Source organism: Biomphalaria glabrata, chromosome 9 (assembly GCF_947242115.1).
Source record: "Biomphalaria glabrata chromosome 9, xgBioGlab47.1, whole genome shotgun sequence".
In the NCBI taxonomy this organism is placed as follows: domain Eukaryota; kingdom Metazoa; phylum Mollusca; class Gastropoda; family Planorbidae; genus Biomphalaria; species Biomphalaria glabrata.
Window position 1 is genome coordinate 17,306,571 of NC_074719.1, and position 124,319 is coordinate 17,430,889.

Below are 124,319 nucleotides of genomic sequence, written 5' to 3' on the forward strand. Positions count from 1 at the left end.
GCTCTGTCACAATCTTACTAAGGTGTCCACTCCCAATTCGGCATATGATTTCCTTGATTTAGACCCGATCACTATAACTGACTCCTAAAATCTGTCTTAGCCATCTTTGTTGAGCCACATTTAGTGTTTTTCAATTTCGGCAGATGACTATTCACTGCACTTTATTAATGGAGCCCCGCCACTGGTAGAAATAAGTAACTTCTCTTGAATACGCTCTTGGAATTAAGTGACTGTAGTTTGCTTTAGATTTTATATCGAAAAGCGAAGTTTTATCGTCAAAATCATCTGTCATTAAACTAAAAAAAATCTTTGGAGTTTTTTTGTTTTTTTTAATTCAAAACCCCATTTAGCTACGGTAATAGAATTTAGTAACTGTAGTTTGCTTTAGAATAATATTGAAGATAATGGTTTTCCACCTCAAAAAGCTCTATGTAGGGGGATTTTAAACTCAAAACCATCTGGAGGGGTTTTAAACTTAAAAAAAGCCATCTGTAGAAGAGGGGTTTAAACTCAATACCCCCAATTGGATTGGCTACGCTCAAATAATTTTAGTGTGTAATTTGCTTTTTAGCGGCCCCCGTAAGGGGAAAAAGCCGCTATTAGGTTTGTGCAAAATGTCCGTCTGTCTGTCTGTCCGTCTGTCACACTCAGATCTCGAAAACTAGAAGAGATATGAAAAATATTATTTCATCATTAAATCCGGCTTGAAAAGTTTAGATGCAACGGCTACTTTTGTTTTTCTAAAAGCAAACCATTTAATTTATAAAATTAATTATGCAAGCGATTTTTTCATAAAAATACACCAATTCTAAAACAATTACGTAAATGTAAGGGAGGCAATGTTACAATATGCTAACAAAGATGAACAATTTTTGTGTATTTTCAGTATCACTAAGTCAAATATATTTTTAAAATGTACAGGAAATGTTTACAACAAATATAAATAGTACTTAAAGATGTTTTTTTCTGGTTAACTAGCTGCTAAAATTAAAAGAAAAAAATTCTGTTTGTTTATAAAGGCTAATAATGCACTTTGTATGTAAATATCATGCACATTTTTTAAAATGAACTTTTAAAGCAGCGACTTTCGTGCAGTAGCGTAACGTCGCAACATGATCTAGCGCTAAACCAATTCCTTAAACTTTTTTAAAAAATCAGATTTTTTTTATTTTTTTTTTAGTGCCCCCATCCCAATAAAAGAAGCTTATTTTTGTGCGTTTTGTCTGTTGGTCGGTCTGTCCGTCACGATTAGATTAACAAATAACACTAGAGGCTATTGTAAATCTGATTTAATTTTTAATTTTTCATTCAGAAATATTGCAATAGTTTAAAGTATCTATAATAGATTGTTCCGGAGGTTTTGTGAAAAACAAATCAATGCCAATGAATATTTGTTTGCTCTTCTAAGTTATAGTAGATTTTATTTCCATGCTTAAACGTTGCAAGAAACACATGATCTTTAATATATTGTTCCGGTTTTTTATTGTAAATAGCATATAAATGCTAAATAAAAATATCTATACTGATTTATATTTCATTAACTATAAAGTTGTTCCGGATATTGTTTTATAAAAAACAAATTTATTTCAAATAATTATATTTTTTTCAAAAATATCGACAATAGGTTATTCAGGATTTTAAAATAAGAAAGTAATTTACTAGAAACGATTATTAAAAATAAATTTTTAGACTTATTTTACAGTTAATTTTCTTGACGAAACATAATAAAAGTTGTTTAATAGGTAAAGAATGTTCCGGATTTTTTTTCGATAAAGAAATCGACCTACATTACCTTAATTTTCTTACAAATCGTCGCCAAAAATGATCAGAATTTTATATGAAAAATCAAATTACGCTAATAAATGTTTGAAATCCCTCTTCTAATAAATAAAACAAATAATTTTCTAATTTACGAAAATTGATTCTTCCGGATTTTTTATGAAAAATAGTTTAACTCTATTTATGTAAAATCGCACTTCTCTCTTACACTGCATTTAACTTTCTATCTAAAACGTTAAAAAAATCTAATTATCGTTAATATTATGCTCTGATTTTTAAGGAAAACAACTTCCTAACACCAAAGTATGATAAAATTTCCATAAGGGTATGGTACATCAAATTTTCATAACAGACCATCCCAGAAATTTAATTAACGGCATTTGATTAATCTGGAATTCTTTTTTTTTTCTCACTATAAATATATAAACATCCGGAACAATCTATTATAGAAACTTAAAACTAATGCGATGTTTCGGAAGGGAAATTAATTTTAATCAGATTTTCAATAGCTTTTAGTCTTTTATTTTTCTCGCTATTAACATAACGGACAGACAAACAAAACAAGACAAAAAAAGCGTCTTTAATCCTTTTATATATATATATATATATATATATATATATATATATATATATATATATATATATATATATATATATATATATATATATATATATATATATATATATATATATAAATATATCATGGGCGTAGCCAGGATTTTTTTTCGGGGGGGGGGGGGGTTGGGGGGGGGGCCCGCGAAGAAAAATTATATGTATTACATTCTGACCCTTCATTCTATCGGAAGACGTTTATTGTGCCCTAGAATAGGTTCTTCCATGAGTTAGTGAAAATATTGTAGATTCCCCGACATTACTAGCAAAGGGGTCTGGGGGAGCGCTAGGAGCTACCCCAGCGCGGGGCTAAGCCCCGCCGCCAATCACTATTTCTGATATTGAAAACCAACAAAATGCATATTCTGAGGTATCTACAGTGCATTTTCCTGCTATTAAAAAGTTCTATTTCAAAAACCTAATGTGCTATTCTTACTGACTTAGACCCTCCCTCGTCGTTCGGCGCATTTGCCATCAAGCTGTTTCCATAAAATTGTTGACTCCCCGCCATTACTAGCAAGGGGGTCTAGGGGAGCGCCAGGAGCTTCCCAGAGCGGGGCGAAGCCCCGCCGCCAAGCACTATTTCTGGTATTGAAAGCCAACAAAATGCATATTCTGAGGTATCTACAGTCCATTTTAATGATATTAAAAAGTTTTATTTCAAAAACCTAATGTGCTATTCTTACTGACTTAGACCCTCCACGCCGTTCGGAGCATTTGACGTCAAGCAGTTTCCATAAAAATCTGTCACTGGTAATGTCTGAAGCCTCTTCCCACCTACCATGAGGACCTCCATGAATGAGTGGCGTCAAGTTGTACTAGGATATCATTGCAACTTTTCTTATGCGTAATTCATTTTGTCGGAGAACATATCCCGCAAACCTCATGCGTCGTTCTCTCACAATCTTACTAAGGGGTCGACTCCCAGTTCGGCATAGGATTTCCTTGATTTAGATCCGATCTCTATAACTGACTCCTAAAATCTGTCTTAGCCATCTTTGTTGAGCCACATTTAGTGTTTTTCAATTTCGGCAGATGACTATTCACTGCAGTTTATTAATGGAGCCCTGCCACTGGTAAAAATTTGTAACCTCTCTTGAATACGCTCTTGGAATTAAGTGACTGTAGTTTGCTTTAGATTTTATATCGAAAAGAAAAGTTTTATCGTCAAAATCTTCTGTTGGGGGTTTTCCACCTCAAAATGCTCTGTAGGGGAATCTTAGACTTAAAACCATCTGGAGGGGTTTTAAACTTTAAAAAAAAAAGCCATCTGTAGAAGAAACTCAAAATCCCCGATTGGCTTGGCTACGCTCAAATAATTTTAGTGTGTAATATGCTTTTTTTTTATATTGAAGATGTATTTTTAGCACCAAAACCCTCTGAATGGGGGTTTAAACTCAAAACCCCTTTCGGCAACGCTCATAGCATTTTGAGTGCGTAATTTGCTTTTTTTCTTACACTGAAGATGGCGGGGGGTTTAAACTCAAAACCCCTTTGACTACGCTCATAGATTTTAGAGTGAGTAATTTTCTTTTATTTATATTGAAGAGGCACTTTTTAGCTTCAAACTCCACTGGAGGGGAGTTTAAACTCAAAACCCCATAGACTACACTCATAACATTTTTAGTGTATAATTTTCTTTTTTTTTATTATTAAAGAGGTATTAAACTCAAAACTGAGTCAAAACCCATTTAGCTACGCTCATAACATTTTGAGTGCGTAATTAGCTTTTTTTATATTAAAGAGGGGGTTTATCGTAAATTTTAGACGGGGTTTTAAAATCAAAATCTTCCTTAACTGTGCTCTTGGAATTAGGGAATTTTCGTTTGCATTTTTTTTTGTTTTGTTTTATAGAAGACTGCAAAAACCCCAGGTAGGGGGTTGAAAACTCAAAACCCCTGGTAGGGGGTTTTAAACTCAAAACCCCTAGTAGGGGTTTTTAAACTCAAAACCCCTAGAAGGGGTTTTTAAACTCGAACCGCTCTGGTAGGGGTTTTAAACTCGAACCCCCCTGGTAGGGGTTTTTAAACTCGAACCCCCCTGGTAGGGGTTTTTAAACTCGAACCCCCCTGGTAGGGGGTTTTAAACTCAAAAGCCCTTTGGTTGTGCTAGGGCAAGTGATGGTTTAGTATTAAAATCTCCTAAAATAAACAAAATCAAAGCAAAAAATCAGTCACTAAATTCCAACTACCCCCCCCCCTAAGGGGGGGGATTTCATTTCGGGGGGGGGGGGGTTTGAACCCCAAGAACCCCCCCTGGCTACGCCCATGATATATATATATATATATATATATATATATATATATATAAAGTCTAACTATAGCCCATCAAATGCAATGCTAAAAGAACAAACTCGGTGCACCAATGTCTATGAACCCTCGAGAAGCTGCTCGTATAGAAGACATTTTTTAGTCTAACCATGGACTAACTAGGACGTGTGACGTAATGGAATTTTTTTCCTTTGACGTCATATGGAGTTATTCTTTAAATGAAATGCTAAAAGAAATCACTCGGTGCACCAATGTCTATGAACACTCGACAAGCTGCTCGTATAGATGAAATGTTTTAGTCTAACTAGACCGTGTGACGTAGTGGATTTTTTTCCTTTGACGTCATATAGAATAAATTCGTTTAATGCTAAAACAACTCGGTATAGTAATGTTTATTAAACCTCGTAATGATAACTACCAGACAGCCATGATTTAGACTACAAAAACAAAATTTAATAAAATACTCTGAAAGACACAAAGATAAAGGCACATTCCTCGTCCCATATGCTAGGACAAATTTGTACAAATACTCCTTCTTCCCTAGTCCTATTAGAGCATGGAATGGGTTGCCTGAGCTAGCCAGGAAAACCAGTGACTTGGCAGAATTTAAGTCATTGGTTAATATGCATGACTAAATACGTGACGCGTAGGACGTAATCATCTTCTTTTTTGAAGTAACGTCTGTATTATATAAGATAAGATAAGATAATGTGACTCGCATTTTAAAGACATAATAGCTAGATTTAGATCTAATCTAGATTTTTTACACTAGATCTAGATTTGTTTTTACACTAGAGCTAGATTTTTTACACTAGATCTAGATTTTTTTTCTTACACTAGAGCTAGATTTAGATGTTCCTTCAGAGTTGTAGTCCAAACCTCCCGTAGGACGACGGGGATGGGAGCGGGCAGGGTTTGAACCTGAGACCATCGATGAATCAAAACGACAGTCCAGCGCGCAAACCGCACTACCAGACAGCCATGATTTAGACTAATAGATTAAGATCTATAATTTTAATTTCTAGGCTTAAAGTGTAGATTTTTTCTAAAGTCTTGATTGTCAATATGTCAATATTGCAATGTTATAAAATACTAAAACTAATCTACTATTTTAATATTTAGATTTTGCAATTAGTCTATTAATTGATTATCTAGTGTGTTTTTTATATAAATCTTATCTAAATTACATCTACATTATCCCAAATATATATTTTAGATCTAGATCTAGTAGATATAGATATTGAGAGTGCTAAATTAGTAGTTTAATTTAGATAGATCTACATCCTCATTCTAGTTCCATTTAGGCCTAAATGAAAATGCTCAATACCAAAAGATTATCTAAAATCGCTCTTCTGACATATTGTACATATCCGGTATTATATAGTTATCATTCCGTAATGTGTAGGTATATTATCAATAGTAGGCTATTAGTTTGTAACCAGTTTGTCATTAGATTAAGAGCAATGCATGGTCGTGCGGTTAGCGCGCAGAACTGATTATTTCTACAGTCTCGGTTTCATACCCTGCTCGATGCTATCCTCAGTCGACCAGCGAATATGCGGATCCGACAGGGATCCGTCTCCCACGGGGGCCGCCTCTGAATTTGTGTGGCAACACAAACTCTCTTTGTAATCTTGTTTTATATTGAAGAGGTAATTTTTTAGCATCAAATCCCTCTTGGCAACGCTCATAGCATTTTGATTGCACTGAAGATGTATTTTTTAGCTTCAAATCCCGCTGGCGGGAGGTTTAAACTAAAACCCTTTTGGCTACGCTCATAGATTTTAGAGTGAGCAAATGTTTTTTTTTATATTGAAGAGGTTATTTTTTACTTCAAACTCCACTGTAGGGGAGTTTAAACTCAAACCCCCTATGACTAGCACTCATAACATTTTGAGTGTATTATTTGCTTTGTTTTTATTATCCGGGGTTTTAAACTCGAACCCCCCTGGTAGGAGGTTTTAAACTCGAACCCCCCTGGTAGGGGGTTTTAAACTCGAACCCCCCAGGTAGGGGGTTTTAAACTCAAAAACCCCTGGTAGGGTTTTTTTAAACTCAAAACCCTCTTGGTTGTGCTGGGGCAAGTGATGGTTTAGTATTAAAATCTCACCTAAAATAAACAAAATCAAAGCAAAAAATCAGTCACTAAATTCCTCCCCCCCCCCCGCTGCGGGGGGGGGGGTTCATTTCGGCCCCAGGCTACGTTAATGAATTGATAATGCTCGCATAAATGAGTTGAATCAGTTTTCCTTTTTGAGCTCCTGCGCCGAATCGGTTGTAGCCCTAGAATAATAAGTGGAATCTTTCTTCAGTTCAGCCTTTGTTCTCACCTTATGTTGACACTTTATTGTTAGGATCTAGTAGACTTACATCTATATATTTTACACATTATGCTTATGTTTTATTCTTGGCGCTTTCTATTCACAGAGAGCATAGGACCGCAACATCAGCACTTCACCATCGGACTCTGTTCTGGGCCTTTAGTTGGGTCCATGTCCATCCTGGCATCTTTGCTTCTTGGTCAACCGATAGGCATATTATTCATTTATGACTTAGTCTCCCAGCCTTTCACTTCTTCTGTGGGTTTCGTCTCCCAGCCTTGCACTTCTTCTGTGGGTTTCATTCTAGAGCCAGTCTTGCAATGTCTGCTGTTGTTCGCATAGTCTGCCCAGTCCAACCTCATTTGCATCGTTTTTTCCTTGGTGTTTTATGAGTTGTTTCCTATAGGCTGTAGATAGATATTTTTTTTAGGTCATATGATACCAATTATATGACACAACCATTTGTTAGTGTATGTCTGGAGCGTGTTTTTATTGTTGTTTCTCATAGTATCTTCGCCATACAAAATAACTTTATGGAAAAAGGCAACAAATAAATTCAAGGTTAACAAACATTTATCCAAAGTAGAATCACTCCTTTCAAGGGAGAGTAATCTAGTAATTTTTCATCAGTTTACAATAGAAACCAATATGGCGAATACCGCTATCATAATTAATATACGCTGATTTTATTTTAAAAAAAATGAATTAAAGCTTATATTATTTAACAGATACTTGATCTAGATCTAATGAATTTAATGGGAAAATTGTTCAGCAAACGAAGTAGATCTAGATCTAAAAGCGCCGGAGACGGCCGGTATGTAACTATGTTCTAATGTTGACTCTTTACTCTTTTGTCACATTTTGTGTTTATGTTTTGTCAGTTTTGTAAAATAAAATTAAAAAATTGATTTCTCAAATTTCTGAATCTGAGTATCAATCAATCATTATCATAAATATGATTTGAATATTTGAATCAATTTGTGTGATACTGACAGTGTGTCACTGTACTAAATAACAAGTGATAACAAGTGTATAGAATAATACTAATTAATAGTATAGCATAACTCGAGACACTTGATGGACTCGAGTCAATAATACTTATAACTTATATTATATATTATCAATACTATCGACAATAGTATTTAAGTCTATAATTTAGTTACATTATACCATGTGTCTTTTGATGTGATAAATTTTTTTCATCTTTGTAAATGTATTTATTGCTTGCGTCGAGTTGCTGTCATATTATACTTATTATAGTAGCTCTCAGTAAAATATAATAGCAGGTTAAGCATGCCTGCCAGTGGTTTAAAATGTCTCAAGGTTGAACCCTGCCTGCTGTCATTCTAGGGCAGGGTTGGACTTGGATAAAATTACCTTCAAATCATTGGGATTGAACTATCTAGCTGATATTCTTGTATGCAACTCAACACAACAGATTCTTGTTCAGAGGCTTGGGGCTTGTGAAGAAACTGATACAAATCATTGAAGCCTCTTTCACTCTAGATCTAGAGCACTAGAGGGCCGCATTAAAAAAATTGGGGAATGGGGGGCTGCATATATATATATAGATATATATATATATAACTTAGAAAGGTACGCTAGCTATAACTGTGTATAAAATCTTTTAATTCATATTTATACTGTATTATACATTCACTTTTTTTTTCACACTCTTTATTTTGGAATTACAAGAGTTAGCCATTTCTGAAACCAATTTTACTATTTAAAAAAATGGCTATTGTCTTTTTACATCACAACATTTCACCACGAATGTACAGTTTTACTTAATGTGATGTATTTAGCTTTTTACACTCAAGCATAATGTTCTGGAACTGTGGAACTAGTTTACTAGTTGTTATCGTTGTGACTGCTGTGACATTACATTCAGTCAGCATCAACCTCCGATTACAGTTGTTGAGTTTCCACATAAAAAAATACTTCTTGGGGTTCACCCCCCCCCCCACGAAATGAAATCCCCCCCCCCCAAGGGGGGGGGGGAAAGACAGACTTTGGTGACTGATTTTTTGCTTTGATTTTGTTTATTTTAGGTGAGATTTTAATATTAAACCATCACTTGCCCCAGCCCAGCCAAGGGGGTTTTGAGTTTAAAACCCCTACCAGGGGGTTTTGCAGTTAAACTTCCCTCTTCTATAAAACAAAACAAACAAAAAATAATGCAAACGACAATCCCCTAATTCCAAGAACATAACTAAGGAAGATTTTGATTGTAAAACCCCCTCCAAAATTTACTATGAATTCCCCTCTTCAATATAAAAAAGCACACACAGAAAATGCTATGAGCGTAGCCCAAGGGGTTTTGAGTTTAAACCCCCTTTAGCGGGGTTTAAAGCTAAAAATATCTCTTCAATATAAAAAAAAGCAAATTACACACTCAAAATTCTATGAGTGTAGCCAAAGGGAGTTTTAAGTTTAACCTCCCCCCTTCAGTGGGGTTCAAAGCTAAAAAAAAACCCTCTTCAATTAAAAAAAAAAGCAAATTACACACTAAAAAATCTTTGAGACTAACCAAAGGGGTTTTAAGTTTAAACCCCCTTTCAGCGGGGTTTGAATAAAAAAAGTACCTCTTCTATAAAAAAAACCAACAAATTACACACTCAAAATCCTATGAACGTAGCCAAAGAGGGTTTTGAGTTGAAACCCCCCTTCATCGGGGTTTGATGCTAAAAAAATACCTCTTCAATATAGTCTAAAACCACTCCAGATGTTTTTGAGTTTAAAATCCCCCTACAGAGAGTTTTGAGGTTGAAAACCCCCTTTTCAATATTATTCTAAAGCAAACTACACTCACCAAATTCTATGAACGTAGCTCAATGAGGTTTTTGAATTTGTTAAAAAAAAAACTCCAGAGATTTTTTAGTTTAAAACCCCACAATAGATGATTTTGCCGATAAAACTTCCCTTTTCGATATAAAATCTAAAGCAAGCTACTGTCACCTAATTCCAAGAGCGTAGCCAAGAGAGGTTACAAAATTTCTGCCAGTGGCTGGACTCCATTAATAAAGTGCAGTGGATAGTCATCTGCCAAAATTGAAAAAGACTAAATGTGGCTCAACAAAGATGGCTAAGACGGTCTTTAGGAGTCAGTTATAGGGATCGGGTCTCATTCAAGGAAATGCTTTGCCGAACTGGGAGTCAACCCCTTGGTAAGGTTGTGACAGAGCGTCACATGAGGTTTGTGGGACATGTATTCCGACAAAAAGAATTACGCATAATAAGAGTTGCAATGAGATGGAGGCCATTACGAGGAAATCGCAAACAGGAACATCCTAGAACAACTTCACGCCACACTTTCATAGAGGTCCTCAGAGCAGGTGGGAAGAGGCTTCAGACATTGCCAGCTACGGAGTTTTTGAAAACAGCTTGCTGCACTATGAGCCAAACGGCGCGGGAGGATCTAAGTCAGTAATAACCCCTCAACTCAAGAAAACATTAAGAAACTGGAACAGACACAAAATAGAGCAGTGAGATTCATAACAAACGAATATTCACATTTGACTAGAGTAACACTTTTAGTAAAATCACTAAATTTAGAAAGCCTTCAGGAAAGAAGTCTCAAAAGTAAAGTAGCAATTATACATAAAACACTGAACCATAATCTTCAAATACAAAAACAAAATTTAATAAAATACTCAGAAAGACAAAAACATAGAGGCACATTCCTCATCCCATAAGCTAGGACAAATTTGTACAAATGCTCCTTCTTCCCTAGTGCTATTAGAGCATGGAATGGGTTGCCTGAGCTAGCCAGGAAAACCAGTGACTTGGCAGAATTTAAGTCATTGGTTAATATGCATGGCTGAAGGCATGATGCGTAGGACGTAATCATCTTCTTTTTTTGAAGTAACCTCTGTATTATATAAGATAAGATAAGAATAGCACAGGTTTTTGAAATTAAACTTTTAATAGCAGAATAAGGCACTGTAGATACCTCAGAATATGCATTTTTTAGGCTTTCAATATCGAAAATACAGCGCTCCCCCAGACCCCATTGCTGGTAAGGGCGGGAAGTCTACAAATTTTTCACTAACTCCTGGAAGAACTTATTCCAGGGTATAATAACCGTATTCCGAAAGAATGAAGAGTCAGAATGTAATAAAGATTAATTATACATACACACATATATATATATTTGGGGGGAGAAAAAATCCCCCCCCCCCCCCGAAAAAACATCCTGGCTACGCCCATGGTGGACCTTAATAATGTGAACGTTTAACAGCAAAGAATTTTTAAAGTGTGGAAATACAGCCTCTGGCACCAATAAAAACTCATGCAGAAGAGCTGACTGGAATTTCTCTTTTATGTCATAATTTGCTTGGATGTATGTCCTCTGGGGCTAAATCAGCTTTTGGGCTAATTGATGAGCTGATGGTATTGAAAACTGTTATTGACATCTTAAATTTGCTTTTATAAATTCCACAATTAAGAAATCTAAATAAGTATTGTACTTTTAATCATTTCACTAGAAATAGTTTCTCCTTTCAGCAAAAGAAAATGACAAAACATGTTTTCTTTTGCTTGCCTGGAGAAATGGGAAAACTTTGTTTGAAAAGATTTAACATGCACTTACATTTCAAATGCAATGAAATCGTTATTATGAACAACATGAAGTCTGTCCTCCACTATTCGTTAGAAATATTAATAACAAATCACAGTCAATGTCATTCAAGGAACATACAAATTTCTTCCTTGAGATTTTATATTCTTCTCATTACCTTGCCCATGCTAAGCCAGTGGATTCTTCAGAATATTTGTTCTCTAAATTATGTACTTGTCGGAACTGCCTATGGTTAAAACCCCCTGTCTCTGATCAGTTTAATCAATGTGATTATTTTTTAAATAAAAAGTTAATATTTTATGCAGCTGTTTTCAAAATTTGGGGTAATCTTTATTTTAGAAAAGCAGCAACTGTTTTTCTCAGTCAAAGATCAAGCTCCATCAGTTGTTACACTTGCCATCTTGTTCCTAGCCTACACAACACTCAACATAGTTCTTCATGTCATTGAATAAATACTGCATGTCATTGAATAAATACTGATCAGAGATTGTGGCTTGGACTGAGTGTATTGAAGTATAGCCAAGAAGAATAATCTTCGTTTACTTGAAACTTCTTATAATGAGACAGTTTCAATTTATATAGATTTTATTTTTAATATATTTGCATTTTTATATGTATATAATGCCTTAACAAAAGTGTACAAAGTTTAAAAATTATTTACTAAACTTGTTTTTTTAAGCTTTACCAGGCCAGACTTGGTATCTGTTGCATCAGAAGCTGCACATGGAGGCTGTGGTGACACAAAGCTGACTGTGTCTAATTGCAATGTCAAACTTCAGCATACTGATGCAATTGCCAGCGTGGCCTGTTATCTACCAGGCTTGTGCCTATCAGGAAGTAAAGATATGGTGAGTAGTCATATTTTAATGTCAGTTCATTGGTCTTCCTCAGTCATGGAGCAAAGAAATGAATTGAAAGCCTGGACATTAGTTTTGTTTGAAACAATGCTGCTCACACAGCTGCCCCTCTCCATGCATCTGATATGTTCAAAGGAATCAGGCTCTATCAGTAAAAAATGTTTGTTTTTAAAATGTTTTACATGTTTCGGTTGTTCCTTCAGAGTTGAAGATAGTTTACTTCCTAGTCCAAACCTCCCGCAGGACGACGGGGGATGGGAGTGGGCAGGATTTGAATCCTCGACCATCGATAAATCTGAACGACAGTCCAGCGCGCAAACTGCACGACCAGGCAGCACTGTATGTTGTCACCAGCTGATGGTTTTTCAGAAGGGTTGACTACTGAAGCCTTTCCCTTGTTTAGGTATAGAAGCATAGGTTTGGATTCAGTTTTCCTGGTCAGCCAAGTCAGATAATGAACCACTCTTAACCAAGACTTAATAGTTTAAGCCTCTTTTGCCCATCTTCCTCCATTCCCCTATCACTTATAACAGTTCTACTGCACACTTTATCTGAGCCACGTCTTGTGAAGGCCAGGAGTTGGACTGGTTGTAGGAGGCTGATGCTATTTGCTTAGCCTATATCTTATACCACTTCTGGCAATAACAACCTTACAGAACCTAATGGCAGTATAATTTATTGTAAATTATAATGTCAGTATAATATAGAATATGTTTGAAATAATTAAATAAGACATTTAAATCTATAATAATTTATTAGTATGTTTTCTTTACAGATTAACTACATTTAACTATTTTCTAATTTTGTCTTCTGAGATCAGTAATATGTTTGATTTTCAGCTGAGCTGTTCGGTGTTGAAAAAGATGTATATATATTACATCTGGAAGATAATTTTTGTTTTGCTTTTTTTCTGTTTTTTTTTTGTTTTGTTTTGTTTTTACTTCTTGTAAAATGAAATCTTTCTTAAATTATTGAATATTTTCTATACTTAGAAATCAATTACTGTGGCTAAGAAGTTAATTTATCAAATCAACAACTGATCACAATTCATGTCTTTTGGAAAAATATTGTGAATAAAATGTATCTTTTATTTTATTAATGTTATGTCAATTTTAAAATTACATTAGGCTGCATTAACATCTAATTACTTAAATAAATACTATACCATAAGAACTTTAAAACAAATGACTGTAATACTCTTGTTGTGTATTGTTGAAGAATGCTGTGTTCGTGTGTCCATTTAGCACGTAACAAACATGAATAGTATACAAAGTCGTTTTTAGCAGATAACATGGCATTTATTCAATAATAATAGTAATGTACTGCACTTCTAGTTGTTACACCAAAATATCCAGTCGCAATATAACTACATCCGCATAACAGCTGTATCAAGTATATCCAATATACAAAGTCCTCAGGAATTGATATATATATACATATATATAACTTTACTTATTAAATCACATCCGCATCACAGCGGGTAACAATAATAATATGTATCCAGCTCCCAATACAAAATAGCTATCAAAATACATGTACTGTCTTACTGTTTTCAAGTGACTACTCTCAACTTAACTTAAGTTCCTACTGTCCGCAATGGACCAAAGGATACTAATGACTTCGTCTGCTTAAAAGTTACTACTCTCTTCAAGTGACCAAAAGATTCTTTCTTCTTACTTTCTGTTTCTATATCAGGAGTTTCACCTGTTTCACCCTCTTAACCTGAGGTGAACATATAGCAGGCAATGTCAACCGAGACTGTGACAATGACATACCAAAAGGATTTTGGCTTAACAAACAAACTGACAAAACTCCAGTTTTAAGATGATGTCAGCTCCTAATGTGTAATCAAAGTTTAGGGAGAGTACTGACAGGATCAAACAAAGAGTGAGATAATGACAGTGATGCTAATTTAAAATATATACTAGTAGGCCTACTTTTCCTTATGACATTTTTGTTTGGAGAAAAACATTGGTGAATTGACATCTCAGTCTGGACTAAATTTTTTGTCTATGAGATCTTAATTAGTTAGGATTAGTTTTTAATTCTTATATATTCATTATTTTAAAATCTTGATATGTTCTTGAATTTTTTTCCTAGTGTGTATTACTGTACAACTACAACAGTCAAAAAGTGATTAATAGATGGCAAGGTCACACAGGTCCTGTAACAAAGGTACAGTACAGTACAACTTAAGTTAGTAATAATTTGTAAGATTATTCTTTAATTGTGTATTAGAACCAAAAAATGGCTATTGCACAAAAAGTTTTCAGGACTAGGCTATTATGTATGGGATAATTTTGGCATGATTGAATCCCTAGACCAGTATATGATTTAAAGTTGATGCATGCCTTGTGGTGTGTTATGCGCTCTCTATGGTCCTGGGCTCAAATGCTGCTATCCCCCATCAGAGGCTTCGGCTAGGATGCCATTATTGTTAAATCAGAAAAAACATCCAAAATATGTCAAACATTTTACAAACATCATTTTTCTACCATTGTATACTTGGCCCACTCATATATTATTGTTTCTTCCAATTATAAAATTAATCTGTATGAGATGTCTCAGTTGTAATTTAAAATTTAATGAAATATATTAGCATTAAAAAAAAAAATTAAAGTTTAATTTACAAAAGATCAATTAAACATTGTGATTCTTGTTTTATTTAGCAAAATTGAAATTGCTCCATTTGCTGTAATAATTATAATATCTTGTAGATTTTAAAATTGACAATGTTTTGATATAACCACTTTGTATTGCACATTTTAGGTTTGTTATGGTTCATCTTGCAAAGGTGTTTTCAGCTCTTCAAGAGATAAAACTATTAAACTTTGGGAAATTGGAAATCCAAATTTTAAGCAAGACTTTGTTGGGCATTCTTTAGTTGTCACTGCTATCCATCTAAATAAAGGTAATTTATCATGGTCTTAGACAATTTATTTAGAAGTTTCAAAATATTGTACTAATTTCTAAATAAACATCAATTTTTTATACATAAATCCATGAGAACAGGGGTTCTCAACCTGTAGGCCAAGACCCCGTTGGAGGATGAAGGATCATTTGCCATGGATCACATATGATTATTGGAAGAAGGTTTTATTTTTAATATTCTGACATGCAAAAGTTTTTCCATTGACAATACTAATTTTTTGTACTGTACATGTCATTTGAGATAACTGGATCTGAATGATTTCAAATAATTTTACTGTTGTTGTATAAATTGTAAGAACAGTTTACTTGAGGTATAGAAATGATAGCGCTGATAACCTCTTGAAATGACTACAACAGATTGAGGTGCATGTGCAAAACTTGTTCATTCTGGAAAAATTGAAACTCTTTGGCAATGCCTTATTATTATTATTATAAATATTTCCATAGAAATTCATTTATCAGCAGCTCAACCTGTAGTCTACAGTTTTTTTTTTCTTGTTATAATAGGACTAGCTGAAATAAATATGGGGTTGAATGCTCTAAAGGCACTTCATATCCCTGACAATGACCACCTAACTCTCAGTTTAAGACCAATAGTCATCACCTAAACCAATGATTCCCTAAGTGGTCTTTATAGACCCTCAAAAACCTACAAAGACTTTCAAGGAATCTATGAAAGTGAAAAAATAAATTGGGGGTCTATGAGATGTCCACAGGGTCTACTATAGTGGATTTCATTTAGGCTTAAACGTGTCATGACTTTATTTTTTCACATCCCATTAATGTAATTATTTCAGACACTTATATATGATTGGTACCTTAGTTATAAATACTTATCCTTCTATTCAAATGAAAAATTGTTGTATTTAATTTCAATACTTGTTTAAACAGCTTTATTTTGTCTACATGTAACTAATGTTTAACAAAAAGAAATGTATTTTTTACATCATTGATTATTTAAAATTGGGATTCATTCCTTTTTTATCAAACAAGCAGTTGTTTAAGTGCCTTTTTATAATGATAGGAAACTAAATACACTGGAGGATCACTTGAGACGATGCCACCCTGATAAAAAAAATGAAGGTTTGAAAAACTTTCAAATACTAAAAGATAAAGTTCATAATAGACCCACAAAATCTCTCATCAGCATCATGTAGAGAAGATGGTGGTTTGTGAGCGTCTTACAAGATCTCTTTGCTTATAACCAAATACGGAAAACACTATAGATAAAACATTGATTTTACCAGCCACTGAAGTAGTTTAAAAACTGTTTTACGCAAACCTACACATCTAAAATTATTAAACGAAATTCTATAAGCAACAATACAGTTCAATGGCACGTCGGTGGTATGAGTTAAAAGCTTCTTATGTAATTATTTGCTAACGTCAAATACAGCGGATCAGCGGCAGCGCAGGCTCTGACAGGGTGTAGCGTTATGTGCTGCAAGTAATGGTCGCTGGCTATTTAATACATATCAATAGTTATTTTAATTGGTTTAAATTTGAATTTTATCTAACTTGTAATGTAACTTGAAATTACTATTTCACTTTTCAACTCACTACAGTTAGACATTTTAAAAAAAATGGAGTTCATGAATTTGCAAAAATGCAATATAAGTTAAGCAGGGGTTTACTGAAAACTAGAAAACATGGCCAGGGGTCTACGAGACAAAAAAGTTTGGGAACCACTGACCTAAACTGATCATAATAACAGAATCAGTATATTACATTTTGTATAATGCTAAGAAACAGTACATATAAAAAAAAACAAAGCTAGTGCTGCAAATAATCTATAAATGCTGATGTACCAATGACCAGAATGGACATGATCATCGATGATCATCATTGTTATAAAATTCTAAATGAAAACTTGTTTTTTTTTATCCACCAGTTAATTTCTGTCTTATTGATTTTTATATACAGATAATAGTCTCTTATGCAGTGGTTCAAGAGACAATTCTGTGAAACTTTGGGATGTGGAATCAGCAACTTGCATCAAAACTAACAGCATAGCTCAGAATTTGGTGATTTTACCTAAGTAGTTGTTTATATAATATGTTACTTTACGTACGCTTTCATTTTTTATCTCTATGTCTCTAATTATTTATAAGGTATTCATTAAATATTTTAAAGGTCACAGACTTAAAATTTATACCAGAATCTTCTTTGATTGTACAGACAGGGGAAGATAAACAAGTAAGGTAAGCATTTTGTACTTATGATTGGTATATTTAAAATATGGTACTGTACAAAAATATTACATTTTAAACAATAATATCTAATTTGTACATTTCAAATCTTATGTTTATGTTTAAGAAATCAACAAGTTAGGGGCAATAGAGAAATAACATTATTCATCCTTGTTACATATTCTTATACGAAAGTAAAAAGACTTGACCTTCCTATCACATTTGTTCCATCATTTGAACATTGGAGTATGTCTCTTAATACAATAGCTCACACTTGTGAATTTGTTTAATTATACACAGTTGTGACACAATATTAATTTAATTTGAATTTTCATCATTAAAACTCAATCTACTGAAAAAGAATATAAATCCTAACTTTAAAATGGATTAGAAAATCAGAGTAAAAAAAAACACAATATAAATTGTATACATATTAATACAATTCACTGATAATATTGTAGCTGGACTGACTGTATGACCTGATTAATTATGACTCCATATCTTTCTTTTATAGTATTTTAAAATTATAACAGTCACTGGCTTAAATTTATTTAGCAGTATATTTATAATAACCAAATGCTAAGATGGTAACTATTTATAGACTGGTTTATGTATTAAAATAATATAGATCAGAGCTAATAAAATGATTGAACAATTTAGTGTTACAAATATATATTTTTTAACCTCTTTTTTTATTGTTTAGAGCATTTGATGTTCGTTCCCTCCAGCCAGTTTTTACTTTACCGAGCAAGCAGTATATACAGATGTGTTGTGATGTTAGTTCTGATGGAAACTATGTAGTATCATCCAGCAATGGATTCTCCGGAAAAGGCTGTGAAGTCACGGTAAGAAAATACACACTCCATTTTCCATATTACAAAATCAATCTATAAAAAAGAGAAAGAAATATTTTAGTAAAACTTTAGTTTGTAGTATTTCAGACAATGGGGGGAATGATGCCAAATGGTAAAATGGTTGGCTTAATTCTGAATTGCTGGGTCCCAAGTTTGAATCCCTAGCTATGATGGATTTTTAGGATGCCCCTCAGTCCACCTAACTCTACTAGGAGGTTATAATATTGGGAATTCAAGGCTGGTTTGTCATGTGCTGGTCACATATCACCCTCATAAATCATTGGGCATAGAAACAGATCTGCCCCCATAGATTGCAGAAATATAATAAATGTTGGTTCTTAAATTTACGATTTACTGGATTAAATGTAACCGTAATATAAATTTGTAGTAGGGACCCAAAACCGAAGGAAAAATCTCACTTTTTAAAAAATTGCGTAACATTTTGTAAGTTTTAGGTATTTTTCACCCTACTACATCTTAAAGTATTTATATCCAATTACAATAAAAATGGTACTGTTAGAAAGGTTATTTTAAATGTGTAGTTATTGCTATATTTGTTTCATATTTTTAGCTCATTTAAGTTTAACTTATTTTAGAGTTTTAGTAAACCATTGCATATTATTTTATATGTACAGCAAAATATTGAAATAAAATATTATTTATAGTAATATTTTCTTGTAGATCTATTAATCCTCCTCATTTTGACACACATTGCATGCATGTAGGATTTATAGTTTTTTTGTTTCAAACTTTTGAAAATGCACATTTTTCGTGTTTTATACTTCTCTTTTTGAAATATGCTAAAAATGATAAAATGCAACATTCAGCATTAGTAAATAGATTCAAAATATTTTTTGACAACTTTGAAAAACATTGAGTGTGTTCTCTGTGTGCACATGAATGTTTTTACTAAGTTTCAATTCTCTGTTGATGGACTTTATTCTCCACTGTTTCTTGCTAGTCTTCATGGCTCCTTACTGTTCTTACCAATTCTTAATTTAAAATTGTGTTATTGTTAATTAACCTTTTAACTCTACTGTATCTATATCTATCTTTATTACTGTATCTATATCTTTATAGTGAAAGTATTATAAAATAAAAATCAAATCAATATGTTATTTGAATAACTTTAATAGGCTTTGCACTGTTTTCCTTGGTATGTAAAGCCTTAAGAAAATTCCCTATCTATTACATCTTATCCAATGTATTTAAAGAATATTCTCAGTATGGATATTATATCCATTGAAATGCACATATGCTCAGCTAGTTAGATCAAGGAATTTATATTTTATACAAAATATTTCATGAGTTATTCAGCTAAAATTCAAGAGATTGAACAATAATAATCATACATATGTGATATGCCAAATATCTTTCATTTAAGCCCAAGCTTATATACTGTTGACAAGAGACCAACTGCATGTTTTTATTGGTTATAAATTACATTTAAGTTTCTATTGATGCACAAAAGTACTAGCAAAAACAAAAAGTTTTTAACCAATAGAATGGACAATTATTTTTTTTTTAATCTACTTAGAGGTAGGAATAAATGTCTATACCTGCACTATAAAATTCTACTTTCTGGAACAGCTTTACTTTTTTAACTGGCTAAAATTACTGACATTTTTACTATCATTTAACCAGAGCTTTGGTTAGACAACAAAAGAAACTATATAAACTTATGGCTTCTTTTTTTTTATTTCAATAAACAGATCTGGGACATACGTTGCAGAAAATTGGTGAAAGAACTTTTTGGCCACCAGGAAGCTGTAGAAGCCTGTTTATTTCTCCCAGGCTCCAATGCAGGACATGTTATATCAGCTTCCAGAGACTGTACTGTTAAGTTGTGGAATGTTCCCACAGGAGGTATGTTATATGGAAGATCTATTTAAACTAATGTACATATTGAAGAGAAAGGAACGTTTAAATTATTAAGAAACATCAGGTAAAATTTTTTAAAAATCAAGTGTATGCATATTAATCTTAGTGCTATCATTTTTATTTATAATAAAATAAAAATTGAACAAGTAACATAAAAAAAAAAAAGTTACCAAAATGAATCAATGCCTATTTTATGAAGCTGATGGTTTATTCTATGTATTTCTTGTATTGCTTCATTATTGCCAGAAGTCTTTCCAGTGAGCTTTGCACAATCCAGTTCTATTAATTGTTAAGCTAATAATTTCTACATAAGACATAAGCACAATATTTATGAACAAATATTTTTTTTACTCAACTTTTTATTGAATACAAGGAAACATTTGAGTCAGGTGTGAGAATCCAAGCTGAAAGTAGATTCAAGTAAAGTAGAAATTTTTCTTAGACATGACATACATAAACTGCCAAATTTCTTGAAAAATTGTTATGCCTTTTTCAAAATCTGGTCCAGTGTGTAGTTTCCTGAGCACATGAAGAGTTTGCAAGCAAATAAGAGGAATTGCATAAATGTCTTGTTTTTTTGAACTCTTCATTGCAATCCAAGGAAACATTTTCAACAAAGAGTTATTCTTTTACAGGATATCCTTACAAGAGTTAATTACTATATTTGACTTTTTAACTAAACATTTTTTGTGTAAATAGATCTTAAGCCTGCTTATTAAAGTCAAAAAATTGTCAAATCCAAATGGTGAAAAATAGTCTACATCCTTATTAAAGATTCTGTGTTTTTTTGTATGTGACCTAGCTAAGTTTAATAGTTTTAAAAAATATAAGGAAGAGAATTCAGTACTTACAAAATAACATCAGCCCATATTTAATTAAATAATTTAAATCTTTGGATTTACATTATTTATTGATAATGGGAGTGTTAAGTCATGAGCAAGTAACATTAACTGTGTACTGTCTTGGATGAATAAGTTATAATGTCTTGGAGTTCTAAGAAAATGGTCCAATCTAAAATGAATTTAATTTGGTACAATAATGAAACCAAAAAATATTTAAGGTATCAGCATTAGAACAAACAAAAACTGACTATTACAAGACTAATCACATCAGCCATGAATCTTATTACAGTTCAGGAGACACAATGCTGTTTTAGTGGAAGTGGACCGTTGACCTCTCTTGCTGCATACCAGGATGGAAGGTTTGTTTAGAATCTATTTTGTTTATTCTTTTTGAAAAAGTTTTTAGTTTATTCTATAAGCTCTAATTTAAAATGCAAAATTTACATTTTATTTATTCTAAAATGAAGTATATTTTGTTTTTCATGGTTCCTTATTAATTTAAACTGTTTATTTTGTGTAAAACATATTCCACATTTGTTCTCGATTTCTCATTACAGTGTTCTAGTTGGTTCTTTCAACCAAGGCATACATCTACTCACTTTAAAAGATCAGAATTTTGTCCAAGTAATGTATTTTTGAATGAAACATCTGACCTAGACAACAACAAAAAATGCTACCTTCTTAACTGTACTTTGGTCGCAACTACTTCATGCAAGTACCTGCATTGTCAAATTAAAAATTAAGTCCATTTTAGCTGGAGTCTCAGGTGTCCAGTTTAGGAGATTCACATTGAAAGTTGTTTAAATACAAAATATATAAAGATTGTCTTTTTTGACATACCGTATTTACTACAGCTCTTTTACTAAACCTGTAGTTATTTTTTTGGTCTATTGGTTATACATACTATGTAATTAGTAAACTGAGGTGTTTAGAATTATTAGCAATTGTTTTGAACACTTACACTTAAGGATGTGCAAATTCTATAGTTTACAACCAAGATGTTACATGAGCAGAGCTATAACATTTTGGTTAAGTGGAGAACAAATTATATATCGTGCCCCCTCACCAAAGGATTGGAAATATTGAATGGGAATGCTGGGTTAGACGAACATTAAAAAATATAGATAGACTGTTGGAGCAAATAGTAGTTTTATTTCAATACCTGGTAATAAAAGAATTACAAGCAAGTTTTGTTTTTTTTTGCCTATTAATGCAATGACAATCTGATCAACTGAAGCCTTGAGATTAAATTATGCCAAGTAAATTTTATCAGGAAATGATCTGCTTGCAAGAAAAAGTTTTTGACTTTAAATATATAATTTAATGGAGTTTTTTTGTCAAATTGTTCTTGAAAACCTGTTATTTAACCATTGGATTTATAATGTAACATTACATTTTAAGCCTAGCTTCTCAGTTCTATTCAGTTGCTTGTCTTATTCATTTTGTATACAAATCTCAATGCCTTTTGTCTAATAATATTTCTTTTAACATAGGATTTAGCCAAAATAAATTTGGAATTTTACAAAATTTCACAAATTGTCACTAGTTATTTTTTTTATTTTGTTACAGAAATAAGCTAAATTAAGCTAAAAAACAATGTTAATGATGAATATCTTGTATTATAACAATTAATTAGTCTATTACACCTTTTTTTTTAACCCTTAACTGCCCCTCCATTAACTTCAGATAACATTTTTCATTACATTCAAGAAGAACATTAAGATCTCTTTGTTCCAAACTTTTAGATTTGTTTGTCATTTAAACTCATTCCCAAGTGTTTATGCTTGTTATGATAGGTGGTGCCTTAAGCCTACATTATGTCAATTAACAGCTCTTTTATACATTAAATTTTCATATTAATAATCATTAGATCAGAATTAAACAATGGAAAGATTTAAAAAACTTCAAAATGCACACTATTTGTTTTTAATCAAAGTTACTAATTAACCATAGTTGATAAAAAATCTTTACCTGAAATTCAATTCAGTTGTCAAAAATAATTAAGAAAATAAAATTGGCTCGCTTAAGCAGGTCCGGGCCCTTCATGGACTGAAGCGCCACTGGGATGGATGGATGTTATTAATGCCCAAAACCACAGGGAAGTCCTTTTGTTATTATGGAGTGTGTTTATATGGTGATGGTGGGAAGAGGTTAGCTATGGGTTGTGACTGATGGAACATAGGTGGCATTGTTGCCACTTGGTTTTAGTTAGGAGAGGCAACTCCTTAACACAGCGGTTCTCAACCTTTCACAATATACAACTCTGCTGTGACCCCCCCCCCCTTTTCCCAACAGCAATAGAACAGACAATAACCATCCTTATTTGTGATGGTCTTAGGTGACCCCCCAAAGGGGTCACAATTCACAGGTTGAGAACCCCTGCCTTAACATGTTATTATAGCGAGTTAGATATTATTACTTAAGTCTGCACATTTATTTCATTTTTCACAATTGATTTTGTCTGTATTATAAAAAAGTTCAATTTAGTTGTTTTTTTTTCACAAAGAAATTTATTCAAGCTTTTTAATGTTTTATTTAGTTAAGATACATTACACCTACGACTTATTTGTCTACCTAAAAAAGCTTGGTGCTTCAAGACAATGACCAGTAACAACAGTTGTAAAAAAATTTGTGAATGGGGTGAATTATAAATCTACATTGAACCTGTGTATATTTGTCAATAAAAGAAGTTTATTCAAGTTTGGCATTTAGAGATTAAAACATCCACATCAGTTTTGTTGGACTTGCATTGGAAATGCATACAGGTTCTGCATAGAAATATAACATGCTGATACTGGTTTTGTCTTCATAGGTTTTTAATTTTTTTTTTTTTTAATGTAACCTTTTCCCTCATTTTAAGGCTAGGGAAAAACAACATTTGGTTAAAGCTTGAAGGTTAACTTTTCCAGCTTCAATCCAATTTAGAGACTCCTAAATAAAAGTTTTAAGAACATTGCCACTGATATAAAACAAAACAAAAACACACCTATTCTGATGTTTTATTTCAGGACTACATACACTGCTCTTCAATAAGACTTCTTTTAACACTTAGTAGAGCAGAATTCAAACATTTAATAAGAGCAAAAAAAAAAAAAACGTTTTAAATAATTTAATTTTTTGTAATAACAAAATTACAGAAAAAAAAAATGGTTTTGACATAATTCACCCATTCTTTTTGTATGCAGTTTCAAATCATTCATACAATCTTTTACTCCAATCGAGCAAACACAAAATAATTTACAAAGTGTACTGTATTAAAAACAAAATAATAATTTCAACATGTTTTGGGTTCACCAAGAATATGATAAGTTGGCCATTTAACCTATAAATTAAAAAAAATTCTAGCATATTAGGCTGGTATGAAGACTTCATCGTTTGCTATTTGGATGTCCAGCACCTCTCATAGGCATTTTAAAATTAGAGGCAGCCTGGTATTGAAGCTGATAAGCCAATGGATGTATTTTGAAACCATATAACCTAAAAGAAAACAAAATAGTGTTAATTGAAAAAAGGTAAATAAAATTGGTACTATTATTTGTATGCAAATGCAAAAAAATACAAATATACCAGACACAAGTTCTTCAAATACTTTCTGTATGCTCAGACAGCATTTGGGAAAAAACAAAATCAGTTTAATGTCTTGTCCAAGGTTTTGAATAAACTGGCCTTGCAATATTATTCCAACCCAAATAAATGTGTGCAGCAAAAATTTTAAAACTGATTTATCTTTTCAGTGTTTACAAAAAAAAGTAGGGGTCTTGAACTGCAGATGATGCCCAGCACACAAAAATGAGCTATCTCTTTAGTTCACATCTAACCATCAACAATTTGTAATTTTTTAGATGTTGAAGCTGGCCATTCCTAAACACTTTCAAGTCTTACATTGTCCATTAATATACTAATAATTAAGACAAAATAACTTGTATTGAGCATTGCATTGTGACAAAATTAGTTTATCTGACATAATAATTATCAGTAACCAACCTTGGTACAAACTGATTGGCAGGCCTCTTTGGTCTGTACTCAGGGTGCACCATAAAAAGCATGTGTGGGAATCCAGTGCCGAAATAGGCTCCATCTGTGTGGTGGTGCCGAGAAGATTTTGGTGTGTATGCATCCTGACATTTGGGGCAATACAATTTTACCATTGCCTCTCCTGGTACATCTGATAGACCTGAAAAACATATAAACATAAATATTAAAAGTGGTGAACCATGATTAAACCAGTCACTTATTTATGGAAAGGGTGTCATACAATATTATTCCATTGAAGGGGTGAAGTAAAGCTATTTTAATTTTTTAGTGCCACAAACATTTACAAGCCAAAATGTGTGTGTGTGTGTGGAAGGGGGGGGGGGAACGCTGAAATTATACCATCAGCCGATCCATTGGAAGATGAAAAAAAAATATAAAAAAACTACTATACAACCATTAGTAGACAGCAGAGCTCTAGATATACAAGAAAAAAAGATAACACATTCCTTTCCTACTATTCATATATACTTGATATTTTAAATAAATTTTCATGCAGTTTAATTTATTTGTTGTAACAATTTGCTTTTTATTATATTACTTGAGTACATTGTAAACAGGAATAATTAACCCATTCACTACCATTGCAACCAAATATGTCCTACTCTCTTTGCTAATCCGTCAGATAGCATCCGGTACAGCCAACAACAACGGGACTTTCACAAATACTATACTAAATACATTTGATAATGATAATGAAATTGATATAGATACTGATCATGAGAATTTAGATCTACATAGATTTAGTCCTATTCTGAGAGCGATAGTGAAGCAAACACAGGATCTAAATCTAGACATAGTGTCAATAAGAATCTACACATTTTTTGGATATTTTGAAATAGATCTAGTTGGGGGTGTACACAACTTTGGCGAGGACAAGTGGTTAGGTCAATTTTAGTTTGTCATGATAGAACTAATGGTAACTTAGACAAATAGATATGCAGAACAACAGTTTGCAACTAAGGGCCTCAACGTCACCAATTGGAAGCCAGTACAATTCTCATTACATCTATACATTTTAGATGTAAACATAATTTTTGGTGTTTAAGCCTTCTAATTTCATAATAACAAGGTCAGTAGCACTTTTCCATAACAGAATTCTAGGAGATTTTTTAAGGAGGAAATCTATGTATATATGTGTGTTAGCCAGTGTGTAATATGATGTAAAAAATAGAACTTTGCATTTTTAAATCAATAATTGGTACTTGAATGTTCAGGTAATAAATATTTTGCCACCATCCCACACAGAACAAAAACAATGTTATCAGCTGTGGTATGCCCACAGAAAATGTAATGAAAGATATCAACAAGTAACAACTTGACTGTCATCCCTAAACATCCCACCCCTTTTTTTTTTCAAAGATTTATTAAATAATATTACAAATGGTTGCTATTGCATTTTAAAAGAAATTCTTAGAAATGCCTACATAATGTTTATTCTCTGTGGTGGAAATGTATATTTTTAGTTCCTATGTGTATCTTATAGAGACTAGAGTCATAGTGTGTATTTGAGGTAATGTTTTATTCTACTAGTAACTGTGCTTGAATCCTCATAAACAGAGCCTGCAATATATAGGTCTATTTGTATGTTGAGAACTGTATTTGTAGACAGTGCTAAATAAATATACATAACTTTACTACCGGGTAACAAACACTATATAGATGCAGAAAAGTTATCACTGACTTATTTTTAAAAAGACAATATTTAAAAGCTGCATTATTCGATAGCATTAACCAGAGTGGAGAATGGACAAAATTTTAGAATTTCAGGAGACTTTTCATTTTTAAGAATAAATAAACTCTACTAGCCTTTGAATAAATGTTACAGGGTATCAGAAATACCTTATGCAATTAGAAATAAAAAAGGAGGGAGGGGGGATCACCAGCTTAAAAAAAACAAGCACTTGAAAAATTTGTTGTCATTACATTGTGTACAAACTATTAAATTATATATCGTTAGAGATCATCCGTTTTTCTTTTTTTTAAAAAAGAATTTTGTTATTATCAGGTGTTGTTTAATGTTTTTAAAGCTATATATTGTAACATCACTCACTATATGGCATTTGGAGTAACCCCCTTAGCTTAGTATTTGGAGCTATACAGCTGAAGTATGGCATAGTAGCAAAAGGGTTAATATTACACAATTATATTAGATATAATTAAAGATTTAAAACAAAACTTTTTTTAAATGTCCTTTTCACAATTAGATATTAAAATGAACAATCTAGACACTTAATGATAGAATATGGCCCCATCATTACCAAAATAAGTTACTATATAATAAAAATAAAAACACAAAAAGAATAGATGAAGTTAAAACAACACAAAATGACAAATTACTGAATGCTCACCTATCAATCCAAGGAATAAAATATATATATGAAATGAGTTAAATACATATGAAACTATAACACATATGTGCTGCAACTATATATTACAACTTACCTATAGGTAACATCGGCTGATTTTCACAGTAGACTCTAGGACAATAACCAAAATCACCCTGCTGCCACTTCTCTATCTTTAATAAAGCGACAAAAAATATTTAAAAAGTGTTAAAAGCATTTGAAATTAATTAGTTCAGATACTAATTTTATTTGGACAAAAACACCATCGACAAGAATGAAAAAAAAATATGTTTGGGTTTTCTATTTAATAAACGAAAGAAATGAGTCCTTTACAAAACCTAACATTAAAAAAAAAATCTAAGACATCTGAGGCCTCAATCCCAACTTTTTAAAAAAGATTTTTTCCCAGATAGATTGAAAAGCATGAAACTGAAATCATATGCTCAAAGCTTCACTGTGACAGAAAAATGATACATTTATCATACCATTTGTAAAATGGTTATGTAAAGCATTGATGTTTATTGTAGCTGTTTTATTTACATCTTCCCCATTTCCTTACAACAAGCACAAGATATTTCCCTAGTGTTGACGGGTTCCTACTATTTGTTTTCACAAGCAGCTGGCACAATGCCTCAGATCAAATGAAAATAGTTTAACTATTTGGATTTACTTTTATAAATATAAACATAATCTAGTTAATACAAGATTGGAGTTTTATATCACTTGTGCCAAACTTAAACTATGATATAGACTAAATGTAATAAGAGTTAAAGTGAACACAATGTTAAAGGTGAAAAATCTAGAATATTTTAATTTACTCTTTTATACAGAATTAAAGCAAATGATTCTTTAAAACTTTTATAAATATATATATATTTTATAGCACAAGTATATGATCACACACTCACAAATGCATTCTGCATATAATATTGTAATAAAGTATATATGTAAAACAAAACATAAAGAACTGTAATAAGAGAAAAAAAAAAGAAACCCAAATAGTTGCACTAAAATATTTGTTTTCATCTTACCATTTGAGCAATGCCTCTGTTTGTCATGATGTAACGAGCATGAATCAGGCCATACAACATTTCAGCAGCCTGTTCTATTAAGTCACTTTGATTTGGATTTTCTTCAAGTTCATCATCTAAATAGCAATATCATTTTCTTTCTTTAAATAGTACTAGTATGTAATAGATACATTTGTTGGCTAAAGTTTAAGGCTTTTCTGCACTTATTAATTATGATAATTTATTCAAGTACATTTTATTTCATGCAACACTATTTGGGCAGTAACTTTAACAAGTAAATAGAATACAAAAAAAAACAACATATGAACAAATTTAAAATATAACAAGAACAATCCTATGTTTTTAATCATTGGCATAGAAAGTTAAATAAATGAACATACCAAAAGAATAAACAACAACTTGCAAACAGTGAAATATACCATTTTGACAAGTCCATTGTTGGTGAGAATAAATCTCATATGAATAAGGCCATAAACCATTTCAGCTGCCTGCTCCACCATATCCCCTTCTACATTATCTTCATCTTCTTCTAATTAAACATAAACAGTTGTCAAAACATTCCATCTCAATTTTAAGGTATTCTTTAAGGAAAAAACTAATCAGATGAAAAGCTAATTAACCAGTTCCTGATCTAGAGTCTTTCAGAGATCTCAGAACAATAAAATGTAGCAAATATTGTAACAAGCCATTTGATTTTCCCTTTATGAACCTACATGTCACATGCAATGTAGATATGCCTTTAATCAACTAGTGAACTAAAATGTGTAAACAAACAATTTCTTAGGCCACAAAGCAAACATGTTTATAATTCAGATTAGTAAAAAAAAAACAACATCACAGCCAGAACAGCCCACCTATTAGAAAAGACAGGAGCGTGTGAAATGTAGAGATTAAGGATGTATCATGACTAAATTCAATTAACTATAAAAATTTTAATTTAAAGCACTTCTAGCCCAACAAATTTGATATTTATTGAACAACTTATTTCAAGTGAAATAGATATCAAAATGGAATAAACACACAACTTAAAAACTATGTAGTAGGATGAACATAGACCCAAGCGAGAGGAAAAGCCCAGAACAGAGTCTGATGGTAAATCGCCCTGTGGTCTAGTGGGAGCCAAAAGGATTAAGTCTAGTTAAACTATACTGAAATGCGTACCTTTATTTATCACGTGGTGTGTTAACATGCATTATTCAACACCGATCTTGTGATTTAGAAAGAAGTGGAACAATACTTACTATCAATAGCATGACAACACGCAGCCCTTTATAATTTATTTAAAAGCTATTTATTTTAAAGCTTAAAGTAAATTGCGACAGCAGGAGATTTTTTAAAATGAGATTTGAAGTATCTAGATCTATGCTACTGTACCAATCCGAACTAAAAAAATTTTTTTGTTGTGAAATTATAGGTTTTATCTGTGCCTGTGCCTACCGCCAAAATGAAGTATTGATTAGTTGAAATGATGATCAATTACCAGGTTCAAGATCCAAAATCATGTCTAATGCTTGTCTGTAATGTGGCACTTGTTCATTAAGTCCAGTCAGGTTAAACTTATCTTGAATATAGTCTTCATCCACCTTTAAAATCAATAACCATCAATTTGATAACATATATAAATAAGTTGGGACATAAAAAGTGAAAAAATAATAAAAAGGAAGAAATTATTATTTTTTAAAAATATTTTATAGTAATGGGTGACAAAAATGTGACCACTACTACCTCACAAAAAAATTCATTTCCTCTTAATCCACAAAACCATGATATCCATGATACTTCTTCTGAGCTACTCATGTCTGTTAGATACTAAAAAGAAAAAAAAAAAAAAAAAAAGCTTTTCATTTAGAATTAATTATATTAAATCACAGTTCAGCAAAACATTGAAATTAACAGTTTAGTAAGAAAATCATAATTAAATACAAACACCCTATTAATTTTTTTTGTATGAAATCAAACAATTGGTTTATGAATCAAATAAATCAGCTCCAAAAACAGAATAAATGTTGGCGGGCTCATTAGCATATACTTAGCCAACCAAAAAATAATAAAAAATAACCCTAGGCCTAGGAAGAGGTAAAGACATCCTGGTACCATAGGGAAAAAAAAAATCCTGGCCCTGACTTGACCTACAAATTTGAAATTCTTTTTTCTTACATAAAAAAGACAGAGCTAGATCTAGAGGTATTTCCCTCTTCTGAACACCCCATATTTTCTAAAATTAACGAACACCCCACAATCTTTGTTAAAATGAGCCTCTATTTTCATAGCTATGACGAAACTAGTCCATTGTTTTTATTTATACTCCATTTCTTTATAGTTCAGACACATGTAGTTTCATTTAGTCTGAAAAACAAGGGTTTTACACAGGTTCAAAGAGCACTTGTTCTAGGACAGAAGGAGGGTAGGTCCGGGGTTAAGGAGATTTTTTAGAAAATTTAAGTATCAGCTAAACACGAACTATCTAAAATGCTTCTGAATAGGCCTAAAAACACACACGTCATAGTCTATGTGTAAATATGGGGTGTTTCATAATATTCATTTGTCACAATCAATGACACTAACGAATGCTATTTTAATGTTGAAAATGCATATCAAAGGGATGTAACTCAAGGCCGGGAAATGTACATTTCTTTGATCTATTTTGTATAGGTCTAACATTTTCTTAGTTAATTTTGCTTTTGTTTTAGATGTTAAACTAAGTGTGATGTAAATGAGTAAAAAGAAAGGGAATATCACTAAACATAGTGCTAATGAGGGGCAGAGTTGGACATAATCTAGATCTAAAATCTAGTCTTAATTTTAATATCAAGTCTTTCTAGATTTAGATCTAGATCTATATAAAATAGATCTAGCCTTTTCATTCTAATTCAGTAATTCTAGATCTAGATCTATCAAACCTATCTAGATCTATCAAACCTATGTAGATCTAGATTTGTTTTTAAGAAAATAACTTTGAATTTTTAAAGAGATCGAGATAGACTTAGAATACTTAGATCTATATATATATGCCAGTGACTATTAAAGTAAAAAAAAGTATTAGAACTTTCGCTTGAGGTTTGCATTCGCCATATCATTACATTTTATTAAATGAAAGACGACAATGCTGTTTTTTTTCTTAATAGCCCGTAAGATCGGCTTTTTTCATATTGAATGACACCCAAAAAGACAATTTTGTCTATTTTTCAGGAGATTTTTAATAATTTCAGGAGATTTCCAGGAGCTCCTGGAAAATCAGGAGGCCGCGGGAACCCTGCCCTTATGATGAAAAAAAGTTTTTTCCTATGGTCCTATTACTACGCATTAAAAAGACTAAAAAAGTAAAATGTTAAAAACAAAAAAAAAAAGTTTTCAAGGTTGATGACCCATTAAAGAACATGCTTAAAGTTAAAGTCTCCTGAAAATTTAAATAAAAAATATTGAACAAGAAGAAAGATATGTATGCTTTAATTTTAATAACAAAAAACTAGACTAGTACACAAAAAGTCATAATTTGGCCATTTTGGATGCCAAAATTTTTTATTCAATTCAAACTTTACAATTTACGAAACCAAAGCCAAGGCAAAGTGGCCCAATACCAAAGAAGGAAAAAAAATACAAAAAAATCATAACTTCTCTTCTACTTATCATAGAAACATAATTTTGATATATTTGTAAATGGGAAACCAAGCTCTATTTAATCTTAATGATATCAATTACAAAACAATATCATTCAATATGATCAAAACACATTTTTTTTTTGTTGAAGTGCCTGGCTAAGGACTAACTATTACTAAGACTAAGGCCAAGGCTAAGAAGGAGTTTACAGAGTCGCCTAGCCCTAACTGCCCTAAGCCTAAGTATCGTCTATTTAATGATATTACTAAGAGTCTAGAACTAGATACAAATTTAGGTTTACTGTTACTCTATATAATCTGAGATTTAGATCTACCAGATATAGATTATATTTCATTACCTTGATATCTCTAGAATCTGGTTATCTAGTTATATTTCCCAATCTAAAAACAAAAGATGTCTACTTCTATAACCGTTTTTATTACTGCTCATGCGCAGTGTCTGAAATTCGTTCAGTTAAAATTTATGATTACAAAAAACATTGAGATAAAAAAATGTGGGAGGGTAAATCTAAATGTGAACTAAATGCAGATATTAAGCACATTACAATACACCACAGAGTACTATATTCGTTTGAATCATTACATTACATCAAGGATAAAGCATGAAAAATATATATCTAGATTATATTCTAAATCTCTATAGTCTAAATATCTAGAAAAATGTGATCTAGATATCTACTTTCTCGATTTAGGTCGGAAACCAAGTCTACATTTTTATATTTACTCACGAATACCCAAAATAAAAACACGGAAGTGTTTTATTTTTGCATCCTGACCGTCTTTTAGATTTCATAGAATTTAAACCCACGTTTGGATTTATCCAGATTTTTAAAACTAAGATCAAGACCATATCTAATAGATTTCGAATGAAGCAAATTAAATGAAATCTAGGCCTAGATCTAAATGTAACACATAGATCCAGATCATCAGATCTTTTCTAATCTATCAGTAGCACTGTGACCAGTAGTGTGACTGTCTTGTTGAGTTTTGTCTCTATCGACACTATCGTCTACGACTCTAAATCATGATTCATCTACTAACTAGACTACTATTTACCTATTATAACTACGACTATGCCTCTATGATTTAGTATGATTCATCAAAAAATACATCTATATAGAAGTCTATTTACTATAATCGTCTAGATCTATATATATATTTAGGTCTAGAGTTTATGATAGTTTATCTAGATCTAGATTTGATTTTATTCTAATTCGGTCAAAACTGAGAACAATAAACAAAATGGAAAGGTCATCTTCCAGGACAATGAGTCACAATGTCACACTGACCCCCTTCCATGTTCTTTGTACTATACAATATAGACCAGATGTCCTAGATAGAATCTATAATGTCTATATCATAAAAAAAATCATAATCAAGCTGTAGATCTATAATCTATATCTAAAATAATGTTATCAATACAGAAATCTAAAGTACATCTATATTCTATATATTTATTATAAACTAAAACAGTGACAATTATAATATATCTACTATAGACATAGACTTGTTGATAGACTCAAGCAGTTAGCTAGACTGGCTAGAGAGTAGAGTGAGATGATAATAGAATCTTAATCTAGATTTAACTAGATTCTATTTAAAATCTGAGAGGAGTAGTGAGTAGTCTGTACTCTGTACATGTAGAGACAGATGAGTCTGAAGTTGTCTAGATCTATATTCTAGTGCCTGTAGATTTATATTAAATAATAATTATAATATAGAATATTATCTATCTAAAATTTAAACATTATAATTATAGAGTCTAAGTTAAAAGACTAGTTAGAAGTCTTAGTTAACTCTGTTATTTTTTTTAAAGTGTTAAGTCTAGAGTCACTAGCTAATCTGTTTATATTTTTTTATATCTGCAATAGATTCTAAAGACAATTGGATGTATTACAGAGCCTTATCTAGAGTATTCTAGAGATAGAGACTAGATCTAGATATCTATATTTCTATATCTAGATCTATTTTAAAGATGAAGATTGTTTTTAATTTGAATGAACAAAGAGAAGTCGTAGATAATGTTAGTGTCGATGACAAGTGTTTTCCTCTAGTTGCTGGCATCCATCCATATTCACTCTCTTCGACTGACCCATCTCCTTTGTCAAGAGAGTCAGCTCTTTGGTTTAAAACCCTTGCAATCGATACAATTTATATTGATTGTAATAAAAGGTAAGAAAATATAAACCTTTTTAACACTTAAACCAATTTCAAGATGTAGCTCTCTAGATTCCAATCTAGATCTTTTATATTAAAGCTTTATATATATTTTTCAAAATTAAGACTTTTAATTATTTTAATAAATTTTAGTCCAAAATTATCTAGGGTAAAACTACCATATTGAAAACACTATAAAAAAAACACCTCCTTTTATATATATATATATATATATATATATATATTTGAATTTCCATAATGGTTAGACCTAGGAAAAACTTAAAACATCTAATAGATATAGCTAAAATATTGTCTAATTACTCATTGAAAAGATAAACTATGATTGGGACCAGAGCAGAAAAGACTATTTTCTTCCTTCTGCATTGTCGCAGCACTTTTTAAAATTTGGGCTTGGTCAGTGGTAAAAGCTAGTAATTGGTTTTACTTGTAAAAAACATTCATACATAAAAAAAAATTTATGTCAAAATAATGTTTAAGAAACATGTATTTATCTATAATATAAAGTTATAAAGCAGATAGTATGTATGTCCTGAATAAAGATCAAAACTGTTTGACCAATCTAGATAAATGTTCCTTAGATTATGTCGGAGACCGTAGTTTATATTTAATGTCCCTCCAACATCTGGAGGGCCCTAATGTAGTAACCTAATGAAACACTACAAGAAGACATGTCTTGATCCTAGGCTTTATTGAACAAGAATGACAAAACAGTTCACGATAACACAGTACACACACACACAAGCTGACCTGGACACCAAGACATTTTGACACACAAGAACAGATCAGTTCACAACACACAACAACATAGATACACAACATTCACCCCCGTTTAGTTTCTTTTCGCTGGCAAGTGATTTTTTTCCATTTTTCAATGGTGTTTTCCTCTGCTCTTAAAGCAGGTGGAACCATGTTCTCTGCAGATGTCTCCATGTGTTGGGAAACACCCAGCTAAGTCTCAGTGCCAATTGATGTTGAGAGACCTCAGAAGATGTCTCAAAGTCTATTGAAGTGAACTCATATACTACACACTCTGAAGATGAGTCACCTCTCAGAGCAAAATGGTGTAGTTAGACAGTTTCTTCCCGTCCATTTGGAAGACGTATGTGGGCATAGTTCTGATTAGATTCAATAAGCTCCACTTCATCTACCAGCGGATCATATTTGCTTTGTCTTGGATGCCTTCTCATTAGGACAGGCCCTGGAACAGATAGCCAGGTCGGCATAGAGACACCACAGGTGAACCTTCTTTTGTAGGAAAATATTCTTTCGTTTGTAGCAGTACATAGAGATCTAATTGAATGGAGAGTGTTGTTTAGGGCTAGCTCCCACTGTGTATTATGTAGCCCTCTTGACCTGATGACTAGAAGAATTGACTTCCAGAGAGTCGAGTTCATTTTTTCTACTTGCCCGTTCCCTTTGGCATTATATGCAGTGGTTCTGCTTTTTATTATGCCTTTACATCTGAGGAAAGATCGTAGCTCTTCAGACATGAAGGCTGATCCCCGGTCAGAATGTAAATATGAGGGCATTCTGAAAATGCTGAATAGGTTTGTGAAGCATCTAATTACTGTTTGAGTAGACATGTCAGGACATGCATATGCAAAAGGAAACCTTGAGTACTCATCAATAATTGTCAATAAATATTTATTTTTAGTGGTAGAAGGGAGTGGTCCCTTAAAGTCAATACTAAGTCTCTCAAATGGTGATGTGGCTTTTATTAAGCTTCCAGCAGATGGTTGATAAAAACGAGGTTTTATCTCTGCACAGATGGGGCAATTGCTTGCTACAGTTCTTATTTCTTCAACTGCATACGGAAGATTCTTTGACCGGACGAAATGGAGCATTCGCACTATGCCAGGATGACAAAGAGTGTTGTGAAGTTCTTTCAAAGACCTAGGGGTGGTTGTACTTGCACAGAATCCATGAGAAAGAGCATAAGCGGCCATGTTGTCAGCCCCCAGCCGGTAACACACATCAAAACTGTACATTGATTGTTCTATTCTCCACCTCTGAATTTTTGTCGTTTTTTATTTTACCGCGATGGCGAGGGTTAAGCATGAATGATGCAGACCTTTGATCCGTGGTGAGTTTGAAACATGACCCTAATAGAAAATGTCTTCATTTCTTGATTGATTCCATGATAGCCATTGCTTCTTTCTCTACTGAGGATTGACGTCTCTCACTAAGAGATAGTGTTCTGGAGAATAAGGCAACTGGTCTTTTGTTCTGGGATAAGGTAGCAGATATAGCGATATCTGATGCACCTGTTTCAACCTCCAGCGGCTTTTTTGTGGTCTACATTAGTGATAACAGCCATTTCTAGTTCTTTTTTTAGCGCTTGAAGTGTATCTTTGACTCTCTCAGGGAGTGGGAAAGTTCTGTTGTGTACTAAAGGATGGATCTTATCTGAGAAATGTTCTATCCAGTTGGCATAGTAGGAGAATAGACCTACAGCTGGCCTTTGTGCATTAAGTTTCTCGGGTGGAGGAAGTTGGTGCAAGGGCATTAGTCTGTCTGGGTCTGGCTTCATCTCATTAGGGGAGACTTCATAACCTAGTAATCTTATTCTTGAAGAAGCGTATGCACACTTTTCCTCATTAAGAGTTAGTCCATATTTTTTTATAGCCCCAAGAAATTTATGCAGATTTTTATCATGCTCTTCTCTGTCCTTACCACAAATGGTGATGTTATGAATATAAGCATATGTACCCTCCAGTGACTCTTGTTCTATGATCTTGTCCATTGTCCGTTGAAAATAGGCTACCCCGTTAGTTACTCCAAAGGGTATCCTACAGATTTGGTATAATTTCCCTTTAGCTTCAAAGGCAGTATAATGGTGATCAGTCTTTCTTAGAGGTATCTGATGGTATGCGTTGCGAGGATCAAGGGTGCTAAATATTTCATATTTAGCTATTTGAGAGACCATATCATCAATGGGAGGTAAGGGATAAACATCCCGAAGTGTGAACCGATTAACAGTTTGGCTGTAGTCCACTACCATTCTTCGTTTGTGTCATTCATTAGCTGATATTAAGACTTGAGCCCGCCATGGAGATGATGAGGGCTCAATGATGCCATCTTTTAAGAGTCTCTCAACTTCCGAATTGATGAATAGAGTGTCGTTTGCAGAATAACGTCTGGATTTTGTGGCGATAGGTCGACACTCTTTAAGCATATTTTGGAAAAGAGGAGCGGGTTCGACATTAGCAGCTTTCATTCCATTTAAGACCATTGATGGTTTAGGCCCCTGAAAAGAGATCTGTACACTCTCATGTTGTTCAAGGAAGTCGTGGCCTAAAATAACATCCTCACATAGGTTGTGAAGTATGTGTAGCTTGAAGTCTTTATAAGTGGAGCCTTTACTGTTAATGTCACCATTAACATGGCCTCGAGTATAACCAGTTAGGTTGGTGTTGGCCATAGATATAAGTTTTGATGAGTGAAAAGTTTTGAATCTATACTTTCTGACAGTCGATGCAGAAATGTAACTGTCCGAACTACCTGTATCGATGAGGGCATCAAGTGTAATGTTGTTAACTTGTATTTTCATTAAAGCACGAGATAGAGAAAACAAAGAGGCGGCTGTTATTGTACCGCTGAATCAGAGTTAGATCTGTAAACTGTAGAAAGTTTTGATTTGCATACCTTTTTTGTAGTGTCCCTTATTACCGCATTCATTACAGATTGCATCTTTAGTTGGGCATTTGCTACGAGAGTGGATAGCACCTCCACAAAAGTAGCACTTGCCTTGAGCTGCATCTATAGTAATGGGTGCCAAATCAATCTTGGCAATTCCGACGTATTGGATTGTTGTGCTTTTGGTGTTTGAAAAGTAGTGGCTTATTGCACGTTATATGTCATAGAAAGTTTCTGTGCCATCTCCAGAGATCTAGCTACCTCCAATGACTTTGCAAGGTCCAGAGATGAGTACTCTAAAAGTCTCTGCCTAATCTCTGGTGATGACATGCCACTTATGAATGCATCTCTGATGGCCTTGTTCTGGTTTTTGAGGGCAGAGGCTGCTCTGAAATGGCAGTCATTAGCCAGAAGTTTCAATCTTTGAACATACCTGTCAACACTCTGTCCCGTTTCCTGTATACAATCGGATAGGAGATAGCGAGCATAAACCTCATTGGTTTGTTTGACATAGAGTCCGTTTAGTGTAGTTACAGCAGTTTCAAAATTGGTACTGTCAGATATCAATTCATACACACCATGTGAGATAAAGTCACATAGTAGATCGAACTTCTCACCTTCTGGTACAGCTAGTTATAATGCAAATTTTTCGAATGTGTGAAGCCAGTTCTTCCAGATCCTTTGAGCGTCCGGATCATTAGGATCCACCACCAATTGTTCAGGTTTTAAAAAACGATCCATACTTGAAGCACAACTAAACCACTAAACTCTTGTTCAATAAACTGTAGTAACCTACTGGAACACTACAAGAAGACATGTCTTGATCCTAGGCTTTATTGAACAAGAATGACAAAACAGTTCATGATAACACAGTACACACACACACACAAGCTGACCTGGACACCAAGACATTTTGACACACAAGAACAGATCAGTTCACAACACACAATAACAACATAAATACACAACACCAAATATAGACAAAAAGTAGCTAATTGTAACTATATTAAAAACAAAATTATTTAACAAATCGGGTATTGAATATTAGATATAAATATATTGGCTGAACAAGTAAACCCATTTTCACACTCTACTTTTATTTTATTGGTTCACAACACACAATAACAACATAATTACACAACACCAAATATAGACAAAAAGTAGCTAATTGTAACTATATTAAAAACAAAATTATTTAACAAATCAGGAGTATTGAATATTAAATATGAATATATTGGCTGAACAAGTAAACCCATTTTCACACTCTACTTTTATTTTATTGGAGAAAAAATAATAAAAAAATGTAAAGGGAACATTCATTATGTTTAACATATAGATCTAAATTCAATCCATTCGAGCAGTAATTCCCAAACTAAGTCTATGACTATGGTTATCTCGAACACTTTTTTATTTGACTGTGGAGCCCTATTTTGGAGAGACACTCCTGTCAACATATTTCGCAGGTTAAGGTGGCTTCGCTTTGGTGGAAGAGGAGCCAGCCATTTTTCATATGGAATGCTTTTCTTCCAGAGCTGAAGCCCATGGTTTTTCACTGTCCATAGCTTTCTTGGTCACCATCTATCTCTCCATCTAGTGCCATGTAGGGCTATGTCTTCCCAATGATCAGTATGTTCACTGTTTTAGGTCCTGTTTTATTACATCCATGTGACGGTGGTGGGGGCGACCAGTTTTTCTTGAGCCAGACACAAGTTGCCTGTAAAGAATAACTTTCAGGACGCAATAGTCCTTCATCCTGCAAAAATGTCAGAGCCAGCGCATTGTCTGAGGACTGTAAAGATGCATGGAAGGATCTCAATATTACACACTCTCTCTTGCCATGTCATTTTCAAGATCCTTTGGAAGCAGCGCGTGTGAATTTAGTTTTCTCACTTGCATTGTGGATTTTTCAAACGCGTTGTGGATTATTAGTGAAAAGAGTACTCTAAAGAGGGTTGGAGCCAGGGCGCATCCTTGTTTAACTCACTGTTTATACGGAAACTTTCAGAGTAGGTGCCATTGAACTGCACAGTATCCATCATATTTTGGTGAAAGGAGACAATTACATTTAGCAGCTTGGGTGACAGTAATGTGTTAAGCTACCAAAAATTTACTAAACTGATTATATTTTTTGCTTAAAAAAATAGAGAATATACATTGAGATTTATAAACAAAAAAGATATGGTGTTTGATGATGGCAGACTAACCAGAAAAATGTAAAGCTTCCAGAACATTCCAGTTTTCATTTATATTGGTCCAAAGGGTATAGCAAATGCAGTTATATATATCTTTTGACATTTCTCTAGAATCCTTTTATGTAGCTGATATGGCATTTTTGTTTTTCTTTCTTTTGACTAAGGCAGCTTCATTTCTTTTGCACTCTGCAAGGTTTATACCAGCATGCACAGTCTGTTTCATGCTGTCCAGTCTTGGGCTATCTCCTCCCACATACTTTCGTTGATGCCCCGTGATTCTCATATCTCGCTAGCAGACAAAGAAATGGGGAAATATGGATCATACAAGTGTAACAAGTACTTCTTAATTAGACTCCCCTCTCCCCTCCAGAAAAAAAAAAGGAGAAACTGAAAAAACTATGCACTTAAGGCACATGATTATTTATTTGTACAAATATATTTACATTTTTTTTCCTTTTTTTGTGCAGTTTTATAAAAGTTGTTTTTATTATTAAATATATTTTTAATCAATTTATACACAATTAGATTGTTATAATTTACTATGTTAACATATTTTTTTAGGTTAATTTTTTGGGTTCCTGTGCTTAATGATGTTGATCCTGGAATAGTTTCTATGCGCAAGTCTGCACCTGCTGATTCTCCTTCAGAAACGTTTATACCAAGCAATGCAACAGCTCTTTTTGAAGATAGCAGCCATTATGAATTTGATGCCTCCTTGAAAGACATGATGGGAAAGTGTACAGAAATAGTCAAGAACTACTTAAAGAAGAAAATTTCCACAGAAGATTTTAATAAGAAAATAGCACACATTCTTCATGTCTATATTTTGAAGTCTGTCACTTTCAGTGAGGAGCATCTTTACAGTCTCAATAGAGCAAAGAGTTTAATTGAAGAACGCTTGAAAAAGGCAGAGATGAGTATTGTAGATGTGGCAGATAACATTGATAAGCTTAACAAGTGTCTTAATGCTTTAATGGCAAGCGTTCTTCAACAAGAAAACTTGGAGAGTGAGCTCTATTTGAGAACCTGTGACAAGGAATTTCTGAGAGTTTTCCTCAATAGAACAGAAGGGGAGCTTGAGAGGCAAAATTTAATGTTGGAAGCAGAGCAAAGTAAAGTAAACTGGGCCAAATCAAATGAGGATGTAGGGTGGAAGATAGAGGAACTTCAAGAAAAAAGAAATAAGCTTTTCAAGGATATAGAAAAGCTGATCAAAGTCAGAGAGGCTATAAAAAATGTTATTTCCAGGAAGGAAAAAACTAAAAGGAAAGTGAAAAATGCAGACACTGTACCCAACTGTTTTCATAATATCTTTGTTGAGATCAACAGAAGAATAAGTGTGGAGACTTTGGCCCTTGATGCTTTGTGTAATGATAAGGTTAACATCAGTGCTGCCAGAGAGGCCACAGTGGCTGCCATTATTGAGCTGAGCACCAGCGGCAGGAATTCCAACAGGGAAACTAAGTTTGACCCAGATGACTGCACTGACTTCTTGCCTGGCACTGAACATGTAGAGAAGCCTGACATGTGGCTCACATTCCAAGAAAGAGTCACCCGTGTGTTGGAGCATACAGCTTCAGAGCCTTACAAAATTCACAAACGAGGCTGTGAGGCTTTGCGGGATCAAATCAATCTCGCCCTCAGTGAATATTCCCTTGTAGTTGACACTGGGTTAAAGTCTAACAGTGTCCCTGGGCATCAAGGACCAGTGAGTGAGACACCAGATAACACTTTATATGATAGCCTAAATTTATCAAAGAGAAAAATCTCAAAACCAGAACATGTTATTTTTGAAGAAGATACAAATGTTAACACTGCAGCCTTAACTGACCATGACAACAAAGACATTCAATATAGGAACCACACTGCTGGTACATCATTTAAGACTTTCAGAGAATCATGTTCTGGTGTCAGTTCAGTCTTACCACAGGCGGACAATATAACAGTACAATTGGCTCTTAAATCTCTGATGAAGCAGGTAGATAACATTAAAGGAGCCATGCAAGCTCTCTTCTGTGATGTTGTGGAAACCTTGTCTATACATATTTGCCAGAATTCTGTAGACTCTGTACCAGAACAACTTGAACTACTGTGGAAGTCATATGAGAGATCATTTTGTCAGGTAAGTAATATATAAACTACTCACTGTAGCTAAGTTGCTATCTAATGTTGTGAAGCAGGTTTTCAGTCTGAGCCTTGGTGACATAAGTCAGGCAAGATTTTTTTGCTCAGGATTTTACGCCTACACAGTTTTGAGGAGTAGTTGACAGTTTTGGAAAGTAATAGTCTCTGGTGATGACCATATAATAACAAGTAAACCTTACTTGCTCTTATCCTCACATCAAAAGGGGATTAAAAACATATATTTAAAAAAAAATGTTTTTACATGATTTATATTCACCTTCAACCACCCTCACCTAGCCCTTAGTCTGTTAGACCGTTGGGGCACCAAAAAAGATTAGTCAACAGTCTTTCTCCATTCCTCTCTGTCTTTTGTCTTGGATAGAACCTCTTTCAATGGCAGGCCCATCCATTCTGTAATGATGTCTTTCCATCACTTTTTCTGTCTGCCCCTTCTTCTTTTTCCTGATACTGTTCCCTGAAGGATGGTCTCTGCAAGCCCTGAAGACCTTGTAATATGTCCATAGAGTTTGTATTTGTTTAAAATAGTTAGCAGGTCATAGTGAGAGGTTCAATCACTGTAGTAACCCTGTCTCTAATCCCTTCGTTTGTGATTTGGTCTTTAAATGTGATACCTAGGATCCTTTGTAGTATCTCAATTCCATTGTTAGGATCCTCCTCTCTAGCTCTGCATTAAGCCTCCAAGACTCGCAAGTTTTTAAGAATGTGACCATGACCAGCAACTTTTGGTGTCAAGGACTATGCCTTTGTCTATCCATATTGTTTTGAGTTGTGCAAGTGCTGCTGTTGACTTTGCAATTCAGGCTAGTAGTTGGGTTTGGTTCCCTCATCTGAAATGATAGCGCCAAGGTTTTTAAAACTACTGACACTAGTCAGCTTTTTACCTTTTTGCCCCTTTTAAAGCCTTGTTGGTTATTTGTCATAATTTTGAGTTTTTCTGCATTTTTTTTGCATACCTCATGCTGCAGAAGTCTTGTCTATGCGCATCACCAAGTCAGCTAGTTCTTCTTTTGTCCCTGCTAGGCTATTTATGTTGTATAATACAGAAAGTTGTGTTTTTTTTACTTAATATACAGGTGAGAACTTTTATCCATCCTAAATCATCTTAAGAGCCTATCAATCAACTTCTTATGGTTTCAAAACTAAATTTGTAGCAGTAATTTCTTTTTTAATACAAAACTGCTGTAGCAAATAAACCTCAAGAGGACCATTGCTTCATTAGCACTGCTTCCTTAATTTAGAATATTTATTGTGTACTTGTAAAAAAAAATATTTTCATAATAGTGTAAGTTGTTGTTTTTTTTTAATAAATATTTCAATAAAATAATTTCCATATATAATTTTTAGTTCAATTCTTGTAAACATCTGTTTTCATTATTTTTAGGAAATGTTGAATGACTTGAATAAGCTTTACTACACTGGACTTCAAGTTGGTATACACAGTGCATATCAGGCCTTAACTAAAGAGCCTCTGCATGAGATTCTCAAAGGAGATAAAATTCTGGATTTGTTTTTTGGTTCAAAACCTGACTTTGTTGGCAACAGTGCAGCAGTCCCATTGGTCCACTCAGCATTGGACACTATCTCTATAGCCAAATCTGTGTCTTTACTAAGTCTGGACATTCGTCATTGTGCCATTGATGATCTGTACAATATAGCAAATTCTGACAGTCTGAGCCTGCAACAGAAGATGCAGCTTGATGACAAAGATGACATAGATGAAGTGGTTGCTGATAGTGCTAGCTCTGAGTCATCAGATGTGTCGAATGAAACTGAAACTTCCTCTAATTGTACAGACATAAAGCCAGACAGTGGAAACGAAGAACTACTGAGCATTGATGAAACTGAAATTGCACATCCAGGTCTATCTCAGAACTGGGCTAGTCTCAGTAACCGTGATAAAATAGCAGAGGTTTTGGATCCTGTTCTCACCCCGTTCCGAAAGTATGTAAAGAAATGTCTTGACGCCAACTGTTTTTTAGATAAAGTACGCTACATCACAAAGGCTATAGAAGACCTCAACCGGGACATTTCCCGTCTTTATGGCCCAACCCACCAGTCTGCATGTGATGACATTATAACAATGTTGGTGCTAGCTTTGTCTAATATGTCTGAGGATGTGTTTGTGGGCCTATATATCGACCTTAGGCTTCTAATGGACATTCTGCCCACCTTTTTGAGTGGCACTTTGTATGACTACAACCTTGTTTCCCTCTTTGCAGCATATGATTTTCTCTTCTCTCGGAATGTATGCAACAGTGTTATCAAGAAGTACCCTGGCAGCTTCAAGAGAAAGTCTGAGCGAGGGCGTGTTTAAATGTGAACACTGTATTATCCTCATAATTATTTGTTTTCTTGTCAGAGCAGCTGTGTGCAGCCTTTAAAAGTATCTCTATTTAAATTTTTTTGGACAACTATTATTTAGCCCTGCCTGTCCTTCTAACACAGATAAGCCTCATTTTATCCTGAACTTATTTTTATACTTTGTTTAGATAAATGTGTGCAATAGTAGCCTGTTTTAATTGTATTAAATAGTTATCAATTTTTTTTTTACTTGTACAGTTGATGAAAAACACTAAACTAGTAGTTATGAAGTCTTTCTTTCCTTTTATTTATTTATAAAGTTAAAAAGAAACCAATAGTCTATTTATTATTAGTTTATAGTAAAAGAATAGTTTTTTTTGGTAAGGTACTACACTTCACTTAGGATTTGTTACATAGGGCAGTGATGCTAATGCTAACTTAAGTAGAAAATTTAGAATGGCTAGATTATGCATTAGTCTTACATCTTTCCATCAATCAATTTAATGGAATACAAGATAAATTGGTGGCTTATTGTTTATGACACATGGTTTTTACTTATGCTGTGTAGTTTGATAAATAGATGATATAGGCTTATTGATAGATTCAATGCCTCAATTACCAAAGCTTTTTGAAAAGCCTGAATCAATATTTTTTTTTCTACAATAAGTAACCATTTCAAAGCACTACAAACCAGGAGATATTGCTAGTGTCAAAACATTTTAATCATATTTGCCATAGTTGTTATTAAGTTTTTTGCTTGGCCTTGTAGCCCAATTTTTTAAGTTTTTTTTTCCAAAATGCTTTTTCTTACTATAGCAAATACAGCCTAAATTGTCACATTTAGGCTGTAATAGGTTCAAAGTATGGATTTGAAAAAGTGTTGAAATATTAGCTGCAATTTTTATCATTGGTGGAAAGTGACCGAACATATCTGGTCTCAATCCTTAAGTTTATCAAACCAGGTATTACTGCTAAGCCTTTTTACCTGCTCCATTAAAAAATTTAGATTAATGACAAAGCTTTTAAAAGGACCATATCCTCTATTATTTCCTTAGTGATTTAAAGAGGCTTAGAACAAATTTTACAAGAGAGGGTTTCATTAAATGAGGTTAAACTTAAAATCAATGTGTATGTTGCTTTAGAAAGAGTGTAGAACTTCAGTTTCACACTAACTTGTGTCACAGTGTTAAATGATTAGTTTTGGGTCATTGTCTCCACTTGTTTTCAACAGTATTGTCTATGTTTAAACCTTTCATCATTCCCTAATCACGGGCATCCCAGAGAAATATTTTCGCAGTGTACAATAATTTTATATACTTCGAAAAGCCTTCTTAATAAAATGTTTATATACAGGGTGGTCGCTAGAAAAGTGGAAAATTTGTCAAACAGCTATTTATTTTTACAAAGAATAACTTTTAAAAAGTTTTCTAAAGGCATAATATGTTTTATTACACTCATAGATGCCAGAAATGTCGTCCGTACACATCAAGCTCCATACGCAGTCATTGATTACACAAGTATGGACTTTTGGAGCTTGTTATTATGATCTCATCTAACCCTCAAATTTTCCGCTTTTCTAGTGACCACCCTGTATTTTATTTTATTCACTAATTTTTATCTTCCATTGTTTCTTCTTCATTTCTTAGATCCTCTGTACAGTCAATAGTAAGGATAAGTCTTTTATTTTTTCTTTTGTTAATATAATTTTTGAATAGGGAAATATTGTTTTGTTTCTCTTTGAACTATCCCAGCGTTTCATCAATGCAAACTGTTTGTTTATTTTAACATGCCAAATTTTATTCCTTTTTTTCAAAACAGTGATAAGAATCTTATACATACTATTGTTTGAGAATGATGCATTTTTACAAATGAAATATACACTTTGCAAATTTTTATTAAATTTTTTAATTCTAAATATTTTAATTCTACATTTGTGTAAAAATGATAAATCTAGGTAAAACCCTATGCCAAGTGTTTCCAACATAAAAACTAAGTCTTCTCTTTTTTGAAAAACTTTCCCTCTTTTTTTTTGTTTTACTTCCACTTACAGTAACTATTTAGTAGGAACTATCCCATGTCAGTCTTTCCATAATATTTTGTAAAAATTCAGATGCTTGCAAATTTAATTTGTAAATATATAGAATTATATGAAACTCTTTTATTAAAAGTTGAGCATTTTGTCATGATAACAAGTAAGAATTACTTCCACCTAAAGACTATATATATGGTATATATATATATTTCTTAAAAAGCATTAGGAAGGAAAAAAAAGCCAACATTTCCATTAAGTTACAGATATTCATTACAAAAAAAAATGTAATATTCTTTTTTTTTATTATTATTATCAAAGTTTTTTACAGCAGTGTTTTTCAAACTGTGATTCCCCTACCACTGGTGACACTTCAAAACATGCCATGAGGTCTTTTATTTTCAACAAATCAATGTCTAAATGTTTTTTCCATTTTTGTCTTTTTATACTTTTCCATCTAAATTTATCTCTACAAAGAAGCAAAAGTATGTCTCACACTAAACACATCAGCAAGATGGAATAAATTGATAATGTTTTACAGTATTTTACATTTGAACAATGTTAGCCTGTTAAATTTGTTCTTGTTAGCCAGAATCTGAAGTCAGATAAAAGAAATCAAGCACATGACTTTGCAGTCATCTATTTATACACCTTCCCCCCCCCCCTCCCTTTTTTTTTTAAAAATAATTCTTTAATTTAGGATATTTGATTAAATTTCATGTTAAAGTATAGTGATTATAATGAATTTTCTTTCAGAAGAATGAATACATGTGAACATTAATGCATTGATATTGTTACTTCAGTAAACTGGCCAAGTGGTACATGTTTAAAAAAGTTTGAAAAGCACTTTGTTAAAGAGTGGAAAGAATCCGTTTTTGGAATAAAAACATTTTATATATTGTCAATGCTTGAAGTCTGGTGACACTGCTTATATAGCTAGCCCTATCGAGCTATCTGGTTCAAGGTTTATAGAATGAGGATGAGATGCTAAACTTATTACAAACCAAGGAAATAATTATTATATACCAATGAAATTTTTCAGTTCTCTCACCTACTTGAATCTCTTCTGCAAGCATTTATTAAATTATCAGCTCATTAAATGTAGAATTAGTCAGTGCATAGATTACAAATTCTCACTTAACTACTGATTTAGGAACTGCTGGCCAAGACCTGAAAAAAAAAAATCTGTTTTTCACATAATAGGCCCCTATCAAAGTATGACCTAGTTGACCCACTTGTGCGAAGTTTTCAGACATAGCGCTTTACATGTTAGATAAATAAGTTTAAAAAAAAACAACAATTATGTATTTATCATTCTTGTTATTTATGTTGCCAAAATACATTAAAATATACAATGAAGATTATGCCAATAATATGTAAATGCAATGGCCTATATATAATCTATAATGATTTTCTTGTAAGCTGTTAATATTGCAATGATTTCTTAATTTCTTTGTTTAAATTTAATTAAAAGGTACAATTTCTAGCCATAGTTTATTATATTTTTAAAGTAACGGAGAATGAAACCAATTCTTTTAATATGATTATGTCAATATTTGTCTTTTGATAACAATGACATCATTTTGTTTACAACACATTCTGTTACGTATTCTATTTTGAATATACTGTAATTGGGATATACGCTCCATTTATGATTGTCTTTTATGGTTTGAATTTTAGATCATATTCGTTGAGAAAAAGTGTGTAAATAGCTGTAAAGATTTGAATTCTAGATCATATTTATTGACAAATTTTTTGTAAATAGGAGTAAAGGTTTTATCACGACAATACCTTTGAAAAATAGTTGTTTTTTTAAGATCTTGATTTAAAATGTCTTTTTTTTTTTACTTTTTAAATTTCATAAATGACTTCTTAGATGCACACAAGTAGCTCAACACTTATTTTTAGTTGACCTTGTGTAGACGAATGAGTCATAGGATGTCTCTGTGAACTATTTTAAAAGGACATTATAATTACACATTGTACTTCAAGAACTATTTTAAAAGGACATTATAATTACACATTGTACTTCAAGAACTATTTTAAAAGGACATTATAATTACACATTGTACTTCAAGAACTATTTTAAAAGGACATTATAATTACACATTGTACTTCAAGAACTATTTTAAAAGGACATTATAATTACACATTGTACTTCAAGAACTATTTTCTTCTTTAACTGCTGTTAAGGGTTCTGTTTGGAATACACTATCAGCAAAGTACATCTTTAGGATGCATATGCAGAATGAAGTTTACTAGAGCATTGTGCGTGCTCATATAACAACAAAATGCAAATATTTTCTGCATTAATTAATTCAATTTTTTATTGTATGAATTTCGTCCTCTGTTGTTATGTAAAATCTTTTAATTTGTAGTGGTCCAATGTATGATCAGACTAAATGATTTGAGTAGGTCCTGGCATATTTGTAACATTTCAACATTGTGTATTTATATCTAAATCTATCTTTGTAATTATGCAGATTTTTAATGTTTATCTAACTCAAGGTCTGTTTGTGTATTTTAACAGGGTTTTTTCAAATCATCACCAATCCTATACACATTTTATTTTTTTTGTACTTAATTTTATGGACCTCATTCTTTTGGATCTTAGGATCAGTGAAAGTTTGATGAATTTCAAATATTATTATAGTCCATTTTTCTTTTAAATTAATTTGAATATTAAACCAAAAGAAAAAAGTAACTTTTTTTTTATAAACTTTACATTTACACAAGAATTTGATTTAAAAACTATGACTGTCTATAATTATAACTACCTGCCTTTATAATAGAAAAAAAAATATGTGGATGTATCATGGGTGTGTCTGTGTGTCAGTGCCAAAAAAATACATTTTATGAATATTGTGAGCAAAATGCCTTTCTAGAACTGCAATAAGTACCTCTGACATAGTAGATACTTAAAAGTGATTTTATTCCTAGAATTTCGGACACATTAGTTAAATTTAGGATAAAAAAAAATCTGCTGCAGTGTAAACCAAAACTTACTTAGTAAACATAATCTGTCAATACTGTATGCTATATAACTTTATTTCAAAGCAATCCCTACATTTGAAAGTGATGTTTTTAAAATGACTTCAACGGCATAGAACAGACCATAGTTCAGTACCTAGCAAAGAGTTGCTTCCCTTGTTACCTTTCACTTCGTCAAAAGACTGGTTTGTTTTGTCGTCTGTAATTCGTTAGTTTTTCTAAAAGTCTCACACTGTTTGACTTGGCTGCATCCTCTTCTGGCACCTTACAACTTCACGTGTAGGAAATCGTTTGGAAAGATATTCAAAGTTATGACATTTTTTATATGTATATTTTTCTTCTCTTTAAATTATGTTTGATTACAACTTTTGATATTGGTGATATGTAGACTGTCTTGTTTTTCCTTGCGTCCGCCTGTCACTTTGGGGAGCTCGACAAATGTGTTGACCCAAAGGGAGGTTTAATTATTATTTATATTAAAAAATTACGGCTACAAAAGGTACTTATAACATTCGTCAAAAAAAGGAAAAGCTCTATTTCAGTTTAAGTTCTCCGTTATGTCCGCTTTGCCTTCTGGTACCAAAGTACGGACTCACAGTGGCTGCCTACGAGTTTTGTGAAAACAATCATCCATTATCTTTTGTTTTTGTTTTTCAACGTATCAGTTATGCTTTAAGATTTATTGGGATTGTCTAGCATTACACCTCGATAATACTATCGATTACTTTTTCGTTTTGCATAAGTTAAATGTGTGATAGTGTTGAGCAGATCTATGCAGTTGCCTACATTCAAAGTGTCTGGCTTTATTTCTCCCTACTCGAGCACGTCAGGCTGTCTCTGTTACCTACTAGACAGTAGACATTCTAGTATTCAGCCTTTAAAAAGCTAACAGGGTGGTTCCCATATCCCCGCTACATTGTCTGTGTACATTTGGCCAGAGTTGAACGTTCTAGATTAGAGGCCAATACACTCGGTAGAACTCAAAATATCCGGTGCGAATCGTGCAAGAATTGGTGATGATTATTATTTATACTATTGTTACATACTATTGCACAGATGAAATGAGATCGGCTCATTATTTAAATACTATGTGCTTAGCTGGGAGTGTCTCTAGATCAATGCTCTCTCATTTGTAGTAAAATAGTTAGGCTCTTTAAACGTTTCCAATGGGATAGCCACTTTTTCATGCTGCCAAGAGCCTGTTGACCGGGCGCTTAGATCTTAAGTCACACCCACTACTGCCACTGTCTCAACTTTTCGTTGACTTTTCTGTGATTTATCTTAATAGGCTAGTCATCTTGCTTGCAAACCTCCACGTTTGCTAATTTCTCACGACCTTATAAAAGAATAGTTTTGTTTTATCACATCGCCTGCATCAAAGAAGATTGTACAAGCCAATACCACAGACAGACTTTTATGTCCATTGTACATTGTATTTGTATTGATCACGTGTTTGTTTTTTTAAATTGCATAAACAACAGTTGTGTCTGTAACAAAAATCTGCCAGTATGATTATTTTTTGAAGGAAATCTGACTTATCTTTGTAATGTTTTGCGAATTCAAAAAAAAAAGTTTTGCTTGTTTTTCTTCGTAATTAATTTTGTTGTATTGATTTGTTTATATTCTCACATGTTTAATGGTTGTTGTTTTTTTTTTAGACATGTCTGTGTTTGTCTGCTGTATATTCCAGCAAGCGGTTTAATTCCTCTAGGAACTCTTCTGTTTTGATGTATCGCAATCTGCATGTCGTCTGCTATTGACTAGATCCTAGTTGTATACCAGTTCATCAACTGTATGTGCTGTATGACGACTGGCTCGTCTGCACATTGCTTGGCAGTATTGCAGTGTTGACGTTGATCAGATTGTGGCTTGGCGCTACAAACTCTCATGTCAATGAGCAGGCGTGTTGATGTCATCTGTCAGGATGTTTTTGTTGTGCTACACAAATAGTGTTAGATAAACTTCTTTTTTTTTTTTTTTTTTTAAACTAACCAATCCCTCTGAGGCTGGTGAAACATATGTTTGGACATAATTATTAAACCTAATTCTGGGCTGTGCATGACGGGTATATCAAAAGGGTGAAGGTTATTCAGGGTCACCTTACCCTTCCAACAAGTAGCTCATTGCCAAGTAATCTCCCCTTAGCCTTCGACCTATATTTCTAATCCACGGCTGGATCTTTTTTGGTCAATGAAAGTTTCTGTTTGTCCAAAATCTTGGTTCATTTTGTACTGAGTTTTTAAATAGGGTTTCCCATGGAGTACTTGCAACATTGTTACAGTACACAACGAGTGGATGAGAGTCCTCTTAAACACACACTTTTGAATGGCAGCTTTTGTTATATTTAGTTTTGGGTACCATTGGACTTAGTTGTCAAATGGAGGACTGCTTCAAGATTTGCAGATCTTTCTTCTGTTAACATTGGCATGCTCGCCATTTGACTATTTGAAGTTGTTGTTTGTTTTTGTTTAGAAAATCTACTTTCCTGATCTGTTAGGTCATAATACATCATCAGTTCAGTTTGCTTCAGTTTTATATATATATATATATATATATATTTGTTTAATGAAGTTGTACATATAAGCGAATTCAATCAAATATGCAAAATGAACCTCAGACATTCAATGTGTACAATTGCTGCTTTTTATTTTAAAAGAGGCAGCTCGTGGTCTTCAATAAATAGCTCTTTATACGTGATCGCCCTGCTATTGTGCGTGCCTATATATTCTCTGGATCTATTGAAACACACTGTAGCCTAGCGGCTGTACAGATGCTGTTTTTATTGTTATGCAACATGCAACGATTAAATTGACATGTAGTGAATGAATGGCAATCAAAGCTCTGCGACTGTTATATTAATTTAAAATATTCTATATATATATATATATAATTCTCTTCATGGCTCAAGAGGTTGGACACCACGTAATGGAAAGATCACTCTTTTATTTTTGCAAGTCGGACGGAGTAGAGTTATCCTACGTAATTTAAGAGGCGAAAATGAAGCAGTATTTACCTGTCACTAAATAGCATGGCCGGACTTAACCATTGTGACCAAGAAGTCTACTCTGTATTCACCCATAACTAAATTAACCATTGCAGAGCCATAAGCGAATTGGATTTCGCGGGGCCAATTTTGTGTAGGGATACGGATAATAAGTGAAATGTAAGAGTTCGTATTAGAAAATAAATTCGTCTTTGCTTTTTATTCATTCTGTACGTAGTACAGAATTACTTTACGAGCCTTGCGTGTAGCGAAGTCATACATTATATCATAAAAATTCTATTTCCTACATAGATCCCGCTCAATAGCAAGAATTACCAAATGTTTCAATCTATCTACGAGAATTGTTTACCTCAAGTAATTCTTCATTAGTTTGAGGTGCGAGAAGCTTCTTTCACTAGATTCCACAATTACGGGTATTGCATAATGCCGTTTTTTTAATCGCGCGTAGGATTGGCGTTTTCCATATTGAATGACACCCCAAAATGACAATTTTTGTCTATATATTTCAGGAGATTTGTATGAGTTTTCAAAAGATTTTAATAATTTCCGGATATTTCCAGGCCTTTTTCGTATATTTTTTGCAATTTCAGGAGATTTCCAGGAGCTCCTGGTTAATCGACAGGAGGCCGCGGGGAAATCTGTCATAAGTTGTAAAATGGTTTAATTTAATAATTTATACTCCTAGAATTAGCGCGGGTCCTATGAAAGTGCGGGTCCTACTACGGTCGCATAGGTTGCAGTGGCCTAATGCTACGCCGCCGGTCGACTAGTATGTCTTTTGGCACCTTTGAAGATTTCCCTTTTCTCTTGGAATAAGCCTGTGGATCTGTACTGACAAGGCTGAAATCAGTACACATAATAACACTGCTAGCATAATGTTCAGTTCTCAAGTGTAGGCCTCAGGTGTATTCTTATATTTTTCTATATATTTCTGAACAAGGCACATGTAAATACTAACTGTTGTGTAATTACAGGCTTACCCTGCCTTACTATTCAACAAATGGCATGCATAACTGAGTAGAATCCCAGATTTGAGTTCAAATAATTTTTATTTACCCTTGGTGATTTTATGTTAAATCTATTTTTATATATGTTTTAGTAACCTGGAATTATGTATTTAGTTGAACTATGGCAACTTTTTTGTGTGTAATGATTACAGTTCTATTGATTACTATTTTTTTCATAAAGTATTAAATAGTAGCAGACTATTTAGGGCAAAATTTGATACATTTGTAATTACATTTTTTAAAAAACAATTTGAGTTAGAAAAATAAAAACATCAATTGAAACAGGTTAAGATTTGTGTAACTACTTTCAAAAAAATACATTTTCAAGAGTTGTTTTTCTTTTATAAATTCGTTTGCAAAACAAAAACTAAATAAATGTATTATCTTATTGTCACACCTGAGTTTAGTGCACTTGTTTTGATCTCACGTTTGTGCTCTTGTTTTCTGTTATCACTGGACTTAAGGCACCTGGAGGACAAGAGTACCCACTCTCAAACATGACTTAAAGAACTAGGCTTGAATTGTATTGTATGAAATGTGTCAGAATCTTCTCGGTCTCCATATTAGCTAGACATGTGCGGGGTGTTACTGTTGCCGACTTTGGTTGCACTAACCATTAGTATTACATTGTTACTATTCATAAGTAATGAATGAACTTTTTGTTATGAAGATGTCAGTCATTGCCATGGAAGAATTCTTTCCCTTTGGTCAAGTGTACAATTGTTTTATTTTTAAAATGCATACAATTCTCTCTCTCTCTCTTTATGTATATATATGTGTGAAATGAGGTATGTATGTATATAAAGACAAACTCGTATTTATAATGTCATTTTAAAAATATAAAAAAATACTTTTTTGGCTGCATCATTAACTTTCTGCCAATTTGTTTTTAAAGTATTAGATCTAATAGTAAATAGCTTTAAAAAAATCACTGACTTGGTTACTTTTTAAAACAAAGCGGTTCGCTTTCATAGGAAGCCGTTTGCACTAGTCTAGAACTTTCAAATTATCATAAAAATAGATTTTAAATGTCTTTTTTAGTTTTTTGAAAACTACACGTGACGGACGGACAGACATATCACACAAACTAACATCGTTTTTTCCCCCTTTAATATTTAAAACAATATGGAAGTATAACTAGTAAAGCATATCCAGCCAATGTTTAAGAACCTACACTTTAATACGATAACATACGTTCTGCAATACACATTTATTCAACCATGCTTACAGCGTGATTCTAAAATGTCTTTCCATGAAGAAAATATTTTGTTTAGATTGTGAGGGAGGACCAAATGAAAAGTCAATGTTAAAAACATTAACAAGAAAAATTTAAAAACTACTTAAAAAAAACAAAAACAACTAAAGCTTATATTAAGTGTCAAGTAGAGTGGATCAGTCATGTAATTAAATTTGTGATCAAGACTAACAATAATAATCTGTGCGATTAGAAATATTTTTACCAGTTGTTTTTGTTTAGCTCAATTTCATGTTTTCTTTTTAGCTTTCGCAATACGCTATGATCCTTTCCCTTGTCTGAACCAGTTGGGAAACGGGAAAAGGGGGGGGGGGTAGGATGAGTGTTACTGTGATCGCTTTGTCAATGCATTTATTTTTTAAAAGTTGAACTACCTGGATTCGAACTCGAGGGCTCTAGCATCCCCAAGGTAATGTATTAACCACTGTACCAGAGAAGTGCTTATGAAAATAGAAGATGTTATATTTATTTATTGTTAGTTTCAAACTTTAAAGCAAAGTAGAAAGGGGACAAATTCAACTTATACCACCACGTCAGTCAAGTACTATTTCTTTCCTTTGTCCGATACCAAACAAAATAATTAGTTACCAATAATTAATTAGCTAATTGGTTATTTCTGTATTGTTTTTTTTTTTTTTGTTTTTGTCATGTAAAAGAAATAATTGTGCAAAATTTCAGCTTGATCCGAGATTGGATGTGAGAAAATAACGTGTACAAACTTTTGACCAGACAGAGGGAGTTGATATAAGCTTTATAATAAAAAGTTGCCTTGCATATTTTAAATTACTAACTAACTAATTACAACAAATTGTGTAATTCTGAATCCCAGAGCTCCTACTAGAGTATGAGAACTGGGTCGGCCTCCCCATTTCTATAATATATGTGATTTTTTAAAATCATTTTCATATAATCAGTCAGTGACGATCTTACAGTAATTTTTATAAATTATGTTTCTGTAAATTTAAGAATGTATTCTTAATATGATATCATTCCCATAAATTCAATGCCATCGTTACTAATATAACTACACGGAGGGAAAAAAAAGCCTTCCTTAAAAAGAAAAGGGGTAGGGTGGGAGGAAATGAAATGTAAGCTTTGTTTCACGGTATCACAACCTGGGTGTGTCTTGTTGTATGTGATTAGAGCCAGGTCATGACCTGTGTTATGGTAACCAAAAGGAAATGGGTAATTATGTCTTGATCTCTGTAAAGAAAAAAAAAATATTGGGAGAAGTTTAGTTAGACTAAGACCCAACTCTTGACATGAGAATGTGTCATGTGGGGCCCATACGTTTTTGATTATGAGCATTGAGAACAGTGCAGACCTAAAGACTTCAGAGGCGATGTTCTTTGGAAGGAATAAAAAAAAAGAGGTTTTACCAGAAAAGTTGTTTTAACCAAACATACACCAACTATGTATTTAAATGAGCTGGTGTTTTACAAGTAATTGTAATGGTTATATACACAAAACTATTGTAACTATTGATTTTTTTTAAATTTTGATTTTTCCCCTAGTAAAACTTTTGAAATTAATCTTTCCTTGTCCTAAATTTAGACTATATTGTGGGTCTATGACATAAGTGTCCTGTAATCTAGTTCTACACCCTGCCTACCATAAAAGGTTCGATCAAAATATTATGAAACATCTTTTTACACCGCGCCATCCCCCCCCCCCCTCGCAATCAAAGAAAGAATTCTAGTTAGCGAACGTATAGATCTACCACACTTTATAACATTTCGCTGATAGGCCTTTAGAATACTTTAGATTTAGATTTTGAAGACAATGTGCGAAAATTTCCTGAACATCAATTTATTAAACTCTTAGATGTATTTTGCCTTACATTCGGAAATTCAAGAACGCGATAGTACTTTCAAAACCGATGTTGGAATTTTGGATCTAGATCTAGACCTAGTTCTCTAGCCAAATTTAAATGTATTTATTTTTAATTTGAGAAAATTATAACGGTCAAACTAGAGTTTTGTCAGAGTTGCCGACAAGATAGCAATTCTTTTCTTTATACATTAGCTGTCAAATTTCTAAAAAAACAAAATAACAAAGACAGTTTGTGTGGAAACACAAACTCAAAATCGGCCCCCGAAGTGATCCACCCAGGCAGGCTTCAATATTTTCAGAAAGAACATCCAAATGAAATTATATCAAAGACAAATGAGAGATAAGTATGGAGAAAGGTTGACAGATCTTGTGTAGTGCCCCAACCGTACAGCAGATCAAAAGATAGGTGCAAGTGAATGCAAAGTTAGATGTGAACCTGGCCTAACTAGTTCCCCTTTCAGACCTTGTGGTCTAAAGGACAGATGATGTAAAGTTCATCGTTTTTTTGTGGCCTACGGTTAACGAGGGTGTCATGTAGCCAGCACAACGACCAACCGCCTTTACTTTTCCCCAACTAATATCAGGTACCCATTTGAGCTGGGTGGACTCAGAGGCGCCTAAGGATTCCGAAGTTGAAAATCCCAGTCTTCACCAGGATTCGAACCCGGGGCCCCCGGTTCAGAAGCAAAGCGCTTTACCGCTCAGCTACCGCGCCTCTCCTGGCCTAACTGAAGTCTTATAATTGATGTAATTCTTTTGAAAAGGCCCAATCTCTTATTCGTATTCTCAAAAAATAAATATAAAAAAATCTCGCAGTAAAGAAAATGTTCACGAAAATGAAGTTTACAAGATAACTATTCTTTTTAATTTAGGTCTAACTTATAATGCATACTAATTAGCTTTTTCTCTTTAAAATCTGCTTGCATAACTGATTTTAAAAATTAGATTTTTCGCTTTCAGAAAAAAAAAGTAGCCGTTGAATCAGAACTTTGAATGGTCTAAAATATTGTGATGTCGGATTTTCAATATCTTTTCTAGTTTACGAGATCTAAAAGGGACGGACGGACAGACATTTCGCACAAAACTAATAGCGTCTTTTCCCCTTTCGGGGGCCGCTAAAAATCCTTATAGCTGTTTTCTAGATCCTTGTTCAGGTTTTTTCCAGACGTTTCCATCAAGATAAGATACTAAAAAGTAAAGTAGCAATTATACATAAAACATTGAACCGTGATCTTCAAATACAAAACTTATACATTCTCAGAAAGATGCAAAGCTAAAGGAACATTACTTTTTCCATATGCTAGGATAAATTAGTACAAATACTCCTTCTTTCCTAGTGCTATTACAGCATGGAATGTGTTGCCTCAACCATTACTCTTTCCATATGCTAGGACAAATTAGTACAAATACTCCTTCTTCCCTAGTGCTATTACAGCATGAAATGTGTTGCCTGAATCAGCCAGGAAAACCAATGATTTGTCAGAGTTTAAGTCATTAATAAACATGAATGATTAGATTGACATAGGAACACGCGTAGGACATAATCATCTTTTTTGAAGTGACGTCTGTATTTTATAAGATAAGATGCAAGTTGAATCCATAACAATCGTTCTGTAAGGCCTCAACACTGACCTGCGAGGTCGTAACCTATGGGCAGTTTAGACCAATAGCTTGTTGCACGTCACAGTTCGTGACGTCAGACCTCCCTTTGGTCTAAATTGGTCTCGTTTGGATAGAGGTATTGTAAAAAAATATGAGGGTACCATTGGCCAAATAAACAATGTAGCATGGAAACAAACCAACGGGCATGGTCGCCGGTAATGCTAATATAGTATAGATCTGTCCTATGTTGTTGTTGTTTTTTTGTTTCTTTTTTTGGGCGCTTAAAGGAGAACAGGGTAAAAGATGTGCTCTTCCCGGAAGTGCTAAAGAGGTATAATCAGCGCCATTTTCCCCTCACTGGCATATAGGAAAGCAGATGGTAACAGATGGCCTCTGGAAAGCTCTCACAAGGGTCGCCGCACACACATTTGAGACCTAAAAGAAAAGCCTTTGTGGAAGACAGGTGCAGACAATTTAAAGACAAAAATGTAGACTCTCAACGGATAACGGCTTTATTTATATTAGATGAGGCTAATATGCAACTGAGTTTGCGTAGTCATGTGAGATACTGTACTCACTTTTAATCTTCGGATTTGAAGACAATGCTTTATTACAAAGCTGTAAAACGAACAAAATGTTTTTAAATCTTTTTTTTTTTTGGTATGATTTCACGATTGGTTTCACCTGGGGCAATCCGCTCACAAAGCGACGCTACTTGCGCTATAAATAGTTTGAGAATATGGTAAAAAAGGACCGGCCGCCACTGCAACCTTTGCGACCGCAGTGGATCCCGCACTTTCATAGGCCCCGCGCTAATTCTATGTGTAAATTATTAAATTAAACTATTATAACTTATAACAGATTTTCCGCCGTCTTCTGATTTTCCAGAATTTCCTAGAATTATTAAAATCTCCTGAAAACGCATATAAATCTCCTGAAAAGTGGCATCTCTAAGGTATATTCTACCAAATACCGCCAACACCCCTGTAGAAATTTTAACTTATCTGCCCAATGCTTTTCCAAACTATTTTGTTGAATAGGGAATATTTTAACAATACCCGGAATTATGGCATGTGGTGAAAGAAGCTTCTCGCGCCTCAAACTAATCAAGAATTACTTGAGGTCAACAATTCACGAAGGTAGATTGAACAATTTGGTAATTCTTGCTATTTAGAGTTATTTATGTAGGAAACAGAATTTCCATGCTATACTGTATGACTAAGCTACACGCAAGGCTCGTAAAGTAAAGTTACGATTAATGCTACGACGAATACAAATCTTAATTTTCACTTATTATCCTTATCCCTTCCCAGACTTGGCTCCACGCAATCCATTTCGCATAGGGCCCCGCAATTGTTAGGGTCGGCCCTTTGGTAATACGTATACTGCTTGAAAATGATAACACATACTTTAAGACTTAAGTCACAACCATACTTTTAAATTTGAATGTTATCTTATAAATCACAGACTTCCTTCAAAATTAGAAGATAAATGACCTCTTACGCGTTCCCACGTGTTAATCTAGTTGTTAATCTCAACGCATATATTTATCATATGAGAATATAGAGCTATACATATTTTTAGAACATCAAGAAAAGTAAACATTTTTTTTTTTGAAATACAGGTTTTAAATATTTCAAAGTCAAAAGATTTATCAGAGATTATGTACAATAGAATCATCTAAACCTTCAACGAGAAATCCAATGCTGTAATACTTTGTCTGGTTCTCTTGACTATAATCATCTTTACTTAATCATTAATCAACGTCACCGCCGTCATGGTGCGGCACTATATTATGCCGTCACGTACAGAAATGAAAGTTGATGTGTTTCTTATTAGATAAAACAAATCCTTATCGAGCCATAGGGAAAAGGTGGACAATTTTATTGGGTACACTGGAACTCGTATATTATTAGAATAGAATAATGTTATACTATCAAGACGTTTTATTATCAAGTAGGAATTTTATAGTCGCAAATATGGACAATCTGTTGTTTTTAATTTTGTTGATATAGTCTGTGTGGCAGAAGCGTCGCAAATGTTTGTGTCACCCGGGGCGATAAGCTAACAGTGTCTTCACCCAATCCATCCATTACCCCGTGCCCTAATATATTTTACCAATTAAATTGGGCGCTAGTTTGTTCCATGTATTGAAGTGTGATATAAAAACTTGCCTTGGACTTACTAACATTTATTGATAGGAAACCCAACAAAAAATGTATTTTAAATTCTTTTTTATGCTCTTTCTGACTCTAGTGTCACCTTTGATGCGGGTCACCCAGTGCGGTCCACACCCCCGAACCCAATCAGTGGCGTAGATATCAATGTATTATTGTATTCCATTGGAAATAGGAAGTCTATAATTTGGTCAGCATGCTTAATAGTTTTGTCTGTTGGTCTCTTCACCTTTATTCCCAACCTAATTCTCCATTTTGTGGGCCCTCATGTTCCGCCGCTGTCACATTTCAGCTATACATTTAGTTTCCTGCCCAACGCCTTCATTTATCTCTTGTAAATTGACAAGTTTGCTGATAGGCTTTCACGTCATGAAGTAGAGACGTAAAGGTCTGGGTGGTTTGAATGAAGGCAATATCATGCCTAGAGGGCTAATAAGTGGCACAAAGACTTTTCCTTTGGGGGCATATTTATATCTGAAACATAATGCGCTTTGTCCTCATTGTGACAGATGTAGTCAACTCTACATTGTTCAGGGCTAGCTGAGAGAACAAAGCGCTTAGATATCTGGATACGATTTTGGTCAATGCCTCAACAGAAAAACTTTTTTTTTTCTAAGTTGACAAGGCAAATAATAACTTTCGCTTAAAGAGAGTTATTAATAGCAGCACAAGTATAATTTCTCACACAATTCTATAAATGCCGTAACCTTGATTCATTGCTTCATGAACTGAGACGTGTTGCTGTTGTTTTAAAATATAGGACCTGAATGACATTTGGTAAACAAAACTTGATAAGCTTTTTTTTTTCACGATCATAGCTGGAAGATTAAAGTAACGGGCGGACTGTTGCTGGAAACACTTGAGCTAAATTAATATTAAATTTAAAGAGGGAAAGAGAGAGAAAGAGAGAGACAGAAAGAAATAATTGGTAATTTTAGCCGATTATGAGAAATAAGACAGGTGAAAGTACTGCTGATATGATTGTGATGTTTGGCCGGCTGACGCCATGATAATGCAAGTTATAGAGAAATAATAATGTTGTTTTTTTTTGTTGTTACACTGTTAATATTCATATGTATTCAATGATCTGATTAATATGCATATATGGCTCAGTATGAGCTTGCTTTGAAATGGTCATTTAATTGATGGTTGAAGTCTACAAGTAACACGGGGTCAATCTTTCATTTCATGTCTATGGAAGAAGCTCTAAAGAGGTTTAGCTGCACTGTGTGATGAAACACTAGTACTAGTAATACATAACACTAAACCAGTGTTTCTTAAAATTTACCTGTGGCGCTCAATATATATATATATATATATATATATATATCATGGGCGTAGCCGAGGGGGGGGGGGGTTTAGGGGTGTTCAACCCCCCCCCCCCCCCCGAAATGAAATCCCCCCCCCCCCGCAGGGGTGGAGACGAACTTAAGTTACAGATTTTTTGCTTTGATTTTGTTTATTTTAGGTGAGATTTTAATACTAAACCATCCCTTGCCCCAGCGCAGCCAAGGGGTTTTTGAGTTTAAAACCCCCTACCATGGGTTTTGAGTTTAAAAAAAAAAAGCAAACGTCAATCCCCCAAATTCCAAGAGCACAGTTAAGGAAGATTTTGATTTTATAACCCCCGATTCAGTATAAAAAAAGCAAATTACACACTCAAAATTCTATGAGCGTAGCCAAAGTGTTTGGAATTTAACCCCCCCCTCCTTCCCTCTTCATTAGGGTTTGAAGCTAAAAAATACCTCTTCAATATAAAAACAAACAAGAAATTACGCACTCAAAATGTTATGAGCGTAGGTAAATGGCTTTCGACTCAGTTTTGAGTTTAAATCCCTTTCAGCGAGGTATGAAGGTAAAAAAATACCTCTTTAATACTAAAAACAAAGCAAATTATACACTAAAAATTATATGAGTGTAATCAAAGGGGTTTTGAATTTAAACTTCCCTCCAGTGGAGTTTGAAACTAAAAAAATAACTCTTCAATATAAAAAAAGCAAATTACGCACTCAAAATGCTATGAGAGTTGCCAAAAGGGGTTTTGAGTTTAAACCCCCTTTCAGCGGGGTTTGATGCTAAAAAAATACCTCTAATATAAAAAAAAGCAAATTACACACTAAAATTATTTGAGCGTAGCCAAGCCAATTGGGGGTTTTGAGTTTAAACCCCTCTCCAACAGATGGCTTTTCTTAAAAGTTTAAAACCCCTCCAGATGGTTTTGAGTTTAAAATCCCCCTACAGAGAGTTTTGTTTTATCTTCAATATTATTCTAAAGCAAACTACAGTTTCCAAATTCTATGACCGTAGCTAAATGGGGTTTTGAATTAAGAAAAAAAAACAAAAAAAAAAACAACCCCCAGAGATTGTTTAGTTTAAAATCCACAACAGATGATTTTGCGATAAAACTTCCCTTTTCGATATAAAATCTAAAGCAAACTACAGTCACCTAATTCCAAGAGCGTGTTCAAGAGAGGTTACACATTTCTACCAGTGGCGGGGCTCCAATAATAAAGTGCATTGAATAGTCATCTGCCGAAATTGAAAAACACTAAATGTGGCTCAACAAAGATGGCCAAGACAGATTTTAGGAGTCAGTTATAGAGATCGGGTCTAAATCAAGGAAATCCTATGCCGAATTGGGAGTCGACACCTTAGTAAGGTTGTGACAGAGCGTCGCACGAGGTTTGCGGAACATGTTTTTTCGACAAAATGAATTACGCATACTAAGGGTTGCGATGACATCCTAGTACAACTTTGCGACAGTAAGGCAGTAAGAATGCATTTTAGGTTTTTGAAATAAAACTTTTCAATAGCAGGAAAATTTACTGTAGATACCTCAGAATATTCATTTTGTTGGCTTTCAATACCAGAAATAGTGCTTGGCGGCGGGGCTTCGCCCCGCGCTGGGGGAGCTCCAAGCGCTCCCCAAAATCCTTCTTGCCAATGTCGGGGGTGTCTACAATTTTTCCACCAACTCCAGGAAGAAACATTCTAGGGTATAATAAACGTCTTCCGAAAGAATGAAGGGTCAGAATGTAATGAAGATCATGTACACACACACATACATACTATTAATTTTTTTCGCTTCGCGCGGGGGTGGGGATGTGGGGGCGGAGGGGGGAAATCCCCCCCCCAACTCCCCACCCCCGAAAAAAAATCCTGGCTACGCCCATGATATATATATATATATATATATATATATATATATTCAACCTGTTAGTAATCCAAATTTACGTAATAAATGTTAAGTAAAGATGGCCGGTTTAGGTATTGGGTAACTTGTATTATTTACAAACGCGAATTGTTACTTCCGGTGATGGCATTTGAGAGAGACAGAATGTGTTATGGAAGTCGACCAACTGGCATTTTACGAACGTAGCCAAGCCAGCCAAGGCGTCTGCTGTTGATGACACAGCGGATGTCCTGGCACCCTGCCCTTCGTAGCTCTTCCTCATTGGTTATTTTATCGTGCCACTTTATTTTTAAGATCCGCCTTTGGCATCGGAAGTGGAAGACACTCAGCTTTTTTTTTTCCTACCATGAGTAGCTTAACCATGTTTCACTTCCATATAGCAAAGTGCTCATCTCACAGATCCGGTAGTGTATGGCTTTAGTATTGTTAGTCAACAATATGTTTTCCCTTGCTCTTTTCACCTTGACATGGTGGCCATTGCTTTGGCTAGCCTGTTGTTAATATCCTTATCCAGTAAAGCATCGTTGGATATGATGGAGCCAAGATAGCAAAAATGTCAGTAGGTCGACTTCCACAAGTCATTCTGTATGGCGATCTAACAGAAGGTAGAAGACCGCTGGTCGCCCACTTTTACATATATGGATGTATGCCAACGCGACATGATGCTCTTCAAAATCGGCACTAGCAACTGAGTAAAAGTGGCATTGGATTGATTCATGTGGAGAGAGAGCATAAAGGAAGATTCGCGGATTGCAGATGCCATACACTACAGAAGCAGAAAGAAGGGTGAAAATGCAACAGCGCCTGGTGATGACATATGCCCAACCTGCGACCACAGCTGTGTATCAAGGATTGGCCTCTTTAGTCACACAAGAAGTTGCAAAGGGAAAAGATCATCTCTCGAGACGTAAAATGCCACAGAGGGAGAGAGAGAGGGAGAGAGAGATAGGAGAGAGCAGATTCCCCTCGCCCATCCAGCAAGGGGGTTTGGGGGAGCGCAGTGATCTCCCCCTTGAGGCTTAGGATTCGTAACAGAGCTTTTTCCTGCGTCCAAATCTTCAGAAATTCTTCTGAAGTCTACAACACGTTTTACTGAACTAAGAAGAGCGCATGCCAAAAAAAAAGGTTACACTAAAAAAGGTTACACTAAAAAGTTTACACTAAAAAGTTTACACTAAAAAGTTTACACTAAAAAAGGTTACACTAAAAAGGTTACACTAAAAAGTTTACACTAAAAAGTTTACACTAAAAGAGGTTACACTAAAAAAGTTTACACTAAAAAGTTTACACTAAAAAAGTTTACACTAAAAAAGTTTACACTAAAAAAGGTTACACTAAAAAGTTTACACTAAAAAAGTTTACACTAAAAAAGGTTACACTAAAAAAGGTTACACTAAAAAGTTTACACTAAAAAGTTTACACTAAAAAAGGTTACACTAAAAAAGTTTACACTAAAAAGTTTACACTAAAAAAGGTTACACTAAAAACGTTACACTAAAAAAGTTTACACTAAAAAGTTTACACTAAAAGAGGTTACACTAAAAAAGTTTACACTAAAAAGGTTACACTAAAAAAGTTTACACTAAAAAAGGTTACACTAAAAAGGTTACACTAAAAAGGGGTGAGACGGGCCGATATTGAACTGTTTTCTTAAAGAACTGAGATTTGCATTCTCCTTGCTTTTAGAGCGCACTTTTTATCCTAGTAAAAAGAAATGAGAAGTGCAAGTCCAATGAAGAAACAAAAGGAAAACGTCAACACATGCCAATACTGCTTTGTACTAGTCTTTCGACGTACGTAAAGCGAGCTTACGTTTGTAAGATCGTCTTTGTGTTAAGTAAGATCGTCTTTGTTTTAAGTAAGATCGTCTTTGTTGTAAGTTAGATCGTCTTTGTTTTAAGTAAGATCGTCTTTGTTTTAAGTTAGATCGTCTTTGTTTTAAGTAAGATCGTCTTTGTTTTAAGTTAGATCGTCTTTGTGTTAAGTAAGATCGTCTGTGTGTTAAGTAAGATCGTCTGTGTGTTAAGTAAGATCACTACAAATTTTAAGCCGGTAGGGAAAGAGAAAGTGTGGACACGAATAATTAAGAATAACTGCTGACATCGTTTGCCAAGTGATGCAATAAAATGATTGATTCCCTCACCAGTTTTAGTTCAACCGATCCAAGAACTTTGTTGAATCTCAAAATGATAACGCCCACAAATGAATTTTCACAGAGCAATTTACTCTAGAAAGCAAGCCACGTTAGATGACGTAAAAATAGCTGCTCATTCATGAAAAAGCAGAAATCTTCGATTTTTTTTGAATACAGATCTACATTTGGTTCTTCAACTACCCAAGCCTAACAAGACACTGAAATCAACATTCGGCCACGAAACGGTAGAGTCTTGAAATAATAAAAGAATATGACTTTGACCCACTCTAGTCTGCATTAATAATTTACATATTGAATTGATAGAGATAGGACAGTATGAATATAAGTGTCGGGAAACGAAGACTAGGAACAGGACGGTGGCTATAGTGAGCTACGGAGGGGAGTGCAAAGACAGTTGTCTTGTAAGAACTGATCAAATGGTTGTTGCTGAATTTCAAAGAAGTACAATTTATTGACACTATTGCCAGGGGCGTGTTTTGTAGGCTAATCATAAGCTTCACTTTTGAGTTAGTGCTTACGCAAGAAGAAGTTTCGGCAAGTTAGAATGCTTTAAGAATAGGCTGTAAAGCATCTTGGCACAAGAACACTAGTAATGTTATACGTTTAAGGCTATAGATAAAGTTTGTTGATCAGATACCTTTTTATTCTTGTTAAATTAATGAGCTTTCATTTTGCTCACTTTTCAACTGCTATTCTTTAATATTTAAATCATATCAAATCGTTTCAAAAGCATGTAACAAAGGATTTTATCCAAAGTAATTAAAATTGCAATTATAAGTCTATCCAGAATATTTTATATATGTAGAAATACAAATCTTAAATTAGACCTATCTGAACCCAAGTTTGCTTGCTAGTGTTCAGTTTCCGATGCATTATCAGAACTTTATTATGAGGGCAGGTAACAATAGATTTACCTCATAGGACAATCCATTTGTGGGCCTGATGGTATGGTAAACGCCAGGGCAGATTTTGACACTTTGTCGGTCCCTGGTAACAACAAATTTTAAGTAATGTATTTTTAAGAATTTTAGTACGACTGCAATATTAGATACTTGACTCCATTGACTGATATTTCTATAGCCATAACTCCATTGACTGATATTTCTATAGCCATGACTCCATTGACTGATATTTCTATAGCCATTACTCCATTGACTGATATTTCTATAGCCATTACTCCATTGACTGATATTTCTATAGCCATTACTCCATTGACTGATATTTCTATAGCCATGACTCCATTGACTGATATTTCTATAGCCATTACTCCATTGACTGATATTTCTATAGCCATGACTCCATTGACTGATATTTCTATAGCCATGACTCCATTGACTGATATTTCTATAGCCATGACTCCATTGACTGATATTTCTATAGCCATGACTCCATTGACTGATATTTCTATAGCCATTACTCCATTGACTGATATTTCTATAGCCATTACTCCATTGACTGATATTTCTATAGCCATTACTCCATTGACTGATATTTCTATAGCCATGACTCCATTGACTGATATTTCTATAGCCATGACTCCATTGACTGATATTTCTATAGCCATGACTCCATTGACTGATATTTCTATAGCCATGACTCCATTGATTGATATTTCTATAGCCATGACTCCATTGACTGATATTTCTATAGCCATTACTCCATTGACTGATATTTCTATAGCCATTACTCCATTGACTGATATTTCTATAGCCATTACTCCATTGACTGATATTTCTATAGCCATTACTCCATTGACTGATATTTCTATAGCCATTACTCCATTGACTGATATTTCTATAGCCATTACTCCATTGACTGATATTTCTATAGCCATTACTCCATTGACTGATATTTCTATAGCCATTACTCCATTGACTGATATTTCTATAGCCATTACTCCGTTGACTGATATTTCTATAGCCATTACTCCATTGACTGATATTTCTATAGCCATTACTCCGTTGACTGATATTTCTATAGCCATTACTCCATTGACTGATATTTCTATAGCCATTACTACGTTGACTGATATTTCTATAGCCATTACTCCATTGACTGATATTTCTATAGCCATTACTCCGTTGACATATGTCTATTTCCTCCGTTGACTGATATTTCTATAGCCATTACTCCGTTGACTGATATTTCTATAGCCATTACTCCGTTGACATATGTCTATTTCCTCCGTTGACTGATATTTCTATAGCCATTACTCCGTTGACTGATATTTCTATAGCCATTACTCCGTTGACTGATATTTCTATAGTCATTACTCCGTTGACTGATATTTCTATAGCCATTACTACGTTGACTGATATTTCTATTGCCATTACTCCGTTGACTGATATGTCTATTTCCTCCGTTGACTGATATTTCTATTGCCATTACTTGTTAACTGATTTTTGTATTGCCATTACTCCGTTGACTGATATGTCTATTTCCTACGATGACTGATATTTCTATAGCCATTACTCCGTTGACTGATATTTTAAAAGGTGCATTTGCTGATGGCTCTAACTTTCACAGTCACTTAATATGCAAAAGTAGGTTTTCATATTTTTTTCCTTTTTTAGCGGCCCCCGAAAGGGGAAAAGACGCTATTAGTTTTGTGTGGAATGTCTGTCCGTCTGTCCCATTTAGATCTCGTAAACTAGATAAGATAGTGATAGTGTCTGGCATAGAGACTTAACCAAAGGAAAAATTTATTTTTTACTGAAATGTTTTTTTCTTAAGGAATAAGAGATTGACCCTTTACAAAACAATAAGATCAATTAGATATTCATTATAAGACATCAGTTAATCCAGGTTCACATCTAAATTCACATTCGCTTTCACCTTATCCTTTGGTCTGCTGGACCGCTGGGGCACCACACAAGATCTGTTAACCTTTTTTCTCTATTCTTCTCTGTCATTTGTCTTTGATAGAAATTCATTCTGATAATATTGAAACCTGCCTTTTTACCTGCCTGTGTGGACCACTTCGGGGACCGAATTTCAGATCTTTGTAACCTTGTTGTCTTAGTTTTGAGATAATGTAACTGCAATGTCAAGATTTATTGCAGATTTTTTTAGCTTAACTAGAAAAAAGAAACAAATATTTTTAAAACTATGTTTGCTCACATAAATTTTCAATAAATGACCAAAAAATGAATTCATAACTCCCCTGTTTTAAACCGACTCTTCTTATCTTTTTGTAATAAATCCAAGGCCAGTAACTCAAAGACAGGGAGAGAACATTAACACAGCCTTAATATCAGATCAAATACATAGACAAGCTACCCTCATAATACACAGTGTCCTATATACAGTGTCCTCCTTTCCACTTAGGCGGCCATGTAATCTTCTCTCATGTAAACATGACATCCATATACATTGATCAAATAGTGCGCAACTCTGCATGTGCAAGGTAGAGTTACAACATTAATTTATCATTGACGTCCCATAAAAAACAAACTATAAATAAATTAATAAACAGTAATAATAATTACATCCTACGCGCATCCATGTATTGTATACATTGACTGAATGGTTTTCCTGGCTGATACAGGCAATTTCTATGCTCTAATAAGACTAATAGCATCCGCTGTATTCTTCGCTAGTCTTCTCTGTACTTCTATAAGATTGTAAAAGTTGGACACTGAACGCTGAGGCTGAAAGAAGAATTCAAGCCTTGGAGAGTCAATGCTACAGAAAAAAATGCCAGGTATCAGATACCAGTAAAGAAATAAGTAGTTAAGACTTATTTTTATAAGCCAACTCTCTGGCTGGCAAAAAGTAGTAACTTCTCAATACTGTGAAGAGCTGTGCTGGTTTGGTCATTATGGTAAGACATGACTCACTATCAAAAGTCATTCTTCAAGTTACAGTGGAGGGGGCACGAAGAAAGGGTCGTCCAAAGAAAAGCTGGCTGGACAAAGTAAAAGAATGGACTGGCCTCTCTCTTGATATCCTACTAAGAACAGCTGCAGACCGGGAAAAATGGAAGGATTTGGTTACGCAAACTGTCACAGCAATGACATCACCCCTACAGAGAGAGAGAGAAAGAGAGAGGGGTACAATAAGAAAGAAGGGGCACTTGTACAAATCTTTCCAAGTATATAGATTCTTTTCTATTCTAGCACTCTCCTAAGTCCAGTTGTATTGAAGTCAATGCAATTTTGCATGATCTTAAAGAAGGAAAGTTTGTCGACTATGTTCCAGCCTGTTGTATTGGTTTGGTTTGAATGTCACCTCTCAGCTTGGTCTAACAAACAGCTTGTCACATCAACTCATAAGGGAAGGAATAATACCCGAGCTTTTTTTATATAAAGGTTATTTTTTTAATTGAGAATTGCAACGGTAAAGATATTTTTATTTCATGTGAACATAAATTGTCTAACTATTGACACTGCAGGACAAGAGCCGAACGCCAAGGTGTGTTGCAATGTTGCTATATAGGAATACTAAACATGCACTATAAACACAGCTTTCAAAAGAAAATGACAGCTATACCGCTACGATACTTCTTTAATTTTTTTACTTTATAAACAATGCATACATCACTGTTTCATTCTAAATCATGTCAAAATCGTTTGTTTGTAACAACGCATCCGAAAACAAAAACATAGGAACTCGATTTTTCTATCAGCCTGAATTCTATTTCGGCGCACATCGGTGTGAAGTGGTCTTGTGACAAATTAATCAAACACAATTTTTTTTTAGAAAACTAGATATCAAAAAACGAAAAGAGTTTTAAAAAAAACATTCTAGTTTTTCATCCATTTCAACAGTTATTTCAAAAAAAAAGATTGATCTAAACACGAGATAACAATAAAAACATATGTTTAAAGTAAATACACAAACCACTGCATGATTCCACTAAGCCTCGAGGAATGTCTTTTAGAGTTTATGACACTGTTTGATCAAAATAGAGTAAGTTATCTCACTTGATCTGATCTAGATATAAACTCGCATCCGCGACTCAAGCTAAAGGAATAATTTGGCCCATAGATAGGCCATATGACTTGTAGTTGGTCCAAACAGCCAAATATTTAGTACAAACTTCAGACTCGCGATATAATACATGAAAGGAGTCACAACGCAAAAATCAAGAATGGACCTCAGAAGAAGACAACAGTTCATGGACCAGTGACGTCACGTGACTTTTTTCACTCGGGGGATTACTTGTAAACTGTACGCAAACTTTGATAACAATGATATAATTCTAGCGCCCTAATCCTTTCTGGCGCCTCGCTATAAAAGGACGTTCAAATACTGTAAGTTTAGTTGATCGCCATCTTATTGACCAAACTCCAGTGGTAAGTCAAAAACAATTTAATGTATTTTATAATAATAATATATAGGCCATACTGAAAGCGATTTCTTGCTTTTGTCCATTTTTTTCGGCGCTGTTTGCAATATGATACCAGAATATATTTCAATATGAAAAATATTATAAGTTAATGATTGAGTTCAGATCTGCTTGAAGCATTATTTAATTCCTATAGTAAGTTAGGAGAAACAAGAAAAACTTTACAGATACATTTTTTAAAACTTAAAATTAAATATTTTAAAAATTAATTTTAAACAGTTTATCCGTTATAATTTTTTAAAGTAAAAAATAAATTAATTTGGCTAGAGAACTAGGTGTAGATCTAGATTTAACATCGTTCTTGAAAGGACTATTGCGTTCGGAAATTTCCGAACGCAAGGCAATATTGATACAAGTGTCGAACAAATTAATTTTCATGAAAATTTTGCGCATCGTCTTCTAAGTCTAGATCGATAGGCCTGTCATTGAACTATTATAAAGTAGAGTAGATCTATACCCTCGCTTACCCAGCATGGAATGGGTTGCTTGAGTCATTCAGGAAAACCAATGACTTGGCAGAATTTAAGTCATTGATTAACAAACATGACTAGATTGACCAACGATCATGCGTAGGATGTAATCATCCTCTTTTTAAAAATAACATGTGTATTTCATAGGATAAAATACTTTCTCAGGAGGAAAGGGGAGATGGGCGAGGTAAAACTGTTCCATTGTTTTGTATAATCTAACCTTCGTGAGTTATTAAGAGAAACAAACAATCGTTCTAGAAGTTCTATAAAGAAGGTATTGACTTTTTAGTTTAAAAAAAAAGGTATTTTTAATGTTTTTCTCAATGTCCTTCCACAAGTGAACAGAGTGTAAGGTACTAGTAGGAATTGAAATAAAACAACAAAATATTTTTAAAAATCCTCTTTTAAAAGACACACACAAAAAAGGATTATCTAAAGGGGAAGAACTCCGCCCTTAAAACTATATTTATCAATAATATACAAGCTATTTCCTTTATTCGATATAAAAAGATTAAATACCAATAATTATTTGACTTATTTGTTTAAATATTTTTTTTATTGCTTTTTGTTTTGTTAGCTACAATAAATAATTGTTTAAAGTCTAAAACTTGATCGGAGAATGCGCGAGGAAGAAATAGAGTTAACAAGGGGACTAAACCCAACATGTAGGCGCGGTAGTTAAGCGTTGAAGTTCTTAGCTTCCAGACCTGTGGTTCTGGGTTCGAATCCTGGTGAAGACTGGAATTTTTAATTTAGGTATCTTTGGGCGCCCCTGAGTCCACCCAGCTCTAATAGGTACCTGACAATAGTTGAGGAAAATTAAAGGCGGTTGGTTGTTGTGCTGGCCAAATGACACCCTCGATAATTGTAGACCACAGAAACAGATGACCTTTACATCAACTGCCTTATAGACCACGAATTCTGAAAGGGGAGCACACGAGGCGCCCTGACCGCACTTCCCAATGGTGGAGGCTGTCCAGGCCTGGGCAAGCTATTATAGCACAGTACAGGACAGGCCACTGTCATATTTCTCACGGCAATAGCCAAATTTTTATTCACGGTGCCCCCGCTGAGGGGAAGAAGAGGAAACCGTGCCTCATATTTTGCTTGACTGCCTCAGACTTGCTGATCACCGTCTCGACAGGTCTTGGAAACCCAAAATTCTCGACCTGTATGGTGACATACATGCACTACGCAAGACAGCAAGGTTTCTGTCCAGGACTTTTGCAAGAGAGGATTTGAGCCTCTCAAGCCCTCACTCAAATGCAGTTTGATGATGATGATGATTATGATGAAAGGGGAACTACTTTTACTAAACCTAACATATTTAGCCATATCTGTGAATACTGAATAATTAGTTTCCCTTGTTGGTATGAAACAAAATAATTAATTACCAGTAATTAATTAACTAATTGGTTACTTTTAAAAATGTATTCATGTTTTGTTTGTGCCAATGAATAATTGTGCGAAGTTTCAACTTGATCCGAGAATGGGTGTGGGAGAAATAACGAGTAAACACATTTTACTAGACAGACAGACATGCAGACAGACAGACAGACAGACAGACAGAGTGAGTTGATAGAAGCTTTGTAAAAAATGCACAGGATGGTCGTTAAATTTGTGTAAAAGCTCAGCACAACTAGAAGAGATGGGATTATGGATTCCTTTTTGCCAAAGTTTACCTAATAAACTTTCACAATGTTTTAACAATAACTTACAAAACTGTTGGATGTTATTTATTTCTTTAGAATCGTATCATCAGAACCACTGTAAATACTTGTGATTGGAGTCCAGAGAATGGTGACATTCTGTTCTCGGATTTCTGTTATCACTGTTATGACAGTGGCGTTTCTGCTTTCTGTTAATGGAGTCCCAGCTCCCAGACCAATGAGATCGCCTCCAAGACCTCCTAAAGTAGCCTTGCGACCTCCACCTTTACGTGCTCTGAAAGTGCCGCCTCCACCTGGGGAGGTAAGTAAAGTTCATTTGTAAATACTATACATACCTATCTAGACAAACATAAGTTATTGATAAAACATTTACTGCATAAAAGTATAAAAGAAAACAGAACAAGAGAAATCAACCAGACAGAGCAAAACAAAATACGAAACATTAAAAAAGAACGACAGAATGATAGACAGACAGACAAACAGACAGGCAAGAAAGTTTAATCTTGTACTTTTGATATGTCGGCTTAAATATAACTATATAATAGATGTATATTGCGAACAAAAATCGTATTTGGTCAATTTAACCGCTGTGATTTTGATGGTGAAAATGGTTTAGTTGTTAAATGTACACGTTATGTAATAACAGGTTAAAGTGGGAGAATGGGTGATGAGTGAATCAGCCAGGGTTCTTAGAAATATATTACACATAAGAAACTCAAAAAATGTAGATTTAGAACTTTGTGTATGTTTGTAGAGTACAAATTTGGGGCGTATTTATACCAGTTGGCAACAACCTTTGTGCAACCCTTTTACTTTCAAGGATTAAATTTTGTTTTCGCAACTTATCCTAAATAGTATGAAAAAAAAAGACACAAAACTGTACATTTTTACTTTTGTTTTATTAAAATAAACAACTATAATCAAGTTTATATCTTCATGCTTTCTCTTAATTTGACTCCATTGTCACGATCATTATTTGTAAGAGATAGGAAAGTTACCTAGTAAACTCTCAGAAATGTTACATAACGGAAGTTCCTTCAGAAACATCATCTGTAATATAAATGTGAAATCATTTATCATGAGATCTCTAAAACCGCAGACAAGATTAGCATTAAATTTATCCCATTGTATTATTCTTTTTAATGCGAAATCTCCATTGTAAACTTTAAAAAGTTAACTAACAAAATTTGACATTTAGTGTTTTTTTTTTTTTTGAGTACTCCAAGATTTTTGAGGGCCTATTAAAAGTGTGCATGTCTTTTGGGGCTGATTTTTTTTTTATCTGTGAGGGCCTAATAAAAGTGTGCATGTCTTTTGGGACTGATTTTTTGTTCATAGGGCTGGGGGCTAAAAAAGAACAAAGCATATGAACTATTCTGATAGTGAGTTGTGTATAAGACTAACTTTTTTGTTGTGGTAGTGTGTGTGTGTGGGGGGGGGGGGCGGGATGTAAAAAAGGGATGCTAGAATTTACGGACCAAAATTATGTATGCCTGGGGTGGGGAGTTATAAAGTGGGCTTTTCCAATTCAAGTCAAATCCAATGTGGGTGAGCCTTAAGCTTTCAGGCAGCAAAAGGAAAAAAAGGAGGATTCCAGAGAGAGAGAGAGAGAGAAAGAGAGAGAGAGAAAGAGAGAGGGAGAAAGAGAGAGAGAGAGAGAGAGAAAAGACTGAGAATGAGAGTGAGAGAAAGAGAGAGAGAGGGTGGAGAAGACTGAGGTAGATAGAAGGAGAAAGAGAAAGAGTGAGAAAGAGAGAAAAGGAGAGAGAATGAAGAAGAGTGAGAGAGAGAGAGACAGAAAGAGAAGGAGATAGAGAAGAAGAAGAAAGAAAGAGAGAGAGAGCGAGAGGGCCGTTCCAACTAAAGTTAAAAGTCTAAATGGGAAGGCAAGGTGCAAAAAAAAAAGTAGGGGTGCCAAAGTTCCAGAGAGAGAGAAAGGGAGAAGAAATAGAGAGAAAAGGAAAGTGAAAGAGCAGTCATTTCCGATTCAATGTACAAGAAACTCGACTAGAATTCATGGGTTAAAAAGTATGTCAAGGGAAGCGTTCACATGCAATACGTTTTATTGGAAGCGAAAAACAAAATGAAAATAAATAAACAAATGGATTTTAGGTTCCGGTCAATTGAAACATTAGTCCTATATGGACAGGAGACAAATCAACGGGAGCAGCTGGCTTGATATACAACAAGATTACAAAGATGTTGGTGGCGTATGGTATTCAAACAAACATGAGACTTGTTGGACTTAGAATTAGATCCGTTAAAACTTTGTTTGAATCTTATTTAGATGTTTAGTGTTTCTACTAAATTTATACGATATCACATAAAAAATGTAAAGCATGCTTTTGTTTGATAGAAAATGTAGCGATACTGTTTGGCATCCCGCACGTCCAAGTCATAGCACAGTTAAAGAAAACATGAAGTTTGAAAGTATTGATAGAAGTAGATGTAGAAACAAGATACTCACTGTCAACTTGAACTCAATCCAAAAGTAGATGTAGAAACAAGATACTTACTTTAAACTTTAGCTCAATCCAAAAGTAGATGTAGAAACAAGATACTTACTTTAAACTTTAACTCAATCCAAAAGTAGATGTAGAAACAAGATACTCACTGTCAACTTGAACTCAATCCAAAAGTAGATGTAGAAACAAGATACTCACTGTCAACTTGAACTCAATCCAAAAGTAGATGTAGAAACAAGATACTTACTTTAAACTTTAACTCAATCCAAAAGTAGATGTAGAAACAAGATACTCACTGTCAACTTTAACTCAATCCAAAAGTAGATGTAGAAACAAGATACTTACTTTAAACTTTAACTCAATCCAAAACTAGATGTAGAAACAAGATACTCACAGTCAACTTTAACTCAATCCAAAAGTAGATGTAGAAACAAGATACTTACTTTAAACTTTAACTCAATCCAAAAGGAGATGTATAAACAAGATACTTAATTTAAACTTTAACTCAATCCAAAAGTAGATGTAGAAACAAGATACTCACTGTCAACTTTAACTCAATCCAAAAGTAGATGTAGAAACAAGATACTTACTTTAAACTTTAGCTCAATCCAAAAGTAGATGTAGAAACAAGATACTTACTTTAAACTTTAACTCAATCCAAAAGTAGATGTAGAAACAAGATACTCACTGTCAGCTTGAACTCAATCCAAAAGTAGATGTAGAAACAAGATACTCACTGTCAACTTGAACTCAATCCAAAAGTAGATGTAGAAACAAGATACTTACTTTAAACTTTAGCTCAATCCAAAAGTAGATGTAGAAACAAGATACTTACTTTAAACTTTAACTCAATCCAAAAGTAGATGTAGAAACAAGATACTCACTGTCAACTTGAACTCAATCCAAAAGTAGATGTAGAAACAAGATACTCACTGTCAACTTGAACTCAATCCAAAAGTAGATGTAGAAACAAGATACTTACTTTAAACTTTAACTCAATCCAAAAGTAGATGTAGAAACAAGATACTCACTGTCAACTTTAACTCAATCCAAAAGTAGATGTAGAAACAAGATACTTACTTTAAACTTTAACTCAATCCAAAACTAGATGTAGAAACAAGATACTCACAGTCAACTTTAACTCAATCCAAAAGTAGATGTAGAAACAAGATACTTACTTTAAACTTTAACTCAATCCAAAAGGAGATGTAGAAACAAGATACTTAATTTAAACTTTAACTCAATCCAAAAGTAGATGTAGAAACAAGATACTCACTGTCAACTTTAACTCAATCCAAAAGTAGATGTAGAAACAAGATACTTACTTTAAACTTTAGCTCAATCCAAAAGTAGATGTAGAAACAAGATACTTACTTTAAACTTTAACTCAATCCAAAAGTAGATGTAGAAACAAGATACTCACTGTCAGCTTGAACTCAATCCAAAAGTAGATGTAGAAACAAGATACTCACTGTCAACTTGAACTCAATCCAAAAGTAGATGTAGAAACAAGATACTTACTTTAAACTTTAACTCAATCCAAAAGTAGATGTAGAAACAAGATACTCACTGTCAACTTTAACTCAATCCAAAAGTAGATGTAGAAACAAGATACTTACTTTAAACTTTAACTCAATCCAAAACTAGATGTAGAAACAAGATACTCACAGTCAACTTTAACTCAATCCAAAAGTAGATGTAGAAACAAGATACTCACTGTCAACTTTAACTCAATCCAAAAGGAGATGTAGAAACAAGATACTTAATTTAAACTTTAACTCAATCCAAAAGTAGATGTAGAAACAAGATACTCACTGTCAACTTTAACTCAATCCAAAAGTAGATGTAGAAACAAGATACTTACTTTAAACTTTAACTCAATCCAAAAGTAGATGTAGAAACAAGATACTCAATTTAAACTTTAACTCAATCCAAAATAAGATGTAGAAACAAGATACTTACTTTAAACTTTAACTCAATCCAAAAGTAGATGTAGAAAAAAGATACTCACTTTAAACTTTAACTCAATCAAAAAGTAGATGTAGAAACAAGATACTCACTTTAAACTTTAACTCAATCCAAAAGTAGATGTAGAAACAAGATACTTACTTTAAACTTTAACTCAATCCAAAAGTAGATGTAGAAACAAGATACTCACTGTCAACTTTAACTCAATCCAAAAGTAGATGTAGAAACAAGATACTTACTGTCAACTTTAACTCAATCCAAAAGTAGATGTAGAAACAAGATACTTACTTTAAACTTTAACTCAATCCAAAAGTAGATGTAGAAACAAGATACTCACTGTCAACTTTAACTCAATCCAAAAGTAAATGTAGAAACAAGATACTCACTGTCAACTTTAACTCAATCCAAAAGTAGATGTAGAAACAAGATACTTACTTTAAACTTTAACTCAATCTAAAAGTAGATGTAGAAACAAGATACTCACTATCAACTTTAACTCAATCCAAAAGTAGATGTAGAAACAAGATACTCACTGTCAACTTTAACTCAATCCAAAAGTAGATGTAGAAACAAGATACTCACAGTCAACTTTAACTCAATCCAAAAGTAGATGTAGAAACAAGATACTTACTTTAAACTTTAACTCAATCCAAAAGGAGATGTAGAAACAAGATACTTAATTTAAACTTTAACTCAATCCAAAAGTAGATGTAGAAACAAGATACTCACTGTCAACTTTAACTCAATCCAAAAGTAGATGTAGAAACAAGATACTTACTTTAAACTTTAGCTCAATCCAAAAGTAGATGTAGAAACAAGATACTTACTTTAAACTTTAACTCAATCCAAAAGTAGATGTAGAAACAAGATACTCACTGTCAGCTTGAACTCAATCCAAAAGTAGATGTAGAAACAAGATACTCACTGTCAACTTGAACTCAATCCAAAAGTAGATGTAGAAACAAGATACTTACTTTAAACTTTAACTCAATCCAAAAGTAGATGTAGAAACAAGATACTCACTGTCAACTTTAACTCAATCCAAAAGTAGATGTAGAAACAAGATACTTACTTTAAACTTTAACTCAATCCAAAACTAGATGTAGAAACAAGATACTCACAGTCAACTTTAACTCAATCCAAAAGTAGATGTAGAAACAAGATACTTACTTTAAACTTTAACTCAATCCAAAAGGAGATGTAGAAACAAGATACTTAATTTAAACTTTAACTCAATCCAAAAGTAGATGTAGAAACAAGATACTCACTGTCAACTTTAACTCAATCCAAAAGTAGATGTAGAAACAAGATACTTACTTTAAACTTTAACTCAATCCAAAAGTAGATGTAGAAACAAGATACTCAATTTAAACTTTAACTCAATCCAAAATAAGATGTAGAAACAAGATACTTACTTTAAACTTTAACTCAATCCAAAAGTAGATGTAGAAAAAAGATACTCACTTTAAACTTTAACTCAATCAAAAAGTAGATGTAGAAACAAGATACTCACTTTAAACTTTAACTCAATCCAAAAGTAGATGTAGAAACAAGATACTTACTTTAAACTTTAACTCAATCCAAAAGTAGATGTAGAAACAAGATACTCACTGTCAACTTTAACTCAATCCAAAAGTAGATGTAGAAACAAGATACTTACTGTCAACTTTAACTCAATCCAAAAGTAGATGTAGAAACAAGATACTTACTTTAAACTTTAACTCAATCCAAAAGTAGATGTAGAAACAAGATACTCACTGTCAACTTTAACTCAATCCAAAAGTAAATGTAGAAACAAGATACTCACTGTCAACTTTAACTCAATCCAAAAGTAGATGTAGAAACAAGATACTTACTTTAAACTTTAACTCAATCTAAAAGTAGATGTAGAAACAAGATACTCACTATCAACTTTAACTCAATCCAAAAGTAGATGTAGAAACAAGATACTCACTGTCAACTTTAACTCAATCCAAAAGTAGATGTAGAAACAAGATACTCACTGTCAACTTTAACTCAATCCAAAAGTAGATGTAGAAACAAGATACTTACTTTAAACTTTTACTCAATCCAAAAGTAGATGTAGAAACAAGATACTCACTGTCAACTTTAACTCAATCCAAAAGTAGATGTAGAAACAAGATACTCACTGTCAACTTTAACTCAATCCAAAAGTAGATGTAGAAACAAGATACTTACTTTAAACTTTAACTCAATCCAAAAGTAGATGTAGAAACAAGATACTCACTGTCAACTTTAACTCAATCCAAAAGTAGATGTAGAAACAAGATACTTACTTTAAATTTTAACTCAATCCAAAAGTAGATGTAGAAACAAGATACTTACTTTAAACTTTAACTCAATCCAAAAGTAGATGTAGAAACAAGATACTTACTTTAAACTTTAACTCAATCCAAAAGTAGATGTAGAAACAAGATACTCACTTTAAACTTTAACTCAATCCAAAAGTAGATGTAGAAACAAGATACTTACTTTAAACTTTAACTCAATCCAAAAGTAGATGTAGAAAAAAGATACTCACTTTAAACTTTAACTCAATCCAAAAGTAGATGTAGAAACAAGATACTCACTTTAAACTTTAACTCGATCCAAAAGTAGATGTAGAAACAAGATACTCACTGTCAACTTTAACTCAATCCAAAAGTAGATGTAGAAACAAGATACTTACTGTCAACTTTAACTCAATCCAAAAGTAGATGTAGAAACAAGATACTTACTGTCAACTTTAACTCAATCCAAAAGTAGATGTAGAAACAAGATACTTACTTTAAACTTTAACTCAATCCAAAAGTAGATGTAGAAAAAAGATACTCACAGTCAACTTTAACTCAATCCAAAAGTAGATGTAGAAACAAGATACTTACTTTAAACTTTAACTCAATCCAAAAGGAGATGTAGAAACAAGATACTTAATTTAAACTTTAACTCAATCCAAAAGTAGATGTAGAAACAAGATACTCACTGTCAACTTTAACTCAATCCAAAAGTAGATGTAGAAACAAGATACTTACTTTAAACTTTAGCTCAATCCAATAATCTTTCCTGATCTAGTTCCATCACCTGCTGCCACCTGCCGACCTTTTGCATTACTTTGGAACCAAGAACAAACACGAAGGTAACTTTTTTTTTTGTTATAGCACACCTAGACCCATGGGAGTAGCCGGGGGGGGGGGAAGTTCAATTCCCCTCCCCCCCCCCCCCGAAATGAAATTCCCCCGTGTGACAAGAGGGACAATAAGGGTGGCTACCTTTATTTTTTTATTAGAGTTAGCCCCCTTTATGACTTGATTTAAGTCCCTGTCAATTGTTTACGATCGCCACTCTCTCTTGAGCCTTTCAACTGACCAGTGTATTTTGAATTAAATCTATATACTGTTTAACTCATCCTTGTGTTGTACAATTGTTGTGTTACTCAAGAGGAGTGTGCCGCTGTTGTGGGAAGAGTATTTCGATAATGAGCTAAGTAGATTTTATCAATTTGTTAGTACTAAATTGATTTATGTAAATGGTATAGGTCTACTTAGTCTCTTATCCTCTTCTGTATGTTTTTTTTTTTGAAAGACATATTTTGTTTAGATACGAGACAGTAGTGTGTCGCAAGAATGACGTCATTTCATAGTTAATGTATGTATGATATTATTGTAAACTAATGTAAACCCTTGCTTTGGTTTTTGACATAAAATGTCTCATGAATGACGTCATTTCATTGTTAATGCATGTATGGTATTATTATAAACCATCTTTTTGGTTTTTCGGCATAAGACATTATTGTGCCTCTATGATGGTGGTCCTTTCATTATATTGACCTGAAACTGTCTTGCTACTTTTCTTAGTTTCATTATGTCATTTTCTTTTGGTGAGCCTTTATTGCAATTTATATTTTTTCATGATCTTTTCCTTTTGTTTGTAAATAAACTCCTTTTTTTTTGTTGTAACTGAAATCTCAGAATTATTATTTGTTTGTCGCGGTAGTATTATACATCTAGAGGCTATAGCTATTAGCCTAGATAATATAATTGGGACCACAAAGTACCACTGGACTAACTTGCTAGTACAGTACAGGTCACTGGTCTTATGACCTATCCTATTTTTAGGTCACATGGGGGCTCGTCCGGGATATATATTAAGGCTTGGTCATGACATCCCTATGTCCGGACACTTAGGGATTGACAAAACACGGCGACGCATATACAAACATTTCTACTGGCCAGGCATTAACAGAGAAATAGCTGAGTACTGCAGATCATGTCATGCCTGCCAAATCACGGGAAAGCCTAATCAATCGCCTCCAAAAGCGCCTCTTCAAGAGAATATAACACCAAAAGAACCATTTTCACACATCCTTATGGACTGTGTTGGTCCATTGCCAAGGTCAAAACGAGGGAACCAGTACCTTCTTACCATAATGTGCAAGACTACGCGCTATCCAGAGGCAGTACCTTTGAGAAACATCAAGGCAACAACCATTGTGACAGCATTGTCAAAATTTATCACAACGTTCGGGTTGCCAAAGGTTATACAGACCGATCAAGGCAGCAATTTTATGTCAGACATCTTCCAACAGGCACTTCGTCAGATGGGAATTGAACACTCGGTTTCAACGGCATATCATCCCGAAAGCCAGGGTGCCATCGAACGCTTTCACCAAACACTGAAAAACATGGTGAGAACGTACGCTGAGACCGAGACAAACACTTGGGATGAAAACATTAACTTCTTACTGTTTGCTCTACGCGATGCCCAGCAAGAATCGACAGGGTTCAGTCCATTTGAACTTGTGTTTGGGCACACAGTACGAAGTCCATTGAATATAATTAAAGAAAACTGGATACCAACTCAAGAGGAAACGAAAGACTTGAGGGTATATGTTAGAAATCTAAGGGACAAACTTTTTAGAATTAATGACTTTGCTTATAGCAATCTTAGAGAAAGCCAAAATAAATCCAAATCTATCTATGACAAGAAGTCCAAACAAAGACAGTTTAAAATAGGTGACAAAGTATTAGTGGAAACGGCAACGGAAGGTGATGCCCTTCAGAAAAGGTATGATGGGCCATACGAGGTAGTGGGCAAGGAAAGTGATGTCAACTACACCGTACATGTCCCTGGAAAGAGAAAAGGAAAAATTCGTTGTCACATAAACAGGTTAAAGAAATTTCACGAAAGATCCTCAGATCAGGCAACTGCACTAGCTATTGTAAAGAGTTCAGTCCCCATGGGAAAAGAGAACCAGGTATACGTGGATACCGTTCTCGACAAAGAAATCCCTACAGTTAAGATAAAAAATTCTGAAGCCCTGTGTAAGTTGTCAGAAAAAGTAGAACATCTTAGTCAACGAGAAAGGGAAGCAATCAGTGATTTAATCGAAGCGTACCCGCAGCTGTTTTCTGATGTGCCAAAGCAGACAAACTTAGTGATACATGAAGTTAATGTAGGGGATGCAACTCTAGTGAAGCAACACCCTTACAGACTTCCTCTCGCCCAATCTCAATTCCTAGCTTCTGAGATAAACTATATGCTGGAAAATAACATTATAGAAAGAAGTGAAAGCCCATGGAGCTCACCATGCGTGTTGGTACCTAAACCTGATGGTACATATAGATTCTGTACTGACTATAGAAAGGTGAATCTAGTGACCAAAGCAGATGCATTTCCAATTCCCCGCATTGATGACTTAATTGATCGAGTTGGACAGGCCACCTATGTAACAAAAGTCGATCTCTTGTCTGGGTATTGGCAAGTTCCTTTATCGGAGGAGGCGAAACAAGTTTCTGCCTTTTGCACTTCAGATGGCCTATATCAGTACAAAGTTATGCCTTTTGGTATGAAAAACGCTCCAGCTACTTTCCAGAGGTTGATGAACAAAGTTATTGCCGACATCCCAAACTGTTCAGCCTATCTTGATGATTTAGTCATATACCATGATGACTTTGATGCTCATCTGGCTTGTCTAAGGACTTTATTTCAAAAGCTGAAGAACTCTAATCTTACTATTAACCTTAACAAATGTGATTTCTGTAGAGCAGAAATACAATATTTAGGCTACATTGTGGGTAACGGGAAAGTTAAACCTATTCAGGCTAAAGTGGAAGCCATTCAAGAGTACCCTGTACCTAAATCTTTAAAGGAAGTCAGAAGGTTTTTAGGTATGACAGGATACTATCGTAAGCTTTGTTGTAATTATTCAGTTATAGCTGTCCCATTAACTGACCTCCTAAAAGGGAAAAGGAAATTTCAGTGGAACACTTCTGCTCAAAGAGCTTTTGAAGAGCTGAAATGTGTTCTCAGTACAGCCCCAGTTTTAAAAGCAATTGACCATTCTAAACCTCTCATTTTGCATGTTGATGCATGTGACTCTGGGGTGGGTGCGGTCTTGACCCAAACCGATGAAACTGGCAATGAACACCCAATATCATTCTTTTCCCAAAAATTTAAGTCGCATCAGATGCACTATAGCGTGGTAGAAAAAGAAGCACTGGGTCTTGTTTTAACTGTTCTTCATTTCAGCTACTATGTAAATAGTAATCTGTATCCTGTAACAGTATACACAGATCATAACCCCCTAACTTTCATTAACCAAATGAGGGGGAAGAATCAACGGATCCTGAGATGGAGTTTGACTCTCCAACCGTTTGATCTAAATATTGTACATGTAAAAGGGAAAGAGAATGTAGTTGCTGACGCTCTGTCAAGAGTGTAGATAACATTATACAGTAGAAGACAATCAGTCTACTGATACTTTTGTATTGTAAATAATGTTACTCAGACTTTTTCCTCTCCTTTGGATTAGAAGTGTTGTATAGACAAAGGACGATAATATTGAGCTGATGTAATTTTTGGGTTTTGAAAAAAACTGTATTCTTTGTAAACAATTTGAATGCCTTGTGCATCATATAATTTCCCCTCAAGAGCATTTTTAAGGGGGGAGGTGTGACAAGAGGGACAATAAGGGTGGCTACCTTTATTTTTTTATTAGAGTTAGCCCCCTTTATGACTTGATTTAAGTCCCTGTCAATTGTTTACGATCGCCACTCTCTCTTGAGCCTTTCAACTGACCAGTGTATTTTGAATTAAATCTATATACTGTTTAACTCATCCTTGTGTTGTACAATTGTTGTGTTACTCAAGAGGAGTGTGCCGCTGTTGTGGGAAGAGTATTTCGATAATGAGCTAAGTAGATTTTATCAATTTGTTAGTACTAAATTGATTTATGTAAATGGTATAGGTCTACTTAGTCTCTTATCCTCTTCTGTATGTTTTTTTTTTGAAAGACATATTTTGTTTAGATACGAGACAGTAGTGTGTCTCAAGAATGACGTCATTTCATAGTTAATGTATGTATGATATTATTGTAAACTAATGTAAACCCTCGCTTTGGTTTTTGACATAAAATGTCTCATGAATGACGTCATTTCATTGTTAATGCATGTATGGTATTATTATAAACCATCTTTTTGGTTTTTCGGCATAAGACATTATTGTGCCTCTATGATGGTGGTCCTTTCATTATATTGACCTGAAACTGTCTTGCTACTTTGCTTAGTTTCATTATGTCATTTTCTTTTGGTGAGCCTTTATTGCAATTTATATTTTTCATGATCTTTTCCTTTTGTTTGTAAATAAACTCCTTTTTTTTGTTGTAACTGAAATCTCAGAATTATTATTTGTTTGTCGCGGTAGTATTATACATCTAGAGACTATAGCTATTAGCCTAGATAATATAATTGGGACCACAAAGTACCACTGGACTAACTTGCTAGTACAGTACAGGTCACTGGTCTTATGACCTATCCTATTTTTAGGTCACACCCCGCAGGGGGGGGGGGGTTCGGAATTTAGTGACTGATTTTTTGCTTTGATTTTGTTTATTCTAGTTGAGATTTTAATACTAAACCATCACTTGCCCTAGCGAAGTCAAGGTTTTTTTTTTAGTTTAAAACCCCCTACCAGGTTGTTGTTTTTTTGCAGTTAAATTGATAGTTTAGAAATCAAATCACGTGCAAGGATATTACAAAACTAAAAGGTGACGCAGGACAGAAAGACAAAGATCTATATCACATTTTCATTTTTATCACGTTGCTGGTAAATGTTGGATAGTCGTCTGTAGAGCACTAACCTATGAAAGTAGTGCTAATGTCTGTTTGTACTGGAGCTCTCCTATCTAGATCAAATGAATATAAATAGATCGAAGGAAAGGACACGCCCACAAGACAAACGTCTTAATATCTGTCTCAAGAGAATTGATGTGACATCTTTAGAAAGCACAACAAAATAGTTGAATGAATCATAAGGTTGAGGAAATCTCAAGTGACTAAGTCGAGGCTAACTAACAAAAAACTTGAAAGCAAATTCACATTCACTTAGGCTTATATTAAGTGAATACTATTTTGATTTTCGCTAGTACGTGTATTTCTGAGTTAGTCACTAAGTCAAAGCAAGCACACCATCTTACATACAGTACAGTCACAACGTGCAGCAAATGTACGGGAAGACAGGCAGACATACAGATAGTTAGATAGATAGATAGATAGATAGATAGATAGATAGATAGTTAGATAGATAGATAGGTAGTTGGATAGATAGATAGGTAGTTAGATAGATAGATAGATAGATAGATAGATAGATAGATAGATAGATAGATAGATAGATAGATAGATAGATAGATAGATAGATAGATAGACATACAGATAGATAGATAGATAGATAGATAGACATACAGATAGATAGATAGATAGATAGATAGATAGATAGATAGATAGATAGATAGATAGATAGATAGATAGATAGATAGATAGATAGATAGGCAGACAGGCAGAAGGTAAATAAATGAAAAGAAATAAGTAGAAAAAAGGAAGATATATGGGTGAAACGAGAGAGAGAGAGAGAGAAGCCCAAAGTGAGAAAGATTTATAAAACACCAAAGAGATAAAAGTTGAGAGAAAGAATGAAAAAAAGAGATAAAGGAATCAGGCTTATTCCCTTAGTGTGATCAGAAAATTATATTATGTCTCTAAGCTTTTTGAATGTCTTTCAAATGTGTATTATTTTTTTTGACTTTCTCAGTCCCAGAATACACCATCACGTCTCCCAAACAAGTCACCGGAAGTCGACATCGCCGGGATGTTTACTCCAAAAAAGACAGGCTTGAGTATCATGTGACTGCTTTCGGGAAAACTTACGAGCTAATTTTAGACCACAACAATGATCTTATTGCACCAGGTTAGTTGACATATGCTAAGTAACATCATTCTACAAAGAAAAAAAACCCACCACATTTCAAAAACATCTGAATAATGAAATAAATTTCCTTGAGATCATAGATGATTTCAGTTCTTAAAAGCTTAAGTCAGTACATTATTTATTTTAGCGAAGAGCTAAAAATAAAGGCCTCCGCAGGGACTTGAACCCTGGATCTTCGGTTTACGAGACCGACGCCTTACCACTAGGCCACGAAGGCTGTCATGTATCTGTTTTGCAATGTGCTTTTAACTTAATAGTCTGCCTTCAATTTATTGCATGATGTGTTGTGGTGACGAGCTGTAAACACAGTGGCATTAGGATAGAGATGTACAAATTTATAATTATACACAGAAGCGTGGCAGCAATGGCGTGAAGGGAGTTCAAAGAGCCCATGATAATAGGGGCCACAAGGGCATTTTGTAAAAATGGAAAAAAGAAAAGGTGTTGACTGTAAGAATTGAAATGTACTACATTCTTAAATATTTTTACTTCCATTGGGTTTTGTTATAAATATATTTAAAACATGCGAACTAACAAACGGATGTAAATCAATCTAGTATGACAGAGTAAAGTTATTTACTTAGCTGCGATATATTTGATTTGTAAGTATGATCAAGTATTTGAAAAACTTCTGAAACAATAAAAACAATGTTACAAAAGACAGTTTGTGTGGAAACACAAACTCAAAATCGGCCCCCGAAGTAAAATGTTTTACATAATTCGGATATCCTTCAGAGTTGAAGATAGTTTACTTCCTAGTCCAAACCTCCCGCAGGACGACGGGGGATGGGAGCAGGCAGGGTTTGAACCTTCGATCGTCGATAAATCCAAACGACAGTCCAGCGCGCAAACCGCACGACCAGTGATCCACCCAGGTAGGCTTCAATATTTTCAGAAAGAACATCCGAATGAAATTATATCAAAGACAAATGAGAGATAAGAATGGAGAAAGAAGTTTAACAGATCTTGTGTAGTGCCCCAACCGTCCCGCAGATCAAAGGATACGTGAAAGTGAATGTAAAGTTAGATGTGAACCTGGCCTAACTAGTTTGTGGTCTATAGGGCAGATGATGTAAATTTCATCTGTTTTTATGGCCTACGGTTAACGAGGGTGTCATGTAGTCAGCACAACGACCAACCGCCTTTGCTTTTCCCCAACTAATGTCAGGTACCCATTAGAGCTGGGTAGACTCAGAAGTTGAAAATCCCAGTCTTCACCAGGATTCGAACCCGGGACCCTCGGTACGATCTAATTAGTTAATTGTTTTGAAAAGGCTCAAACTCATATTCGAATCCTCAAAAAATAAAAAATAAAAAAATTCCGCTATATAGAAAATATGTTCACGAAAATGATGTTTATAAGATTACTATTTGTTTTAAATTAGGTCTAACATAAAATGCATACTAATTAGCTTTTTCTTATAAAAAACTTCTTGCATAATTGATTTTAAAAATTAGAATTTTCGCTTTCAGGAAAAAAAAAGTAGCCGTTGCATCAGAACTTTGAATGGTCTAAAATATTGTGAAGTCGGATTTTCAATATCTCTTCTAGTTTACGAGATCTAAACGGGACGGACGGACGGACAGACATTTCGCACAAAACTAATAGCGTCTTTTCCTCTTTCGGGGGCCCCTCAAAAGTACAAAGAAAAATATAAAATATAATTTAAAGAAACACAACAAGCGTAGTTGTATCAATTAGTTCGTAGTAGATCTAAACTAATAATAAACAAGATTACAAAGAGAGTTTGTGTTACACAAACTCAGAGGCGGCCCCCGTCGAAATCGGATCCCTGTCGGATCTGCATATTCGCAAATAATATTCAAGAGGTGATTTAATTTTGATGGTCAAAAGAAATAATGATTCTAAGATTCATTTGCCATAAATTTAAATTTAAACTAAATAAAAAATAGTAGATTACTTTTAGTATATTATAACATTGCAATATTGATCAAAACATTACATCACTCCCCTCACTACATCACTCCTTTCATTGCATCACTCCCCTCACTACATCACTCCTTTCATTGCATCACTCCCTTCATTACATCACTGCTTTCATTACACCTTTCCTTTCACTACAATTCTCCCGTCATTATATCACCCCCTATTACTTTATACATAACATAGCTCCTTTCATTACATTTCTCCTTTCATTACATTTCTCCTTTCATTAAATCACTCCTTTAAAAAAAATCATTACATCACTCTTTTCATGACATCATTCCATATGACTATGTGTGCATTTCATCACTCCCTATGACTATGTGTGCATTTCATCACTCCCTATGACTATGTGTGCATTTCATCACTCCCTATGACTATGTGTGCATTTCATCACTCCCTATGACTATGTGTGCATTTCATCACTCCCTATGACTATGTGTGCATTTCATCACTCCCTATGACTATGTGTGCATTTCATCACTCCCTATGACTATGTGTATCACAGTGATGCCCAAAGTACGCCACGCGGGCCAGATCCGGCCCGCGACGTGGTTCTATCCGGCCCGCCGAAACACCAAAACAAAATTAAGGAAATCACCCACACCTCCTGCCTAAAAAAAAAAGGTTGAAAAATGTAACTTTACCTACGTTAGGGCTCTCTCTTTGTTCTAATGGATCGGTACCACGACATTGAACACTTTAATGTAAAATGTAACAGAAAAAGTGACACGGATCTTTACTTTTTTTGTTTGGACCATGATAATAAGCCAACATATTTGTTTTATAAAGAAAGTGTGGCTGTTTAAACGGCATATGAACAGCATTATGAAACAAATATAGCTGTATTGATGGGAATATTTAACACAAAGAGACAAGAAAATGGGTCGGTGGGAAAACTTGCTAAAATGTTGCTCACATTTGAAGTAGAGAAGTAAGTCCATTTTCCGACGCCTGAAAAATTCAAATATCCCATTAGTTAATGTAGGTACTACATCCATGGGTTTCTCATAAAATTAGTTTAAATTCAATTTCATTTTTGTTTTTATTTTTGTTACTTTTTCGGTCATGTGGCCCGCGACACGAGTGTCAAAAATTAAAATGGCCCGCAGGTCGAATTAGGTTGGGCATCACTGGTGTATCATGACTGTACGTGTATTAACCAATCTATACGTGTTACGTTTTTCTTGCCAACTTGAAGGCTGTGTGGCAGAGAAGTTCTTCAACGGAACCAAACAGATTATCCCTTGTCTTGTGGCCAACCCCGGAACAGATAAATCAGATAGCGACTGTTTCTACACTGGCTATTCGAGATCTCATAACCAGTCTACAGTAGCCATTTCCACTTGTGCTGGACTGGTTAGTATACATTTTTGATTCACCTTATAAACTACATAATAGCTATGAAAGCCTTATAAAAATAAATTATTCAATTTCTGCTCAATCGGAAATGAAATTACAATAATAAGAATGAAGTAAAATTGTATTTTTATTTCCATGGCAACTATTACAAGAGAGAGAGAAAGAGAAAGAGAGAATAACAATATTACACCCGAGGTCTATTCATAACAAAAAGAATTGTTTAGCAATTAATAAATGATGCCTCCACAGGGGATCGAACCCTGGATCTTCGGTTTACGAGACCGACGCCTTACCACTTGGCCACAGAGGCTGGTATAAACATAATAACAAGAGCTTTTAAAAAAATTAGCCATTAGGAAGAAATTTGGTGTAATGCCGGCATGTAGAATTTAATTTAAGGGGGTCGACGGGTCATGAAATAGTCGATATGGGACAAAAATATCGATTTTTTAAAAACTGCATATTTTGATAGCAAAATATGTCTAGAATCACTTGGTATACTTCAAATTATTAAAATATTGCATTTTAATACTTAAAAAACAAAAACAATAAATGAGTGTGTGAGAGTCAAGGGAAACAACCAAGAGGAATGACTATAATAAAATTAATAATGGAAAGAAAGCTTCAAAGCTAAATGTGACACCTAGGGAGTATGTCTTAAAGCACGTTCTGAGTAGCGACTCTGGCTTACCGCTGGAAAGACTTTCTCCTTGTAATCAGGAATAATGAAGGCCTGAAGGATCCGCCAGAATGGAGACCGATTTAAATAAGGTCAAACTGATTTCCATGTGTCTTCCTTGACCGTTTCGCTTTTGTCAACGTAAGTCCTATCACAGCTTTGGACATAACACTCTCATAGAGAATCTACCTGTGATGTGACTATTGCTATTTGATTGGACATAACACTCTCATATAGAATCTATCTGTGATGTGACTATTGCTATTTGATAGTAAGAGATGAAGGAAGAGACTTGAATACTCCATTCGGCACAAACACAAAACAACGCTCACACAATGCGTTTGATTACAAAGTAGACTATCTAGCCCCGGGCCTATTTTTTTATTGCTCTCCTTTGAATCTATTCGACATTTGAGTCATGTAGGCCTACACCAACTTTCAATCAATAGTTTGAGTGCCTTTAAGAACTAGCCCAATACTCATTTTCATGTTCAAAATGTAAATAATAAATCTTTAGTATTCCCTGACTGTCCATTAGCAAGAACTTCTAAGTTACACAAAAATGACATGCATTGTATCTGTACTCCTGTTTAAAGTTCTCTACGGAATCATTCTTTTAATTGGAAACAAAAAATTACCTCTAAAGAAAGAGATAGATCTCGAGCTATTTGAAACAGTATTACGTGCATTTGTACTTGTTAAAACATGGACATAAAGTCTTTTGGTAATTAATCTAAAGTGATAATGAATTGCAGCAAGCAACACATTTTCCATTTTCCCACGAAGAATGGCGAGGTTATTATTGTCTGGAGTGAACAGTAAGGCACCCCTATCACTTGCCACTGTGGTAGCTTATCGGAAGTCTGGACTGATTTTCTTGTTCCCCTACCACTGGTCGCGGCGGCTAAGTGGCAAGGCGCCTGGCTTCCGAACCGGAGGGTCCCGGGTTCGAATCCTGGTGAAGACTGGGATTTTTTATTTCGAGTCCACGCAAATTGATTTAACTTGACATTAGTTGTGGAAATTTAATGTCAGTAGGTCGTTGTGCCGACCACATGACTTTCTCGAAAACCGTGAGCCACAGAGCAGATGATCTTTACATCATTTGTTTTATAGACTAACCCTAACTTTACTTTATACTCATGGTCTTTTTCCCAGACGGATTTACCAGAAGCACGCAGCTGAGGCTATTTATAGGTTACTTAATTATGTTAATGTCTTTATTGGTGGTTTCTTGAAAGTAAGATACTATAATTGTAACACTTATCGGTCTTAATTTTATTTTTAGAAGCATGACCGCCCGTATTTCTGGAATGTTTGTTGACATAGAAACCTTTATTCTACAGGTTTAGGTTGTCATTAACACTTTTTATATAATACATTTTGATCAGCATGGCATCATTAGCATTCCCGAAGACGACCATGACCTGGTCATCAAGCCAGTCAAGGAACACCACTCCAGCCGAGCTAGAAGAAGCGCAGGAGACAATCCACACGTTGTGTTTAAAAGATCTGCTCAGAGTAAAGCTTGTGAAGGTAAATTTAATGTGTTTTTTTTTTAGGATTTCTTCAACACTAATCGCTGGCTGTGCCCAATATGAAGTATCTAATTTCTTTGATGTTAAAAAATATTATTAAACTTTAGGAGTAGCTGATATTGAAGACGCCATCTTACGGGGAGCTCAGCAGAAATCAGCTGGAGGCATCTCTGTTCACAGCGCCAAGAAGAGATCCGCCGATGAGCTGTTCATGGAGCTGCTGCTTGTTGCTGATAAAACTTTGTACCACGCCCATGGAGCAGATCTTCACAACTTTCTTTTGGCCATCACCAATGTGGTCAGTTGGAAATAGTGTTCAAGTATAGTTTACGACAAAAAATATCTAGTTTAGCAAGTTAGTCCGCTTATCTTAGAAAATAATATAAAGTTCAATCTCCCATGCAGAGTTTAATTATTTTGTTAATTATTATTAAGTATTTGATATATTTTAGTGTAATCTTAAGTTGCTTTTACTCTACTTTTTAATACATACATTTCGCTTTCATTCTTCACCATTAAAATAGATTCACACGTATGTTATTGAAAGAGGCAGTCTAAGCTAACAATACTTTGAAATATAGGTTATTGTCATTATTTGTTTAACTGTACTTATTCTTCAACACAATATTCTGGACTGTTTGTTAACTTAGGCTGCAGCCAGATTCATGGACCCAAGTCTAGGCCAAACTCTCCACCTTTCTGTAGTTAAAATTAAAATCCTACAAGATGACCAACCGGACCTTGAGATAGTGGAGGAAGCTCGGTATGGCTTGAAGAGCTTCTGCGAATGGCAGGAGAGAGATAACCCAGCACTGGACTCTGACCCCTTACATTATGATGTCGCCGTGTTGTTTACTAGGTAAAACATATACACAACTTATAGTGACTCTATGTATTCTAAAATTGTATTTTAAGTATGCAGCGGAGGTGCTGTGTGCTAATGATGTGGATGGGTGGTAAATGATGTGGATGTGTGTTAATGATGTGGATGGGTGTTATGTGATGTGGATGTGTGCTAATGATGTGGATGGGTGTTATGTGATGTGGATGTGTGCTAATGATGTGGATGGGTGTTTGAGTTGAGTTTAGGAGCTTCTACCTATTTTTATGAACAAAAAATGTCCAACACGTTTTGTTGACAGAGTTGATCTCCAGCACGGAGCCAGTGGACATTCTACAGTGGGGCTGGCCAACGCTGGTGGAGTGTGCAATGCAGGAAGTCGCTGCGCCTACGTGGAGGACACTGGCATAGATACAGGTCTAACATTAGCTCATGAGATTGGTCACACGTGAGTTGAAGATGAAGTGTTTTGTGTTTGCTCTGTGTTTACAATGTCTTACAAACTGTTAGCTTAAGTATTTTTTGAGTTATAAGCTTTTAATTATAGTTTGTTATGCGGCCATCTTGGATTGTTTCCATGACAACCTGTAAAGTTATAAAGTCAAAAACTAAATTTTTTCATTTGTTTAATTAAGTACTATTAAGATAATATAAAATATTTAGTCTAAATGGAGAACTTTTTTCCCTTCTTTCCGACTCGTATGTCCCCTAAATTTAAATTTAACTATTTAATTCGTTCCTTTTGTTGTTGCCTATTTAATTTTCCTTTTTATTTTAATGAATGAGCGGTGATAAGATGTACGATTTGTGTTTAGCTTTATGAAATAAATGTCCGTAATTGTAAAGGGTATTTGAAGAATAAATGGGTTTTAATGTGTACATAATGACTGAAATAAGATCGGGTGAATATCAACTTGAAAATGAAAAGCTCATTCAAGGATATTACTTCACAGAAAGGGATTTGTTCTGATGGATAGGTCATAAAAATAGAATCCTTAAAGAAAGACTACAGTTGAATATACATTTCAGGACAAACAAATGTATTTCACCAATCATGTGTTTTCAACATTTTGAATAAAACATTAGCACTTCATACAACTTTTGTATTATTTTATTTAACCATTATACAATAGCGTGTTGTTTTGTTTGTTTCTGCTACGCCGTACATTTAGGGCCTACAACACATTTGAAATCTATTTGCGTTCACATTTTTTTTTTAAATCCTAGACACTGTAACTTCGTAATTTACTGTCCAATTAAATTGAGAAGTACTAACACTGGTATCTTGAGTAGATTTGATTGATCTCAGACTTATACATCTTAGGCTTTATTTGAAGTAAGGTTTCTAAGAAGTGATCGATAAAATCTTTTTTTATACAGACTGGGCTTGTCACACGATGGTTCTCAGAATACATGCAGTGACAGCAAAAATGTCATGGCCTCTGCCGGTGCCACTGGACCAGACAGTTTTAAATGGTCATCTTGCAGCCAAGCATCATTTCTGAACTTTCTCAGGTAGGTATCTCTTAAGTGTATATTACACACATCCTCGTTTAATGTAATCTTTTCACACTGGGCTCAAACTAAAGCGAAACATTTTTTTTATATGATTATATGATCGCAAATTCACACTATTCTAGGTTTAGAACCAAGACAGGCGTAGGCATCTATACAGACTAGATAGTCTAGGTTACAAGGACCAGCATATGCACCTAATAAGGCTTGTCTTCGAGTCCGTTCGAAGATTAATGAGTGCACTATTCCCCGTGGCTACGCAGCCCCAGCTGTGACCTACATATTTTGCCAACATCCAGGGCAAGCATAACCATTGTCCGCCGGTGGTCGATTCAGATTTTCTTTTCGCCATCCACGTCTGTCCTCGGCAGCGGATTTTCTTTTGGTCTAAAATGTGTATCCCGCGGCCTTTGTAAGTGACCTCCATCTGTCTCCTTCTGAAACCGCATGCATCCATGTTCTCTATATGGTGTAGGTATGATACCAAGACCAGCATATGCACCTATAGACACTAGATAGTTTGGCTATAGTCTGGATATTGTTGAGCTATAGTCTGGATATAGTGTATGGCGCGACCAGCATTTATACTTCTTATTGCTTGTTCCTTCTGTTATGAGACAATGGATTTACGCACACGTCACTGAGGAGTAGATGAATAACAAGTGAGCTGAGCCTTTATGTTCAAATATAGAAAAACTGACGTAAATTGTGAATGAATTATGACGTTAGAAAACTTTTGCAGTTTTGAGAATGTTTTCTCTTTCTAGATCTGGTCGAGCATCTTGTTTGAACGACGTCCCTACACACCACGAGGAACTGCCCAAAGATCTCCCAGGTGTAGTGTATGACGCAGATGACCAGTGTCGTCTCTGGATCGGTACCAAATACTACAATCACTCGGTGGGTTGCATATTTTTTTTTTTAGAACTGATACAATTGATGATTTAGTAAAACGATATTATTGGGCTGAGTAGAAATCGATGATTCTGCTTACAATTGTAAGCTTTAAAATTACAACAAGACGCATTGGATCAGAGGATTTCATAACATTTGCTTTGCATTTCTAGCAGAGTACAAACAATTTAAAAGCAACATTCAAGATGAACATTAAGACCTATCTGTTCAAAACTTTATTAGATTAGTTAATAATTTTAGCTGTCGTGATTATGTTTGTAATGTTATCACAACGCCTTGAGCCTACATCATGTTTGTTAACAGCGCTCTAGACATTAAATTATTTTTTTTTATGATTATTATTTAAAAGCGCAAAAAGAAATATAGTTTTTTTGTGTAATATCAATTCATCTTAATGATTATTTTAAAGCGTGTCTTAAGTGATATTAATCTAGATCTCGTATTGCCTAGCCCTAGTTGAATATTTCTAAAAACTTTTTTGGAGCTTGCTCAAAATGTTTATGAATGTCAATTTATTAATTCAATTCCTTACTGAATCCAAATCGTGAATCCCGCTGAAGCTGTGTGAAGTAGTGTGTGGAATTAAAATAATAATTATTCTTTGTCGTCATTCGGAACAATTTTCTCGATATAAAGACGTAAGCCAAATTTAATTTTATGATGATTAAATAATTCTGAAAACTTATAACGGTTCAACTAGAGCTTTCACTGCCTGAGAGCTGAGGTGAACTCCAATTGGCACAAGAAGGACTACTCTCGTTGTGCCCTGGTGAGACTGTTTTCTGTAGGGCCTCATTGCTCACTTACTGGTCTAGCTTGTGGCCTATTGCTGATACATGCAATGATAAGATATTACACTTTAAGATATAAATTTATATTTCGGCATAAAAGCCAATTCAACTTATAATTGTTGGTTTGTCTGTAAGGATCCTTGTGGCCAACTTTGGTGTGTAGATCCTGTCAACGCTGATGGTATCATCAAATCTGGGAGTGCCATGATGGACGGGTCAATGTGTGGACAGAGAAAGGTTTGCTCTAGATAATACACTAAACTGACCAGGTACACAGAGAAAGGTTTGTTCTATATAATACACTAAACTGACCAGGTACACAGAGAAAGGTTTGTTCTAGATAATACACTAAACTGACCAGGTACACAGAGAAAGGTTTGTTCTAGATAATACACTAAACTGACCAGGTACACAGAGAAAGGTTTGTTCTATATAATACACTAAACTGACCAGGTACACAGAGAAAGGTTTGTTCTAGATAATACACTAAACTGACCAGGTACACAGAGAAAGGTTTGTTCTATATAATACACTAAACTGACCAGGTACACAGAGAAAGGTTTGTTCTATATAATACACTAAAATGACCAGGTACACAGAGAAAGGTTTGTTCTAGATAATACACTAAAATGACCAGGTACACAGAGAAAGGTTTGTTCTATATAATACACTAAAATGACTAGGGCTGGATGGCTGCCTGGTCGTGCGGTTTGCACGCTGGACTGTCGTTCAGATTTATCGATGGTCCCGGGTTCAAACCCTGCCCGCTCCCATCCCCCGTCGTCCTGCGGGAGGTTTGGACTAGGAAGTAATTATCTTCAACTCTGAAGGAACATCCGAAACATGTAAAACAAACATTTTTACACAGTTAAAGCCCTAGTGGAAAAGTTATTAGCTCTGACACTTATCTGAGCAAAACGAAAATAGATTCTCTTTGCTTTCACATACTTACAGGTTTGAGTCCTCTTAGTGAACTATTACAGTGTTCTATAGCACAGTCTTGTCACAGACTTGTCACATACAAACTTGTCACAGACTTCTCACAGTCTTCTCACAGACTTGACACAGTGTTGTCACATACGTGTCAGTCTTGTCACAGTCTTGTCACAGACTTTTCATTCACAGACTTGACACAGTCTTGTCGTAGTCTTCTCACAGACTTGTTACGGCCTAGTCATGTGATGTGTTCGGCCTAGTCATATTATGTATTCATAAGAGTAGAAGGCCTACTTCTTCTTAAACAAAAAAAAAAAAATTACGTTTCTTGTTTTTTAATACAAGCGTCCTACGTCCAATGTCTATGCCCTACGTCCTATGTCTATGCCCTACGTCCTATGTCTATGCCCTACGCCCTATGTCTATGCCCTACGTCCTATGTCTATGCCCTACGTCCTATGCCTATGCCCTACGTCCTATGCCTATGCCCTACGTTCTATGTCTTACGTTCTTTGTCCTATGTACATTGTCCATTAAGAAGCTTAAATGAAATTATTGTTTTGATACACAGAGGATTTTCATGAAAAGATAAATTGCAATCTGTTTGCGCTATTTTGTATACTGGACGCTGAAGTATTGATAAGTGAATAATCATTTCCTGTGCAGTACAGAATCTAATCTCCAATCTAAGGCTTTTGTAATATACATTTTGTTTGTAGCTAGTTTGTAACAGTGACCTTTCGATCAAATAAAAGCCTACTGACTTTTTTGCTGTCTTCTTCAATTTTTACATTTCTTTAAATATTTTCTTAATAATTTCTTTACATTTTTTTTCTGTAGGCACCAAAATCTGCTCCATGTTTCTCCACATCGCTCTACCTTTTTCTTTTTCTTTCTGTGTTTCATTTGATTGCTTAAAGTGATGTGTCTTTGACATTAATGGATTTTCAAAATTAAAACGTAAACAAAGAGACAAATCACTGTGATTAACTAAGTTACACAAATGTACCTAGACTAGTGTGATTAACTTAGCTATACAAATGTACTTAGACTACTGTGATTAACTTAGCTATACAAATGTACCTAGACTACTATGATTAACTAAGTTATACAAATGTACCTAGACTAGTGTGATTAACTTAGCTATACAAATGTACCTAGACTAGTGTGGTTAACTTAGCTATACAAATGTACCTAGACTACTGTGATTAACTTAGCTATACAAATGTACCTAGACTAGTGTGATTAACTTAGCTATACAAATGTACCTAGACTAGTGTGATTAACTTAGCTATACAAATGTACCTAGACTACTGTGATTAACTAAGTTATACAAATGTACCTAGACTACTGTGACTAACTTAGCTAGACAAATGTACCTAGACTACTATGATTAACTAAGTTATACAAATGTACCTAGACTACTGTGACTAACTTAGTTATACAAATGTACCTAGACTACTTTTTTAAAAACAAATCACCTACTTCTCTTTCTCACACTGTCACATTTAACTAACTGATGTGTTTACTTTACAGTATTGTATTAACGCTGAGTGTGTCGACATTGGTGCCAACGGTCCTCAACCTGTTGACGGAGGATGGTCTGCTTGGCCTACTCACTGGTCCGAGTGTTCAAGAACTTGCGGAGGAGGCATTCGAACGAAAGTTAGAACCTGTGACAACCCAAAGTAAGTTAAGTAGTTGTCAAAGATTCATAAGTCAAAGTATCAATAACATTTTGTGGCAGCTCTTATTGAAACAAGGGGAGGTAATAAAACCAAAAAAAAATAATTATACTTTCTAAATTCCAAGTACTCCTTGTCAGTCATTGATTGACATAGTGACTCAGAAGAAGAGAAGGCTCAGTGAACTAGGCTTCTAGGTAGAAATGTGGGATGAGGATATTAAAATATGTTTTAAGATGTAAGAACACAAAATATACCAATTGAGCTATAGCCTCCCCTGATGTACTTGACATGATTTGCCATTCACTTTTGAACAGGCCGAGATTTGGTGGAAAAGATTGTGAAGGGGAGAGCATCAAGACAAATTTATGCAACGTTAAGGTTTGCCCTTTTTTATCATTATAATTATTTCAAAACATTTTTATCTATGTTTCCTAGGCATATATAAGCTTTTTAAATTTTCTCTAATTAATTTGAACCAGTAGCCGGGTGGTAAAGCGCTTCGCTTCCGAAATGGAGTGTCCAGAGTTCGAATCCTGGTGAAGACTGGGATTTTTCATTTCGGCCTCTTTAGAGCGCCTGAGTCCAACCAGCTCTGACAACAGCTGAGGGAAAGTAAAGGCTGTTGGTCGTTATATTGGCCACATGACACCCTCGATAACCGTGGGCCACAGAGGCATATAACCTTTACATCATCTGCCCTGTAGATTGCAAGGTCATAATTGGACACATGACACCCTCGTTAATTGGATACATGATGGGTATTCCTTAACACAGTGTCTTTTAAACTTTTTCCTTAACGAAACACTTTGATTATTTTTTAAAGAGATATTAATTCACTTGGTGGCATACTAGTTCAATATTGTAGTAGTTCGCCGCTTTTCTGTATGTGCATATAAAACTGCCTTGACAAATAATTCCATATAATAAGACTTATTGAAGTAAAAACGGTGTTGATCTTCTTACAGGCATGTAACACTTCCGAAGCCAAATTCAAAGAGTTGCAGTGCCAGGCTACTAAAGATCAAACAGTGGATGGACATGTGTATGACTGGCTACCATGGGATCAAGCTGGTAATACAATTTTTATGATGACAAAGAGAGAATGGAGCTATGGATGAAAACTGAATCAAATTTGTATATGTGTAAATTACGAAGACATTTGAGTGGTTATAAGCTGAAAACGTCATGAAATGTTCAGAAGTTGATCTCAAATTTAACCCAGATGTCACAAATTCCAGTGTAATTGCTGGAGATATTTGTTTGTGGAAATAATTAAACCATTTTAACCCACAAGCTGAAATCTGAAAGAGTTTGAATACACTCCATAAATATATAATTTAACTTCAATAATAAATTCACAGCAGTAATTACTAGAAACTTGAAACACATTTACTGGCTGTTTTTAGTATTATCGGAAATTTACCGCAGTTTCCTGAAATATAAACAATCTGTTTATTAAACATACAAACTTGACATTGACCTTGATGCTTATAATCACGTGACAGTGTATGAAAACTCAATGTAATGTCTAGCGTTCAGTGCCAGAAGATAACAAATAAACGGACAAAAAAGAATTTAAATTAACATCTTGTCTCTCTCCTTCTATCAGATCTTAACACTTTATTTCCTCGAGAGAACTGTTAAGTCATCAATATTGGACACTCTCAAAGCTCCCTACACGTTTCAAGTTCTATTCTGTACAGCTCTATGAAGGAAATGTTTATCCTCGCCTTGATGTCTATTGTCTTTCTCCCTCTAATTTGTTTATCGTTCACTGTTCACATTTCTTTTTAAAAGTTCGTTCAATCTTGTAAAGTGTCCATAACATTTGGCTTTAAAAATAAAAATCTGAACTAATAATTGAAGAGGATCAAAATTTCTTTGCAGAACGTATTTGTTTGTTTTCTGTGATCATATTGAGCCTGGTTAAAAATGTTTTCATAGGTAGGTCGGCCAGTACTAAAGCAAGATTGCTGCGCTCAGAAAAAGAGTATGGCATTCAACATGTTTGTTTGTTCTGTAACTTTTGGAGGCTTAATCAGAAATGAAGATTATTTCTACACTCAAGCCCAAACTCCTGTAGGACAACAGGACATATGGATTAAAACCCACGCCCATCGTGATGACAATCTGGAGGGCATACTATAGGACCAGCCTGTCATTTAATTACTTAATATTCGAGTGTTTAACTTATAAAGCTTTTACTACATAATAACTGAGTGATCAAACAGTTGTTGTGAATTTACTAAAAAAATAAATCCACCTGCTACTTCTTTGAATGTATCACACGACAGGTGCCCAGCAGTGCTACCTCCTCTGCCAGACTAATCCCGGGGATAGGATCTTCAGACGTACACTGGAAGGCAGTAAGAACTACAAGGATGGCACCTCATGTGTTGGTGACCAACACCACGACTTCTATCGATGTGTCAAAGGAACTTGCCAGGTAATTGTCATCATCCTCTTTTATTTGTACAATGAGTTAACTTAATAGCAAATAAATAAAGACATCAATATTTATATTTTTATCCGAGTATATTCATATGAACACCCCAAGCTTATATTACAAAGACTGTTTGATATGCATCATGTGTTCTTCCAAAAGCTATATACGTTTTATTAATTTGGACATACACATTTTAACTAGAACGCACTGTATGGCTATTTATATTTAAAAAAAAAATGAAAATAATGGAAGAAGGTTCTTAAATAGAATAAAAGTCTCTACAATCATCTTTTTTTTTTTTACTTTGTGGTGAATTTAAAGCTTTCAATAATTTTAAGAGAAATCGAAACTTGATTTTTCTAAGAAAATAGGAGCGGATTTAGACTTCCTAAGGCCCTAAGTTATTTGAACAAAAGGGGATCAATGTAATCAACAAGGCATTGTTTTCTTCACTCTTTCCTCAAAATGATTGAAAACATCACTGGAACCATCTTTGGGTTGCTTGGGGGCCCTAATCTGTCGCTTATATTGACCATAGTTAAATCCAGCACTAGAAAAAGTAAAAGTAATAACAAATATACTTCTGTCACACTTCCGTGACGTTAACTGAAAACTATTGGCAGTTGGGCTGTAGCGAGGAAATAGAAGGCTGCTAGAAGAGATATGTAAACTGAGGGTTGAAATGGAACAAAGTTTATAAAGTATCTCTCATTCTTTTCTTCCCCTTTAGGCCCACAGCTGTGACGGTCATTCTGATTCCATGTACAAATTTGACAAGTGTGGAGTGTGTGGGGGCTCTAACGACACCTGTGTGGTCAAGAAAGGAACCAAAACTCAAGGGGAGCCCCAGAGTATGTATTTCCTCTCTCAGTTACTTACCCCAGTGACAACACACAAAATAAAATCCAGTTATGTCTCTTTACTGTTCTCACCAATCTCTTTTAGATTTGAGCTGTGTTTTAGAGCCCTCTTGTTTTATTATGTTAAATATATAAACCATATTCAACATATTAAATCCGCTTCTCAAGTCACAAATACGAGCTGTGACAGAAAAAGTAATGATATACTATTCAAATTAGTTTCCCCTAGGGACAACTACACACCGACAGAAATGTTGTTCCCTCTTTTGGTAGCAGCGCTTGAAGTCTTCAACAGTAATTAACAGTATGGTATTCAGCATGTCCGTGGCACACATCAGCGTGTCCAGAAATGACGTAGTTTGAAGACATTTTTCAGTTGAGGGAAAAAAACGTTATAAGAGCTGAGGTTAGATTAATGGGAAGAGAGGGGGAGAGGCTGGAGAAGGACCACAGGAATGCCTTTTGAAGTCAACAATTCTGAGATGGAGGAGGCGTTCTTATTCATCGTACGTCCTTAGGATCCAGATGGCAACGTTCTCTAAAACGACAGACTGTAGCTGCAAAACGTTTCAAGAAAATTGACAGCTATTTTTTTTTTATTTCTTACTATTTTAGAATGGTCAACTATTATTCAGCTACCTCGCGGTACAACTGGAGTACAGTTAAGAAACAAAAACAGAATGGCCAAAATGAGTAAGTAGCTTTGTATATCACTACAACCTAAAATCCCAAGCAAAATGAAAGAAAATCCTAAAAAAAAAAAAGCTTATCTAAGGGTAAGAACTTCACATTTATAACAATATTCCTCAAGAATGTAGAAATTATTTCCCTTCAATGTCAAACAAAATAATAAATTGCGAAAAAGTAATCGACTGATTGGTTATTTTTTTAAAATTGATTTGTATTTTGTTAGGTACAGTACAAAATTGTTTAAAATTTCTATTTGATCCGAGAATGGGTGTTGGAGAAATAACGTGCACAAGTATTTAAGGCGACAACATATTTACCCATATCTGAATACTGAATGATTAATTTCCCTTGTTGATATCAAACATAATAATTAATAACCAGTTATTGGTTAATATTTTAAACTTATTCCTGTATTGTCTATGCCAAAGTTTCACCTTGATCCGAGAATGGGTGTGGTAGAAATAACGTGTTCAAAGTTTTTACCTGACAGATAGACGGACAGTGTGAGTTGAAAAAAAAAATAATTAAAATAAATAGAGATGTATATGCTCCTCTAAGTCCAAATCTTATTATGTGTCTAACAAATAGCTCTGTCAGTTAACGGTAAACCAATCATCAACGAGGACCCCAGCATGCCCTCCCCTTCCCAGACCTACAGCAATGACGGCGTGACCTTCAACTACCGCAAGGGGGAGACAGGCGAGGATGAGGTCATCGATGTTGTTGGTGCTTTGGGTGAAGATGTGGAGGCCCAGGTGAGTCACTGGTGTTGTGTCATGATTGATGTTGTTGGTGCTTTGGTTGAAGATGTGGAGGCCCAGGTGAGTCACTGGTGTTGTGTCATGATTGATGTTGTTGGTGCTTTGGTTGAAGATGTGGAGGCCCAGGTGAGTCACTGGTGTTGTGTCGTGATTGATGTTGTTGGTGCTTTGAGCGAAGATGTGGAGGCCCAGGTGAGTCACTGGTGTTGTGTCGTGATTGATGTTCATGTTACACATTATATCAATCCTAGCTGTTCTTGGGTTATTTGCCTAGAATCTTAATGTTAAATAAAGAGTTCAACTTGTCATAAGATTTAAGTTTACATTCAACATGTAAACTATGCAATAAGAAGTTTATCTGTACAATTATAAAAAACAATTCATAAGATTAACTCTCTAAACACAAGATAGTTTTCCATCAAAAAGTAAGCAGGGCTTTTACCTCTTAAGTATGTTTATTTGTATGAAATACCTTGCACTGATGCCCAGCGGATGTTAACCTAATAAAAATATACAAGTTCTATATTTAAAAGAGAATTGAGTTTTGGCACTATTCGATATAGAAATTTACATTTCACTAAATCAACACCTTTTATTAACAAATGTGTTTCAACAAAACGTAGATACCATTTGAGTTTATTCAATCATACAATTAATCACATGTTATTGAAATTGTACCATTCTGTTTATTTTATTTTTGTGTGCGCAGGTTTTCACATTTTTCGCTGACCAACGTTTCCAGCCAGACGTCAGCTACGAGTACAACGTCCCAGTGTCAGACGTCAGGACGTACGAGTGGAGAACGACCAATACCGACTGTAACGTACAGTGTGGCGGAGGTAACTCGGAGTATTTTGTTTTTATCACAAAGTAATCCTAAATCATAACAATCTACAGTCTTATTCAACTCTAGAAGACGATGTCACCTGGGCCGGCCTTAGGTAACTGGAGGCCCTAAGCGAATCGAATAGGAAGGCCCTAGGCGAACTGCATTGGGTTGCCCCAAATGAAATAGAAGAAAAAATAAGAAAATACGTAATGAATGTAGACCGTCCTGTATCTATATCTAAATCAACCAATCAGATCAATTCATTTTGCTCCGATGGTGTCTACTCGATATATAGAGACGATTCATGATCACCAGACTAGACCCAACGATTCATGATCACCAGACTAGAACTAACGTTTCATGATCACCAGACTAGACCTAACGATTCATGATCACCAGACTAGACCTAACGTTTCATGATCACCAGACTAGACCTAACGATTCATGATCACCAGACTAGACCTAACGATTCATGATCACCAGACTAGACCTAACGTTTCATGATCACCAGAATAGACCTAACGATTCATGATCACCAGACTAGACCTAACGTTTCATGATCACTAGACTAGACCTAACGTTTCATGATCACCAGACTAGACCTAACGTTTCATGATCACTAGACTAGACCTAACGATTCATGATCACCAGACTAGACCTAACGTTTCATGATCACCAGACTAGACCTAACGTTTCATGATCACCAGACTAGACCTAACGTTTCATGATCACCAGACTAGACCTAACGTTTCATGATCACCAGACTAGACCTAACGTTTCATGATCACCAGACTAGACCTAACGTTTCATGATCACCAGACTAGACCTAACGTTTCATGATCACCAGACTAGACCTAACGTTTCATGATCACCAGACTAGACCTAACGTTTCATGATCACTAGACTAGACCTAACGTTTCATGATCACCAGACTAGACCTAACGATTCATGATCACCAGACTAGACCTAACGATTCATGATCACCAGACTAGACCTAACGTTTCATGATCACCAGACTAGACCTAACGATTCATGATCACCAGACTAGACCTAACGATTCATGATCACCAGACTAGACCTAACGATTCATGATCACCAGACTAGACCTAACGATTCATGATCACCAGACTAGACCTAACGTTTCATGATCACCAGACTAGACCTAACGTTTCATGATCATCAGACTAAACCTAACGATTCATGATCACCAGACTAGACCTAACGATTCATGATCACCAGACTAGACCTAACGTTTCATGATCACCAGACTAGACCTAACGTTTCATGATCACTAGACTAGACCTAACGTTTCATGATCACTAGACTAGACCTAACGTTTCATGATCACCAGACTAGACCTAACGTTTCATGATCACCAGACTAGACCTAACGTTTCATGATCACCAGACTAGACCTAACGTTTCATGATCACCAGACTAGACCTAACGTTTCATGGTCACTAGACTAGACCTAACGTTTCATGATCACCAGACTAGACCTAACGTTTCATGATCACCAGACTAGACCTAACGTTTCATGATCACTAGACTAGACCTAACGTTTCATGATCACCAGACTAGACCTAACGTTTCATGATCACTAGACTAGACCTAACGTTTCATGATCACCAGACTAGACCTAACGTTTCATGATCACTAGACTAGACCTAACGATTCATGATCACCAGACTAGACCTAACGTTTCATGATCACCAGACTAGACCTAACGATTCATGATCACTAGACTAGACCTAACGTTGCGACATTTCACCAAAAGGAAGAAACAATGGTCTTCTAATTCTAACATATGTAGTGTAAATCTAAACGTTCGTAACTAAACCTTGAATCATACTAGAGACTTAGCGCCAGGCTAGCAGACATAGAACTTTGATAGAACATAGAGCCATACAGTTCCGCTATGTTTGAGAACGAGGCTAGCAGACATAGAGTCATACAGTTCCTCTATGTTTGAGATTTGATCCATGTTTGGCAATTTGTTTTCTCTAAAAACTATCTGTTAATCATGGGCCAGGTCCTCACCCATTGGAGGCCCTCGGCCACAGTTTTGTTTGCCTATGCCTAAGGTCGGTCACGATGTCATGACACTATATGCCATCGTCATCTCTTCGTTTTTAAAAGACAAATGTCAATTTATTTGACATTTACTTCGGAATGTGTTTTCCCTCAATCCTTACATTCAAAACAAGATTATAGTTCTGATCTTATCTTCAGCTCGTCTAGTTCATCAGTCTTCACAATGTGCAATCCATATTTGTGTGTGTGCATCATTTGCATAGAACATTCAGTTTATGTTTTGTTCCTATTACTTTGATGGAATGGGGGATAGAGCTTTACCTAACGTACTGTTTATTGTTGTAATATTAGTTTTTAAAGATTATTTTAAGATAAATTTGATGATCATGCAAATGGTTCTGTGAAACATTTTAGGATTGATTTTGAAGTAAAATTTGAGAACCACGCTGTAAGTAAATATGAGAAATGTTTAAATTCTATACAGATGTAGCCGGGTATGATGGGGTATGTACTTGTGCATTCCATTGACCGTGTTGTCCATCCACAGGCAACTATTTGGTTGAAATTCTGTGCCACAGAATCAGTGACAATGAAGCCGTTGAGGACAAGTTCTGTAACATCTTCCACAAGCCTGACTCTCTGGGAGCACCGTGCAACCCTCAGCCATGCGAACCCGAGTAAGCTTATGCCTTGTTTAGTCAAAGTTTAATACAAGTTTCATATATATATATAAGTAAAAGTACATTTTCCGTTCAAATGTTGCAATCCATGGGGCAGATGATGTAAAGGTCATCTGTTTCTGCTTCCCTCGGTTAGTGAGGGTATCAATTGGCTAGCACAACAACCAACCGCATTTACTTTTCCCCAACTAATTAGAGATGGGCGCCCAGTCTTCACCAGGATTCAAGCCCGTTACGTTACCAATTTGTTTTAAGCCAATGCCCATTGTATACAGGCAACATTCATGAAAATCTCATGAATACATTTCAAAATCTAGTGGTGGAATCAGTTGTAGAAGAAAGGGGAGAGAAACAAATTCATGACATTGCTATAATTTTCACTTTATTATTCCCCTTCGCTTTACATACCCAGATCATGTCGTATAACTTTTATTCTTATTTGTCTTGATCAAAGTAAAGTAAAGAAATGCTGGTAAAATAAACTGCTTTACCTAGAAGCTATCACACTATCTAATCTAATATGAATATTGGTGGGCTGGTCGAGTGGTATGCACATCGAACTGTCGTTTCGATGACCTCAGGTTTGAGCTTTGCCCACCGCCCTCTATTAGGGCTCAGACAATAATCTTCTTTTCTGAAGACATTTCAAAAATTTACATTTTAATACATCTCGGTTTACAAGCACAGTTTTCACATCAACCAAGTCAATGGTCATGCCAGAAAAAAAAATTCAATGTTATAAAATGTAAACTAAGATAAATGAAAGGCAAATATATATTTTTTTTACCTTTACCTATCCGTTAGTCCGTTGGACCGTTGGGGCTCCATGCAAGATTTGTCGACTGTCTTGAGCCTTAGATTGAACCTCTTTCAACGGCAGCCCTGTCCATTCTTTTATGTTCTTCACATCGCTTTCTTTGGCTGCCTCTTCTTCTTTTTCCTGGTACTGTACCCTTAAAGAAGGTCTTTGCGAGCCCGGAAGACCTTGTAATATGGCTATAGGATATACACAGATAAATTATATGCATAACACTTGAAAACCACAATTTAAAAAAAAAGTCAATAACAGAAGAAGTACAAAAAATAATGTGATAATGGGTGATGCATTGAGAAAACTTGATGGGGTGTAAGAGTTCCCGTTTTGTTTTCAGTATGCCCCGTTCTTTGTACAACAAAAAAAATATTTCACCCATTAACCCTAACCCATAATACAACACTTATTTCATGACAGGTGGCAAGCAAGCGAGTGGGGAGCCTGTAGTAAAAACTGTGGCTCAGGTTCTCAAACCAGACAAGTGAATTGTGTGCAGAAAGCAAATGGCGGCTTTACAGTCGTGGCAGAGAATCAGTGTCCTGGGGATAAGAAGCCAGCCGACAATCGAGTCTGCAATGTCCTCGCTTGTGACGCGCATTGGGAAACATCGTCCTGGTCCAGTGTAAGTTCTGCTGGATTGCAAGTTATTCAGTATTTAACATATCAGCAGTGAGAAATATATCACTTTATAAACATTGACCAATCAGACAAGCAGGCATACGTAAGGACGTATATACATGTATAGACACATACAATTCTAAATAGATTAGCAATACCAAGGCCAAAGTTCTGAATAAGAAAACACAGAGGCGACACCAAGCAAATACACAGGCGTCACTTAGCTCTTACTCTCCTAACGCTGATTTGACCCCATTAAATTCTATTATTTTATACACATTTATCTGTGCTATATTAAAAGTGCATGCTCTCTCCAACAATTATAACCTACTATAAGATTTCCTGATTCCATACAAAAAAAGAATGGAAGTTTAATCATAACAGGATAATCAGCAAATTGAATAATTCAATGGGAAAATAATTACCGAGAGAAAAAGTGAAATTCCAAGTTCTAAGCGCCTAATCCTCTTTCCTTTATTACTATATCTTCCCCTTGTTCTAGAGTGCTATCTTACATAGTGTAAACGTAACGTAAAATCTTGTAATTTCGCTCATCTTCCAATCGTTTTCTCTATATTCTAGTCATTTGAGCAACGCAGTATAGTCACCGATTGTATTATTTCTGTTTTTATTATTTCGCATTGGCGTGTTTAAAAACAAAAACAAAAAAAAAACAATATTTCTAAAACCAAAAGTAAACTAAGGACTAATGTAAATTTTCTGTACAGTGTTCAATGACCTGTGGTCGCGGTGTTCAGTCCAGACAAGTGAAGTGTGTGAGTGGTCAAAGTGATGTCTCTGAGACCAACTGCAAGGAGACAAAACCCGAGAGTACACAGGCCTGTGTGGTGACAGTTTGTGACACCAATATCGGTAAGTGTCTGAACAAAACATAGCACAGATTAATGAAACTAAACCCCATCCGGTGAAAAACAATTTTGCACCACCAGCCTCCCTTAGTCATCTAGGGGTACTGCTTGCTCCACCAGTGGGCTCGAGGAGGAGCCCCTGTGTCCTTTTTTTTATTGAGCTCTACAGAAATGCATTTTCATGATGTTTATTATACTATTCATATTAGCATTTAAAACAAAAATAAGCGGAGGGGCGGTACGAGTTTATTCATGAGATACATTCAAGGCATGTCCGGTGTATACACCTCTGTAAAGTACGTCATCTGTCGTGAATTACATTCTTTTGGGGCAAGGCGTCTTGTAGTGGGCCTGGATTTAGTTACACAAAAGATGTTAGCTGAATGATAGTACAACTCTCCTCAGAAATTCGACCATTCTGACATACGAAAGACGGTTTGAGTCCATTTTGTTTCAGGCCACTCTTGTAAAAAAGGGCCCTACTTAGATGAAACAATATCTCTTAATTTTTTTTATTTAAATATTGTTAATCATTGTCATCTTATCTTATCTCTGACTGTGGTCCCGTCTGGGGCAACAAGCTTCCTCGAGACGTCTCGGTTCTGGTCAAGTCTCTCAGACTGTTTTCACATCTTACCCATCTGCTTGGCATCTGCTTCCAAATCGTGGCGTCATGTATTCCTGGACAATGCCCTCTTCCTCTTCCCTTGGGGGCTACAGGTTATACTGAATCAATATTAAAATTAGGATTTTTTAAAACTACCAATAGTCTCGTTTCATCTCAGATTGAGAAACACTGAATTAAATTATACTATTTTATTTTGTTTTTAATCTTATTGTCGACAAAATCTCCTGCCAACTAACTGTGTATATATTATATATATATATATATATATATATTTCAAAAACTCGGTTCAATTCTCGTAAGATGAAATGATTCTATAGGTTGTTTAAAGGGAGTCAAGCTCATTTTTCCCTTTCTCAGTGGCCAGGAATATTGTATCATTGACAAGTGACTCAACTCTAAATCTAACAGTTCATTAAACTCTGTAACCTATTAAGGGCTGGTTAGATCTTTGACTTGTTAGTTGTATGTATTAGAGAATCTTTCTGAAACTGAATCATTATTCGCTTTATTTATCTCCCTTGAAAACTGCATTGACTTGTAGCTGCGAGTGACTGCAAGGACCTCAGCTCTGATTGTGGAGGCTATGGTTTGACTCTTTGCAGTGAATACGGTGACTGGGCCAAGACTAACTGTAAACTGACTTGCAGCTTCTGCTCAGCTTCAACAAGTAAGTTCATTGTAATCAAGAAGTCTTTTTATTCTCGTTTGTGCATTTTTGATGGGCATTTTTTTTTGCTTTGTTTTAATCAATGTACTTTTTAAACAGTGTTCTGAACATACAAAACAGAAATCTATAGATCAAAAATGTAATCTTTGTTGTGGGTTGTATGGCAGAGTGGCATAAATCGCTACCTATCCAGGGGGCTCCAGTTGAAATCCTGATTCGAGCTGAGTTGTATTTACTAAGCCCCTAAAGACAGCATGGAAACCTTCTCCCCGATACCCCATCCCCTACGGGGACACAAAAAGATTGAAAAATGGGCTGTACAAAAGTAATTTGAAAAAAAAAAATTTGAAAATAATGATTTCATTATGAGATTCGTTGCTGTTGTTTCAAGTCTTTAGAAGATAATATTACGGAATTGATAAGTTACTGATGTTAAATTAATTCTATTTATATATTTCATTGCTACATATTTTATTTCTTGACAGGTGTTGTGGCATCAGTATGTGAAGATAAGAGTAAAGACTGCACATCTTATGGAACAAGTGTTTGCACTGGAGAGTTTGCTGACTGGGCTTCAGAGAACTGCGCCAAGTTCTGTGGAAAGTGTACTTCTGCAGTAGAAAGCACTACTTCCTCAGCTTCAACCTGTGTAGACAAAAGCACTGACTGTGCTGGGTATGGACAGACTGTGTGCACTGGAGAGTACGCCCAATGGGCATCCGAAAACTGCGCGGCTTTATGTGGCCTCTGCAGCTCCAAAGAGGCACAAACCCCTGATGCATCATGTGTTGATGTCAGCCCGGACTGCAGCGGATATGGAGCTAGTATTTGCCAAGGAGAGTACGCCGATTGGGCCAAGAGCAATTGTGCAAAGCACTGCGGGCTCTGCACTTCATCAGCTGCTTCCCAGCCAACAGCGCAGAGCTGCACTGATGTCAGTAGTGACTGCGCGGCATACGGAGCAAGCATATGTGGCGGAGACTATGCAGATTGGGCTAAAGCTAATTGTGCCAATTATTGTCATCTGTGCAACACAGTTTCTGATGCCTCAGCAGGTAAATACAAAAAAAAATAAATCAACCCTAGAATTCAGATAGCTAATTTTTACCTTTACCTATCCCTTAGTCTGTTGGACCGCACCATGCAAGATTCAGCGACCGTCTTTCTCAATTCTTCTCCTTAGTTAGAGCCTCTTTCAATGACAGTCCCGTCTATTCTTTTATGTTGTCTTCTCTTCGCTTTCTCTGTCTGCCTCTTCTTCTTTTGCCTGGTACTGTTCCCTGAAGGAAGGTCTTTGCGAGCCCCGAAGACCTTGTAATATGACCATAGATTTTTAGCTTGCGTTTTGTTACGATACGAGGTCCAATCGCTGCAGTAACCCTGTCTCAAATCTCTTGGTTTGTGATGCGGTCTTTAAATGTGATACCTAGGATCCTTCAGTAGCATTGCTAGGATCCTACTCTCTAGCTCTGCAGATTGCTGATATAATACCATAAAAGTCATTACCTAGTATTTTTATTTTAACAAACAAAAAAAAACAATCCAGAAAAATAAGCAGTGTTCCGCTAAATACTCCGAATGTTCAAAGAGTTCCGTTACGGAAAACCTTTGTGAAACTCCGCTCGAGACTATGAGTAATAAGTGTGTTGTTTGATCAGCTCTAAAGACAAACCGCCGTTGTTTTCCTGGTCTAAGATTAGATACTCAAAGTGAATTTAGCTACTTAAAACTTCTAAGCAAGCTGCCATATTGAAATTGGTAGCCACATGGTTAACCACATCTTCCAGCTTTTACTGTCAAAAATCTATATATATAATTCTCTTCTTCCCTCAACAGTTTAAACGAGTAGTAAGTAGTAAAGGAAAGATCACTCTCTTATTTCTGTGTTACGGTCGTAGCGCAGCATGGTGTGAATGAAAATGTTGCGAATTTGGATATTGAATGGAAGCGAGATTTAAAAGGTGGAAGCCGGAAGGGATGGATCTGAAGAGTGTTGCAAAATATGATGTTTACGTCATTTGTGATCATATTCAAGTATTTTTAGATTAACACTGCGGTCGCAAAGGTTGTACATATTATTTCAATTCTTCTATTTTGAACTATATAGAAGCATATATTAGGAGCATTTTTTTGTAAAAAAAAAATAATTAAATAAAAGTACTTCAGTTTATTAAGTCTTTCTTGTCCCACGTGACTTTAAGAACTACTTGTTGGTGTTTGGTATCCCATGTGACTTATAGAACTAATTGTTACTTTTGTTTCATCAGCAGCCAGTACCTGTGCAGATAAGATAGCCGACTGTGTGGACTACGGTCAGAATGTTTGCACCAACGAATACGCAGCCTGGGCGAAAGAAAACTGTCAGAAAATGTGCGGCTTTTGTTGATGGACTGTCTGTCTGACTGACTCAATCTTAAAGCAACGAAATCCTTTTTTGTTTACATATTATAGCATTAGGCTAGCTTCCATTTTAGTGTCAGACTTTGAGTTTCTTCATTGAAAATACTCTACAGCAGTTTCTTTTGTTTCTTCTAATCTTTAATGGAGTAAATATTTGATCTTTTTAGTTTTTTCTCCCTTTCAATTTTCGCCAGTACCTACGAACAATTATTTTAATTATACTGCCAATGACTTTAGTATCGTCTACCAGTCTACGGGTATCTCCAACCAGTACATACATTAACCACCCGGAATACACGTACCTAACATAGAAAAACATTTTCTACATCTATTGAAGATTTCTTTATTTCTGTGTCTCAAAAGCTCTCATAACTCAAAACGTATCAATTGTATTCTTACATTAGCTTTTTGAACAGTGTTTAGAAGAACGCGTTAAGCTCCTTAACAAACATGTTAGAACCTGTATCAATTTAGTTGTCAGATTTCTATGCATCGTAAGAAAATAGATTGTAGTTTGTACGTTTTTTTTTAAAATGTATATTACAAAAAAAAATTGTTACAATTTTTAAGCCTTTTAACAATTATATAGAAATAAAATTGAAACAAATAAATGCTTGACACTATGTGTTTGTTACGTTTGTTGCTTTGTATGAAAGTTGATCACTCTATGAACAGCTCATAGTGTACTATAGTTTCCAAATTCTGAAAACAGTTAAGCCACTGCGTTATCAGTGCATAGCGTCTCAGTTAATGGATATCGTACACTACGTAAGAATGGACCCAGTACCTGTGCGTGTGGAGAGGAGGGGGATATATATTCAAATAATTAAACGACGGGGGGACAGTGAAGCACTTGAATTACAAGTTGTTGTTTTTTTTTAAACAGCTTAAAATATTTAGACGAGACATCAAAGTCGTTAACATGCAAATAAAACAAAATCTTATATAAATGAAATTCCATGCATTTGTGTAAGTGATAACGACTAATCTTCTTCCTCGTTCTCATTGTTATGTTGGAATGTTCAGATAACTAGACCAATATATGAGATGCACTGCGCAGTGGTTTCTAAATCAGGGAGCTCTCCAAATAGATTTCTTTCTATTGGGGTGTTCTGGGGGCCAGTGTCTTGTTCGGGTCTCATGGTAAAGAATGCAGTTTTGAAGGACATGGTCAGCATTCTCTAATGACACTTCACATGGGCAGATTTCACTGATTCCGATTTCGGGCTTACAGTACATATGTTGTCTCATTCAGGACTAATCTTAAAAGTTCTATTTTTAAAAAGTGAAATGTGTATGTCTATTCATACGTGCACCGTGGTGGAGAGGAGCAACGTCCTCTACTCAACACATGAAACTATCTGCAGGGACAACGTGAATGAATGTGAGAAGTAAACAGATTAACTGCATTCTGAAGACTTGACTTAGTAGGGAAGGAAACACTGCAACATCAACAGACGTTGGGGGCACAAAGATCCTTAAAACAAAGAAAAACTTTCTTCCATGTGTCGTTCTGGAAAAAGTACTCACTGTCACGTGATAAATCTCTCCAACCTTCACTTCCTCAAACAATGGCTGCCTGGTCATGCGGTATGCGCGCAGACTGTCGTTCGGACTTCTCGATGGGACCGGAATCATACCCTGCTTGCTGCCATCACCCATCGTCCTGCAGGAGGTTTTGACTAGGAAGTAAATTATATTCAACTCTGAAGGAACATCCGAAATATGTCAAACATTTGACAAACCAACCAAACATTACCAATCGCCTTCCCAAGTTTTCAATAGGTGCTGCACTCTATAATAACTGAATAATTGTTTGAAATTTAAAAAAAAATGTGTAGCTTTGAATATTTTATTGAAATTCTGTTTCAGTCACTGAATACATATAACAAAAACACAATTTTACAAATGTCTAAAAAAAACAACAACAGTACTTAACGTATGAGTATCTCAAAAACTTGACAGAGCTGTAAGACTAATATAATATACAAATCTATACATATATTTTCTGTTAGGATGAACATTTTATTGTCCTTTTCACCTTATTGCCAACACCTTAGCCTTTTTGTACTTGAATAATTCTATTTGTTTTCACAACGAAGTAGAAAGGTGGGACCATACAACTAGTCGAAGCCTGTGGTAAATACTATTGTAAAATTTCAAACAAAACTTTAAGATTCCACCCCACCCTCAATTAGATCGCATAATTAGTTTTTAATAAGTTTACTAGTAAATGTAGATACTGTAGTCTAGATAGATAATTTATATTAATGTATATTAATTTTAATATGGTATGATATACTATAGGATAGGGCTGCTAAATGGTATGATATACTATAGGATAGGGCTGCTAAATGGTATGATATACTATAGGATAGGGCTGCTAAATGGTATGATATACTATAGGATAGGGCTGCTAAATGGTATGATATACTATAGGATAGGGCTGCTAAATGGTATGATATACTATAGGGTAGGGCTGCTAAATGGTATGATATACTATAGGATAGGGCTGCTAAATGGTATGATATACTATAGGGTAGGGCTGCTAAATGGTATGAGATACTATAGGATAGGGCTGCTAAATGGTATGAGATACTATAGGATAGGGCTGCTAAATGGTATGAGATACTATAGGATAGGGCTGCTAAATGGTATGATATACTATAGGGTAGGGCTGCTAAATGGTATGAGATACTATAGGGTAGGGCTGCAAAATGGTATGATATACTATATGATAGGGCTGCTAAATGGTATGAGATACTATAGGATAGGGCTGCTAAATGGTATGAGATACTATAGGATAGGGCGGCTAAATGGTATGAGATACTATAGGAATAGGCTGCTAAATGGTATGAGATACTATAGGATAGAGCTGCTAAATGGTATGAGATACTATAGGATAGAGCTGCTAAATGGTATGAGATACTATAGGATAGGGCTGCTAAATGGTATGATATACTATAGGATAGGGCTGCTAAATGGTATGAGATACTATAGGATAGGGCGGCTAAATGGTATGAGATACTATAGGAATAGGCTGCTAAATGGTATGAGATACTATAGGATAGAGCTGCTAAATGGTATGAGATACTATAGGATAGGGCTGCTAAATGGTATGAGATACTATAGGATAGAGCTGCTAAATGGTATGAGATACTATAGGATAGGGCTGCTAAATGGTATGATATACTATAGGATAGGGCTGCTAAATGGTATGATATACTATAGGATAGGGCTGCTAAATGGTATGAGATACTATAGGATCGGGCTGCTAAATGGTATGAGATACTATAGGATAGGGCTGCTAAATGGTATGAGATACTATAGGATAGGGCTGCTAAATGGTATGATATACTATAGGATAGGGCTGCTAAATGGTATGAGATACTATAGGATAGGGCTGCTAAATGGTATGAGATACTATAGGATAGGGCTGCTAAATGGTATGATATACTATAGGATAGGGCTGCTAAATGGTATGAGATACTATAGGATAGGGCTGCTAAATGGTATGAGATACTATAGGGTAGGGCTGCTAAATGGTATGAGATACTATAGGATAGGGCTGCTAAATGGTATGAGATACTATAGGATAGGGCTGCTAAATGGTATGATATACTATAGGATAGGGCTGCTAAATGGTATGATATACTATAGGATAGGGCTGCTAAATGGTATGAGATACTATAGGATAGGGCTGCTAAATGGTATGATATACTATAGGATAGGGCTGCTAAATGGTATGAGATACTATAGGATAGGGCTGCTAAATGGTATGAGATACTATAGGGTAGGGCTGCTAAATGGTATGAGATACTATAGGATAGGGCTGCTAAATGGTATGAGATACTATAGGATAGGGCTGCTAAATGGTATGATATACTATAGGATAGGGCTGCTAAATGGTATGATATACTATAGGATAGGGCTGCTAAATGGTATGAGATAATATAGGATAGGGCGGCTAAATGGTATGATATACTATAGGATAGGGCTGCTAAATGTTATGATATACTATAGGATAGGGCGGCTAAATGGTATGAGATACTATAGGATAGAGCTGCTAAATGGTATGAGATACTATAGGATAGGGCTGCTAAATGGTATGATATACTATAGGATAGGGCTGCTAAATGGTATGATATACTATAGGATAGGGCTGCTAAATGGTATGATATACTATAGGATAGAGCTGCTAAATGGTATGAGATACTATAGGATAGGGCGGCTAAGTGGTATGAGATACTATAAGATAGAGCTGCTAAATGGTATGAGATACTATAGGATAGGGCGGCTAAATGGTATGATATACTATAGGATAGGGCTGCTAAATGGTATGATATACTATAGGATAGGGCTGCTAAATGGTATGATATACTATAGGATAGAGCTGCTAAATGGTATGAGATACTATAGGATAGGGCGGCTAAGTGGTATGAGATACTATAAGATAGAGCTGCTAAATGGTATGAGATACTATAGGATAGGGCTGCTAAATGGTATGATATACTATAGGATAGAGCTGCTAAATGGTATGAGATACTATAGGATAGGGCTGCTAAATGGTATGATATACTATAGGATAGGGCTGCTAAATGGTATGAGATACTATAGGATAGGGCTGCTAAATGGTATGAGATACTATAGGATAGGGCGGCTAAGTGGTATGAGATACTATAAGATAGAGCTGCTAAATGGTATGAGATACTATAGGATAGGGCTGCTAAATGGTATGATATACTATAGGATAGGGCTGCTAAATGGTATGATATACTATAGGATAGGGCTGCTAAATGGTATGAGATAATATAGGATAGGGCGGCTAAATGGTATGATATACTATAGGATAGGGCTGCTAAATGGTATGATATACTATAGGATAGGGCGGCTAAATGGTATGATATACTATAGGATAGAGCTGCTAAATGGTATGAGATACTATAGGATAGGGCTGCTAAATGGTATGAGATAATATAGGATAGGGCTGCTAAATGGTATGAGATACTATAGGATAGGGCTGCTAAATGGTATGAGATAATATAGGATAGGGCTGCTAAATGGTATGAGATACTATAGGATAGGGCTGCTAAATGGTATGAGATAATATAGGATAGGGCTGCTAAATGGTATGAGATACTATAGGATAGGGCTGCTAAATGGTATGAGATAATATAGGATAGGGCGGCTAAATGGTATGATATACTATAGGATAGAGCTGCTAAATGGTATGAGATACTATAGGATAGGGCTGCTAAATGGTATGATATACTATAGGATAGGGCTGCTAAATGGTATGATATACTATAGGATAGGGCTGCTAAATGGTATGATATACTATAGGATAGAGCTGCTAAATGGTATGAGATACTATAGGATAGGGCGGCTAAGTGGTATGAGATACTATAAGATAGAGCTGCTAAATGGTATGAGATACTATAGGATAGGGCGGCTAAATGGTATGATATACTATAGGATAGGGCTGCTAAATGGTATGATATACTATAGGATAGGGCTGCTAAATGGTATGATATACTATAGGATAGAGCTGCTAAATGGTATGAGATACTATAGGATAGGGCGGCCAAATGGTATGATATACTATAGGATAGGGCTGCTAAATGGTATGAGATACTATAGGATAGGGCTGCTAAATGGTATGAGATACTATAGGATAGGGTTGCTAAATGGTATGAGATACTATAGGATAGGGCTGCTAAATGGTATGAGATACTATAGGATAGGGCTGCTAAATGGTATGAGATACTATAGGATAGGGCTGCTAAATGGTATGATATACTATAGGATAGGGCTGCTAAATGGTATGATATACTATAGGATAGGGCTGCTAAATGGTATGAGATAATATAGGATAGGGCGGCTAAATGGTATGATATACTATAGGATAGAGCTGCTAAATGGTATGAGATACTATAGGATAGGTCTGCTAAATGGTATGAGATACTATAGGATAGGGCGGCTAAATGGTATGATATACTATAGGATAGGGCTGCTAAATGGTATGATATACTATAGGATAGGGCTGCTAAATGGTATGATATACTATAGGATAGGGCTGCTAAATGGTATGATATACTATAGGATAGAGCTGCTAAATGGTATGAGATACTATAGGATAGGTCTGCTAAATGGTATGAGATACTATAGGATAGGGCGGCTAAATGGTATGATATACTATAGGATAGGGCTGCTAAATGGTATGATATACTATAGGATAGGGCTGCTAAATGGTATGATATACTATAGGATAGGGCTGCTAAATGGTATGAGATACTATAGGATAGGGCTGCTAAATGGTATGATATACTATAGGATAGGGCTGCTAAATGGTATGAGATACTATAGGATAGGGCTGCTAAATGGTATGATATACTATAGGATAGGGCTGCTAAATGGTATGAGATACTATAGGATAGGGCTGCTAAATGGTATGATATACTATAGGATAGGGCTGCTAAATGGTATGAGATAATATAGGATAGGGCTGCTAAATGGTATGAGATAATATAGGATTAAGTTGATGAAGCTGCTATGCGAGAGGAGTTCTATATGATAAAATAACCATGTGATAAGATAGCCTTATGTAAAGAGAACCAGATGATACAACACTGATAATGCTGAGATTGGTTCACACTGACACGGTCTGAGTGTTTCGGTAGTGAAATATTGATTGTACATTGCGGTTACATGGCCCCCTCAACACGTACCAATCGACGTAGCATTCGTATAACGTAAATTTAAGATGCTTCTGTCTATAGAATCTCAAAAATCAAATTTTCTTTAGAAACAACATTTTCTCTAACTATGAAAAATACAAGATTAAAAAACAACGACAAGAGAAAACGTCACCAACAAAATGTACAATAATGTTCATCAAACGATTTGACTCGTCACAACACACACAAAAAACGTATTTTCAAATCAATACTCAATTGTGTCTCACAAATAATGAGATCTTGTCAGCGCTCAAACGTACAGAATATATCAGCAGTAGGAATAATTGATGATAGAATAAAACACCCATAGGCCCAGTAACAAAGTGAAAGTCAATTATAACCGAAAGCTGAATGTATATCGGGATCAAATGACATCCTTCAGGTTCTCTACTAAAAATGTGTCCTTTGATGACGTAACGTGGCCGACAATTATGAAATAAGAGAAGTGCAAAGGAATTGTTATAATGAATGTAACGGACATGCGTACATATACAAAGGAAGAATGCTTGAAAGATCAATAACAAATACAGCAATCTACATTAGGCAGCTTTTTGTAATTCAAACACATTAGCAAACAACATTGTTTGACTAAAATAGTATGTACGTCATATAAAGTGTAAAGTGAAGTTATCGCGTAGTGAAGTGATTTTTTTTTTACTGCTTTCCTTCAGAAAATATCTAATTTGGTCTCGTCTGTGGTAAATAGGCTTCAGATCTAATTTGGTCTTATTAGTAGTAAATAGGCTTCAGATCTAATTAGGTCTTATTAGCAGTAAATAGGCTTCAGATCTAATTTGGTCTATATTCTAATGAATAGGCTTCAGATCTAATTTGGTCTATATTCTAGTGAATAGGCTTCAGATCTAATTAGGTCTATTTTCTAGTGAATAGGCTTCAATCTAATTTTCAAATTACTTTGAAATGCATGTTCCGCACAAATTAAATATATTAATTTATTATTGACCAAGCAATTGGGGACATTAGTGATGCGCTGTATATCTCTACTGGGATGTGTGCTAATCATTTCATAGCGTAAAGAATGTCTTAACGAGGTTTTCAAGCCTGCGATCTCTCTCTTTCAATTTATGTATTGACCAGTCTTGACCAGTATTGACATACAATGTTCATCCTTCATTTCCATACATGAATATATTAGAGTAGATCCTATTAGCCTATAGGCTTTGAAATATATGAAAATGAAAAAAAAAACAATAAAAAGAAAATACAAGTAAACAAACAATTATTCAACTTATAGAGTACAATACTAGGCATAAATACATATGTTTCTTACATACTGATTTCTATTGGAAGACAATAATACTACATGTATATCTAGTGCTCAATCAGTAACTGATAAATGCATTAAATAATTTATTGAATAATTATATTCTAATTAAACAATTACTTTTTTGTTTCATACAACTCCAAGCTTCAACATAATAAATTTAAAGTTTAAAGCTGTACTTTGGTTTAGAATGTCAGAGGATATAATGTAGCCATATAGCACAGAATTAGAACATACACTGAGGAGTCTACACAGTAGACAATATTGTCACGAATTTGAAGACATTTTTCAATAGTTTATATTTTAACTCAAGCCAATTGCATATTATCTCAAGCATTCTTTACTCATTTGCTTTTCAGACAACAGCAGATCAACTGCTAAAAATATATAAACATACAGATAAAAGAACCTAACAAAAATTGGATATTAAAGCTACTGTATTTTTGACAAAGAGTTTTTAACTCAAACTCCGAAAACTCTGGAAGCTCAAAGCTATATGTTACATCATACAAGTTTATATGTAGGGTTATAAATGGAGACATACGCTAAGAGTAAAACAAGATTTTATCCTGGTCATTCTATGCACAACGCTGTTTCCATTTCGATTGAGCGAGGGTCGAATGTTTCCAAAACAAACACATTAGCAGCTGGTCCAGCAAACAATCACACAACATTAAAAACATTAACTTCAACTTTTTGTTTCCACTACAAACTGGAGTTTGTGTCATGGACAAAGTTTTAGAAGTAAAAAGCATTTGCACTTTTAATGGCTTCCTTATAATTATCTTTGAAAAATCCTAACTACTGATTCTCCACTGCTATAAAATTAGATGCAGTAGGACAATTATTGAATGGCTCAACAATTGAGTCAACCCGTAAATACAATTGCCGGATACTTAAATCAACACTATATAAAAGGTCTTAAATACCAGACTGAATGTGATCTTTCGATCTATTCACTTCAACACAGATCTAGTATGGCTATATACATGTTCGATTAAAGAGAAAGTCTTTTTGACGTTGTAGAACTAGCAGACGTCATTCTTAACCAGCACTAACTTGCTCAGGCATCCTATTTGGAAGAACTAAAGGATAGGTTGGCCATGTTCTCCATTGTTCTTAAACGATCTAGATCTACACTCAGTTTCCACTCGATTTCACATTTACAGATCTCAGCATGAAAATAAGAAAAGTTACAAATACATGTGAACAAGAGTTTCCCTTGTAAAAAAAAAACGCTTTGTAACTAAATTGTATACAAAGTTAACATTTGTTTTAAAAGGGAACAAGTATAGAAACATTTATCATTTACAGCAAAAATTTTGAACAGCTATATATCAACATAATGAACAAAGTTTATGAAAATATTAGACCAATAACATTAAATTGCAGCCATATAAGTCCATCCTTCAATGCACGCTATATTTACTAGTTATTAAACCCGTTAAAATGACGGATTAATAACGACGCACACAATGACTTTGTAAAAGAATGTTAAATATATGATAAATATAACAGTAATACCAGATACTGAAGTCCTTCGAAGCATCCACACAATCCTGATGCAGTCCCAGCTGCGATGGGCAGGACACGTCTGCAGAATGGAAGCCCACCGCATCTCTAAACGACTCCTGTATGGCCAATTAAGGGAAGGAAAGCGCTCACAAGGCGGACAAAGAAAACTCTTCAGGGAGACCCTCAAAGCTTCTCTGAAAGCGTTCAGCATTGACCCAGCCACCTGGGAGACGGAAGCACATGACAGAACATCATGGCGTCGCGCTGTGAAAAATGGCTCACAAATTGCTGAGGAAAAGAGAACAGCGCTGGCAAAAGAAAAGTGCCAGAGAAGAAAAGCAAGGCCAATGACACAGCTCTAGCTGGAATAACCTGCCCAGGGTGCAGCCGAACATTCCGGGCTCACATAGGTCTCACCAGCCACACGAGGAGGCAAAGCCGTCAATCCCCTGGATGACAAAAGTAGTCATCATCTAACCACGATGGACGAAATATATATATATAACACTAATGCTGGAGTTAATGTAAAAATACTAATGCTTAAATAAGTTGTGATGATAACTGAGACGATGAAAGACATCTTGAATGTATGTTCTATGTATCACAAAGACATCAACTACGTATTAGAGACACAACTAGTATGTTTGGCAATACTTTTTTCTTAGATTCTTCAACAGATACAAAAAAAAAACAGCATAAAGTAACGTTTCAACATTGCAGTATCACAGCATTGTATCGAAGAATTATATCATAGCATTGAAAACAGTTGACCAAAGAAACAGATGACCTTAACATCATCTGCCCTATAGACCTCATGGCTTGAAAGGGGAACTTTACATTTATTGAAAAAAAAAAAAAACATCTCCAAGAACATGGATTGTGCCTACTACTCACTACTAGTCAAATTCAAATCTTATACCAAAATGTTTGATGAATTCTTTCAATTATAAAATCGAGCCTTCTGTAATCATGTTTTGCATGCCAGATATAATCTATGGTGGAATAGTAATAAAAATAAAGGCTCTTTGAAAGAAAAAGAGTGACTGTAGAGCTCTACACAGGAGAAGATAAGTATTTGTATTGCGATCAGCCTAACTTTGTAGACAAGAAATAATCAATACGTCCAGCATAGAATCCTTCTCAGTTTTTAGATTTATCTACTACACTAAATACAAGTGTTTAGATTTATCTACTACACTACATACAAGTGTTTAGATTTATCTACTACATACAAGTGCTTAGATTTATCTAC

At 34.8% G+C, this 124,319-nt stretch overlaps 4 protein-coding genes and 2 non-coding genes across 10 annotated transcripts; 3 read left to right on the forward strand and 3 right to left on the reverse strand.

Annotated features, from left to right (window-relative positions):
* The first annotated feature begins 7,615 nt into the window (after positions 1 to 7,615).
* LOC106062179 (WD repeat-containing protein 31-like) lies at positions 7,616 to 23,409 on the forward strand. 2 transcript variants are annotated; one of them, XM_056042563.1, is made up of 10 exons: positions 7,616 to 7,796; positions 12,241 to 12,409; positions 14,519 to 14,593; positions 15,188 to 15,329; positions 17,273 to 17,373; positions 17,528 to 17,550; positions 18,242 to 18,383; positions 20,105 to 20,258; positions 21,405 to 21,474; positions 21,673 to 23,409. In XM_056042563.1, the coding sequence occupies exons 1-10, from the start codon at positions 7,729 to 7,731 to the stop codon at positions 21,752 to 21,754; spliced, it is 1,026 nt and encodes a 341-aa protein (XP_055898538.1). In that variant the 5' UTR covers positions 7,616 to 7,728; the 3' UTR covers positions 21,755 to 23,409. The 2 variants fall into 2 exon arrangements, with proteins under 2 accessions (XP_055898538.1, XP_055898537.1); XM_056042562.1 differs by having other exon boundaries at positions 17,483 to 17,550; positions 21,673 to 23,408.
* Positions 23,410 to 24,100: 691 nt separating this feature from the next.
* On the reverse strand, positions 24,101 to 32,641 carry LOC106062178 (casein kinase II subunit beta). Of its 3 annotated transcripts, none has more exons than XM_056041995.1 (7): positions 32,482 to 32,641; positions 30,252 to 30,335; positions 30,007 to 30,109; positions 28,946 to 29,052; positions 27,593 to 27,668; positions 25,100 to 25,289; positions 24,101 to 24,592 (listed from the first exon to the last, which is right to left on the reverse strand). In XM_056041995.1, exons 2-7 carry the CDS (start codon positions 30,321 to 30,323, stop codon positions 24,484 to 24,486), a joined length of 657 nt encoding a protein of 218 aa, XP_055897970.1. In that variant the 5' UTR covers positions 30,324 to 30,335; positions 32,482 to 32,641; the 3' UTR covers positions 24,101 to 24,483. The 3 variants fall into 3 exon arrangements, with proteins under 3 accessions (XP_055897970.1, XP_055897969.1, XP_055897968.1); XM_056041994.1 differs by having other exon boundaries at positions 28,946 to 29,055; XM_056041993.1 differs by lacking the exon at positions 28,946 to 29,052 and adding an exon at positions 28,527 to 28,642 and having other exon boundaries at positions 32,482 to 32,640.
* A 1,335-nt stretch (positions 32,642 to 33,976) lies between these two features.
* LOC106066709 (uncharacterized) lies at positions 33,977 to 49,410 on the forward strand. Its single transcript, XM_013225788.2, has 3 exons — positions 33,977 to 34,315; positions 40,711 to 42,271; positions 43,676 to 49,410. Exons 1-3 carry the CDS (start codon positions 34,119 to 34,121, stop codon positions 44,606 to 44,608), a joined length of 2,691 nt encoding a protein of 896 aa, XP_013081242.2. The 5' UTR covers positions 33,977 to 34,118; the 3' UTR covers positions 44,609 to 49,410.
* Positions 49,411 to 73,458: 24,048 nt separating this feature from the next.
* LOC106068221 (A disintegrin and metalloproteinase with thrombospondin motifs 1-like) lies at positions 73,459 to 114,148 on the forward strand. 2 transcript variants are annotated; one of them, XM_056040053.1, is made up of 25 exons: positions 73,459 to 73,632; positions 80,837 to 80,900; positions 86,849 to 87,004; positions 90,172 to 90,329; positions 92,403 to 92,547; positions 92,657 to 92,847; positions 93,200 to 93,408; positions 93,692 to 93,838; positions 94,771 to 94,905; positions 95,673 to 95,805; positions 96,747 to 96,848; positions 99,084 to 99,235; positions 99,550 to 99,613; positions 100,201 to 100,306; positions 101,530 to 101,681; positions 102,412 to 102,532; positions 103,157 to 103,234; positions 103,820 to 103,986; positions 104,702 to 104,831; positions 107,402 to 107,531; positions 108,766 to 108,970; positions 109,695 to 109,839; positions 111,005 to 111,130; positions 111,616 to 112,185; positions 113,398 to 114,148. In XM_056040053.1, exons 1-25 carry the CDS (start codon positions 73,459 to 73,461, stop codon positions 113,514 to 113,516), a joined length of 3,879 nt encoding a protein of 1,292 aa, XP_055896028.1. In that variant the 3' UTR covers positions 113,517 to 114,148. The 2 variants fall into 2 exon arrangements, with proteins under 2 accessions (XP_055896028.1, XP_055896029.1); XM_056040054.1 differs by having other exon boundaries at positions 113,401 to 114,148.
* On the reverse strand, positions 87,171 to 87,242 carry Trnat-cgu (transfer RNA threonine (anticodon CGU)). Its single transcript has one exon. It is a non-coding gene; the product is annotated as a tRNA-Thr (tRNA).
* On the reverse strand, positions 90,571 to 90,642 carry Trnat-cgu (transfer RNA threonine (anticodon CGU)). Its single transcript has one exon. It is a non-coding gene; the product is annotated as a tRNA-Thr (tRNA).
* Positions 114,149 to 124,319: the final 10,171 nt, after the last annotated feature.

Excerpts from the sequence above, each read along its gene's own strand:
- LOC106062178 (XM_056041993.1), bottom strand. The coding sequence starts at position 30,323 with ATGAGTAGCTCAGAAGAAGTATCATGGATATCATGGTTTTGTGGATTA. Across the intron at positions 30,110-30,251 it reads GAAATGAATTTTTTTGTGAG|GTGGATGAAGACTATATTCA; the intron begins GTAGTAGTGGTC and ends TTGATTTTAAAG. Across the intron at positions 25,290-27,592 it reads TCAGCCGATGTTACCTATAG|GTCTATCAGATGTACCAGGA; the intron begins GTAAGTTGTAAT and ends TATGTTTTTCAG.
- LOC106066709 (XM_013225788.2), top strand. The coding sequence starts at position 34,119 with ATGAAGATTGTTTTTAATTTGAATGAACAAAGAGAAGTCGTAGATAAT. Across the intron at positions 34,316-40,710 it reads TATATTGATTGTAATAAAAG|GTTAATTTTTTGGGTTCCTG; the intron begins GTAAGAAAATAT and ends ATATTTTTTTAG. Across the intron at positions 42,272-43,675 it reads ATGAGAGATCATTTTGTCAG|GAAATGTTGAATGACTTGAA; the intron begins GTAAGTAATATA and ends CATTATTTTTAG.
- LOC106068221 (XM_056040053.1), top strand. The coding sequence starts at position 73,459 with ATGGTGACATTCTGTTCTCGGATTTCTGTTATCACTGTTATGACAGTG. Across the intron at positions 100,307-101,529 it reads GCTACCATGGGATCAAGCTG|GTGCCCAGCAGTGCTACCTC; the intron begins GTAATACAATTT and ends ATCACACGACAG. Across the intron at positions 109,840-111,004 it reads AGTTTGTGACACCAATATCG|CTGCGAGTGACTGCAAGGAC; the intron begins GTAAGTGTCTGA and ends ATTGACTTGTAG.
- LOC106062179 (XM_056042562.1), top strand. The coding sequence starts at position 7,729 with ATGAATTTAATGGGAAAATTGTTCAGCAAACGAAGTAGATCTAGATCT. Across the intron at positions 7,797-12,240 it reads AAAAGCGCCGGAGACGGCCG|CTTTACCAGGCCAGACTTGG; the intron begins GTATGTAACTAT and ends TGTTTTTTTAAG. Across the intron at positions 17,551-18,241 it reads GGGGAAGATAAACAAGTAAG|AGCATTTGATGTTCGTTCCC; the intron begins GTAAGCATTTTG and ends TTTATTGTTTAG.